At 33.4% G+C, this 123,997-nt stretch overlaps 14 protein-coding genes across 20 annotated transcripts; 8 read left to right on the forward strand and 6 right to left on the reverse strand.

The window, feature by feature from the left end:
- Positions 1–4,073: 4,073 nt before the first annotated feature.
- On the reverse strand, positions 4,074–12,399 carry LOC122579711 (2-oxoisovalerate dehydrogenase subunit alpha 1, mitochondrial-like). Its single transcript, XM_043751932.1, has 9 exons — positions 12,037–12,399; positions 6,080–6,217; positions 5,745–5,927; positions 5,458–5,615; positions 5,247–5,346; positions 5,047–5,158; positions 4,744–4,883; positions 4,441–4,626; positions 4,074–4,352 (listed from the first exon to the last, which is right to left on the reverse strand). The coding sequence occupies exons 1-9, from the start codon at positions 12,373–12,375 to the stop codon at positions 4,185–4,187; spliced, it is 1,524 nt and encodes a 507-aa protein (XP_043607867.1). The 5' UTR covers positions 12,376–12,399; the 3' UTR covers positions 4,074–4,184.
- Positions 12,400–21,994: 9,595 nt separating this feature from the next.
- Positions 21,995–26,324, forward strand: LOC122579895 (TOM1-like protein 3). The gene is made up of 10 exons (XM_043752153.1): positions 21,995–22,142; positions 22,368–22,530; positions 23,440–23,518; positions 23,701–23,799; positions 23,872–23,985; positions 24,093–24,241; positions 24,640–24,721; positions 24,856–24,941; positions 25,298–25,495; positions 25,688–26,324. The coding sequence occupies exons 2-10, from the start codon at positions 22,412–22,414 to the stop codon at positions 26,115–26,117; spliced, it is 1,356 nt and encodes a 451-aa protein (XP_043608088.1). The 5' UTR covers positions 21,995–22,142; positions 22,368–22,411; the 3' UTR covers positions 26,118–26,324.
- A 721-nt stretch (positions 26,325–27,045) lies between these two features.
- Positions 27,046–30,047, forward strand: LOC122578174 (magnesium dechelatase SGRL, chloroplastic). The gene is made up of 5 exons (XM_043750079.1): positions 27,046–27,344; positions 28,476–28,652; positions 28,739–28,897; positions 29,245–29,391; positions 29,739–30,047. Exons 1-5 carry the CDS (start codon positions 27,180–27,182, stop codon positions 29,856–29,858), a joined length of 768 nt encoding a protein of 255 aa, XP_043606014.1. The 5' UTR covers positions 27,046–27,179; the 3' UTR covers positions 29,859–30,047.
- A 1,594-nt stretch (positions 30,048–31,641) lies between these two features.
- On the forward strand, positions 31,642–33,683 carry LOC122580351 (dnaJ homolog subfamily B member 4-like). The gene is made up of 3 exons (XM_043752622.1): positions 31,642–31,977; positions 32,291–32,685; positions 33,163–33,683. The coding sequence occupies exons 1-3, from the start codon at positions 31,864–31,866 to the stop codon at positions 33,602–33,604; spliced, it is 951 nt and encodes a 316-aa protein (XP_043608557.1). The 5' UTR covers positions 31,642–31,863; the 3' UTR covers positions 33,605–33,683.
- Positions 33,684–34,072: 389 nt separating this feature from the next.
- On the reverse strand, positions 34,073–39,850 carry LOC122611263 (aldehyde dehydrogenase family 3 member H1). Its single transcript, XM_043784261.1, has 11 exons — positions 39,743–39,850; positions 39,357–39,608; positions 37,525–37,593; positions 37,327–37,423; positions 36,960–37,166; positions 36,416–36,531; positions 35,898–36,002; positions 35,649–35,821; positions 35,197–35,287; positions 34,973–35,122; positions 34,073–34,483 (listed from the first exon to the last, which is right to left on the reverse strand). The coding sequence occupies exons 2-11, from the start codon at positions 39,588–39,590 to the stop codon at positions 34,250–34,252; spliced, it is 1,476 nt and encodes a 491-aa protein (XP_043640196.1). The 5' UTR covers positions 39,591–39,608; positions 39,743–39,850; the 3' UTR covers positions 34,073–34,249.
- A 7,647-nt stretch (positions 39,851–47,497) lies between these two features.
- Positions 47,498–52,874, forward strand: LOC122610025 (probable L-ascorbate peroxidase 6, chloroplastic/mitochondrial). 2 transcript variants are annotated; one of them, XM_043782997.1, is made up of 11 exons: positions 47,498–47,909; positions 48,404–48,524; positions 48,597–48,697; positions 48,778–48,865; positions 49,199–49,266; positions 49,350–49,436; positions 50,506–50,580; positions 51,049–51,126; positions 51,214–51,318; positions 52,089–52,166; positions 52,322–52,628. In XM_043782997.1, the coding sequence occupies exons 1-11, from the start codon at positions 47,607–47,609 to the stop codon at positions 52,325–52,327; spliced, it is 1,110 nt and encodes a 369-aa protein (XP_043638932.1). In that variant the 5' UTR covers positions 47,498–47,606; the 3' UTR covers positions 52,328–52,628. The 2 variants fall into 2 exon arrangements, with proteins under 2 accessions (XP_043638932.1, XP_043638931.1); XM_043782996.1 differs by having other exon boundaries at positions 47,502–47,909; positions 52,462–52,874.
- Positions 52,875–54,257: 1,383 nt separating this feature from the next.
- LOC122580279 (protein disulfide-isomerase) lies at positions 54,258–58,733 on the forward strand. Its single transcript, XM_043752556.1, has 11 exons — positions 54,258–54,436; positions 55,373–55,403; positions 55,522–55,809; positions 56,251–56,439; positions 56,532–56,657; positions 56,744–56,881; positions 56,976–57,092; positions 57,185–57,302; positions 57,600–57,712; positions 57,968–58,161; positions 58,702–58,733. The coding sequence occupies exons 1-10, from the start codon at positions 54,258–54,260 to the stop codon at positions 58,154–58,156; spliced, it is 1,488 nt and encodes a 495-aa protein (XP_043608491.1). The 3' UTR covers positions 58,157–58,161; positions 58,702–58,733.
- A 670-nt stretch (positions 58,734–59,403) lies between these two features.
- Positions 59,404–64,944, reverse strand: LOC122579152 (GTP-binding protein ERG). The gene is made up of 8 exons (XM_043751264.1): positions 64,245–64,944; positions 63,486–63,575; positions 62,769–62,914; positions 62,007–62,165; positions 61,851–61,917; positions 60,973–61,080; positions 60,427–60,566; positions 59,404–59,857 (listed from the first exon to the last, which is right to left on the reverse strand). Exons 1-8 carry the CDS (start codon positions 64,788–64,790, stop codon positions 59,773–59,775), a joined length of 1,341 nt encoding a protein of 446 aa, XP_043607199.1. The 5' UTR covers positions 64,791–64,944; the 3' UTR covers positions 59,404–59,772.
- A 1,834-nt stretch (positions 64,945–66,778) lies between these two features.
- Positions 66,779–76,799, forward strand: LOC122609877 (V-type proton ATPase subunit B1). 3 transcript variants are annotated; one of them, XM_043782819.1, is made up of 15 exons: positions 66,779–66,886; positions 67,183–67,252; positions 67,640–67,695; positions 67,820–67,918; positions 68,160–68,219; positions 72,088–72,199; positions 73,861–74,069; positions 74,665–74,796; positions 74,879–75,016; positions 75,112–75,262; positions 75,374–75,456; positions 75,554–75,601; positions 75,686–75,739; positions 75,863–75,946; positions 76,275–76,799. In XM_043782819.1, the coding sequence occupies exons 2-15, from the start codon at positions 67,195–67,197 to the stop codon at positions 76,458–76,460; spliced, it is 1,470 nt and encodes a 489-aa protein (XP_043638754.1). In that variant the 5' UTR covers positions 66,779–66,886; positions 67,183–67,194; the 3' UTR covers positions 76,461–76,799. The 3 variants fall into 3 exon arrangements, with proteins under 3 accessions (XP_043638754.1, XP_043638755.1, XP_043638756.1); XM_043782820.1 differs by lacking the exon at positions 66,779–66,886 and adding an exon at positions 66,903–66,921; XM_043782821.1 differs by lacking the exon at positions 66,779–66,886 and adding an exon at positions 66,996–67,077.
- A 965-nt stretch (positions 76,800–77,764) lies between these two features.
- LOC122578802 (N-glycosylase/DNA lyase OGG1) lies at positions 77,765–83,185 on the reverse strand. Of its 2 annotated transcripts, none has more exons than XM_043750844.1 (5): positions 82,456–83,185; positions 80,049–80,259; positions 79,215–79,431; positions 78,416–78,505; positions 77,765–78,170 (listed from the first exon to the last, which is right to left on the reverse strand). In XM_043750844.1, the coding sequence occupies exons 1-4, from the start codon at positions 83,133–83,135 to the stop codon at positions 78,486–78,488; spliced, it is 1,128 nt and encodes a 375-aa protein (XP_043606779.1). In that variant the 5' UTR covers positions 83,136–83,185; the 3' UTR covers positions 77,765–78,170; positions 78,416–78,485. The 2 variants fall into 2 exon arrangements, with proteins under 2 accessions (XP_043606779.1, XP_043606778.1); XM_043750843.1 differs by having other exon boundaries at positions 77,765–78,109; positions 82,456–83,184.
- A 3,102-nt stretch (positions 83,186–86,287) lies between these two features.
- LOC122578422 (SWI/SNF complex subunit SWI3C) lies at positions 86,288–93,176 on the forward strand. Of its 2 annotated transcripts, none has more exons than XM_043750382.1 (9): positions 86,288–86,481; positions 86,620–87,207; positions 87,373–87,911; positions 88,630–88,978; positions 89,080–89,138; positions 89,272–89,402; positions 90,000–90,055; positions 90,142–90,299; positions 92,294–93,176. In XM_043750382.1, exons 1-9 carry the CDS (start codon positions 86,463–86,465, stop codon positions 92,687–92,689), a joined length of 2,295 nt encoding a protein of 764 aa, XP_043606317.1. In that variant the 5' UTR covers positions 86,288–86,462; the 3' UTR covers positions 92,690–93,176. The 2 variants fall into 2 exon arrangements, with proteins under 2 accessions (XP_043606317.1, XP_043606316.1); XM_043750381.1 differs by having other exon boundaries at positions 86,290–86,481; positions 89,065–89,138.
- Positions 93,177–94,556: 1,380 nt separating this feature from the next.
- LOC122578605 (probable inactive leucine-rich repeat receptor-like protein kinase At3g03770) lies at positions 94,557–99,446 on the forward strand. The gene is made up of 7 exons (XM_043750596.1): positions 94,557–96,038; positions 97,137–97,270; positions 97,917–98,160; positions 98,413–98,603; positions 98,684–98,733; positions 98,817–98,934; positions 99,022–99,446. The coding sequence occupies exons 1-7, from the start codon at positions 94,628–94,630 to the stop codon at positions 99,280–99,282; spliced, it is 2,409 nt and encodes an 802-aa protein (XP_043606531.1). The 5' UTR covers positions 94,557–94,627; the 3' UTR covers positions 99,283–99,446.
- Positions 99,447–99,803: 357 nt separating this feature from the next.
- On the reverse strand, positions 99,804–102,650 carry LOC122610568 (metal transporter Nramp5-like). The gene is made up of 13 exons (XM_043783546.1): positions 102,519–102,650; positions 102,280–102,358; positions 102,166–102,206; positions 102,003–102,081; positions 101,805–101,909; positions 101,568–101,677; positions 101,294–101,475; positions 101,125–101,194; positions 100,828–101,001; positions 100,638–100,742; positions 100,414–100,545; positions 100,233–100,328; positions 99,804–100,151 (listed from the first exon to the last, which is right to left on the reverse strand). The coding sequence occupies exons 1-13, from the start codon at positions 102,648–102,650 to the stop codon at positions 99,804–99,806; spliced, it is 1,653 nt and encodes a 550-aa protein (XP_043639481.1).
- Positions 102,651–106,141: 3,491 nt separating this feature from the next.
- LOC122578759 (metal transporter Nramp5-like) lies at positions 106,142–110,522 on the reverse strand. Of its 2 annotated transcripts, XM_043750791.1 has the most exons (13): positions 110,326–110,520; positions 110,071–110,149; positions 109,922–109,962; positions 109,745–109,823; positions 109,352–109,456; positions 108,831–108,940; positions 107,985–108,166; positions 107,816–107,885; positions 107,502–107,675; positions 107,320–107,424; positions 107,098–107,229; positions 106,921–107,016; positions 106,142–106,826 (listed from the first exon to the last, which is right to left on the reverse strand). In XM_043750791.1, the coding sequence occupies exons 1-13, from the start codon at positions 110,461–110,463 to the stop codon at positions 106,488–106,490; spliced, it is 1,650 nt and encodes a 549-aa protein (XP_043606726.1). In that variant the 5' UTR covers positions 110,464–110,520; the 3' UTR covers positions 106,142–106,487. The 2 variants fall into 2 exon arrangements, with proteins under 2 accessions (XP_043606726.1, XP_043606725.1); XM_043750790.1 differs by having other exon boundaries at positions 106,921–107,229; positions 110,326–110,522.
- Positions 110,523–123,997: the final 13,475 nt, after the last annotated feature.

Below are 123,997 nucleotides of genomic sequence, written 5' to 3' on the forward strand. Positions count from 1 at the left end.
TGTAGTCAAAACAATTGCAGTTCCATGGACATAAGAAAACAACGTGAGCATACGTTATACGCATGTAATCGGCATGTAATAAATATATGAAAAATAATTAATCAATCTAATTTATATGACTACAAATATCACGTGGATTCTACTGATTTTTTTCCCTAAACTTGTCTTTTAATTTTTTCACATGTTATAATCTTATGATTAGGTTCATGTTTAAGCACATGAGTTAAGTTGATTTATCATTATCTTAAATATATTATTGTGTTTTTAATAGATTGGAAGAGTCTGAAAAAAGAATTAGAAAAATTTATACAATCACACCATTTGCAAATGGGGAGTGATATTCGTACCACAGAATTTGATAAATTTACCACTTTTGTGCATTGCATTGTTGTACAGTGTGTTATGAAACATGTACAGTGTGGTAAGTATATCAAATATTGTGGTACGATTATCACTTCCCTTTGCAAATACTTTAAGATGACATCATTAGATAAAAAGACCTGACAAAATACTTGAGTTAAAAAGTATAAGACAAACACAAGTTTGATAGTTTTTAATCACATAAACCGACCATCACACAAATCCTGAAATCCACTAGTGGTCGACGATACTGGCCGTACTAATCCTGCCATCCAACTATCTTTATTGAAATATTATAAGATGACACGATTTTTAAAAACTTTTTAAAACGATGTTTTAGTTGGTTAGTGCTTTGAACCCTAACAGTGGCATCTAAGCGAGTAGTATGCTAAAGGTTGGAATCCGAAGACACCCCTGGAGACCAATGGATCGATAACACGACCCTCACGCATCCGAAGAGGTAAATGTCTGAAACCATAAAAAATTAAGATTCAATCCCTGGTCTCCAAGCCAACATTCTCTCCCCCAGATAGGACTGTAAACGAACCAAACGAACACGAACGAGACCTTGTTCATGTTCGTTCGTTCGCTTAACTTAACGAACGGTTCACAAACAGATTAACGAACGAAAAGACTTGTTCATGTTCGTTCGTTTGTGTTTATGAACGGCTGTTCACGAACACAAACGAAAGAACACTAATACGAACACAAACGAACGAAATATTTATAATTTAGGTATTTTTATTTAAACTTTTTGTTAAATAGTTAGGTATTAATAATATATATCACATGAAGCAAATATTTATATTTGTAAATGAACATAACGAACAAATGTTCACGAACATAAACAAACTATTGTTCACGAACGATGGTTCATGAACATAAACGAACGAACGTTCACGAACACATTATCGACTGTTCACGAACGAGAGCTTTGTTCATGTTCGTTCATTTAAGTAAACGACCGAACATGAACGAACTTACCGCTAAACGGTTCATGAACTATTTAGTTCGTTTACAACCCTACCCCAGATGCCCCAAAGAGGGCCACCTGTATCGTACAAATACGATTTTATTTTATCATGTATGAATTGCTTGATTGTATGATTAACTATTTAAATTGGAACCTTGTAAACTCACTTCCTTGAACAAATTTATGTTAACTTCAATTTAATATTCTATAGTTTAGATCAAAATATGGATTGATTAAGTTCCACATTTTTGTAGGTGTAGATGACTTGGATGAAGGTGCATCCTTAATGTGGGATTTTTTTTGACAAAATATAAGTATGTGATATTCTTTGAGTCGACAATTCTGTATGACCTTTACCGTATATTTAGCTCCAAGTGATTTTTAACGCGTTTTATTAGCCAAATGATAATCTTTTTGGGGGAAAAAACGGCATTAGAAATATTTTTCTTTGTATTAGATCGAATACAACAAACGCAACATTTAATCTATTGGGGCCCTTTTCTTAAATATAAGTATGTATAAACTTAAATGTTTATGATAACCTTGTCGGGCTATTACTACCTTGCAGAATTTAACAAACACTAACTTGCGGGAAATAATCTAGTAACTCAACATTACTAAAATTTTGAGATAAATAAAAAATTAAATATGGTACTAAAACCAAATATGGTAATAAAATTGAAATATCCCTTTCTTTAGTTATACAGAGATAAATAAAAAATCAAATATGGTAATAAAACCAAATGGGAACTAAATTATATGATATCAATTCATACAATATATTATATCTTCTTGCTAAAATTATGATTACCGACTATCAATCACACAAAACTAGTGATAAATGAAGCCAAATACGTACCGTCATCCCATCAATCGACTGTTTTTAGTGAATAATAAATGAGCTACAACCACTAAACACACATCGTGCAACTCCTATTTTTAGTTATATGTAAATGTAGAATTGTAGATGTAGATAAAACCCCACGATTCACCGTCACTTTTACACCATTTATAATTTGAAAATGATCCACTGGAATTGTCACTAGTTACGGACATCGTTTGTTGCGTAGTCAAATGAATCATCTCTTAGATTATTGTCTAGATACATTAAAGACCTCATTGAAATAAATTTGTGATATACTATACTACTCTCTAACATAAAGGTACGAGTGACAGATCGAGTGAGTGGTTGATCGAGTAAGTCTCCTTTTCTTTTCTATTGAAATAATAAAATATACAAGTGCAATCAATCATATGAGTGGTAATCATATGAGTGGTTCTTTGCAAGCATAGAATTTTGAAGGAGTCAAACCCTCCAAAAGTATTTATTTTTAATACTAATTTACTTATATATTTTTTAAAAATAATTTTCATGATACATATTAGCCGCTTTAACAAAACTAAATTTTATGTGTCATTTAGTTTCGCCTCTCCATAATAAGTGTTCAAGTTCTGTCATTGGTTCTTTGTAAGAAAATTCGTAAATTCAAATCAATCGTGTATGATAGTTTCTCATTTGTATCATTAGCCTACTAGCACAATGTCTACGTAAAATACTGAAGTTAAGTCATAAAATATCACTTATATGGTTGAGGAAAACATAAAACTTATATTGGTTGAACATAAATATATGATAGGAAGATGGTTAATATCTTTGAATCTTAAGATAGATATCTGTTCATAACTTAAGATTTTTGCCTTACAATTTAGATTAAAAATATAATATATTTTTTTAATTAAATATAAATATAAAATTATGAAAGATAAATTTTAAATTATTTTTTGATTTTATATTAGTAATTTATAATAATTTTTTTATCTTTCATAGTTTGATTTTGATACTCTCATAATCAAAACAATAATTTTCTTACACTAAGAAACCTGGGCTAAATTATAATTGGGCTAGCAACTAGAAGCACGGACTTTTAACCAAGAAGTTTATTGGGCCTGTTTAACAAAAGTAGATATAGTCATATAGAAACACGGACTTTACTCTGTTTTTTTTTTGGGTTTCTTAAGGTATTTGGGTTTGTAAGTTTGTAACAGTAACTTTTTAAAAATATAAGAGAACATTAAAAGTTCGAACCACAACTTTTTATTATTAACTAATTCGTTTAACACCAAGTATAGATAAGTTATAGGACTGAGTTCTTTTGTTAAACATTACATTTAATTTAAGGGAAGTGATATCCGTACCATCTCTTTTGATTAATTTATCATACTGTATAGTTTTTAAAACATACTGTACAAGCTTTTAATACATGATATTGGTAAATTAATTAAAAGAAATGGTACCATTATCATTTCCCTTAATTTAATACATAACTTAGATATTTCATATTTAAAAATATACATTTTGATACGAATAGTCCGTAACCGGCTGTCCCTTGTTTAAGGATGAAGGTCAACATTTGATATCCATTGATTTCTTAGACATGTTTATCATTTCTCACTTTTTTTTTTTGGCTCTACAGTCTACAATCAATATTACTTACATTTTCCATAAAATTAAAAAATGTTCATGTGATATTTTGAGCTAATATGAAACTTGGTTAGGATCCTAACTGTATGTCTGTATCTGTATGGTCCATCGCTTTTTAAAAGGGCTCACTACGCCCCTCCCATCATTGGTCTACCACTGTGAGCGCGCTCTAAGAAGTACGTATTCTGGGTGATCGAGTGCCTTTTATATGAGTGAATTAAACTTTATATATAGTCATATAATTAAATCATGAGAAAATAAGTAATAAAGGAAAATTTAAATCCATATATAAATAAAGCTAATAAAATTATTATTTGTATCTGGTATTCCATTCCATCATAGGTAGTAAATTTACAATATCAAAAGATCTTATAGAGGTATGTTCTTAGGGAAGTCTTGTGGGTGCTTTTGGATTGTTTCTCTAAGCAATGTTTCTTGCTCCAACAAATTTGAAGGCAAATCCTTATATACATCTGTAAACATGTCTCTAAGGGGTGGTTTTTCGCCCTTTTCAGCTTCATCGATCACTTGTTTAACCTTAACATATGTATGGTTATTGTGTTAGAAATTACTAAGCACGATAATTACTACTGTAATGTTATTTTCTGCTGTACTAATGATTTACCTGTTTTGTCACGTTAGTGTGAAGCTCGGATTCTTCTTTGTCGCTCCACCAACCTTTTCTCTCGACCCATTTCTTAAATCTTGTTATAGGAGAATGGAGTGTTCTCCAGTGTTCGATTTCATTAACAGACCGATATTTTGTGGAATCATCAGATGTAGAATGGTGGCTTACTCTATATGTCATAGCCTTGTGTTTCACCATATCATATAAAAGCAAACATTTGACTTTAGAAAAGCAAACATTACAAATCAAAAGTAAAAATCATCAACAAGTATTTATATCGATATATATGACTATATCTACCTCGATAAGTATTGGTCGTTGTTCACTGATAGCCATCTCACGAGCACTACGTACTGCATTATATATTGCAAGAGCATCGTTTCCATCTACCCTTGTACTAGAAATTCCATAGCCTTGGCCCCTAACAACAATTCCATCGCCTGCCCATGTGCAAGCCATTTTAAATCACAAAGTCTACATTTTGGACTTCAAATAAAATTTGTCTTAAAATAGTTTGTTTTCTAAATACAAATTGGATTAAAGTTGGGTACCTTACAATACAACCAGGCTAATGAACTTCAAAAGATTGGAATGGAAAATTACCTCGGAATTGATCAGTGACAGGAGTACTAATAGCCCATCCATTGTTGCGGCATATGAACACAACTGGAGCATCCATAACCGCAGCAAAATTCAAAGCAGCATGAAAATCCCCCTTGACAAGAATTACAAGGTCAATATACATATATCCAAGGAACATTTTAAGTAATGGGCCAGATTAAAGGATTACACTATATATGTACCTCACTTGCACTCCCATCTCCGAAATAGGCCACTACACAAGCATCCTTTTTATCCATTTTCAGTGAATAAGCGACACCAACTGCTTGCGGAAGTTGTGTGCTAGAAGAAAGAAGAATAAAGATTATTTTCATATAGTACAAATTAACCAAATGCCAATGAACTAATGACTTAAAACGACTGAATAAAACCATAACTATATAAGTAACATACGTTAATGGTGATGATATGGTCATGAAATTGAGGTCCTTTGACCCGTAATGAATTGGCATTTGCCTGCCTTTTCCATGGCCAACATTGTTCCCAAAACATTGATCTGCAAATTGTTGCAACGTAAAACCACGCCATAACAGGACTCCTGGCTCTCTATACTGCAATGTTTGATGACCAAGTGGGCAAATATGATTAACCCATAAAATATAAAATAGTAACACTAATAATTGACACATTTTGCAACTCCTAACCAGTTAATTGTATATTGTTGGTTTAGATAATCAAACCTGAGCCAATACTACATCATCGAAGCTAAGTGCTGCAGCCGATGCTAAGTTGATAGCTTCCTCACCAAATGAGGTCAAATAAAATGACAATCTACCCTGCCTTTGCGCCTCATAAAAGTACTTATCCATAGTACTAAGGGTAACCATGCCACTATACATTTTCAATGCAACTTCTTTACTCACCTAAAAGTGCATATATACCATTAACCAAGGATTAATATACATTTTACATGTACATTAATAGACTACTATAAAAGAATATGAATGTATGATCAAATAATTAATATATCAAAATCGGGCCTAATATAATAGAAAATTTGAGAGAAGAGGATTACATGTTCCATCTTGTTAGATAAGATTGTATGACCATCTTCATCAAGAACTCGATAACATTGCACCCTTTTTTCAGATGTTCCAGGAAGAAAGTTCATTTTGGATGTATATGTAATCTCGCCACCCGGAAAATCCATGCCCTGCCTCCAAAATGGAACATATTAATGATACGGTATTTTTCTAGTACTCCATATTGAATGTTAAGCAATAATAGTCGATGTACAAATTGTTCTCACAAAGATGGAGTGTCCAAACAATACAAAAGATTTATATGATGTTATTTTTGATGAAGAACTCACACATAATGACGTAAATTTTCATTATTTATCGAAAAATGAAGATATATAAATTTTATGCAGATACACCAAGATAGATTGATATATAAAACACTATGTGTAATTTTTTAGTTTTGATGGAATATTGTGTTCTTTTAACACTTAATCAATGATAATTCCTTATAAACTATGTTACTTTTATATTATCTAAACTATACCCTTGTCCTAACAAAATCACACACAATACACCAAAACACATCCTTGCTTCACTCTCTTCTCCATCTCCATCTCCATCATACACACACAAAACAACATCGGAATCGGAATCTCTATAAAATACCTTCACATTTAACTGGCTTTTTTTAATTTAATTTCCAGTAACAACGTACAGGTAAAATGCTAGCTTATAATTTATTAAAATGAAGCTCTCGAGCATTTTCATCTGTTTTTACTTTGAAATTAGAATCAAATTATTAAGTCTTATAATAATTTGATGCTACTTTCAAAGTAAAAGTAATTTATAAATTTAATTTAATAATTGTCATTTTTATATAAACTTTAAATGCATATTTTTATATTTAGGAATGTTTTAGTTCAAAAAATTCATCATAGCTTATGCCATAAGAACACAAGTTAGCAAAATCCTTTTGAAAAAACTATCAGAAATTTTAACTTATATATCACATGTGTTTTTAGTTTATTCACGTGAAAGAAGAAATTAAAAAGTTCATACGATAAGTTGACAAAATTTTGTTAAAAACATGCAAGATTACATATGAATTTATATGTTCACATGTATAATTCACATATGAGCATATCAAATTATATGTAATAGAAGATTTTTTAAATAATTTTTGATGTTTTGCATATACATTTTACATGTGAATAAACTTATAAAAAAAATGTGATGTCATACATAATTTAAAATTTTCCATGGTTCTTACAAAGTAAAGAGTTGCTTCACATTTTTAAATGCAAATTTGCTAAATATGTTATACATAAGTGCTAATAATTTAACAAATTATTATATACTTAAAAAGTTAAAAATATATAAAGTAAATTGCATACAAATGATTAATTTGTTGTATATATGATATCCTCGTGTTATTTATCTTTATCTTAATTAAAAAATCCTACATTTTAGTCCTAAAATACAGTAAAACTGAATATTTCTGTCGCTACATCTCCAACTTTTTATCGATTTTGACTGATATCCACATAATCACAACATATATGGCACATCTCATGTGTTTTGGTATATAAATGATTATATATTATTCTGTTGCGTGTTACAATTGAATTGAGTTTTCTTAGTCCTGTTACATCAGTAATGTCAATCAATAGTCATATGAAGAATTCACATTTTTTTTATGGCAAAAGAAAATATGAGGAATTTAATTATCCAGTTATTTCAGATGCGAATTGAATATAGGAATTTAATTATCCAATTTAAACTATGCACGAATGTTTATGTTATGTAATGAACTATTTAGATGTTTATTGTATGTAATGAACTTTCAAATTTCGGTTATTGAATGTACCCGAGTATATGTGGCAACTATCTAAGGTGCCACTTGTACGCTTTTGATTGGTCGAATACATCCAATAACCTAGATTTGAAAGTTCATTACATACAATAAACATCTATGTAGTTCATTACACAACATAAACATTTGTGCATAGTTCATTACATTCCTAGGTACTTATCCTTGAATATAATGTTTATGAGACAGACTAAACTACAAGATAAACAACCTATTAGACGTCGAGGAAAATAAAAGACATATTGTTCTGTCACGGGCTCACAGCAAATTATTTGGTTCTTGCCTTTCAAAAATTTTATGCGATACACAAAACGACCATTTATTAAAATTTTTAAGAGCAAATTTTCTAGTATTTTTTCCAAAGGATCTGTTAGTCATTTGATTTGGTAATATTAATAAATAAGAAAATAACAAATAGAAAAAATAAAATAATGGCTAGGGCAAAGAAAACTAGCTCAACTGACGGATGCATCCTTGATTTTTCCACAGGTCTTGGGTTTGACTCTTAAGAGTGACAAGTCTGTGGGTTTTTTCCCTGAATCACTTGTAACGGCTTATGGTTTACATCTCTAGTATAGAGTACGCGTAGGGCTTCACCATTATATGGCGAGGTGTTCCCTAATGTCGAATACCGACTAAACTGTTAAAAAAATAATAATAACAATAATGGATAGGATAATTATTTTGTTTAAAGAGGATATATATCCAAAATATGCACACACCAAAAATAATATTTCAGTTGTTCACACTTTTAGTTACCGTTAATAAATTATAAAACTTTGTCACATTTTTATGTGTGTAAAAACTATATTGAACTAAAAATATGTAAAATTTATCCACATTAAAAATTGTTAAGTTTTAAAAAATCACAATTTTAGGGGTAGATTTTCATATTTAATTTGTCACACCACTTTTGTTCAGACTAACCATAATAATTAGTGTGAACAAAAATAGTATGACAAATTAAATATGGAAGTTAATAATGCAGTAACATTGGTCTCGGCCTAGGACCCAATCCGTAATGTATTTTTATTACACTATCTTTTATATATAAGTAATCTTTTATTTTATAAGTTATATTTTTAATTGTTAGGATAATTACAAATTAATTTGTTTCCTATTTTAATAGTGCTAGAATAAGTATAAATATTAGGGTGAAAATGTTAATGATTAGTTGATTATTGAGTTATATGAAATTTGACTTTTTGTCAAGAAACCATGATGGTTTTCAGTTATTTGATCATCTAATGTTCTTGAGTCATTTGATTGCGTGCGAAACTGCATCAATTGGTAATCAGAGCTCAGGTTAATTCAAATGACTATGCATGATAAGAACCACTTTTTTACTCGTCGAATCGACAAAAGAGGCAGCGATGAAATTGTGTTCAATTCACAAGATCGCAATATCCGGGAAACTGACCCAAAAGATTTCATCCGGGATGAGGTCATTGGGAAAGAGGAGCATCCTGAAGATGGCGATGTTACAAGTTTCAAGAAACCGACTCAAAGGCTTTCATCCGAGATGAGAACTTCGGGAAGGAGGAGTATCTTGAGAATTGTAACACCCTCTATCAATCACCTCCGGTGTTTGATGAGTTTGAAGATGAAGAATGGTATTTTTGGACAACCGGTAGTCCATTCGTTAAAAAAGAAAAAATTCTCGACAACAAGCTAGAGATGGAAAACAATCCCAATGGGGATAAAACTTTATCTTTGAAGAATGATCGAGTTCGTAAGGTGGTGTTGTTAATCAGGGGAAGTATTATCTCATACCTTGAATTGTGGGATTTGACTTTGAGTTTTGAAAGAACATTTCGTGGCTCTCATTTACAATATTCAGATGCAATCTTGAATTTAAATATCATATTAAATAGAGATGTTATATTCTTGGAAGACAAGTATGCATAATTATGAAGATGGTTCTTTCATGAAAAACTTATTGTGTCGTTAAAATAATTTGGCTAGTCACATGGTCACTGCAAGTAGGAGTCAAGACCCAGATTTTATTTTCAACAAAGAAGAAGTGACGATTCAATTTTCCATTTGATCCAAGTGGTTTTGTTACAACGGCAAAACTTGAGGACGAGTTTTTTCCGAAGACGAAGAGAATAATGCAGTAGCATTGGTCTCGGCCTGGGACCCAACCCGCAATGTATTTTTATTACACTATCTTTTATATTTATAAGTAATCTTTTATTTTATAAGTTATATTTTTAATTGTTAGGATAATTACAAATTATATTGTTTCCTATTTCAATGGTGCTAGAATAAGTATAAATATTAGGGTGAAAATGTTTATGATCAGTTGATTATTGAGTTATATGAAAGTTGACTTTTTGTCAAGAAACCGCATGGTTTTCAGTTATTTGATCATCTAATGTTCTTGAGTCAATTGATTGCGTGCGAAACTACATCAGTTAATCACACCTAAAGTTGTGGATTTTAAAATTTCATTTTTTTTAGTGTAGATAAATTTTTACATATTTTTAGTTCAATATAGTCTTATACACATAAAAATGTAATAACCTTTATAAGTTGTTCCAGGTATCTAAAAATGTGGATAAGTTATTTGTAAAAATTTTTTTAAAACCAAAATCATGTTATATGCAAACAAAAGGTAAGAAAATGCATTTTAAAAGTGTTTTTTCATAAAGGGTTTTTATTTCATGAGTATAGAAAAGTGTTTTATTAAAATTGGTCTCTATTTAATAAGTTTAAAGAAGTGTTATTAATAAAAACCGGTCTTTATGAAAAGAAAGATCGGTGTCCATTTGTACTTAAAAGACCTGTTTTTTACTTTAAGCTCCTCTTTATACATAGAAATCACTTTTTTTTTAAACGGTCTCCTTAGTTTTTAAGAAACCAGTTTTATTTAAAAAAAATTAAAACAAGCTTCTATAAGGGCTTCTATTTGGATTGGGTGGAGTATAATATTATCCTCAACAGTGTGTCTCTGAAATGTGAAAAGAAACAAGTGTTGGAGATATATACGATGAGTAATAGCTTGATGAGTTTAAGATCATTGTTGACACGTCGCAAAATTCATATATCAAAAATTTCAAAAAAAGACAATATGTATCAAATCTACTTCCTATCACACTTTTTGTATCACTTTTTTCTGAATGTTTATCTATTTTTCCACGTATCAATACAAACTTTAGAGTTTAGACTTATCTTTAAAAATGTGATGTACTTAATTAGCTATATGTAATTATGTATTATTTTTCTCCATGTAGATTAAAAAGAAAAGGAAACAACAGATCGAACTTATTAACGAAATTTGAGAATATAAAAAAGTATACTGTTGATTATTACCATACAATATAAAAGAAAAATTATTAATGAAAGATATATATAGTATGAGTTTTTTTTAAGATGTATGAAATGGTTGTATATTTATTATAAAATTTAAATGATAAAATTCTAATATAAAAAGTATAACTTTTGTATACACATTAAGCTAATATTTGGCTTTTTCCAGAGAGTAAAGTAAATGATTTTTTTTTTTTTTAACATTAGTAAAGTAAATGAATAGGAACTCTGAATACGCATTGATTGTTAGCCATTTAAGGGTGTATATACTCCAGGTGAGAGGTAGGTCGATCTTTCACACCTACCTTCTATTAAACTCCGGTATAGGTGTCAAAAATAATGGCGATACTCAAAACTATTAATGCAAAAATGCCAAAACTGTTAGAACTAAAGTTTTTTTTTTTTTTAGTTGCCTAAACTTGTAAGTTCACTGGCCGGGGTAACCCATTAATTAACCAAACCAAAAAAAAAAAAGTTTTTTTGAACTTGTGACTATACGAGACACTTAATTAGTGGTAAGGAGTCATGTATTCAAAAGAGCCCGGGTTCGAATTACTCCATTCCATCATCTCAAAATGTATAGTGAAAATCAAGGAAATCGCGACAATATATAATTATGGTTAAGTACATGGGCCTCTTTCCGTTAATTTCCTATAACAATACATATATTATAAAGTAAAAAAATTATAAGTAAGTACATTTTGCCACTTTTGGTGAGTGGTGGATCCAAAACTATAAGTTCTTGCATGTTTGTAACGAGAAACGATCAAGTATATGTACACGAAATAAAGAGAAAGAAATTATATAAAGGTTTAATTAATTAGTTACCTGATTAATTTCGTTAGAAGTAGAATTATTATCATCATCGTCGGATGATAAGATCTTTTCCGTAGCTTCCATAGAGTGGTAATTATGAGCTCCCAAGAAGACGGGGTTATTGATTGAAAATAATGAATATCGGGATGTCCAAATAATATTTTTAGTATTAATAAAACCACTAGAACCTATAATAACGCTCTTTATAATATTAGAGGGAAATGAAGACATATAATAAGCATTTGGTTGATAAGAGCATAAAGTTAATTGGTTTTTGTTGTTTGTAATAATTGTCTTGAGAAAGCTGACACTTATACCTCGGCTGCTTGTTCTTCTCAACCATAGCGACATGTTTGAGGGAAGGGAGAGATTGGGGGGAAGAGAGGCAAAGAGAAATATGGCAATTTACTCTGGATTTACTAGTTATAGGCTTCTCAAAAGAAGAAAAACAAAAGAATGCTTTTGTATGTTCTTTGTAGTTAGGGGCGAAGGGAGTGATTACCATTTTTTCCTATCACTAACCAATAAAATTTTGCCACCTCATTTTACTCCATTATTTCCCCATTTTCTTCAAATCATTGGCGACACTTTCTCCTATCTTTCCTCCGTTTTCACCTCATCATTTTTGTTTCATTTATTTTTAATACTATTTCATTTCTTTTTAATTTATTATTAATACTATATAATTTTACAAACTATATAAAACAACAGCAATAATATTAAAAACATCACATTTTATTAAAAATATTAAAAACACATTACAACATACTAAAAAAAACGACTTGCATAAAAATAAACATTACGACATACTTAAAAATTACCCGTGGATTCGTCGGAAAAAGTAGGATAATTTAAATCCTCCGACGAAGAAGAATCGGATAACATGTTTTTTTTTTATAAAAGGGATGGAGTTTTGGTATATAATTTGAAAGAAAGAGGAGAGAAAATGGAGAAGAATGGTGTTTTGTTGTATAAAAATGGTGAAGTGGTGTTGGTTTTATAGATAAAAAAGTTAAATAAAATAATAATTTTTTTTTTTTAAAATTAATGGTCAAAAGACCCGTTGGTGGGGGTCCCACACGGTTTGAGCCAATCACACGTCTCTCTCTCTCCTTCTCCTTTTCTCTTTATTCTTTCCCTCCGTCGGGGTTCTTCCTCCATATTCTTCCTTTCTCTCTCCTGCGGTGAAACACCGGCGACGGTGTGCCCGCCTAACCCCGCAACCCCGCGACCTCTTCCCCGCTTCCACTCCCTTCCCTCTTAAAAGAATATAAAAGAATGCCACTGGATTAATACTCAATGGTAAAAAAGAAGTCCTTTTAACAAAAGTTTGATTTAAAGAGTTTTAGGTTCGATTCTTGAGACGATAATATGAACCTTATTAATTGTCTTATCTTCAGGTAAATTAATAAGGTTTTTTCTCTTACTAAGTATTGTGATATCCAATCTGTAAATGTTAAAAAAAAAATGATTTTAATTTAATTAGTACGTTTTTTTTTTGAACGTTTGTCTTTATGATTAGAGCATGTTCATCCCATGTATAGTCTCTATACCCACTGGACAGGATGTTATCGCGGTAGTTCACAACGAAAATCCCTGGATAGATCGCTAAACAGCACGACATCTACGACATGGTTAGTCATTCGGGGTAAAACCTATGTCTTCTTAGATTTAAACCCTAGTTGCTCAATAAGCAAACTTTTATTATAAGTCTGAGATGTCATTGACCATTTAATTATATATATTAATGGCTAGCATAGCCAAGAGAAAAAAAACATTTTAAGTTTTCATCCAGACCATTGAAAATATAACAAAAATCAATCTAAACCATTAAAATACAAAGTCAAAGTCAAAGTAGTACTGACCATGAGGGATGTTCGCATTACGTTTTCAATTAATTATGTTTATTGAAAAAGCATGCCTTCAAAATGAATTATGCTATTCGAGTAACATATTACAATTTTTTTCTTTGCAAATGTGGTAAATTCATACATAATAAATTTCAACAAAAATTGTACTTGTGTTCGGACTAAGTGTGACAGCAACAATAGTACTTTTCGAAACAGTTGTATCGTTCCTTCCTTTTTTTTTCTTTCTTTTTCTTATGATTATTTAACAGTTATAATAATAAGTTATCTTTTTTCATATCTTTCTATCCGGATTATTTTATGTAACAATCACTTCTTTCCTTTTTTTTTTTTTATTAATCTCAATTCTTTGAAAAAAAAAATTATAAGGGGTTAAATATTTGGTTTTTTTTAAAAAAAAAATTTATTTAAACCTTCTAATTATTAGTTTAAAAATTCTTCTAAAGTTAAGTGGATGAGAATATAAAAGATCCCATTCAATCATTCTAAATATGAAAAGAAAATTTATTAAACAAAAATGACTTGATAATCATTTCACTTTCTTTTTATTCTTAAAAACATTCAAAAACACAACTTGTTTTAAAATCACTTGATTTTTTTTCCTTTTTCACTTCAAAAAAACTCAAAAACACAATGTTAAAGGGGTAGAGATCCCCTCAAGTTGAAAATACCTTGAGGGTCAGGTTAGAGTAATCTTAACCTTTGATTTTAAATCAAAGGTCAAGATTATCCCAACTTGACTAGGTAACTTGAGGGAATCTCATCCCGTGTTAAAGTGTGTTTGGTCCACATACTGTGTTTAAATGAATGGAATCTGTAAAAGGAATTAGAACCTGACGATATGTTATATTATTTTTTATGAACTAGGAAAAAAAGGGAATTTATGCCCCTATTTTCATGAAATGGAGATTCCATCGAATAAAAGAGTATTTACATTCCCACATGTTGAAATTACTCTATGTTTTATCAACATCAATTTAACTTTTTTAAATATCATTATTTTATTAGGGGTTTGCTAAATATAGCCTTGGGACTGTGTTTAAGGTGCATAAATTGTTTGTACATTTACCATGAAAATCAGGTGACGGACTTTTAATATGGAAAATACAAGTTTTTTTATACACATTAAATACAGCTCTTAAAGCTGTATTTAGCATTTCCTATTTTATTATTAGAAGGATTTCTAAGATTTTTTTTTATTTTTTCAAACTATACTAGCTAATTAAGAGAGTAAGTGTGTTACGACAAATGTGAGATATTTATTTTATTCTGGAAACACCTATTGATACTTGGTAGTAGCAGTAGATAGTAGCAATAAAGATTGTGGACCCTTTTCCAAATCAAAAATGAAAGGAGCTTGCACAATATGACCTCAATCAGTTAAGGCTAATTCAAAAGGAAGCTCATTTCTTATAGGAAAAATTTACTATGCTAAAGGAATAAATTATTAAATGGCTTATATGCCTTTAATCTAACTTTTACTAGAACCTCTTTCATTTATAAACTTCGAATTTGGATTCGTATAGATATATTGCTTTTTCCAAAAACTGAATATTTCAACCCATTAATAACCCCTTTAATATTTACATTGTCGGCGGTATTATCACCGATTAAATAATTTTATTCTATATCATCACTGATTAAACAAATGTTCTTTTCTTTTATTCTAACCCTTTGAAGTAACGAGTCATGAAGATTTCATATCATGGTTTATTAATTCACGTTATTTTACATTTGTCTTAATGTAAAATGTTTACTTTTATTTTCTAATTTCTACAAATTTTGTTTATTAAGTGCTACTGTTTTATGAATGACTTTATATACACCTTGTTATATGTTATATATATACATATAGAGTTGAGTTAATACGAGAACTAAAAATTTGTCAAGAATTACGAAAACTAATCTTATCCATTTGATTAATAAGATAAAGGATTAAAATGCATTAATGTCATTTGTGTAATTATTGTAAATGAGAATTAATTTACAAATAAATGAAAATAAAAAAAGGGTATAATTAGGAATATAAATAAAAAAGAAACAGAAACGCACGAGTATAATGGATCTCATTTAAATTTGTTTAACTTTCTATATATATTTTAATTTAAACTGATACAATTTATCTTTTGCAAATATTTTGTTTGACCATTACAAAAAAAATGTACGAGACATATATCCAAAATTAAAAAACTCGTAATGGCATGTACATACAAAAGTTTAATCTAAATGTAATATCAATCTAAAGTTATCATACTTTACACCAACAAAAGTTCGACATTTCGAAGTTGTAACCCAAATAAATATGATCCTATAGTAGTTAATAAATATAGAATAAATTTAATAAATGAAAAAAATCTTGATAATTATCAAAGTAAATGTGAACCGCATGAGAGAATTACGGGTTTCTCTATTTAAATTGAGAATTAATTAAATTGTATTTATAAAATTACAATATTATCCCTATACATGTTAATGAAATATTAGTTCTCTTGGTTTTCGACATTTTTTTGTCCTCGTTTTATTTTTTTAATATATATATATATATATAATTGTTGATGTTATTTTATATACATTTTATTTGTTAGAATGAATAAAACACAAAATTTATATGTTTTTTATTTTATTGATAATACATGGCTATATGCATTTGATTCGAAAAATGTTAAGATATTATTGTAAATTATTTTCTAAGATGTCAAGATGTTATTGTAAATTCTTTAAGATGATTTTGTTTGTTATTCGAAAGAGATGAGTTTATGAGAGTCACCAAATTTACATTGTTATTGTGTTATTCATTTTCAATTATTTGATTCTTACGCATGAAAATATGAAACTCTTGCAATTAGGGATGTGCATGGTCCAGTTTGGACGGTTTTATCTAAAAATCTCAACCAAACCAATACATACGGTTTAATGATTTTTCAAACAATCCGTCCAAATTGTTATGTCGAACCAAACCAACCAAAACCAATTAATCCGGTTTGGTTTGGACGGTTAAGTGGTCTTTTATTTTTTGAAATTAAATGTACAAAAGCATAAAATAATACGTAGCATCTAAGATTCGATATCATGACATAACAAAATATTCATAAGTCTTATAAGACAAACAAACATAACAATTTAGGATTCGATATATATCATGTCTACAACTTTGACAAATAATAAGTATATACAATTTACATTATTAACTATTAATATAGATATAAACTTACATTTATTAAAAGTAAATGGTCTGGTTTGGTTTTACCGGATTGTATAATATCTAAAACCAAAACCAAACCATACAAATGGTTTACGGAAAAAACAAACCGACAGTTTAAAATTTTGATTTAAAACCAACCAATCCGTCCAGATACCCCAGTTTAAATAGTTTAGCCGGTTTGGACCAAACCATGCACATCCTTACTTGCAATCATCTAAAAGGTGAACTATTGTACGTGTTATGCATATAAAAAAAAAATAAATGGATACTAATATATGTAGTCCTTTTCAAAAGCATTGAAGCTTTTTCGAGAGTAAAGTCAAAGGGTAAAATATTTTAGGGATATTGTAGCCATTTGATAATTTATGTCTTAAGCAAAAAAAATTTTTTTGAGCAAATCAGCTCCCAATTCATAATATATGTTCATGATAACAATGTCAATTTGTTGTTGAATATTTTCGACATAAAGGAATGTTTAATGTACGTTTAAATCTTAGCCCCTACCCGTTTTGTGGTTAACGTAAATTACGTCTCTAATATTGCATTGTCGATTAAGGTTGGCATAACATGTCATATGAAACCTGTTAAGACACGGACCTGTTATGGTCAAACACGAACATGACCTGTTAACTAATCGTGTCATTTTTTTCAAACACGAACACGACACGAAAATTAAAAGGTGCACATGTTAAGACGTGTTAAGAAATCTGTTAACAAGTATATTATAGAATTCTTGACTAATATTGGGAAAAAAAAACCTTAAGGATACAAAAACTCTTACAAATCTCAACTACTTTATAGCGACAATAATCCTTATATTACAAAAGTTCATAAACATCTTACCTTATAAAAATCATATATCAAATCATAATATCAATTCTTGGTATTTTATATATATGTATAATCTTAACATGTCTTAACAGGTCCGGATCTGTTAAGACACGAATCTTAACAAGTCTTAACAGGTCCGGACTTGTTAAGACACGAAACCTGTTAAGGTCAAACATGACACCTGTTAAGAACAGGTCATGTCGTGTCGTGTTAACAAGTTCTGTGTCAAAATTGCCAGCCTTAGTTAAGATATCTGTTAATACACTATACAAACTTAAGCTATTATTAAACGACACATGACACATTATTTAAATGACATATTTTTTTAATACATAATTTCTTAAATTCCATATATAATCAATTATTATTTAACTATCTTATATATTTACAATAAATATCTACATCAATTTTATTTAATATTGCTTTTATATTTCCAGATAGTATTACTTTTTTATATCTCACATAGTATTAGAAATCAATATGTAAAAAACATATTATGTATAAATGTTAAATTTAATGTACTACTTAAAAGAAATATACATGTTATTTCCACCTATATATTATTGCGGGTTTTTGTTATCTCTTTTAAAAGGAAAAATTTAACCAAATTATCTTGGATATGGCTGTATTAAAATTTTGTCAAAAATGACAATTAAAAGACAAAAAAAAAATAAAAAATAACTAAAACCTCTCATGAAAATAAAAAGACTAAACCAATATTAAACTCTAAACCATTTATGAAAACCCTAATCCTTTTTTTTCCGTTCTCTTTCTATCTCTTTGCAGCCACGCACCATCGGAGCACCATCACCTCACGACGGTCTAGAAAGAAAGAGAGACGTCCATGCTTCAACACAGGTCATTACAAATCTGACCATGTTCGATTATTATGTCAAAAACCTTAAGAAACGTTTTCTTACGTGTTTTTCTTTCTTCCAGTCGCAAACCACCACGAGCAACCGTTTTAGGTCCAAGAAACCTCCAAATAGGTTTTTTAAACTGCCCTAAAGGCTTACTTAATGAATAATATATAAAGGTTGTGTTTTTGTAACTATAATAGGGTGGTGGTTCTTAGTTTCTGGTCGGTCGGTCGGTTAGTGGTGGTGGTCGGAGTTGTAGGGGGAGAAGGAATCCAATGATTTTTTTAATCCAATGTTTCTATTACAAATAGTCCATGTGGTTACGAAATTGACGATTATACCCTCACGTAGTATGCACGTGAATGGTTTAACGGGGCAAAACTAACGACCGTTAGTGCTAGGGATGATTGACAATGAAAATGCATACCTTAGGGATATCTAATGAAAAAAAAACACAAGGATGAAAATGCAAATATAGGAAACTACATGGACAATTTGTAACCATTTTTCTGTAATTTGGGTTCGACAGCATGAAGCCACTAGTTTCACATATATATCTATGATATAAAACTATGAAAATCAATATATATTTTTTCTTTTTCACTTTTTCTATACTCCTTATATAAACAAACTACCCTTCCAAATTAAACACTCTACCTTTAAATTCCCTATTTTACCCTTTTAATTTACACTACCACCAAACACTTGAATCTTGAAATATCGAAAATACCCTTAGGAAAACCTTAATTTGTCTCTCTTTCCTTCCCCGGAAGCTGCTCACATATTATACCAAAAAACATACTCATACATCCCCCGGAACAAAAACACATACATACATCCCTTGAGAACCGCCTCCCTCTAGAACACACATAGCCATTGCCCCCAAAAACCGCCGTTCGCCATCTAAAACACACATAGCCATAGGTATGGTGATCCGGATATCGCGCGGGTACCGCTACTTAACCAACATTTTTTTCCTATGCCCCGCTGCATTGCGCGGATACAAGGCTAGTCTTGTTAAACACATTGTATATTTGTCTTTTTCATTTTCTAATTCTTTCCAACTACATCACGTCATCATGTGAGCATATTTCTAGTTTATTTAAAGAAATTGCCGCAATTACTCAATTAGATATATATTCGCTCGAAAATGTGCCATATTATTATTCTTATATTATATAAAACAATAATAAAATTGAACATTAATGTGTACAAAATAAAATAAATAATAAAATGTAATATTATTATGTACTTTGTAATAAAATTATAAAAATTTGTTTGTTTGGAAATTTATCAATATTGTTAGTTTGTAAATTGAAATCTACAATGTTGGATCAAGTTGTCAATACATTTGTTTTTACAGACAGAGGTTAAGGGTTTGATACACACTACTTGCAAAATTGCAGATATTTTTGTATATTAATTGAAACCTGGAAACGATATCTTTACCTTAAATAGGGTGAGATTATTTACATTTCAACCTCTCACACTGTTGTAGACGATATTAAGATTCAAAATCGACATTTAATTTGGTCTTCCTAAATTGATAACCATAAAATTTTTGGCCATAGCCCATTTCAAGAATACACAATTCTCGCCCAATGAACTTCATGATTTTCTGGATGGGATTTCTTCCTAGGCAGCTATCAAGGCCCAAAAATGATAATCTACCTACCTTGCACAGTTGAACGTAATGGGTTTCTAAGCCTTTGGCCACCTCCAAGAAAATTTTATGTTTTGATTTTGGAGAGTCGTATAAAACAAAAAAACATGTTTTTATTGATTTTGATAAATCAATATATTGTTAGACATTTAAATTATGATAATTAGCTATACACTTAAAATAAAAACACGATGATTAAAAACTACATTTTAATGCATTAAAAGTCATAAAACTAGCATAGTATATAACTAATTATCATTATTTAAGTGTTTAATAACACATTGGTCTGTCAAAAACGAGAAAATCATATTTTTTGTTTTGTGCATCTATCTTGGATGCATATTCATCAAAAATGATGCATCCAACAAAAAACATGATTTTTTTTTTATTTTGACGGGTCTATGTGTGGTTAAACACTTAAATAATGATAATTATTTATGCACTATGTTAGTTTTATGGACTTTTAATGCATCAAAATGATGTTTTTAAGTGTTCTCTCCGTTCTTATTTTAAAGGTGTTCTTACTGGAATGTATATATACGGAAAGGTTATATTAGGAACTCCAAAAATTGCATGAAACTTTAGCAACCTTCTTAAAATTAAAATTAATTATTATATGATTAGTTACACGTGTTCGTATGACTATATAATTGTTTACAAATGTTCATATAACTATCTATATATATTTGATCATCACCAATCTCATCAAAACATTAATTTACAAAATACTTGTATACATATGATCAAACTACATACATTTGATCAAAGCATTGTTCGTGCACATGTGATCATAAAGTTCATGTCTCCAAAAATTGTATAGTGGATGAAAATCTATGTTTCCACATAATTGTAAAACCAAAATTGCACCTAAATAACTCAAAAATAATTAAAAAACAATCACCATATAAAAAATAATTAAAGATTAAGTTTGATTTAAAAAATTTCTATAAATTTCTGCAATTTTTGGGTTTCTAAAATAAACTTTTCGCTCTTAAAATATACATAGATTCCTTATTTTAAAGGGAAAATAAAAGCAATAACTTTAAGAACCATTTTTCATATAATTTATCCTTGAAATCGTAACAAAAACATTGTTCGTTCCTTCTGTTTGATATTGGTAAAGAAAAATAGTATTTCTTTGAAAGTAAATTAAAAAGATAAACAATTATATCTTATCAAACAGTTAGTAAAATTTGAGAAGGAAAAGCTAACCGAAAAAATAAAAGAAACGACTAGAAAGCCTAATGAAGTCGACGACAAAGTCAAAAAATTCATATGCTTAAGAAACCCGACCAATGACTCATAAAAGTCAAACCTTAAAAAAAATATGCGAGCCACCCACTATGTGTCACCACCAATCATATCCATTACAATCAGCAATATAATTCGTCTGTCTTTTACACCAACGTAACAGCCAGTAACTTTAACAGTCAATGTATGAAATCACCAAGTTTTCTATATAGAATTCAAACAAAGCATACAGATATAGATAAATAAAGTAAAGAGAAGCTTCTAAAATACCTTAAATTATTCTTTTCATTCACACCAAAAACATTAATCATTTGTCCTATGTAAAATGTGTCTTTAGACTTATTTTATCCTTTGACATATTATATTAGTTGGACTATATATAAGAAGAAAATTAACAAGAACTGTTGTTGTGATAATTCTTTTCATTTCGTTATTGTTAATAGGTAAGCAATATAATGATCCTAGTTATCATAGTTTTGTTTTTTAGATAAATTTTGCACATAAGTCAAATATTAGCGTACTTTCGACACATGAGAGACTAAACGTACAACATCTGTGTGTCGGGTCAAGTAGTTGATATTGCTAGACCAAAGACATACGAGTATTAAATTTGGTTTTGGAATATTTGTGCTGTTTTTAATCCTGTTGTGTTTTTGTTTTTTTTGTAGTTTAAGGGAAAAGAAAGAAAGAAAGGAAGGAAGGAAGAAAAGAAATGGCAAATGAGAGTAATAGTGTAGCAGCATGTACAGAAAGGGCAACAAGTGATACGCTCATAGGTCCGGATTGGGCTATCAACATGGAACTATGTGATCTTATCAACATGGATCCCAGGTACGATATATGTAACCATAGTCGTGTTTATTTTTTGAAGAATTATTGTTTTGATTCATTTACTTATGAAGTTATGATCAGTATAGCTGGGATGTTCATTATTTTAAGCTGGTCAAGTTTATCAGATATATTTCTTATACCAAAAATGGAAATGGGTCAAATTGGACAAACGGGCTTGAAGTCACCCAAAGTATATGTTAGTGCATACAATATTATTGATTGTTGTGATCAAAGTGCTTAGATTTAGATATACCACCTTATCGTTAACGCATTCATCTGGAATTTCAATAGTGCAGATAAAAAGTCCTAGCTGGCCAACCCAAGTAGGTCGAAAGAAGTGCTTAAAACCCGATTACATTAGCCCCATTTTGACATGTTGCCCAAACCGTTTGAATTTCCCATCTTGTCACCTATGTAACACAGAATGGTATGGTTGGGGAGGAAATTTCTCTTATATACGCAGATATGTTCTAGCGGACGACAAGATAAATGCATAGTCCAATATGAAATATTTGGATTGAGATCCTCTAAAGTTATTACTAACTTTATTGGTAAAGTTGATGATTTTGACCTTTGGATTAAAATCAAGGGTCAAGATTCAAATATCAACTTTGAATCTTAACCTTTGATTATAATCCAAAGGTCTAGATTCTCTCAACTTCACCTATGAAGTTATAATTAACTTTAGAGGATCTCAATCAGAAATATTTAGGCATATCTTGAGTCCATACTGTTTTTTCTTATGCAGTCACCCAGACCCTATGATTAATTAACGTACACTATATTATGCAACTTAGAAAAATAAGGTATCACATATGACCATTGAAACTTAACTTGAGGAAAATCCGAAAATGTTAAAACTGGAGTCTGAAATGATGAATGTTATTCTGTGTGTTTCTTGATTTGCAGACAAACAAAAGATGCATTGAAGATACTGAAGAAGCGTCTTGGAAGCAAAAATCCAAAAACACAACTACTGGCTCTTCTTGTATGTCTTTCCGTTTATTTGAATTTCAATATGGTTATGCCAGATATTTATGTTTTCAGTACATTGTTATGATTTTCTGGTTCCCATATCCCGCCTTTGACAGTGTTGGGTATGTTGTTGTTCTTATATGATTTCCTGGTCGATATAGAATGTTGTTCTTATTGCTGTAAGTTTTTATTTAGGTACTGGAAACTCTAAGCAAAAATTGTGGGGAGAATGTGTTTCAACAGATCATTGAGCGTGACATCCTGAACGATATGGTTAAAATCATGAAGAAAAAGGTGCAATATAAGCTGTCTATGTTTATACAATTTGAGATTTATGTTATTGACATTAAAACGGTTCTTTTGCAGCCGGATCTAAATGTAAGAGAAAAGATTCTGATATTGTTAGATACATGGCAAGAAGCTTTCGGAGGAAAGGGGGGAGTGTATCCTGAGTACTATGCAGCATACAATAAACTGAAAGTAATGCATCATATCTTTGCAAAATCGAAGCTTTTTTCCATGCTTTTTTACTAATTGTTGCTGTACATTGGCTAATCCTTTTTCCCATGTTTGATGAATGATAATAGTCTAGCGGAGTAGAATTTCCACCGAGAGTGGAAGATAGTGTGCCGTTGTTTACACCTGCACAAACTCACCCAGTTGCTCACCCTCCTTCAGCAATTGAAGAAGAAATTGCTATTCAGGCCTCCCTTCAAACTGAAGCTTCTGGACTTGAGTATGACTTTAATTATTTACTACTACTAGTGTTACCCAAGATGGACAGGTTGGGTAATGGGTTTGGGTTGAATGGAGATTATCCGTACAGCTAAAAATGGATCAGGCCTGTGCAAATACTTTTTGTCCTTTTCTTTAAACAACCCATGAGTTATGAGTTATGACTATATTATCACAGTTATAGTGGTTGCACTTACTAAAAGAAGACTTTATTCAACTTCTAAGTTTCAAGGTTCAACCCATTCAACCTATATATATACTTTTAGTTATCCACTTTTAGTTCAATAGTTGACAACAACTCTGTAATAGATGGTAAAGTAGGTGGTTCGGGTAATTTTGAAATGGTTAGAGTTTAAGCCAGGCCAACATTAGCTAATATTGGATACTTTCATGCTGCAGGTTGTCAGAAATTATGACTGCACAAGGAATAGCAGATGTGTTGACGGACATGCTTGGCGCTTTGGATCCAAAGAACAGAATGGTAATAACTTGTTAGTTCATCATACTTTAGTTATCTTATTACGAATATCTTATTACGAATTAACTTTTATGAAAAGTTCTAATCTATATTCGCTGTTAATGTTTCTAACTTTAGCTCTAATTATCTTGTCCCAGGGGCTGAAGGAGGATCTGATCGTTGACCTTGTCGGTCAGTGTCGCTCTTACCAAAATCGTGTTATGACCCTCATTAATACGACCACGTAAGCACCACTGACTTTGATTTATTGATTTTTCACAACTTCATTATCTGGGAAGTGCAATGCCAACCCAATATATACAAATGAGTCTCTGACTATGTTTTATGAGTATCTTGAACGGTTCAAATTGGTAAAGTAAAAATGAATAAATTATATCAAGATCAAAAGGAAACAAGTCAAATTTGTCAATATAATAAATTATATGAAGATGAAATGTTCAACTAACTTGTTCAGGGAGTCTTTCTAACTCAAACCCAATCTGACATTTTATCCAACCCATCCAATCTGCCCAGTCCGCCACTTCTTGTAGTCTTCCACTTGTAAATGTGTATTGAATGTAATTCCCACTTGTTTTCCAGAGATGAGGAGCTTTTAGGTAAGGGCTTGGCCCTAAATGATACTTTGATGCGTGTTCTTCGTCACCACGATGACATGGCAACAGGAGCTCCAAACCACACATTAGGGGGTGGGGATCAGGAAAATTCAGTTGCACGTCCTGTAAATGCAGCTCGCGAGGATGATGAAGCCGAAGATGATTTCGTCCAGCTAGCACCAAGGTAGATCTAATCTTACATTATAACGTGAATTTATGTTCAAAGGTTGTTTTAAAGGTCACATTGCAATAAGTAGCTAAGAAATGGAAAAAAAAAATAGTTTGAATGTTTAACCCGTTATCAATATAATATAACGATATGTTGACATATATGTATTAAAATAAGTCCTTGAGCCTCTTGCTTGTGCTGTTTCAGGTCATCAAGAGGTGAACCGGTGTATGTTAGCCCAGTTGCCCCTCCTCCACCCTCATCAACCAATTCTACTCGTTCTGACTCGGGACCAATGGTTGACTATCTGAGTGGTGAAGCATACGATTCCAAAACACGTTCTGCTGGACCATCCATGTCTTATGATGAACCAATTAGGTTCACCAAATCAGCAGACTATGTATCTCAGTCTGAATGGGATGTTCTGCATCCTGCCACCTCTATGCCACCACCTCATTTGAGTCCTAGTAGTGGGTCTACTTCCTCTTATGACGGGTTGGCAGGGCAGACTCGTGAACTCACACTAAATTCTCAGTCTCCGGCCAACAAAGAGAAATCCAGCGACGTTTTGTTTCAAGATCTTGTTGATTTTGCAAAAGCCAAATCGTCTACTTCTAAGCCTAATAGGTCGTTTTGATTGAGCAAGTTTGCGCAGTTGTTTGGATTATATATTTGTTAGCTTGATCTTTCATCATTGTATATGTTGATATTGTTTGTTAAAACAATCATTGTAGCTTTGTAGGATTGGTGTTATTCTTTTTTCGGATCGCTTGGGTTTGTAGTTATGATTGTATATATATACTGTTCGATATGTATTTCATCTTGGGACTATACACAGTTGATCTTGAGGCTTCCATAATGTTACTTACATGGGTTACATATTTACATGTTCAATTGTTGGCTATGGAATGTTATGGTACTTCATATAAATGGCTAATCTTTTGTGAAATGCTACAAACAACAACTTTGACACTTTGTTCTTTTCGATCATATAGAAGAGACTAAAATGTCACAAGAATGGATTTTCATACATGGGTAAAAAACATGAGTTTTAGTAACAACTTTTAGCCCAGTACGGTAGAGTACAATGTACACGAGGTTTTTCTTATTCAGGTTATTCCGGAAAATCAAGTCTTTTGATTCAGACGTACGTGCCGTAACTTGGATATCCCCTGACCGCATCTAAACCCTTGAAATGTTTTGAGTTTGTTGATTAAACAGTTTTTTTAAGCTTGAAAATGGAATTTTCGTGGGTCTCAAATCTTTGTTAGACGTAAAAATATATATATATATATATATATATGAAAAAATCATTTTATTTCTTTGTTTTATTTCCAATGGTTATAACATCATGTACCACATGTATTTATCAAACTAAATGCAAACGAAAAAGAAAAGAAAAAAAAACCAATAAAAGCCACGTCATCACATTATCCACCAACTAGCAGGCGCCACTCAAATGAGTGGTCTGTCATACATGTTCATGGATTCTCACTAGCCCCACATATAAACAAAAACACACATTTCACAAATATTAGAAACAACAAAACATAAATAAAACTGTTGGTTTTGTAAAAAAGATTTTGAATTCAAGATTTCACACAAACACACACAACCCACGTTTGTGTGTGAGAGATTGGTGATGAGTTGTGTAAGGAAAAGATCAAAAGTTTAATGAAAAAAGAGAGATGAATTTGCAATGTTGTTGTCTATGGCTATTAATAGAAATATTTTTACATTAAAAACATCACAGAATAGAAATCTTTATAATTGTTTTAGTTGCAGTTTAAATCCATCAACAAGAAGACCTCATTCTGTTTTGCTTTCTCAATCTGGACCTTCTTATAATACACTTGTTTACCAGGTAACCTGATGCTTTTTATGTTTTATACATATTTATATATATTTGAACATATGCATAATGTGGCAGGTTTGTGGTGAATTTAGGGAATTATGGTGTATAGTTAATATGTGTTATAGCCAAAAAATAGATTTGTAACTAGCATTAGGATGTAGGTGAAATTGGTACTAGAAGGTAGAATATAAAAGTTGTTATGGTATAATGGAGAATGTGTCAAAGGTGTAGAAAGCTGCTTCAAACCTATATAATAATATAAATACGTACCCGTATAATATAAAATCGTAAATGGCTACATTAAGGCGTTCATAAGAATTAGAATAAGATACTACTGGTTCCTGCCCGTGGATGTAACTAGTCGTGCCTTATCGTACTTAACCACATTATAACTTTATGCAGTTATGCTTTTCTATTTGCCTTTCTGTGTTTGCTTATTTGCTTTGTCGCGTAACCGTTGCACTATATTATATCTACAAGTAGTTTCATATATGGAGTTATTTTTTCATGTGAATTTCCATAGCTTAAAAAAGAAAGAAGAGTGCTTACTTCATTAGAATTTGGAAGGATACATAAGATATTCAAATAACCAATTTCCAACTTTGAATACAAAATTGTACATTTCTTAGATAAAAAGCAACAGCAATAACCATTCCAGTTGGTCTGCAGAGTATTAGGAGGTAAGATGTAGACAATCATACCCCTAAGGCCGTAACCAAGGGTAGTTACTTCCAGAAAGACCTTTGACATCTCTTCTGTATGGAAACGATATTATGAATAGACAGCTATCTCGAATATATGACTATAGAGCTAGGATATATATAGTGATTGTATTACCTCCATACTTCGATAGCCCTACAGATACAGATTACAATATAGTTTAATATACCACAGTACTATTTTTGAACTTGGAAGTAGGATTTTTCTCAAAGCAGGCCAATACTTTATTTTCTTCATTTTCTTGAACTATTACTGATACTTCTGGTCCTATCCTGTCATCTTTGTAAAAAATGGCATATGGGTCCTAAGTGGGGTTTTTGCTTCCTGTAAATCCGTAACTCAGTGTACATGCTAATGGTTTAGATCCATCAATTTTCTTCATATCACTAAATAATTTTCATGGAAACTTTTAATACATAGGCAGCAAAACTTTTAGGCCCTCCAGCAACTTTTGATGCCTCAAAACTAGAAGTTGTGTTCAAGGGAGAAGAAACAGACAAGTACACAAGAATCCTCCCAAGGACGTATAACCTTTCCCATTGTGACTTCACTGCTAACCTTACGTTAACCATCTCAAACGTTATCAACCATGATCAGGTGCCTAATTTCTTTTCCTTTTTATACTCTAAAAGTTATCGGCTTTTTTTTCCCATTTGATAATCAAGAGAATGTGTTGATGGCAGCTGAAAGGGTGGTATAATAAGGACGATGTAGTAGCTCAGTGGGCTGAAGTGAAGGGCCATATGTGCCTTGATGTTCATTGTTATGTTAGCGGGCCAAATTCTTTGAATGACCTCTTAGCAGAATTCAGATATTACATATTCTCAAAGGAGTTGCCGTTGGTAAGTTAATTTGAAGTGGCAAATTTGGCAGGTGGTACAGGATGAGTCGGGTTTGGTTGGCCCAAAACGCTTTTTGTCCAAGTTATAGTGTTCTTTTACAAAAAAGTTGTGTTAAATATGATCACAAATACTATAAAATCTAAGTGTTTTGATAAAGCATTTTCGAAGGTCTATTCATTAAAATATAGGCTTTAGGCTACTTCAGACCTATTTCCTATTTAAGTGCACTTTTTATTGACCCGTTTGACCCAATAAAGCATAACCCAAAATCAACCCATTGTTAAGCAAATGGCTGACTGTCATCTCTGGAGTAAAGAATAAGAATACAAACTTGGCCAATAATGCAGGTGCTTGAAGCAATGTTGTATGGCGATCGTATTCTATTCAGTGAGCATGCAGAGCTAATGGATGCATTTGTTCGCGTTTTTTTCCATTCTAGCTCAAGAAAGTACAACCGTGTAGAGTGTTGGGGTCCTCTTAAGGATGCTGCTAAGGTATGATACACTTTACTGAACTTATATATCATCCAGTCTTGAGCAAATGAACAAATTTTGTTGATTATTTCAGCATAAACACGATAAACATGATCGATATGCCATTTACAACTATTATGATTATGTAAGTTTTATGCAATAATATTGTAATACTCGTAAGGAAGTTTGTTTTAAAGAACTTAGTAGTCTATGATGGTTGAGTCAAATGGTTTATGTAGTTAGTTAAGAGAAGTCATAGTAATATTGACATAGTTACATAATTTACAATGAACACAGTAAATAATAAGGTCGCAGTACTAGTATATTTCTAACATACCGTTCTAATACTTGTGAACTTAAATGTTTAGGGACGAGTAGGGAATCAAATACAAGGCCTATTGGCTGAAAACACACAACGATCTGCGCCTCCAAAGAGCTTGGGAGTACCAAAATCTGTATTTCAACTTCTTTTTACATTCCTTTTGTAATTAACTACACCACGGGGCAATGACATAATGTAAAAAAGAAAGTCAACCTGTGGAGAGTTCAAAGTCAACCATTGAGTTGCTGCATAGAGGTTGAGATTGACTTCATTTTGCTATCTCATTGAATTCTTTTTTGTACCCTTCAATACAATTCATGAATCAGAAACCATGAACTCAAAATCCTTGACTAAAGATTTTCCATTGTTAATAATCCTTTCTTGAATTCGTTCTTTGAACTACATGTTTATCTATGTTTTGCTGGTGAAAAGCAGATAAATTTTTAACTCATCTACTTAAAAATGTGTTAACTATGTTTGTACATTTTGTTTGTAACATATCAAACATTCAAAGTTATAAAGGGATTGATCATACAGGTTGAACTACTTAAAAGTTGCTATTATTAGAATATGATCATGTAAAATGAACGTATGTCCGAAATGTATTTAAGCGTACGGGGTCACACGTTCAACACGAATGTAACCATAATTAATTAATATATTAAATGTAATTTATTAATTAATTAGATCACGAAAAACTAACGATCGTCCGTCAAAAGGGTTAATAGTTAACGGTACTTAACTGACGGATTTAACGAATGAGAGAATTGTAATTAGAAAACAATTAGGAAACCCTCTAGAATGTTTGGGGGGGGGGGGGGGGGCGAAAATAGGAGAAGGAAAGGTTTTGAAAACCCTAAACTTTGTAAACAAGTTACCTAATCCTATAAATAGAGGCCTAATCTAATTGTTTTAACATACAATTAAAATCAAAGTGTTTTCTCTCTTCTCTCTCCCTCTCTCTTGGCTTCGGCCGAACCTCCAAAGAAAAAGGGTTTTGGGTTTTCGTTTGGTTCGAATTAAAGGGTAGTAACAAAGGGTTGTTCGGTTCGTGATCAAGTGCTAGCACGCATACATTCTAACGTTGTGTGTGCGATCGTAGAGAGGTTTTATTTTAAACCTTATTATAAAGTTTCTTACTTTATTCTCTTCAATTTAAGGTACACGTTTTCTTTCTTGGTTAATTAATTAACTACATAGATTTATCTTACGCTGCATGCTTTGTGATTTGATTCGATAATTTGTTATATAACCCAACAGCTATTTAGTTTATAACTATAAATTATTGATTCTGGTTCATATTCACTGATAAATTTGATGGTACTCATTTTTGTATAGAAAAGTATGTTACACAACCAGTCAAGTTAGTGCCTCGACACTGATGTCATTTAGTCATTCTATAGGCGTTTTATAACTGAATAAAATTTTGAGCAATAGTATACAAACACGAATGATGTAGGCAAGGAACAACAAACAAAAGAAGAAAAAAAAATACTCACACACAAGGATCTAACGAGGCTAAGAATTGATCAGCCTGATCAAGTTGTCCCGATTGCCAGGAACCATATATCTGCTTTATCCCTTTCTAAACAAGTGTTGCATCATGGGACTAGATAATATTTGAAGCTTCATCTTTCTATTTGTCCCTTTAAATTTTCATTTTCGGTTGTCCTTGGGATTTAGCCCAACTGGACATTTAATGACCCTTTATGTCTTTCAGCCAAATGTTGGTCACGGGTTCAAAACCTTCTAAAGGCATATTGGGAAGTCTTTGCCAATGAGGTTGAGTATTGGGTTTTCTCTAGTGGGACTTCCACTGTGCTGTTAAAAAAAAAAAAACAAAAAATCATTTTCGGTTATGAATCAAATTGGGCAATCATACAATACCAACTGATTTGGATGGATGGAATTGTTTTCCAAAATGAGAAAGGTATCATGGTCTTAATTTAGAAATGTGTTACGTGTGTGTGTTTATAAAAAGATTTTACGGTGATGAGATTGCGTTTTTCTGGGTGTTGAGAAAAAACAAGAGATTTAGGCAATGGATATCAATTGCAACGAAAATCAGTTGAATGAGAAACGCCAACTAGTAATAAGATTCATATCATTTGGGATCCCTTAAAATTTATTTTATATTTGTTTTTTATATTCCTTTTATGTTCAGGTGATGAATGGTGCATTGTATGGGCTTGAATTGTATGATAATGATGGGTGTTAAAAAGGCATGCAAATCGTTTTTCTCCAAACATCATTTTGGCAAGAAATCACACCACAAACAACTGCAGGTTCCATTTCCTTCTACAATCTTCCTATTCAATTAATCATAACAACATCAAACGCAACAACTAAGGTATTATTGTAAAAAAGGGTCGGATTGGGATAGGCTGACCCGGTACATGGGAATAACCTAACCATTTGTCCACTCTCATAATTGAAGGTTTCTCCAGAACCTATTTTGACCCATTACCCAAGTTGACCCAACCTGTCCATTTGACCTCTATTATTAATTATCTTGGCATTCATAGAACTGGTTTGATTTATGTTTTTAACAGCACATTCCAGTAATGACGTGATTTATTTATTTGTATTATGTTTTAGGTTGACGGAAATTCCAAAGGAGACGGTGGTGATGAAACGGAAGATACTATTTCCCCTAAAGTCAGCATTCCAAAACTTGCAAGAAATGCAAGTACCGGTTTCCTGCCATCCTCGCTCCCAAAAACAAAAAGCCAGAGAAGGAGCAAAACTCCTTGTCGGGTAAGGCCTGTGAATAGCTTGCTTAGAAGCTTTAGCCGGAAGAGTATGGATTCAGACTCATTCCATACCGCTCCTCATCTTTCTAGAAGAAACAGTTCAACCATCATATATTCCAATGCTAATGGACTTCGAAAACCACCTGATGTGGTGAAACGACTTGAGTGCACACTTGAAGAGTTGTGCTTTGGTTGCATCAAAAATTGCAATATCAAACGTGATGTACTTACAAACGACGGGTACATAATTGGACGAACATTGCTTATACGGTTGTTTGGATTTGTGTCTTGAAAATGAACATGTCATTTTAGATGATCAGTAATGATAATTTGGGATGTAGGAGACAGGGTTTATATGTGATTTTGTTTATATTGAACTCTCAATCGACACCCACACCCGCGAAACACATAGGCCCGCTGGAGTTTTCTTTGCCAAGTTGAGGTAAGGGGTTCGACCCCAGGCTCCAACACGCCTATGTGCTAGCTAATTCCTTGTGGGCTGAAAGGGCTGGTGCCAAAAAGGTCCCCAGGATTAGGGTGTTCCCACCAATCTACAACTTTTTTGCCAACTTATAATACAACCCATTTTGCTACAACTGATCATCTAATTTTGATAGTTGATTATCTTATAATCACTTTCAAAACACATATTCAGATTCCTTCTGCATCATAATAAAGAATACAGTTTCTTTTTTCATGCTAAATTATACTCTACAGACAGATTATACAAGAGGATCAAGTGCTAACGATAAAAGTGAAGCCAGGATGGAAGAAAGGAACAAAAGTCACCTTTGAGGGTATGGGAAACGAGACACCAGGAAAATTTGCTGCAGATATTACCTTTGTGGTTGACGAGAAACGACATTCTATTTTTAAAAGAAATGGGGATGATTTAGAAGTTACAATTGAAGTTCCTTTAGTAGACGCATTGACTGGTTGCACAATTACCATACCTCTTTTAGGTGGGCAGGAATCATGTTTAACTATTGAAGAGATAATCACCCCTGGCTACAGAAAAACCATTGAAAAACAAGGCATGGCTTTGCCAAAAGAAGGAGCAAGAGGAAACTTAAACATCAAATTCTTGGTTCAGTTTCCACAGCACCTTACAGAAGAACAAAGATTAGAATGTTTTAATATCTTACAAGATTCATGCTAACTGATTACTGATGGGTTTTGGTAGAGCTGGCAGTTTTACCAGTCCATGCACATGGGCTTTGTTAATCTTAAACTAGTCAAATGGGTCATAACAAGTACTCCAATATAGAAGGGGTCAAAGGGGCTTAAAATCAGATAGCTCCCTAAACCCGTTGATTCTGAAAGTATTGGTGAGATAAACTTTCTTTAATAATCATGGAACAAATACAGGTAATTTATTTATGAATAACTTAACAAATGGACCAAATAATCTAACCATAAATGCACAAAAAGTGTGTGCTTAACAATCCAAGCCAATCTGGACCGTTTCATCGCATACTAGTGACCCCTTTTAATTATAACCCTTTTTGACCCATTGCCAAATCCATTCCACCACTCCATCTTGCCACCAATAGGTTTTATAAGCTTTTATATGTAAAGAAGAATAATAATGTAACACCAGGAACTGTATGTAACACAGATGGCATAATTGAGGGCAAAGAAATCCTGAACTTCAAATGGTTTGAGAAGAAATTACAAAAGAAAATTCTCAAGAGAACTTGTAATATACCAATGCATTCAGCCATTCACATAGTTTTTGTTAGTAACCTTGATGTACAATATGGTAACGGGAACTTTTTAGGGCAAGCAAGTTGCAGATTTACACTTACGACCGGCCAAAAATAGCACGGAAAATGCCAAGTATACTGCCATCTAAAAGAGCTTTGAGAAGCCTAAGCTTGCCTGGTGTGTATGGTGGGTACCTTGCAGGTGCATCTCCAAAGAAACCTCTGTAGAGGACTGCTTTCTTGTGACTAAAAGCATCAAATGAAAATTTCCCATGGTATGCTCCTATTCCGCTTTCACCAACTCCGCCAAATGGTAATGTGTTGACCATAAGCTGCATATTTGAGATCGTCATTAGATGAGTGTTTGAGTATCTATGCAAAAAGGATTGTTTATAACCAGAGATGGCATTTTGATCCATTTACTTTTGTCATTTGAGTTATGTTTCATGTTTAACAGGTCAAACTGGCAAAAAAAAATAAAAAATACTAACTTTAATGAAACGAGTCAAATAGGTCGAATGGGTCTAACAGATCAGAAGTTCATTTCATAACAATGGTCCTCCAAAACTATTTTGTTCAATAAAAGTAGATTATTATTTGTCAAAGAACAAATTAAATTATTATCAAAATAAAATTCCATAAATATATGACACTAAAATGCATGTTTTGGACAAGTGTTTCAGATCAACCCCACAGAACCCGACATGATTACAAAATTACCCATTTTGACCTGGACACGTTTTTGACATGTTACCCTCCCCAGTCATTCCTTGGCCTCTGCAAATAATGAAAATTGTTTTGTATAAGTAGAGGGATAGTACATGTAACGTGACATCATTAATGACTACAGCACCAGCAGATATGTTGCTCACAAACTTCTCCTTGAGCTGCTTCTTGTTGGTAAATAGGTATGCTGCAAGCGGCTTTGCTTTTGAGTTGATGAACTCAATGCCATCTTCAATTTTCTCGATCTACATAAACCAAAAGAAGGGTGTCAATCGCCCTAATTTTATTGGAAAATTTTGAACCAAATGTCAATATTTACCGTTACTATAGGAAGTAAAGGACCAAATATCTCCTCATTCATTATCAGGGAGTCTTCTGGGGGATCCAGCACTATGGTTGGTGCGATTTTTCTGAAACAGTAGTAGGATTGGTTAAATGTACTAAACTAAATTCACTACCAGAACAGATAAAATTCATTCTTTTGTACATATTAAAATGGGTCAAGTTGAGTTGTCCCAAACAACTTCTGTTCTAAATTTTTAACTTTGTATAGATAATTATTGGGTTATATACAAGTACAAAAGATAATATTTATTTCTACAATAAGACTTACTGAACAAAGATATTTTGAAGGTTTAATGTCTTAAAAATGATCTTTGATTGACTTTTGACTCAATCGACATGTTTCCGTTTAAGCTAATTTGACATGTTTGAGATGCAACAGGCCTGAATTAACACATATATTAGTAAATCAGTTGAAACAAAACTCACAAGCTGCTCTTGTCTGTTAGACCTCCTAGAATTATCTTTTCAGAAACCCTGTCATCATCCAATAGCTTTGTCAGTCGAGCAAAGTGATTGGAACTCACAACTCGAGAAATATCTTTAGACTTCAGAGGATCCTCTCCATAAAACTTGAACAGCTGATCTTTTAAAGAATCTATCTGCAGAAATGATATCAGCTGACACGTTAACATATCCTTTACCATGATTAAAGACATATAAAGAACACTTACGTACCAACGCTGGAGCATAATCTTTTGTTGTTATTATGTAATCAGGAGATACACATGCTTGTCCATTGTTACATCCCCATTTACCTGATACTATACGCCTCGCAGTCACCTGTTAAATACAAGATATCTCATCATATTTGGAAGTATATCCCACCTAGTGAGAGAAGTGTGTACAAGCCAGATGTGGGAAATGGGTGGATTCCGGGCCGGTAAAGATCGGAGCATGTAATATTTACTTAGGTTGACCCAACATACTTTTTGTCCGAGATGTTAATAGTTTCTATAAATAAAAGTGTATCAGATATAAATACAAAATCTATATAAGTTCAATAAGAGTAAGCAAATCAGTCAAAGAATTTAGGATATTTTAGCGTCTTATGCACTCGATTACCCTTTTATTAGCTAGTTATTTTTTTTGTTATACCCGTTTGACCCTTTAAAGATAAAACGTAGCCTGAATTGGACCATTCATAGGTACATGTTACAAAATTGTCCCCAGTAGATCAGAGCAAATCTTCTTACTGTTAAGTCGATGTCCGAATCAACCAAAACAGGGGATTTGCCTCCAAGTTCCAAAGAAACAGGTGTCAGATGTTTTGCAGCAGCAGCCATGACGACTCTCGCCACTCTCCCGTTCCCTACAAGGTTAATGATTTAGTTTATTTAATAATGATAATTGTTATGGTGTAAGCGGCATATTTTCCACAGTCAAAATGTTTGAGATGTTCTTCCAGTGAGTGGGTAAGTGGCAAAATTAAGAGAAAAATGTCAAAAAGTACCACTTCTAAAGTTCTAATGCATTGATACTTCAACATATTTAGACATAACATTCTATTGTCCCAGATTAAAGATTATATCAAGAACCATTCCTAGAAGACCCTACTATAAATTCTAGTGAAAGCTTCTGGATTTGAACCTTTGTGTGACTTTCAATAGCATACCAGGTAATATTAAAATACAGTTAAAAAATAACTATATCAATTTCCATCATATCAAACTTGCAACGTTGACTGACAGTCGAATATTTGATATAATCTCCGACAATACCAACATATGAATATCATACCTGTATAGAATATTTTATCCCACTTTTGCTCTAGGAGGACAGTTGTTTCCCGAACAGCTCCTTCAACAACTTTAATGGCCGAGTTATCCATAAATTCTCCAAAAAGTTTTGCCAGCAGTAAAGATGTGGCCGGAGAAATTTCTGAGGGCTTTAAAACAACAGCATTCCCAGCAGCGATTGCTCCTATGACTGGATCAACAGACAACACTGGGGGGGGGGGGGGGGGGGGGGGGGGATATAAATTAAATTTATATTTAAGTACAAACCAATTTATTGCACTTGTACTGAACATGCTGTTTTTGATGTGGGTTGAAGATAAAAATCATAATCAAACAGATATGGAAGAAAAAAAAAATATTTAACATACATATTGGGTAATTCCATGCTGATATGACCAATACAACGCCCAACGGTTCCGACACTATTTCTGCTGACGAAGGAAAAGTGCCTAAATTCGTGCTCGCCTGCAAAAATTATCAATTATCAACTAATATGTATAAAATCTTCCAATCTAAAACTCATGCAAGTTCTATGTACCTACTAGTCAAATCAAAACACAGCTTACCTTTTCTGGTTTCATCCAATCTTTTAACTTCTTCAGAGCCAACTTGCATGAAGTTTTTATCATAGCAATCTGAATTATAAAGCAATAGATCAAGTTCAGTAATAAAATCACCTACATCATAGTATTGTATATGGTAGATACTATGTATACTCTACCATGATAATTAAAAAACAATACATTCAACAACAAAAGTTAGCAGTAAAATTTAATATCAGAGTGTGATAAGCGAAGTAACAAGTTGACATATATATGGACCAAACAAGCATCATATAAGTAGTTAGCAAGACACGGAAATAAGTAAACGCATTATAACGTTGAAAGAAAAAAAGTTTCTGTATGAAACATTTCGATCATATATATAATAAGAATATTGAAAATTTAGAGTTTCATCCACAGGTAAAGTGAAAGAAAATGAACTATACTTTAACATCGGAGAGTGTGATAAGCAAAGTAACAAGTTGGCATATATATGGACCAAACAAGCATCATATAAGTAGTTAGCATGACATGGAAATAAGTAAACGCATTATAATGTTGAGAGAAAAAAAACGTTTCTGTTTGAAACATTTCCCAGATCATATATATAATACGATAATTAAAAATTTAGAGTTTCATCCACAGGTGAAAGAAAATGAACTATACCTATTTTTATCCATCTTCCTTAGATAGAAACAAAACTCCTCCAGAAAAAAAAATACAACACATATTGTTAAAAAGTTAAGTATAGAAATTCCACTTCTATAAACACAGTATGGTTGTAGAAGAATAGGCTCAATAAATTAATGGGCCATACATAACCAAAATATATAGCATCAATAGAAGGAACTTTCTGAAACTGGGCATTTATTGCATTCACCAAACTTAAAAAAATTGAGCAATAAATTGATAAAGCAAAACGAACACATAACATCAGCATAGACTAAGTAGAGTACATTCATCACAGTATCACATCATATTCTTCAAAACTTAAACTCAAAAACTTTGCAGTAGGTCAACTCTACAGTAAATAAATTTTATTTCATCGCAGCATGTACGGTAAGTAATCTTCAACTTAAAAACTAGCTTTGGTTTCTTATACGGATCCTATATGGTATTCCCGTGGTCGTTTTCTCTGGCCATCCGGATGGATGGGTCTCTTCCAGTCTTAACTCAAAATTAGCTCTTAAACAACAAAAAGAAGTAACAACTAAACTTCTAAACTTCTAAACTGACCGTTAAGTGTTTTTAATGTTAGCATATCCAGCTTTAAAACATATTATTCTATATATCATTTTTACTATAGTATGTATTCAATAACTTATTTATCGGCTAACAATTATAGTTTTTCTCACATGGTAACGATATCATAATGCGTCAAATCATCGTACCACATCACCGGATTACAAGTGAAACACATACGGTATCATTATTTGTAAGTTCGATACACACAACTGATTTTTGAGAAAAGTTGGATACATTTAACAACACCAATCCCAAATAAATTATCAAATAAAATAAAATTCATAAAACTCACAAAATTTTTGGTCAATCTTATTTTATTTTTGCAGCACAGAGTCAGTGTACGGATACACACACATTTCATGAACAAATTTATTACACAACCAGATCTATATATTCTATTCTATTCTATAAAATACTCACAGTCATCAATAAATTCCGTACGTATATATAACTCAATCATTACACACACCTCATCATAAGCATATCAGCATATACGTGCACGTATATACATATATAAAAAAAATATAGCAATATATGTGTGTGTATATATATCTATATATATATGTACTAAATTGAATTAATAGCAATAAAATCGGAACAAAAAGTCAAACCTCATGAACGAAAGATTCCAATTCCGGTTTCGATAAATCGGAAAACAAAGCTTCGCAAATCTGTTTCTCGCTACTTTCAATCATCTTCAACAGATTCTTCAACTGCGATTGCCTCCATTCGTAACTCTTAGTTTTTCCGGTGTTAACCGTCGCTCGGAGCTCCTTCAGTAATCCCTCCGCCGCCTCCGTATCGAACACCGCCGGAGAATGTTTCACTTGCTCTTCCGTCGCCATTTTTTACTTCAAATAAATCTGATTATAATCACAAAATATATATATGAAATATATTTTTATATATCTATATCTATATGTATGTGTGTGACATTATTATGTGTATATATAATATAATATATATATGACGTAAGGATGACTGAATAGTGGTTCACCTGCAAAATGAGTCGTAAAATACAAGAAATCGGATAGATGTTGACGCCGAAATAATTGACAGATAACGTATAATTTGGCAGTTATGATAAAATATACTAGTGGTATATATATACTCTGTTTGCGTAAGGTTTGTAACGGATTCTGCCTATAAAAAGGGAGTTTATTTTTGGTATATTGGTTAAATAAAAGGACTGCTAAAATGGTTGTGAACGACTGTAGATATAAATTAAATAAATAATAATAAATCAATAATACAATAACAATGTTGGTATATCAATTTGTGAATGTGACCTATGAATCATTTAAATTCTATGACAGCTTTTTATTTTGATTTGATTTATGACATGTTACATGGGTTTTTAATAGCGATATATTTAGGTTTATTTCATCTTTGAATTTTTAAACACGTGAGCCTTTTTCTATCTTGGTCAATGCCTCCCTTCAAAAATAATTGAAAGTCAAAGCTTGGTAAAGTTTATAATTTACTTTTTTTATTGTGTCTCGTGTCGATTGTAGTAGTGAAGAATCTTGAAAGGATTCGAAGACGTCAAAGTAGGCTTGGACAAGATGGAAGAACATGCAAAAAGGTTTTAAATGTTGGCACCCTTAAAAATTGCTAATTGGGGTTTATTAAATAAGTGATGCCGTGATGGTGGAGATTTCATGATAAGTATGAAAACCTTTGGTGTAAAGTGATTACAAGTATTCTTGGAATAGGATGATGAACTTAAGACCATGTGACTTTTAATAAAAGAAAAAGGGTTTGAGATTATATTACTCGAGTTGATAATGAAATCGACAAATTAAACATATCTTTCACTAAGTCATTCTAAAAAGTTTTGGATGATGGTTTAAACACTTAGGGCGCGTTTGGTTCACGGAATGTTTTTGGAAGAAATGGAATCTTTAGAAGGAATGGAATTTGACGAAATGTTTTTGATTTTTTGAGAATTCAAGTAACGGAAGGCCTTCCTCCATCCCCATGGAATGGAGATTCCATCAAATGATGGAATGTTTACATTCTTACGGAATGAGATTCCTCATTCTTTGAACAACCAAACGCACTAAGGAATGGAATTCAATTCCAATTCCATCAGATTCCATTAAATTCTGTGAAACAAACGCGACCTTAGTTTTGGTTTGGAACCCATGGGTGAAAAATTACATCCTTAAACCTTATTTTTATTTTGAGATTAATAAGGAATTTAGAGTTGACGAAATAAAGTTTGAAATTAAGAAATTTGGGAATGGAATTCGGATATCCATCCCATGGCATCCTCAAAATGGGTGCTGCAACTTGATTGTCGTTTGGGTGATTCATAGGCACCTTCCCCACGTACATGGTTTTGGTAAAATGATATTCCTACAACACATTTTAACATCTACAATAATACCTGCATTTTGTGCATAAAAATTTGTATATTTGTTGTAGATGACTAAATTCTGTTATAGAAATATCACTTCTCTTTTTAAAAGAAAGACGAATATATTAATGAAAGAAAAGTGTAAAATAATAACTATATTGGTTTGTACCAAAGAAAAAAAGATATAAAAAAAAGTATGGTGGGGAAAAGATCGAAGAAAACATAATAATTGATGGAAATTTGTCAGAATCCGATCAAAATTCCAGGTGTACAATGTTTAACATGACACAAGTCACACAATTATGTAAAGTATGCATATTAAGCAATGCAACCCAAACTTAAAAAAGATAGAAGATGATAATGTTGTATAACTAGGATAAACTGGACTGATAGATTACCATATATTAAACCTTTTTATGGGCTAAACCAGTAACAGTACTCACATTTTGTAGAACTTTTGACCCATATACAAGAAATGTATAAGCCCGTTATAAAACAAACTCATTCAACAAAATATAATCACAGCAACAAATACTAGAAGAGATATTTAACTTTTATATATTTAACTTTTATATATATCAGGTACTTTAACTATTTGGTCCATAAATCAATTTTGAAGCTACGCATGGAAAACTTAACAAAAACTATAAGGGACGTTTTGTTGTGGAAAACACCTATTGTTTTCCAATAAAACATGAAAAACAGAAAACGCGTTCTAATCATAGTTTTCTAAGAAAATTTTTCAAAAAAACAAAAAAAACAATGTTTTCCCTTTTTCCATAAAAAACTTGAAAACATCTTTTTCTTGTTTTTCATTTTTCATTTTATTCATCCCCCTCCCTCACATTGCTAACATGTTTTCTAGTTTCTAATTAAAACGTGTTTTCAAAAATTTTATTTGTTTTCTAGAAAATAAAAACTTATTTCATTTTCTAGAAAATTAGAATTGAAAAACTAGAAAACATTTTCTACAACCAAATGTGTTATTCCACAAAGCTATTTCTTTGTGTGAAAATTGATCCACAAGCTGTTATTGATTGATACATCGTGTAACTGCCATTGCTGAGATTAGATAGAGTTTTAACCTTATCATCTGCCGATCGATACATAGAGATATGAAAAAGAGAAATATATCAATAGCTTGCGAGGGGATGTTTTCCGTCTATTTGTTATTTAATTTATCCATTTTTGTCGATGGATGGGCAACATTTCCTCACAGGCTATCTATATCATAGTCAGATGGAACACGGTACGAAAACGGATACGCGGTTTGTAGGTCTCCAAAATCCGGTACGAGGGGGTAGGTTCATTCAGAACGCCAATTCGGTACGCGAAATGACGTACCATTTTTTGGTACGTAATTTTGGTACAAAACATATAAGCAACTAACATATATAATAAATACTTGTTATTCATACTAAAATTCAAAAGTTGTTCATGATCAAAATCATTAAAAAATAAATCAAAAATTAAAAAAACCCGTTAAATATAAAAGAGTACAACCTATATGAAAATTATATTTTATGGCCCAATGTAAGCCTACCTTATCAAACACTAGAAGAGTGCCCGCATGTTGCGGCGGCATAACAAATTACAACACGTTTAATATGAATTCGCGGTGGCAAGCGGTAATTTACTTGAAATTCTATTCATCAAAATCTAGTATAAGCAAATAGAGAGATCAATCAACCAAATTGCACATCAAACATCTCTCGTTTGGTAAAACTGACCTGTTTTACACGTTTTAGAAAGAAAGAATTGCCAAGTTTGATAAATTGACTCGATCATTAAAACATTGACATTAAGAGTTTATATACAATTAAAAAGAGCACTATACATCACTTGACAAATCCGTTTGTAAAATTGTGATTGTAACTTGTTTGTATCTTTAGCATTTTTTTATTTAAAAAGCATAATTAGTATCTCAAAACATATGCAAGTTTCTTGTTCTCCCTATGATTACAGAAGTAAATAACCTCGTCAAATAAAACTCCTTTCATCAAAAACACTACTCTTTGGCCACCAGATCCTTTTCAAATGCTGATAAAATTGGCCGCTTCAAAATCTGTACGAACATAAGAGTGTGGAGATTAAAAGGAGAACACTTACATATTAGCAAACAAATGTGCAAGCCAGCCACAAAGAAAGTGAGAGATGGAACTATAATAACTATCTTTCTCTCTGACCATCTGAAAAAAAAACTGAACATATAAAGGTATAAACTCACTTGTTCGCTAAACTTCATAAACGCATGTGTCTCAAGACATTATAGATAAATCTTATTACAAACAGAACCGTGAGTGCGAAATATAGATGCATAAAAAACCTTAACGGCTTTTTTGAGACACACCATTTCACCAATGATCCGCTTATTTGTAGGCACATATAACTTTATGGTTTAAAGACTTGCACATATAACTTTATGGTTTAAAGACTTATGTTTTCATCTGATAAGTATTGTTCAAAGACGACGCCATATGATCGCAAGGTTACTACAAAAGATTTCCACTTACATTCTATGCTACTAATATCATGTCGATAAAGTTCTGTTCTGGTAATCATTAAGCATGTCAACCGATGTTTTTACGGAAGTATACTTGGCCGGAACACTTCCTCCTTCAATGAGAACGGCTCCTTGAAAAACACATTCAAGTTCAACAAAGAACCAAAAAAATAAAATAATAAAGAACACCAAATTGAATAAATTTTTTCTTTTCAAAAGGCCGAAAGGCTAATTTTGCCAATAAAGCCTAATTTGTTAGATTACAGGTCACTTTTTATAAAAGAAGACCGGAGGGAGTTCCTGGACTTCAAATGCCGCGAGTCTGAGTTCCGGCCACTAAGATACATCTTGTTTTTGCAGAAAGATTACATTTAAAGATAAAGGAGTAATCCGTTTTGTAGGTCAAAAGACTCTAATTACTAGGTTATGACTGTAATTATAATTTGTCTTATGATTGGTCTTTGTTATTACTGGCTTGTTTGTATTTTACAAATTAAGATATTCATGAAATTGTCTCTAAAAGGTGTAGCATTTCTACCATTTACAGATTTTACAGTATTGCAAGTTGCTTGTAAAATCAAGAAAACAATGCCCATAATCACTTCTGTTAAATCCAGTGAAAACATAATCATTAACAAGTATTTTCTGACTTTGTGTTTTCTTACTCAAGCCTTCGGACATTTATACGGATGTGATGGACCTAAACAAGATGTGATGTGGCCAAAAGTTCTTGAAACACTTGACGTTCATGACTTTCCAAGAACTGTTAAATTGGGGAAGTACAGAATGCGTTGACTCCGTTTAATCTTAATAAATTTGTTCAAAAACCAGTTGTATCCTTAAACGAATTTACTCCCTGTCATAGAGAAAAATAAAAAAAATTTATGTTGTTTCGCCTTCTACAGAATGAAAGAATTTGGACAGATACGGAGTTTGGCAGCAAGTGTCTTAAAAGTATCGGCTTTGAAGCACATTGAGACTTCTGTGTTTTCGTGACCCATAAATGTGTACTGCTGCTGTGGCGTTAGTGTAAGTGAACGACAATTGAGTTCCTAACACATGTTTTGGGAATTTAATCAACATAAAACACGGATATTCATTCCAAAGCTTAGATGACACGACATCTTGGCTTCATTAGATACTCTTAACCCAATAATCATAACAATTCCAGACAATAACTACTCAGATTAAGTTGCAAACCTCCAAACAGTACATAAACCGAAAAGTTTAAAAGGATAAATTTGATACAAAGAAACTAGACAATAACAAGATGGATGCTCTGGAACTCTGTTAGTGCTTGACATAAGTTGACTGTAAAAGTCAACAATATAACCAATAGAAGTGATTAAGAGTTTAAGACAAAATTCTGGCAGCTCAGCAACGATATACCAGTTCTCTTTATACCTTCCCTCCGAAAACAATGATATTCCAGTTTCTTATACCCTTCGTCGGAAACAATTATATACCAATTCTCTTATTTAACAAGAAGATACTTCATCAGAGATTCCCCAAAAATAGAGTTTGGTGAATAAAATGAATATTGACTTCCACCCTTCCCAATACACGCCTTCAAAGAGTAATCGGGTACCCAACTAGTTTCCTCGATATTACTCATCACAACTACAAACCTTCCCATGACATGATTGTATTAAAACTAAAATCATTGAAACCATCATTGTACACCAGAGGAAGTATCCATATAAAAAATAAAACAATTCTTCAATTTGATGTTGTTAAGATATGTGCTTTTAGATTGGCGGATCCAGGAAATTAAGATGGTGGGCGCAAAAAAATTTTCTTAGAAAAAATATCGAATAGCCTCATTATGAAATCAAATTAAATAGTTCGCACAAGTCTTTCGCAAAATAGCTTTAACTGCATTAAAAGCAACACTAATAACAACTATCTAATCGAACAATTGTTTTTGTTGTTCTTTTTGTGTCTTAAAAACTTTCTACCAAGAGCTAATACAATAATCAGAAGGTATACATTTAAAAAAAACATAATACACCATGTTTTCTTTAATTAGTTAACTGGGATTATATTTTCCCCAAGAGAGTATTGAATTTTTCAAGATGGGTTGGGTTCATATTGTATTTTGGCCTGGGTTCATCCTAAATAAGTTATCAACACTAGTGGTGTTGGGCTTGAGGTGATTGGGTTCATCATCCCCGTCCTCTACAATGTTGGATCCGCCCATGTTTTAGATATGTAAATTCTTATTCTGGTAAATTTTAGCAAGGCTTAATATAAACAGGTTGCAATATGACTAATCTACTTTTTAAGGAAAAAAATGGGTAAATTTGGAAATTCATATTTGGTATTTTCATTGTTAAATCAAAACCGAACCAAACTCAAATTCCGTTTTGATTTTGTTTATGCAAACTTAATTCGGTTTCAAATTCGAATTTTGGAGGTAAGGCACATTATATATAACATTTGAAGTCGGGCTTAACTACAGTGAAGAATAGAAAAACTAGAAATCAAACCAAATACATTAATACATCGAACGACTTCAAAAGCAAATTGATGAACATCTCTCCGTAAAAATGTGATTTTAAAAACATAAAATGGTTTTTATTTCAAGTTTGGCAACCGACATAGTTGTAGTCAAACCAAAAATGCTATTTTGCTTCTATGTTTTAAGAAAAAATAACCTACCCCAAAAGTTGTCACATTCTTTGCTGTTATTTTTAAAGTTAATGTTGGATTTTTAACTTTTGTTCGGAGTAGCAAATTTCGATTTAAAATTAAATTAAGCGTAATGATTTGTTCAAGATTATAATGTTCCCAGGCTCCGAATTATTGCTATCCACCAAGCTACCATATAACTAGTAACAAACTCAATATATATATTTGAGCAGAGCTAAAGTTTTATTACAATCAAATCAATCATAGCCATACATCGGATAAAAACGATCGTTACCATATCTAGTATTGTCTTATTTACATGCTTATAAATTGTATAATTTTACAGGACAACACGTTTATAAAACTCAAGATACTTGTAATGTTATCTTACCTTTTTGATAACTCAAAAGATACTTTTATATTTATATTTAGTAATTTTAGGCATCATCAATCTAAAAAGTAAAAACATACTACCTTTTTACTTTTTAGACAAAAATCTTTATTATAAAAATTCACATTTTCTTCCACTGATATACACCCGTCAACATCGTCACTCACCAACATCATATCGTCGTTCATCAACATATATCGTTGTTATAACACACAAATAGCTTAATAGAATACAAGTGCGTATCAAACTTTCAATAATTCTCATCTATATCTATATCTATATTGTATTATAAAAGAATAACATTTTTTTTAGAAATGTTAAAAAATATGTAATATTTTCATTTATCATCCCTTACAAATATTTTCACTACACTACATTTTTAACATTAATGGTTAAATTACACCATCAATACTTCATCTTTTTAGCCGTTCTAATAAAAAAAATACTTTATATTTTAAAATATCTTCATTAACTTTTTACATCAATTATGTATACAACTTGACGCGTCATCTTCCACCAACAGTCACCCTCACTATTACATCGTCGCGACCACAACCAGCGTCACGTTGCGCGTGTAACGTGCTATTTTTTTAAAAAAATTATTGGGATGATTTTTGTTTGTAAAATACATATATCATTTTCTTGGTACAATACAACCTTTATAAGTTAATATTCGAAAAATTAATACTTCGATAAAACTAATAATTTGTCATGTCCCAATTTAAGAGAAGTATTTTAAATTAACACTCGATAAATTAATAACTTGTTAAATTAATAAAATATCTATATCTCTTAAAACTATTAATTTATAAAATTTTTAGTGTATATATATTTGGAGTGTGGCCTTTGAATATATTGATTGGTCACCATTTGGCTAAACCCCAACCCCACAAAACTCACTCATACTCACCACCACCACGCACCTACCTACTCCCTCCCTCCTTCAACTTCTGGTCGCACCATCCAAACAAACAATGGCTCTTTCTTCCACCACCACCGCCACCACCACCACCTCCGCCACCCACCGTCTTCCATCACTCTCTCCGACCACCACCACCACCGTCCGACCTTCTTCCCTCTCATTCCACCACAACCACCACCTGTCATCTTCTTCTCTGAAACTATCTCACCAGGTTAAGAAGAAAAAGTTTAACGTACACGTGTCAGGCGGTGATTCGAGCACAACGAAATGCTTTGCATCTAATCCTGATCAGCTTAAAAGTGCTAAACAAGATATCAAAGAGCTTCTTAGTACTACCTTTTGTCATCCTATTTTGGTATTTATTTATTTATTACTCGTAGTACTTAAATTTTACTTATTATTTAAATATTTTTTTGTGATTGTTATTATTATTATTATTTAATTTAGCATAATAGTAGTTGATGGTTAATTGATAGTATTATGTATATTTTGTTTTAAGTTGAATATATCTGCCCACACGCACGCACACACAGTCACACATATATAATGGAAGGTTAAAACCATAACCGAAAAAAGTTGCAAAAACTAATTTATGATTTAATTCACATGTGAAAAGTGATAATGTTACGTGACTCATTTCTGGTATGTTAGTATTAGATTAGGGATTAATCATACTGCAGAATATGTGCTTACTAGCTTAATTATGCTGACTTTAGGAATATATTTTTATAGTAATTTTTTTTTTTACATTTTACTCTTGCCGCTCATTTATAATAGCTTTGAATAACAATCATGCGAGTATTCTTTAGTTGATGTACATATCTTTCAAGTTTCTTCACGTTGCTATAGGTTCGCCTAGGATGGCATGATTCTGGCACGTACAATAAAAATATTGAAGAGTGGCCTCAAAGAGGTGGAGCTAATGGAAGTTTAAGGTTTGAAGTTGAACAGAAACATGCAGCCAATGCTGGCAAGTCATTTAGTGCTTCTTACTTCTATTTCTTGTTTGCTTTGGATATATTCTTATTAGCTGATATTACAGGGCTTGTAAATGCACTCAAACTTCTGCAGCCTATTAAAGACAAGTATGCAGCTGTGACTTATGCGGACTTGTTCCAGTTGGCTAGTGCTACTGCCGTGGAGGTACCTTTTTAGAGCTCTTTTATCAGAGGTTTAAAAACTCTTAAATATTATTATTTACTGATTCAATATAACAATCGCAGGAGGCTGGAGGTCCTAAGATCCCTATGAAGTATGGACGAGTTGATGTCTCCGGACCTGAGCAATGCCCAGAAGAAGGGAGACTCCCAGGTACCATAACCGATAGGATAACTTTAATTAGAAAAGATTCACAACTTTTGTTAAAATGACATCTTCCTTTCACCACGATGGAATGGAACTTACCGAATTTTGGCATGCAAGACAGCCACATATCTGAAAGTGACATCAAATAAGTGCACGGTGTGTGACTATGTGCCATATTTTTGGCTGCCTAATATGCTTGAGTGGCGAAGTTCACATGCTTCTATAATACAGACACATACACACAGCATAAACTCATAAAGTGTATAAACTTCATATGTACACACATGCATACACATATATTTGGATTTTGCTGCTCTAACTTTTCAGTTGTGTGATTAGATGCTGGCCCTCCTTCACCGGCCTCTCACTTGCGTGATGTCTTCTACAGGATGGGATTGAGTGATAAGGTTAGCATCTGTAGTTTTAAAATATAAAAATAACCATTGTAATTACCTAGTTGGAGTGTGATACCTATATTTGGGATCCGCAGGACATAGTTGCATTATCTGGTGCCCACACTTTGGGGAGGTCCAGACCAGAACGCAGCGGTTGGGGCAAGCCAGAGACCAAATATACGGTAAGAAGCATTAAATATTGTGTCATATAACAAAATTTTTTGTCACTTTCAATATCTTTCTCAAACAAGAGTTCAATGCAGGACAACTAGTCATCATTGTTATTATGAAAATATGAAATCCCCTGTAAGAAGGGGAAAACAGTAATGAAGTACTTTACTATCTTGAGTATGCAATAGGAATAGTGGTTACATATTTTTGCATGTATTTCCCTCTATTCACTAACTACATAGTTGGTAAACTTGTACTGGATGAGTCCACTCGTCGACCGAACTATCCGCAAGAGTCTAAAATCCAGTGATCAGTGGTCTTTCCCTCCCTTCCAACCTTTTTTATAATTGAGTTTTAACTTTAAAGTCTTCACAATGGTTTCAACGATCATTTGTGTCTTTTTGTGATATCACTCTATAGAACACAGATTTTTGATCAACTTTAAAATCATAATTACATCACTTCATCTCTTTTTCTTCATGACCTGTGACCTTCATAAATAATCTTGTCTTTTTACGCCACCCATGCGCTCATGCCTTGGCCCATCTAGCGCCCCTGCTCCTGGTCCTTAATCCAGACTCGGGTTGCCCATACTCTCATATTATCCATCTGTTTCTCACCTTGTTTCTTAGAGTTCTGAAGAAGGATAGAGGGTATTAGGGAGAAAGTGTGAAACAAAGAATGAGACTATGAGAGTAGCGCAGCCGTGCAGGGCGTTGGAGTCTGGATCACGGTCTGAAAGCAAGGGTGGAGTGACAGCCTCATAAAGGCTACTAGGCGTGAAGAAAGGGAGTTAAACTGATGAACACGTAAAGAAGTGGAGATCCAGGATCTGTATTATATAGAGTTATACAGAGAGAGAAGAAAAACAAAAGGATGTATTCTGTAGAGTACTAGACTGCATATTTAGTAAATTATTATAGGCAAGATATAGAGATCCAGTTCAATGCAAGTTGGTCATTAACTCGTGAGACCGTTTTATTTACAAGTCACAGTGTCGAGTTGCTTTGTGACCTTGGCCTACTCTCCATCTTTCAGCTTTCATGATCTTATTTAAATTAAACGATTAATATGTGACAGAAAGAAGGGCCTGGAGCTCCAGGGGGACAATCCTGGACAGTGAAGTGGCTACGCTTTGATAATTCCTACTTCAAGGTGATTTAATTACTGCTCTTCCTGTTACCTTTTCACTGTCAGCATTAACATTCTATTGTTGACCCATTTACTTGTGGCGGGTCGTGTTTTATCTCCAACGTGCCGAGTTAAAACAATATTAGCTAAAAGGTCAATGGGAGTTTATTTTTGATGCATACAACCTCCTAAATTGCTTCATTTAATGAATATGTTTATTTATTAATAATATGTATTGTAATCATAACTTTTGTGTCACTTATATTTGTATAACAAAAAAAATAAAAACTTGGACAAAAGGTGTTTTGCTAGTCAACCCAACCTGACTCTACCTGTTTCGACGCGTATGAGACAGTAGCCTGGTCCAATCCAAACCTGTTTTAACCCCTTACCCAACCAGTTTGACCAAATCATCTTGCACCTAGTTCATCTTTATAGAGCAGCTACTAGCTGCAGTACTTCAACTAAGTAGATTACAATGAATTTGTACAGGACATCAAAGAAAAAAGAGATGAGGATCTACTGGTTTTGCCAACAGATGCTGCTCTTTTTGAGGATCCATCATTTAAGGTGAAATAAATTAATAAATTGAGGATTGGCATGCGTTTTCTTGGGTTGAGTTTTGACATTATTTATGTGAAATGAATTGCTTTTCAGGTATTTGCTGAGAAGTATGCTGAAGATGAAAAAGCATTTTTTGATGACTATGCAGAAGCACATGCCAAACTCAGCAACCTTGGGGCCAAGTTTGATCCCCCTGAGGTATGTGGGATCTCTATATTCTTAATTCTTGTTTATATGCTATTTAGGTGCTTATCATGTAGATGTAAAATATAAATGTAAATGAAACACCCAATGTTGATGTAAAACATGTAACTGCTAAATGGGTTATTTCCACACAAAGGAAAAGAATAGTTAAGTTCATTGTGGATGCTTTAGGTAGCAAAATTAGTAGCTGGGTAACAGGTCATAACAGATTTTCTGGTCGCAGTGGATAATTATTTCATATTGGTCAAAATGGTACTTAGGCCCTGTTGATATATTAGATCATGTTGAAGCATTGTAACATATCAATGAGATTTCTCACGTGGATGCATTAGTTATCGTCAAAGGCGCTCCATTTTAATGCTTTTGAAACATATAGTCTTTAATGTTCTCGACTATTTTGGTATGCATGTTTAGGATATGATATTTCTTACCTTTCTGAAGGACTTGTATATTAGAAATGTGATGATCAGGGTCATATCTTTTTACCTGACAATTAGTCAAACTTAAATACTTGTTCCAGAATGGAGAAACAAGTGAAAATTGTTAAGCAGATTTGAACATCTGACAAGTTTAAAAAAAAGACTCAAAATGTTCGATATGTCGCTCGACCCTATTGAAAGTTATCTGTTCTAACTTGAATCCGTTTCAACAAATTACCCTAATCATCCATACCTCTGGTATATGATGCTCGGAATGATTTTGAAACCCCGGGTTTGATTGTTATAGTGTACCTGACATGTTTTCTTTTTGTATATTTTTGTCAGGGCTTCTCGATTAATGATGAACCTGCAGCTGGAGCAGTCCCTGAGAAGTTTGTGGCAGCCAAGTACTCATCGGGAAAGGTTTTACCATAAATCCTTTTTAAACACTCCATATTAAAAGTCGTTTCAGTAGATAGTCATAGAAGATTTGCATGAATTTCATGAAAAGTTTAACCTAGAAAAATAATTGCTTTTTACAGACTATTTAGCTTCCTTGTTTTTAATGGTTGGTGCAGGATTAAAATCAAGAACTTTATTGTTTTCTTAAGCCTTATCTTTAAAATAATGCAAGAATGAAGCTATCATCAAATAAAAATTTGGAGTGTTAATAATGGAGATGGTAAGTTCAGTGAGCATTGCTTATTTGAATTTGCAGAGAGAGCTTTCAGATTCCATGAAGCAGAAAATCCGTTCAGAGTATGAAGCTGTTGGTGGAAGCCCGGATAAGCCTCTCCAATCAAACTATTTTCTTAACATTATTATTGTGATTGGTGTTTTGGCACTTTTGACATCTCTAGTTGGCAACTAAATCAGTTTTTGGCATATCATCAATAGAGTTTGCAATCTTTCTGGTGTTGTAACCCGTTTAAAAGTTGGTGTTTAGACGAGGGATTTCAACTGCCAGAGCCTGTATTGCATTAAGAGCTTCTTTTGTACAAATATGTTGCATATCAAAAATCGGCTTTATACACTACTGTTGCTACAAGAATGTTTGTGTTGTACCACAAGTAGCATACATAATGTAAATTACGGGTTGGATTTTTACTTTATAGATCTGATTCATAGTCAGTGATTTCTTTTGTCCCTACTTGTTTCTACATAACACAGCTAATCAATCAATTAACAAATAAAGATGTTCATAATTTTTATTTAGTCATATCTTGATTATGAACTATCATCTCGCTTTTTCCAACAATACCTTTGAAAGATGTTAGTTGTTAATCCATACTATTTGCCTTAGAAAGTTATTAAAAAAAATTACTCGATGTAGCCATTTAGGTAGGATGTCAATGAGTAATTATATATCCTCTTAAATTATCTTTTTATAAAAACCCTTCTGACGAAAATATTGGCAAAGATGAAAAGGTGGGACAAAAAGACGTCAAGTTTATTAACATGTTGATAATCTGGTACGATATACGAGTATCATTTTTTCTATATATAACATTGTACCCGCGCGATGTGGCGACAGTTTGGTGGTGACGACGATTGGCGGTGGTGACGATGGCCGTGGTGGTGTTGTTTATGGTGGGTGTAACTATGTAAGTAATTTGTGTAAATGTAATTTATGTAAAGTGATAGTAGGTATAATTTAGAAGATAAAGAATTAATGATTTAATTTAATTTATAAAGGATAAAATGGTAATTTTTCATCTAACACTTTTACGAGAGAGAAAGTGATAATTATTATAAGATAGTATAGATATGTAGAGAGAGGTTATAAGTATTTTTTTAACTACACTTTGTTTTTATATTGTACTAGCTAATCAATCCGGTTTCAACCAGGACATTTTAACTAAAATTTTAAAAGAAAAAAAAAACTAAAAAAGTTTATATAATTTTTGTTATTGATATATTCTAACTCAGCTTGGAGATATTAAATTTATTAATACAATAATATATATATATATATATATATATATTAGGATCTATGGCATTAACAAAAAGTAAAAAGACATATCATGATATTATATTATAAAAATTTACTTTGTTTCTAATAAAATAATAAATTTGTAGACATCATAAATAAAATAAAACATTTTGAAAATATTTAATGGGCTATTTATCTTTAAAAATATTATTAGTTAAATATGACATTATAAATAGATAAAAACATTTTGAAGAAATTTATAGACATGACACATCATAATTGTTTGTTTAAAAAAAATCCTCTTTATTATATAAAGATGTTATCAAAGCATATAAATCTTAAAAGCAAACTAACATAACCATTTGCGCTAAATAAGGCCATAAAAAGCATGAAGTAATCAATCTCTGTAGTTGTGACATGGTTTTTACAAGCAAAATCCACCCTCATGATATGCCATGTGGAATATAAATATAGTCAAAATTACCAAGGAGAGTACGGTAAATAGTCCTGATCCTACTCACATTCAGCTCAACTGATCAGAGTATACGTTGAACAAGTAAAACATTCATTTTCCGCCCATAATGGCTCCCTCTGTCATCTTCCTCCTCTTCTTCGTGTTATTTTCGCTAGCAATTACATCGTCATGGCATTGCGCTGCTGGTGATAGTAGTAAACAGCTTGTTCTTACTCTTGATCAATCCAACTTCACTCAAACCATTAGCAAATATGATTTTCTCCTTGTTGAATTTTATGCACCTTGGTACGTAATTCATGTTAATATTATTACATATATGTTAAATCTCTTTCGAATTATATTAATATGTATGCCGAATTATGGTGAGATTTGTCAATACGTTTGTGGATTGTGGTTACTTTCGCATATATTTCATTTCAATAGTTTCTAATGCATGTGCATGATCATGGACTAATGGTGTAATTAATTGGTATCATTTGACAAGGTCATCTTGAGGTGTGCAAGAAACCAAGGAGGAGTATATATGTGTGTGTATATATATATATATATATTGAGAAAACAAAAAGTTGTATATTTTACCATGTAGGATTTGTGATATAATTAAAGAATCTAATATCTTTATTATCAAGGAATCATTGAAATCAAGGGCCGGCCGCAAAATAGGTGATCAGAATGGAATCCCTGAAGGGGCTGTAAGGTCTAAGAGTGGCTCCGTTTTAGTATTTGTATTAGTGCGTTTGAGGGAGAAGGGGTGATAACTGGCTTCTAAAATGTAGTGTGATGATCATATGACAATACCATGTTTTTAAGTCATTTGATCAGGCAAGAGGAGTGTGATGTTGACGTGATGCTGCAAGAGGCTTACTATACCCAACACTCTAAGCACAGAACACACATTGATCTCAACTGACTGATATATAGACACTTATCTTAATATATTGTATGTTTGCTCGACTTGTTATTATTGGCATGAGGAATTTAGAGGATGTTTGAATGCATGGTCCATAGTGATCGCAGCATTTACAAAGAAAACATAAAACTAACTATTGAAATTTGGAAGTCACTTCTGCAGGACATCTTAACAACCGTTTAGGCCTTAATATGCAATTTTCTGGTGGCATTTCAAAATAAAAAAATTCACATATAGTTATAATCATAAACTTCACATATGGTATATTACATTTTTGTTTCCTCGATTAACATGTCATCGTGTCTCATCAGGTGTGGCCACTGCAAGAAACTTATTCCAGAGGTACTCGTCATCATCATTGGCTAACTTATAGAACATTTGATTTTTATTTTTTCTTGGTACAACATTCCTCGATGCATATATGCCTTACTAGCTTATAACTTTTCCAATGTTTTCCCAGTTTGAGAAGGCTGCTTCTATATTGAGTAATAATGACCCTCCAGTTTATTTGGCAACAGTTGATGCCAATGATGAAAAGAACAAAGATCTTGCCGATGAGTATAACGTAAAGAGTTTCCCAACACTTAAAATCATTAAGGATGGAGGGAAAACTATTCAAAATTATAAAGGACCCAGAGAGGCAGACGGAATAGTGGCTTACATGAAGAAACAAATTGGACCTGCTTCTGTTGAAATAAAATCTGCAGAAGATGCTAGTGCTATTATTGATGAAGAGAAGATTGTTATTGTAAGTCTGTGATGCCTTTTGTTGGAAGTGGAAAATTGGTGTGGCAGGCAGGATGGGTAATGGGTCAAAATCGATTCGAGCCAAATTGGGTGATTTTAGACGTGATGGGGGCTGGATTGGGTTTACTTGAAACACATTTTTCCTATAACTTTATCTCTTTATAAACAGTTAGTATGTCATATATAATGCTAGGTTTATGCTACAATTATGATATAACGTTTTCAGTAATATGTAGAAGGCTTTATGCATTATTTTTGAAACTTTTGGACTGTTTGACCCATTTGAAATGTTACCTTTTCTTTTCCCGTTAAAGGCAATAAATAACCCAGATCGACCCGTTCATAAGTAAATGGTTCAAAATTACTAGACCTTTGTACATAAGATCTGTTTGTCCTATATGAAATGGGAAACCATGTATGATGTGATTGTTTATTCACGTAGGTTGGAATATTCCCCGAATTGTCTGGAGAGAAGTTCAACACATTTTTAGCTTTAGCTGAAAAATTGCTATCTGACTATGATTTTGCTCATACATTAGATGCAAAACTTTTACCACGTGGTGATTCTTCGGTATCTGGAGCTACTGTCCGTTTATTTAAGCCTTTTGATGAACTTGTAGTGGATTTTAATGTAAGTTTTACATTTGGCTCTTGATCATGATGCAGCATAAATTTGAAAGATTTCCTTTACATTGTTCAAGAGAAAAAACATTTTTTCTGCAGGATTTTGATTTGGATGCCATGGAAAAGTTTATTGAGAAGGCAAGCATTCCAATTGTAACGGTCTTAAATAACGATCCAAAGAATCATCCCTTTGTCCTCAAATTCTTTAACCAGCCCAATGCAAAGGTGAACAAGAGCTAATAGATGCATGTATGTTCTTCTATTTTTTTAGTTACCATCATTTTGTAACAAAGATGTTATGGAACTGTCAGGCTATGCTGTTTGTGAACTTCACTAGCAAGCCGTTTAGTGATTTTGAAACCAAATATTATGACATTGCTAATGAGCACAAGGAAAAGGGGATACGTTTTTTTATGGGAGATGTTGAGGTTAGTCAAGGTGCTTTCGAGGTTAGTGTCTCTTTGCTGTTTGTTAATATATATGGAGATAATCTTCAATAAACGCATGTTTTCACATGGATTAAAAGAAGGTTTGTATCAACAGTATTATGGAATTAGAAATGAGCATGTTCCTGTTATCGCTATAGACAACGATAAAGAGAAGTATTGGAAACCAAACATAGAGCCAGACCACATTGAGTCATGGTTGAAGGATTATAAGGTAACTATTCTCCATACTAAATAAAATTTAGTATCATTTAAGCTGTAATGATGGTTATAAATTGTTAATAAGAATGTTAAATAAACTTTCAGGATGGAAAAGCTGCACCGTTCAGGAAATCTGAGCCTGTACCTGAGGTTAATGATCAGCCGCTTAAGGTGGTTGTTGCTGATAATTTTGATGAGATCGTTTTCAAGTCAGGGAAAAACGGTACATAAAGAATTAGTTCATTAGTCCGACGTCAATTTCTGCGACCTTAGCTTAAATTGAGTCCATGTTAATAACTCGCTAGTGTGATTTGTTTTATAACATTTGAGGCGGCATGTGAGAGTGTGATAAAAGGAAAATGAAAATTGAACGAATCAATCCTATTCATTGTTCATTTTATATTAGTTGGATCATGGCTAAGATTAGATCATTAGCCAATGCTGAGAAATATGATTCGTTAACAGACCTAGTTTCACTTCTTGCATCTCATCGGCTAACTAGGCATTCATAATTTCACAGTTATGTTGGAGTTCTATGCTCCATGGTGCGAATATTGCAAAAAGTTGACTCCACTCCTGGAAAAAGTTGCCACTTCACTGAAGAAACATAGTGATGTTGTCATTGCTAAATGTGTAAGAGCATATACTCAAACTTTCATTATGTAATTAATATAACCAGTGATGCTACTGCATTTACAAAAATTACATATGTTATTGTATATACTAATGAAAAATGATAAACGTGTCTAACATGTAAGCCTAGACGCATGCCAAAAAAGGATATCGTTACAAATGTATACCTACAAATGCCTTCAAAGTTGTACAACTTTGAATAGAGTTGCATTTTTCGTATGAAGCTGATTCAGGTATTTCTCTACTCTTGTACAGGATGCTACTGCAAATGATATTGCATATGAAGGTTTTGAAATTAAGGGCTATCCGACATTGTACTTTAGGTCGGCAAGTGGAAAGCTGTTGCAGTACAACGGAAGGAGAACCAAAGACAAGATTGTTAGTTTTATTAAGAAGAACAAGGATAAACCAACACAGCAAGATTCTGTAAAGGATGAACTGTAGTACAGGTAATTACCAACGCTACGTGTTAAAGACAACACTAGAAATATAAAGAGGGTGATAAGCTCTTTGCAGAGGTGGAGATCTCGACCAATTTACTCATGAGTGGGTCAATTTGACTATGTTTTAACAAGTCAAAATGGTAAAATTTAAAAGCTTAAAAAAGAAAGCAGGCTAAATGGATTGAGTAATGGTAAACCAGTCATAAATCGCACTTAGTGTACTTTTGATACATAGAATCTCCGAATAAAGTTTTTGCTTCATTAATAGGATTATAATTGGGATAATATAACTTTAGAATCATTTTTCTAACTCTAACTTCTGTATAACTATTTTTGAAAAAAACTCCAGGTCAATCCAGCTTGTACAAATATACCTATTTTGACCCAAACTTGTTTTGACATGTTATCCAACCCGCCCATTTTGACACCTCTAGTTTTTTAGTTATGGCTGATTTCATTCAAGTGTTGAGACAGGTTGAAAAGATTATATGTTTGTGTCATTTTAGATATTTGAATCGAAAGATTTTGATTACTTTCATGGAACAGATGCAAGGGGCTCCTTATCATCCCTTCTGAGGATATTGTTTGAAAACAAGCAAGCAAGAGATGTCGACTAATTGGAAAGAGGCTTTTCTTCAGTTGTAGCTCCCAAAATCCTTATATGTTATCCACACAAGTTTAATAAGCTGAGAGACCTGTACTTTTGAGAATAGATTAATAGTAGCTATTCATATTTATGCCTTTTGCTAAGATCCCATATAAAAATCAGTTCAGTTTTCTGTTTTTAAGCTTGTAACTCATCAGACTATCATGCCTCGTTGGACAACAATGATCATGAGCTCTAGATACATTGTGAAACCCCCTTGTAGCAACCAAAGTATATTCATCCATGATAGCTCTATAGCTGACCATGAGCAGGCACTTCAGTCCGGTTGATTATATGTCAAAGTAAGTGACTTTTAGGTATCAGCTAGAAGAATGGCTCAATCAAAATACGTGATAATTTGATATGATTTGTGTACAGGTACTTAATGTGCTAAATAAGATTACAAAAGAGTCCTAGTATATTATAATCACATAATTTTCTAAATAAAAAACATTTAGAATATTGAATCCATTGATTATAATGATTTGTGTAATAATAAATGACAAGACTGGAAGCATCTCATCTTATGCCCAGTGTCAATGAATATGACATGAATGAACTTATTTATAACAACAAACGTGACGTGACAGATGAAGGAATCATGCCATCGAAAGATCATTATATATATTAGCTATTGTAAAAAATCAGAATTAATATAGAAATAAAATTACATTCAGCAAACTATACCTTTCTGGTACGTCGAGTAACCACTAAAGGGAGAAAAAAAAAAGAAATAATGGTAGGGGTGGTAGTGTGGCACACTACCACAGTATTCTTCCTTAGTGAAGGTAGATAAATCCAATTCCTAATCTTGGATGTCAAATCAGTCCTGCAGAAGTGCTAAATGCCAAAAACAAGCTCCAGTATAGTAGCAAGAACTCGGTCTTCTGTTCTTAAATCTTTAATTGGGACTTAGGAGCATTTTGTATAAACAACAAAGCAAGCTAGATGATTGATTTTTATGGATTCTGTCATTTGAGTCTGACCAAAAGGATCAGATGGACATCTCGTTTGAATATGGATCTCAACTCTTCATTTGCTTCAACACCTATTCTCCTGGAAAAAAAATTAATCTTATGAGATATCATAACCTCATAAGCAAAAAGGAATATAAACATTTGGTGTCAATATTTTTTTTAGAGGTTTCCTTATTAGTCCATTTTTCAGCTACACCTCATATTCATACGTTTTATACTTCAAGTTACTCCTCAATAACTTATTATATAAGTACTTAATTGCTGAGGGTGGTTTTTTTTTAATAGTAGTGGTGATTGGACTCTTCATCGTCCGGTAGAGATCGACTACGTCATCATCACAGTCAATCCGAGGGCATGACTGGCGGTGGAAGTCCCACTACCGTTCTGGAGGAAACCAGCTAGATGCTAGAGAAAATCCCCATGCCCCACCTCATCGGCAAGGACTTCCCAATATGTCTTTCAAAGGTTTCGAACCCGTGACCAACATTTGGCTGAAAGACATAAGGGGCATTAAATGTCCAGTTGGGCTAAATCCCAAGGACATACTGAGGGTGGTTTAGTTCAAGAAATTTATATCAGCGAGTACTAAACTATAAATCCCGTATTGCAATCCATCAAGAAGTAAGTGTTGATATGAAAGAAAATTACCCTATTTTAGAACCATTCTTGCCAACAATTATTTTTCGTTGGCTGAGTTTGTTGGTGATGAAATGCTGCTCAATCCTTATAGAGCCATCACGTAATTCCTTCCAATCTATTAATCGATGTTCAACATCATATGGAATCTCCTGTTACAAGTCAACTTGATTAATATACCACTGGCAGGTTAGGTAAAAGATCATAGTGGGTTCAGCATCAGATATAACTACCAAAGTAATACTATAGTAACAATCTAATATTTTAAATACCAGAATTTTGGAGGTTTACTGCATAAAAATTACATCCTAGTCCTTTAAAACCGTTTGACCCATTTCATTGTTTGCTAAACTATTTTATTTTACCTCTTTGACACATTAAAGATAAAACACTACCCATCCTTAGATGGGTTTGACATTGCACCTCTTGAAGTAGATAATCTTGCAATCCATGTAAAGGTGCATAAGAACTCGTTAGAAAATAAAAAAACTTAATTCGAGCAGATGAAGATACAATATAAATCTGTAAAGAGGGAGATGAAAAAGAGCCGATCAATACCTGATGAATATGGTCTAGTAATCTTTCCCTGACAACTTCTAAAGATATGCTTTTCATGACATCTTCGGTTATCACAAGGGGATCTTCATCCCATGGTCTTTGAACTGCCTATAAACAGAGTAGAATAAACAACACATAACACAGGCACATATTCCTCAGCTAAATAGACAAAAAAAAAAACAATTTATCTCACAATACGGAGTTTTTATCCTTCTGCTTGCAAAAAGATAGCCGTATACAACACTATCAGCAAACTAAGATGGTGAAAAGTATAACTATCAAGATAACTTACTATTAGCACTTTGTAACTGAAAGCCACACTGAAACCTTTATTTCATGAGATGCATACCTCTAATAAATTTACAAGCTAGTTTTGTCTGCATGCATATTTTTTAGTTTACCGTATATTTTTTTTTTTGGCTTTTGTCACTGTTACACATTCCCATATTGGCAAATTTTCCTACTTCCTGCTAGACTACATACACATTTCGTTCTTCATGTCTCTAGTGTTATAGTGTACATCAAAGCATTAGATGGCTCTTATGAGACTGAAAAAAAGAAGTATCAATTCAGATAACTCTTATCAAATCAAGGTCTAACAACTATCATACTGTACATCTTTATATGTGATTAATTTTCATCGTAAATCAAAATAAAAGAATTCCACATGCAATTAATGACATCTCAATGCTTGAGTTCAAGTTTTATCTGGTAACTGTATATGTTCAGGTAATCAACTTAAAAAAGACAGTAAACTTAGAGACCCATAGATGCATCTTTAGCTTCACTGAACATAGCATCAATAAAGATGGTACTGAGTGCAACAAAAAGATGAAATCAAATAAATTCAGAAGTAGTGAACTAATCAGCAAATATACCTGTTCCATTAGATATTCAGTTAGATCGTTGACTCCCGAACCCTTGAGTCCAGATATCATGAAATACCTAACGGAAGAAAATGAACTAATGACTTTTACTTTTTAAATGAAGAAAAAATAAGATGAGAATAATCCATGAATGACGATATAAAATACCTTTCATATCCTTGGAGATCTTTGAACTGGTCGGCAACCTTCAACAAATCTTTCTTTTTCTCTACCAAATCTACCTTATTCATGCATAATACACGTTTTTGTTTCGGATTGACTTGTGAACCCATTTGTTTAATAAGTCCAATCACTCTCTTATCAGGCCTACAGACATAATACATTCGTAAATACGTGATTGGTCTTAATTCAACAAGAGTAGATAACTTAAGCAAGCAATCAAACAGGGGAATGTGTACTTGTGTAGTGATGGTTCTGTCACCGTTAAGAGTTTACATTGCAACTTCATGAATCATTAAAAAAGATATATCTGATTGATTAAAGCTAGGTATAGCCATATAAAGAAATTTACAATAATCTCAATAATTAATTTTCTTCTGTTGCTTAATTAAGTCTCCGAATCTAATTATCATGAGTTTTTGACTCTATCTAATCAGCAAAACGACAAACATAACCTTTTTTGGTCAAACAGCTGAAAATGATAATTGCAACTTCAAAGCATGATAATAAGATTAAACGTACGTCAAATGCCTTCATTCCCTTCAAAACATATAGCACTTACTAGCCAAAGAAGTCCAAAATGCTACTTAATAAGAATATATTATCGCTCGATACATTTTCCAGTTTAAATCATTTTTTGGTCATCGAAAGACATCTATAGTCGATACCAAAACTAAGAAGCCTTAGGCTTATATATAGAGTAAGAAAATAATTAAGGTAAAGGAAAAGAGTAGCTAGTAAAAGATTAACCTGGTAAGATGTCTATGAACATCAAATATAACAATGAGCATGTCATAAAGATTCATCGAACTCCAAGCACTTTCAACTCGAACTTTAATGTCAGATTTTGGGACTCCGCCACTTCTCATAATAAGCCCCGGGGTGTCAAAGAAACACTGCTCATCAAAGATAATTATTAAGTGTGGATAACTGAAATATGTGATACTCATATAAGAAGAGGCATCCAGAATTTAAGTATCATGACATTGTAGAATGCCAAAAGTTATAACATGGGTCATAAGCAGACATCAAAGGACAAATAAATGAAACAAAGATGTTGACGTTTTTAGATATCACTGTGGAAAAATTAAGTAATTAATATAATCACCATTTCCAATTGCAATTCCACAAAACTTTTGAAAGGAAAAAGAAAAACACACAGTCAATTTTTCTCGTTTATAAAGCAACAATCAAAAATGACAGAGACTAGAAAATCTTGATCAACAATTAAAATAATGCTAGAGGCTAAACAGGTAAAATAGATATAATCCAACAACCACTTAGATTAAAGACAGTATTCCAGACCAATAATAATAATTCGAGTATTTTTCAATTTTTATTTAGTGACATTATAAAGGTATGCAAGTACCTAAGAGTTAACTTTTAGAATAAACGTATGCAGGTACACCCATGTCTAACCCACATTGCCAAACGATGAGAAAACCCATTTTAATTAAAGGGACATACAATTTGAGTTTTCCCTTTCGTCATCACTCCAAGTACTTCATGCGTAGTTGTGTTTGTCTTCCGTGAAACTGCAGCGACTTTCGTCCCAACCTACATAATAGTAAAAAAGAATTTATAAATAACTAGTGCCCAAACCTCAAAATGAATCTACTTGTTTGAATAAAATGATTAATGTAGTGTCACACACTTTAAATACATTCTGGCCTTCTGGGTGACCTTCAATCCACTTTTAACTTTGCATATTTGACCCATTTCCCTTTAAGCTAATTATTTTGATTTAGCTTGTTTGACCTGTTAAAAGTTAAGCATAGCCAAAATCGACCCATTTACAAGTAAATAACCCGATAGTGCCCCTCCCTACCCTACACAAATATCAACGTATTAATCATGCTCCACTGATCCAAACCACCTACTCTAAGAATCTCTGGCTACCATATGACCCGTGGTAATATACGCCCCACCCTACCATGAACATAACAACCAACAACTGATACAAAAATTTAAGGTTTGTTAATAATACTTTTCAAACCTCTAGAGTGCTTGCATATGCTTTTTAAACTGTTCACCATTACTTCAATAGCCAATATCATAGCCAAATAGTCTAAAACTTAAAGCAACGGATAGCATAACTTTAATATTTGGGGTTTCCAACATTATCCTAATTTCACTATCTTAAACCTCAAAATTCTAAAAACTAGAACCGTAAATAACTTTTGCGACACATTAACATTCAATAGAGCGAAACGAAAACAAACAAACCATGAAATTAGTAAGTGCAGATTTCCCAGCATTAGGAGCACCAATAATCCCAACCGACAACGACAACTGATCTTCAACTTTCACAACCTCATCCTCCTCCTCTTCCTCATCCGTTTCCGCCACCGCAGCTTCAAGCAACGTCTGCGAAAGAATCCGTCGCCGTTTCTCCTCTTGTTCAATCATTCTCTCATTCCTAGTCTTACCCTTTTTCTTATACTTCCTTTCTTTCAAACCTTTCTCACTTTCTTCACCAAAAATAGTCTTGTTCACTTTCTTTCTATACTTTTCATCCCAAGTTGATTCCTTGACACGTGTCCCACCCTCATTGGACCCTGGCCTTAATCCTAACCCTAAATTCCTGTTGGGCAGTTCATATTCACTACTATCAAACCCATAGCTGCTGACATTGTTGTTTTCTTGAGAATCTTGAACTGGGTTTTCTTCTAACGTTTGTGAAGCAAAAAATCTAGTCAAAAAAACAGGATTTTTGAGATGGGTATTTTGTGGGGTCCTTCTAAGTGTTTGAAAGATTCTTAAAGCTTTCATCTTTATGGTTTTTTTGTAATGAACATGTAATTGAAAGATGGTTTATTGGATTTGAGAAATGGAGTTTGATTAAATGATTGATTGGTCAAGGTGAAGAAAATGAGGCGAGTATAGATGGAGAAGAAAGGGTTCTATCGAGGGTTTAAGATTGTCGAAAAAGATAAACTCATTTTTGTAAGAAGTGTCCTTGTGTTCTAAAAGATTGCAAATAGCACTCAAAAGTTAAGCGATCTGTTTAATAAAATCCGTCATTTTTTACATCCATTTCTCATAACGATAATAGCATTCACACAATACGGCGGTGATATAGTGTTGGCGGCCATATAGTGGTAGCGGCAGTGGCTGTTAGCGGTGGTGGTATGATGGGTGGTTTTTTGAGTTGACTAGTCTATGTTGTAAATTATTTCATTAAGAGTTATTATAGGTATTTGAAGATGTTTAAATTAGTGAATAAAAGAGAGGTAATTAACTAATTCATTAAGGGTAGAATGGTCATTTTGTATTGGAACATTTTTATGAGACAGAGTATTGAAAAGTGTTAGGAGAGAGAGTGATAATGTTTATGTAGTAAAGAAGGAATGAGTAATTCTAAGTTTATAAACTTTTTACAAACATAATTTTCACCAATTATATTTTATAAGTTTATAAACTATAGCAAGTCTTCTCTCTTTTTTTTCCCCTCTTGCTTGATTGGACCACCTCACATATCAAGTGTGTTTGTAAAAACTAGTTTGCAATGTGTTTGTCAATCTAGCATTGCTCTAACGATATTAGATATTGTTGTTTTATTTAAACAACATACGTTCAATGTCATTATATGGCAAAAGTATATAACGGAATATTTAACTTCGTGTCAATACTCATTGAATTATAGTTTTTCGGTGGTTTTCATGTAAAAAAAATATAGTATTTTCTAATGATTTACCTAATAGGAGCCTTTGATGTCTATGACGAAGCGAATTTTAACAAAATTAATCAAATCTAATATCTATTATTCAATTGAATTGAAGTATATATATTGGTACGATTATTTTGTAAACAACCCGTGTATTGATATGGGTATAAATCTAACTATCAAGAAATATATTTTCAATATCAAAATGACATATTTCAACAAATGAGACTAATTGATGTTATTTAATATATATATATATATATATAACAACAATAGGTTTTAGGTAAAATAAAACAAATATTAAAGTAAAACAAATAAAACAATAGGTTTTTCTTCAGTGATAATCACCGTGCATCGTAAAAATCATCGTACATCAATTGCTTCGTGAATCTTCGTGCATTAGTTTAACCATATGTCTAAGGGTCAAGATCTTATCTTATTTGTTGTATTTTAATACTTGTTTTACAATACCCAACCCTATAATATATATATATATATATATATAGTTCAAAAAGGTATGAAAAGAAGAGTAAAAGGATAAATTCCAAGCTAACACTGGATGGAAATTCTATAGATTGGTTTATTAGGATGTGTTTGATTTATGCATTTAGAAATGAAAATAATACAACAATATCCGATATCATTAGAGCAATGCTAAATTGACAAACACATTACAAACTAATTTTTACAAAGACATTTGATATGTAGAGTGGTCCAATCAAACAAAAAAAATCTAGCATCGTCAGTTTTTACAAACACACTTTTATACATGAGGTGGTCCATCCAAGCTAACAATGGATGAAAATTTATAAATCGATTTGTCATCGACACCATCAATACCACCGTTGTTACCATCCCCGTCTTCATCACCATCATCAATTTTACACCACCACCCGTTGCCACAATCACCACACTGTCATTGTCACCGTCATTTCCGCCGTATCGTGCGGACATGATTAAATGGAATACTTGAGTTAAACACTATGTTACCAGGGAGAAAATCAGAAAATCTGATTTTATTAGAGGGAGGGGTGTTTTTGTAATAGAGCACCACGAGTCTCCAAATTAAAATAAGTATTAAAACAAGTATATGTGGGATCAATCAAAATTTGTCCCCATCTCCACAGCACCACACACACACACACACAGAAAATCAATCAATCAATCAATCGGTCGATCGATCCAAATTGATCACAAACAAGTAAACAACTCCTACTCTTCCATTTCAATTCATATGTATATGTTATATTCACTTTTGCCATATATATATGTTGTGATTTATATCTGTAATAATTACATCCAGATCCACGTAATTTGTATCTTCCTGTCGCTATTAAACAATCCCTTGTGTATATAATTTAGCTTTTTCTTTATTGGATCGAGAATACTTAGGTCATTTATGTGATGAAGTTTGACTAAAATTTATATATAATTTATGGGACTGATATATGAATATATGAGGTGTTAAAGCTTTCTTAAATTGGTTTGTTTGTGTAGTTTTAGGTGAAGATGGGTGTTGCGAAGAACGATGTTAGCGTGGACGAAGGAACGCTTGAAATCGGGATGGGTACGTTTTACGTGATCATCGTATATGCTTTTCGTTCTTCAGTTTAGTTGTTTGGTTTACTAGTATACTGAAATGAAACGCCTTTAGTTCGGTAGCAACGTTCATTGGGTTTGTTTAAACTGAAACTCGTTGGAACATAGAGTACATACAGGCATACAGCAATGTAATCGAGTATTTTTCTTTTGTTTTTCTAGTATTAATACCATATTGGCCTTTTGTTTATATAACTGATATGTATATTATACTGTTTCGACATCATGAAAAGATGAAATTTTTATTGATTGATTTGACGCTCACATGTGTCAGTACGGTGCTTTGGCTGGCCAGTATGTAAATGTCATTGATTTGATGATTTATGAACTTAGTGACTTTTTAATGTTTGAGCAGAATATAGAACCGTCTCTGGAGTTGCTGGACCGCTGGTCATCCTTGATAAAGTCAAGGTTGGTTTTTATGCCTTCTTCGACATCTTCCACGTTTTCTGTATGAATTTTATCTATGTATGCATTTTTGTAATACACACCACTGTTTAAATTAATATTTACTTTCCTCTTAATATAATCTCAGGGACCAAAGTATCAAGAGATTGTCAATATCCGTTTAGGAGATGGTTCCATCAGACGTGGTCAGGTTTTGGAAGTTGACGGAGAGAAGGCTGTTGTCCAGGTCATTACTACATGGCATTCCTTGTGTGCTCAAATATTGTTTTGTGTTCTGTTTATTGTCATCTCGATTATTAATCGATGGGACAATTTGTTTTGTCTCGATTCAGTAGTGTACTACTGCGAGCTACAATGTACCTATATCATTAAACAATGGAACCTTTTTTTTGTTTTGTTTTTATCACATTTTATGATCTTGCTTTTTTTTTTCCTTCTGAAACTAATATACTTTTTACGTTGACCAGGTCTTCGAAGGGACATCTGGAATTGACAACAAGTTCACAACCGTGCAGTTCACTGGGGAGGTACATAAGTTTCAATTTTAATTTTTTTTGTTTTTTTCTCCTCTGTCAAGCGAATTTCCTTTAAAAACCCGTTAATATTTCCTCTGTCTCATCCTTATATGATCTTTGTATGAGTTTAATTTAATAGTCTAAAAAAGAATAATGTGGTACTGATAGACCAGTATTAAAAAACAGTTCTTTTTGCCATGATTAAGCAGATAAACTATGCATATGCAAAATTTGTTTGATGGAGGAAAAGTTGTTCACTTACACAAAAATTTTGTAACTCCACAATGGCACAATGCTGGCATAAGGGGAACACAAATCTTTTTTTTCCAATTGTTATGGATTGCCTTTGATCGTTGTCATCTAATGCGAAAGATTACTTGATCTTACCTGTTAGGAACTTCCCTTAGCCTTAGCACAGCGGAAGCAATTAAACAAGAAGATAATACAAGAAAATAGATAAACGACACGAGATTTAACGTGGTTCGGCCCCAGTTTGGGGCCTAGTCCACCGGCTGCAACTAGGTTATTTTATTAAGCTCTGAACCATAAGATTACTATTACAATGGGAGGTATATATAGGAGAACAACTAGGGTTAGAAACTTGGTCCCCAAGGAAACCTAAACAGGCCTCCTTAATAGATCAAGCTTTCAAACCTAACAATCTCCCAATCTCCCACTTGAAGGCCTTGCGAAAAAACTTCAGCCCGCCATTCAAAGAAACAACATTCCCGTCATCCAGTAACTCCAGTATTAATCCTCCAAGCCTTCGGTTCCAAGAACAAACTTAAACTTCAAAACAGAAGTTTCCCAAGTCTTCAATTCTCCATGAACAAGCTATGATTTCAATAAAAACAGATAGGAACAGAAGTCTTCATAGGTCCAGCTCTCAAGAACAAACCAAACTTCAATCCATGCATCCAATGTATACCTAGTTGCAGCGGCCCTTTTCATCCGTCACCTGAAAAGCCCATTGAATCTGTATACCGCTCCAATATAGTCAGACACACACAGCTGACTCTGTCATGGCAAAGTCCACCAATGACTCATCCTCAATCTCAACCAGTTCCTACTGATTTGAAATACCGGCTCCAGAGACTCCAGAGGAACAACACTCTCCACTAGCGGTAGCATCACATGAGAGATTTCATTCGGAACCCTGGTCTTCAGAACTCAACGTCGATTTCAACATGTCAACACACTCCTCGTGCTCCCACTATTTCAAAATCCCGTCCCAGTTTAAACCTCAGAATACGCTCCAACAGATTACCTGAAAGTCCCAGAGTCCTTTACCGCGCACCAGACTCGTATAACTCTTGAATCCGCGAGCCAAGACTTTTCTTCGAAAGTTGGTTCAATTCTTCCGGTAGTGCAGTAATCTGCGAAGTCCCAAAGTCCTTTACCGCGCACCAGACTCGTATAACTCTCGAATCCGCGAGCCAAGACTTTTCTCCGAAAGTTGGTTCAATTCTTCCGGTAGTGCAGTAATCTGCACATTCCAAAAGTCTAAACAACAGATGATTGCTTCACTACAGTAGGTAACATTAAATGAAGCAAACCAAAATCTGTAACAAGAGTCTTCACTGCCTTCCAATGAGTCCCAATGTATCAACCCAGACACATTCTCATAAGCAAAATTTTTATCAACCTCGGACGACTCTAAAATCCCGAGCACCTCATGCAACCCCATAAGTCAACCACGCACAACTCCCACTGTCCCTATTATTCCAACCCATGCTAAACTAGACTTCATGAGACATACCTCCACTCGTATTCAACCAGCGAAAACCTTCACCCAATACCAGTACAAAGATCCACTCAAAAGTCAAACACTGATTAACACTGAACAAGGAATAACATCCACAGTTCCAGACCAGTTAACAGCAAATGATCAATAACAGCAGTAGAGAAAACAAGCGTAAGTTCCATGACTTGGCTAACTTTTTTCACTCGTGTCGACACTAGCAACCCTGGAACAAGAATACTTATAACTCAAAGCACTCCAGACCAGCTAGTTCTATTTTCTTCATAAACTATTTTCTTCATAAACGGTGCCACATCCAACAGAAATCCAATCCAATCCAAAACACATGTATATACCCGGTCGAACAAAGGCTTAACCCTAATCAACCTAATACCTTGTTTCAATGTAGTAATGGACTAACTTCAAACAATGGTACTTATCTTCTTTTCTTGTCTAATCAATCAAGGTAATATCACAGTAACAAACTTAGTAACAACCACCCGCAAAAAACACACCCTAATCTTGAACCAAAATAACCCGAGATACAACTCAAACAATAAACTGAACAGAGACGACAATACCTGAACCTCTAATCAATGACGAACAAGAATGTCACGGTGGTAACCAAGAACAGTAGCTAATACCTCTCGAACAAGAAAACCAAAAACAGTGCTCTTATTTTCCAATCGATCAATTAACACCAAAACCCCCAAAATCAGAAGCCCTAATAAAGTTCTTAACCGGCGAGGATAGGCGACTGTTTGATGATGAAACAGTGGCGGAACAGCAGCAACAACAGCTGCAAACCAGACCCAAAACAGATCACAGAAAGAAGACGGCCAACAGCAGCAACAACAACTAATAACAGCAGCAAAATTAGCAGATTTCAGCAGAAACCAGCAAACAGCGGCTGAACAGCAGCTAATGGCAGCAAACAGCGGTGAACAGCTGCAAATGTGGCGGCTGTATGAAACACCAGCGAACAAGAGAAGCAAAAAACTGAGCTCCCTAATCTCAAAAAACAGCAGCCAAACAGATCTGTCTCAATCTGTTTCAACAGCGAACAAGAGAAGGCTGAACCAAACCCTAATCGGCAAAGATAGCATCCCCTTAATGGAACCTTTAGCTCTGATGCCACTTGTTAGGAACTGCCCTTAGCCTTAGCACAACGGAAGCAATTAAACAAGAAGATAATACAAGAAAATAGATAAACGACACACGAGATTTAACGTTGTTCGGCCCCAGTGGAGGGCCTAGTCCACCGGCTGCAACTAGGTTATTTTATTAAGCTCTGAACCATAAGATTACAATTACAATGGGAGGTATATATAGGAGAACCACTAGGGTTAGAAACTTGGTCCCCAAGGAAACCTAAACAGGCCTCCTTAATAGATTGGGCCTTCTGGCCAGCAAGCCTTCAAACCCAACATTACCCGGGCATTATCTTGATTAGATAAATATTAAACTTCATACAAGCTTTTATCTGGGTGAGCTCGAACCTTTGAAAAAATTTAAAATATATATACGTCGAGTAATAGTTTGATTTATTAGTTATGATCTTAAGATTATGTATAGTGGTGGACTAAACTAGGCTGCCCATGTACACATTTATTGGAGTAAATGTATCAAGTGGAATAATGATGCTTTTTATTTAGGAAAGTAATCATATCAGAACAATATAGTACAAGAATTTAATTTTTAATGTTTACAAATAAATAATTATATTTTATATATCACCGTGAACTGCTTGTGTGTGTATTTTTTGATTTGGCAATTATAACTAGAAAGTTTCTCAAGCGCTTAGCCAAACTTAATACTTTTTAGATAGGAAACTGCATTTGGTAGATTTAAATTTTGTCTTGTAGCCAATACATTTGATTTTAAATGCAAGTTTTGATAGTGTTTGAAAATGTTGCACGTATGATTTGAGCACTTGATTGCATCTGGTTGGATAAACTACGTCAAGTCGTCAACTCCATATTATGTAACTTGTGTATCCTTATAAGTTGATGAACTTTTCGTTTTACTTAATTCAACATTTGGTGCTTAGATTTTGTTGTCCTCAATTTCTAGTTATCTCACTCTGTCTTCTTTAGGCGTAAGTTATATTGTTTAAAGAAATGATTGATGCACTTGCAGGTCTTAAAAACTCCTGTTTCCATGGACATGCTCGGGCGCATATTCAATGGCTCGGGGAAGCCTATTGATAATGGTCCACCTATTTTACCCGAGGCTTACCTGGATATTTCTGGTAATCTTTTATCTAGATCTTGTGTTAATTATTATGTTTATTTGATAGATTTGTGATACGAACCCATCCCATAATAGGCTTGCATTATGCCATAAGCTAAGTGTAGAACTCACTCCTAAAAGCTAGCTCAAAGGAAGAGGGGACACCTAGGCTTATAAACCACCAACCAATCCCATACTTGGCCGATGTGGGATCATATCAATACCCTACCCTTTGAAGAGCCAACGTTCTCGTTGGTCACGGCTATGTTGGTCACGGTTGGCACCCTTCTCCTTGGGTCCAAGCCACCACTCCATAGGCCACCACTCCGAGCGTTAGAACCTCGAAAGGTAGGGCTAGCTCTGATACCAATTGATACGAACCCATCCCATAATAGGCTCGCATCATGCCATAAGCTAAGTGTAGAACTCACGCCCAAAAGCTAGCTCAAAGGAAAAGGGGACACCTAGGCTTATAAACCACCAACCAATCCCATACTTGGCCGATGTGGGATCATATCAATTTGTTATGTTGTATGCTTTATGTTTCTCAGTATTCCGTAAAATACTAAGAGAAAACATCTATACAACATATGGAACTCGAATCCTCTTTTACCAAATCTTTTGCTGCTCTACTTCCTGACAAATGACATTAGTAAACACAGAAACCATTTTGAAAGCCATATATGAATAGGTTGATTTGGTTTTTATCTTTCGTTTCTGATGGACCAAGTTGGTAAAATAAATAAAGAAATGTGTTAGGAAATGGGTCGAATGGGTTGAATTTGCCTACAATGCATTTTAATGCTCAAGACCTCTTAAATCGCTTTATGCGATACACTATATCATGTTTGTAACCATATAGTCTTTGTAATCATGTTTAACTATCCATGTATACATTTTATATAAGTTGAACAAGAAAGTTACCTGCCCGACCTTTTTTTGACCCATACTAAATAAGTGGCCACGGTTCAGACTTACCTTGGAGAGGGGGCGAATCAAGAGTTTTTGCCAATTCGGGGGTAATCAAATTGGGATTTTAATATACAAAAATAATTATGTAATAGAAAATTAGAAATACATTAATAACTTGAAATTTAAATATGATTGTTTAAAAACATCAACATAATACTTTCAAGTTCAAACTTCCTTGTTTAGAAACATAAACATAATACTTCAAAGTTCGAAAATAGAAATATTATTATTGATAGATCAACAGATTAACAGAGAAGTTAATGACAAACACAAACAATAACTTGGTAATAAAATAAGAATTAAAAGATAAAGTGATAATCTTACTAAAGTTTATTTAAAAAAATATCTGTAAAAAAAAAAACTGACCGTCTTTGATCTGATTTTACTCGAATTGGCCAAATTTCACCTGTGTTGACCCGTGTTTTACCCCATTGATCGAGTTTGTAGTTCGATTTGGGCTAACTTGACCTGTCTGGCATCCGAGTCCCAAGTCGAGTCCGTTTACTTGGCTGAGTCAGCCGAGTTCTACAACCATTGTTTCTTTTGACCCTTTATCTAACCTGACTGCTTAACCCAGTTTTTCACCTCTGTCGACTGCTTTTATAAGCATACAAACTTGTTCTCTTTACCAACAAAAACTAAGAAGCACATATTCATCACAATTAGCATTTCTTAATATATTATTATTGTATGTTTATTATTTTTTAGGTAGTTCCATCAATCCAAGTGAGAGAACATATCCTGAAGAAATGATACAGACTGGCATCTCTACAATTGATGTCATGAACTCAATTGCTAGAGGGCAAAAGATTCCTTTATTTTCTGCTGCTGGTCTTCCTCACAATGAGATTGCTGCTCAGATCTGTCGTCAAGCTGGTTTGGTCAAGCGTTTGGAGAAAACTGAAAACTTGCTTGAGGTATTTATTGTTCTTTTGGAGATTGCTTTACATTTGCTATCATACTGAAGCTGAATTTTATGTGCATCTTTGGATGATGTGCTTCATGAACTTCAGTGATCCCTGATGTTTATTAGAGGTGGCTGTGTTGCCCTATTTATTGAGAAATTCTTCGCTTTGTGTTATCTGGCCCTAACGAATCAGAAGTGCCTCAGAAAATGAAAATAGCTAAAAAGGAAACACGAGACTATGAGAGATGAGTAGAATGGATTGAAAGTTGTTCAACTAGTATTGGAATCCTTACAGCCTTAAATAGTGTTCTTATAAGCAGTTAAATACTTGGATTGTTATCGTGATAACGGTTATTTTTGAAACCATATGTAGTGTGTTCTATATATATAAAAGTGGGCAGATATGCTTGGCAGTTAACCAAACGCGTCCATTCTTGACCTGCAACTAAAATTTGTTCTTACCCCAACCCCTTTTAACCTGGTACCAGCCCCATTCATTTTTGCACCTCCAGTGTTTACTGTCTGTCTCGCAAGTATTTGGTTTCGCACTTTCGCCAGCTAAAGTTTTTATTTCCCATTAATTATGTTTACCCTTGCTTCTACAGGCGGGTGGAGAAGAGGACAACTTTGCCATTGTTTTTGCAGCTATGGGTGTAAACATGGAGACTGCACAATTCTTTAAACGTGATTTCGAGGAAAACGGATCAATGGAAAGAGTGACTCTTTTTCTAAATCTTGTAAGTTCCTTGTATCTATATGTTTGTTGTCTTATACTTTCAAAGCTTTTCACTTGCTTATCTTTGTAACACTTTCTTATAGGCCAATGACCCTACAATAGAGCGTATCATCACTCCTCGTATTGCTTTAACAACAGCAGAGTATCTAGCATATGAATGTGGCAAGCACGTTCTTGTCATCTTAACAGATATGAGCTCTTATGCTGATGCTCTGCGTGAGGTAATATAACTCTAACCAACACTTTCTCATCTTCTTTTGTTTGTTTTCTCAAAAAGCAACTATCTATTAAAACCCTTTTTTTATGAGTATTGCAGGTCTCTGCTGCTAGAGAGGAAGTACCTGGAAGACGTGGTTATCCTGGGTATATGTATACTGATCTGGCAACAATCTATGAGCGGGCTGGACGTATTGAAGGACGAACGGGCTCTATCACACAAATTCCCATTTTGACTATGCCTAATGATGGTATCATTTACAAGTTATTTGTGTTTTTACCAAAACAAAAATAAAAAATACAAGTTAATTGTTATTCGTTGTTTTACTCTTAATTCTGGTACTAATTACTCTTTTCTGCAGATATCACACATCCAACTCCTGATCTTACGGGGTATATTACCGAGGGACAGATATACATCGATAGACAGCTTCACAACAGACAGGTTAGATGACTAAGTGTTAATGGAAGTTAGTGATGTTTGCTTTGTTATTTATCTGAATACCTTAAGTGAACTTTTGTTAATATATTGAAATTGGCAGATTTACCCTCCGATCAATGTGCTTCCATCTCTATCTCGATTGATGAAGGTAAGCTTAGCATACAGAATTAAGCTGTGAACTAATCCTGAAGTTGGAAGGGGTTTGGTTTAATTAAAGATTGTATGATTGCAGAGTGCTATTGGTGAGGGTATGACTCGCAAAGACCATTCTGATGTCTCGAATCAGGTGAGGATTGTTCGCCTGTTATACATTTATGATTTATGTATCCTTTCCTCCTCTTTAACAAGTCTGATTGTGTACAAAAGTTTTAACGCATGAAACTAACAAAGTTTAATGTTAATTGTTCAGTTATATGCAAATTATGCCATTGGTAAAGATGTCCAGGCTATGAAGGCCGTGGTTGGAGAAGAAGCTCTCTCTTCTGAGGATTTGGTCAGACTCTCTCTCTCTCTCTCTCTCTCTCTCACACACACACACACAACATCTGGGTGGACCTATAAGCTCGAGAAAGTTTTAAGCTATTATTTAAATGTGGGTGGCAATTACATCATATTTACTTCTCAACTTGTCAGCTGGAAGTTTGTTTGGGTGAGTTAAATAATTATATCTAAACTAGTCAAACGGGTTAAATGTTGCTCAAACTCTTTATAATGCTAACAGCATCTTTAATTATTTTCCTTGGGATCTTTCTATCATTCTGTAACCATAGTTAATGCATTAGTTTTATAAGTTCTCATTTGTATGATGGTAACTCGAACAGCTATACTTGGAATTTTTGGACAAGTTTGAGAGGAAGTTTGTGGCCCAGGGAGCATATGACACCCGAAACATCTTCCAGTCACTAGATCTAGCATGGACGCTTTTGAGGATCTTTCCCCGTGAGCTTCTTCATCGTATTCCAGCCAAGACCCTTGATGCCTTCTATAGCCGTGAGGCAACCAACTGAAAGGACCTGGGTTTCTTATGGAAGTTATGGTAGTTATTTATTGAATGTTTTTCGTATTTTGGCATAAATAAAAAGGGTTGTAATTTTGTGTTTGATTTTGTTGAAAGCCTATGCGCCTTGGCTGTTGATTCTCTTTCATAAGAGGCGGTTAGGTGATGTAATTTATGGTCTGTTTGTTAGCAGCGCTGAGTATAACACATTTAGTGTTTTTGCAGTCGAGAGGGGTGTTCGAATTTGGTTAAAAGCCATTATCATTCTTTCATTGTTGTTTCCTGCTAAAACGGGACTCTTTGTTGCTCGTGAATGTTATTTGGAATGAATTTAAATTATATTCTATTATGAATTGTTTTTTTCTTATGGTGATTTACCCTGTCTCATAGATGTCATTTAAGTTACTATTGACCAAAATCTAGGTGGCCTATCGTTGTGTATATATCTTTGGTATTGAGCTTCTAACAAAACTGTGTGCGTATAAGAAAAAAAAAATTCAAGAAATATGCATGTGGCGACCATGGGGTCCATGAGTATGTGTCTATGTGCTACTTTCATATAGAAGTGTTTGAAGAAACATATTAGTGGTATATTTGATCAAATTGTCTTTTATCTATTGCTAATGATACATCTTTTTTCTTTTAAAATACTATGCACGACTTGTAATTTGTTCTCTGAAGTTGACAATTCACAGTTTATACTTTGATAATTAGTTGATTATGAGGCTCTGTTGGCTGTGGCTGTTTTATGAGCTTAGGTTTACTGTTTGTGACTCTGCTGATATATGGACCGACTATGAGGGACTAAGGGTGTGTGAAGAAGACTGATGATAAGCGTAACAGGATGTGGGTGACGGCAAGGGAGGATATCCAGTTGCCAAGACAATGCACAACTGTTGTTAAGTTTTGGTGTTTTCTTTTGGAGCTTGTATTTTGGCTTTCATGTACAACCTCTGGTGTCCAATCTAGTTAAATAAAATTTTAGTTGGCCGTAAAATAAAAAAAAACTGGTGCCAAGTTTCTTTCTGTTTTCTTTTCTGGCACCACTTTCTCTTTGCTGTATTTAGCGAAAAGACAATTGATTGTTATTATCTTTACTTCTTCCTTGTAAAATCTTATTGAGATTATTAAAAATATTGAAGTCCTCATATAGTAACCACAAGAAGATTTAATCAACTTTGACATTTGCACTATAGTTGAAACTCCCTTTAGACTATAGCCTATTGTTATAGGTCACGTCAATTATATAGGGAAGAGTCACTGTACATGTTAGTATGTTACATGGACATTACACCGGTGTTGGATCTGGTGGGATTACTCAAAGATACTTGAAGTCTAGATTACGATCACCAAACAGAAACCTACAAGCTACAGACCTGCTTCTTTTGACCCGTGACAGATAAAAGATGACCAAAATCTACCAATCCACAAATAAGTAAAAAATTCATTTCAATCTTCGACTTGTTACAGATTAATACATTACAAAATTAGATAAACAAAAGCCATGTAATACAATGAAGTCTCAATTCCACTTCAATTGCATAGTTTCAGCTCTTCATTAAATTTCAATGCACTATGCCCAAGTCAACATTATATATTACCTTGATCATTCCCTCTTTTGGTGTAATCACAAATCTTGATACCATCTAACCCACAGATCTGCATTTCAATATGGAAAAACATGACAAACTCTCGGTGTTCAAAGTTATCTTCAAAGTTCCTAAAACGTTGATATAAATAAATAGGACTTAGAAACTTAATGAAATTTGAATGAAAGCACAAGTGAATGAACACAAATGAAAGTTGCCATAAATATCAAAACTATGAAATCTTATGATTTAGGAATCCTTGAAATATGTTGCTACATTATGACACATTGAATGGAAACTAGACATGTATTCACAAACTAATTACCTATTACCAAAAACCTGATTAACGTTAACTACTAAAAGGCGGGGATTTTACCTTCAATCATGAATCCAAAGTATGCAGAAGATGGCGCTTCCAGACGTTTACCGGAGGAATATACAGCCACCTAGAAGTTAAGAACTTTTTCTGCGACCATTAAACAGTTTTTAAAACAAATAAGAGGATGTTAGGATTTCTGTTATATTAGTGTCTACATGATATTGAATGACAAATCAAGATATTAAAGGTGATAAAATAAAAGGCAATATATAAAGTTCGGATATGCTTCAGTTACATGAAACCTTATTGAACGTGCTTCTATCACTTTGGTCAAGTAACACATAAAAAAGGGTATACAAGTAATTTACTACACAATTTGATAATAACTTTGTTGGTTGTATGGAATTATTTAAAACCATATATACAACCCCTAATTAATCAAATAGTCATAAGCACAAGTACTCTAAATGGTCCAAATGAGTCAGATGGGGCAAAAGTGAGCTAATTTGTAATTAAAAGATTACAACCTCTTATGTGGCCTTATTCCAAACAAACAAAAAAAAAATAGCTTAGTATTTAATGATACAGTTTTTACAATCACGTTTTTTTTTCTATCTACAATAACAAGGACAAGGGACGTATATATGTTTGCAGGTCAATCCAACTTATATTAAAAAACCACGGTCGACCCAACACACCAACCACTTACCCAACCACTCATATTGCTAAAGTTAATGTTATGAAATGTTATCTTGTTAAATAATAACCAGTTTCAAATCACATCCAAATACCAACATGAGAATACTAAAGTTAATATTATGAAATGTTATCTTGTTAAAAATGTTACTTTCATTACCGGTTTTTGGATTTAAGTCTCCTGCTACCTCCTTCGTTTCATTACTTAAAGACTGAAGAAGCGCCTTTTGTGAAGGTAATTCCGCAATGAAAAGAAGAGTTTGAGCCCAACCAGCATATTTCCCATATTTTTCCACAAATGCATCAGCCACACGGCTGCAAAGCTTGGGTGTCAGACGTGCGCCAGCCAGCTCAGGAAGTAGGTATTTGGTAGCAATCTTGTTCATCCCATGCATCAAAAGAACATTCATATTTAACAAATTGTGTAAAAAAAATGGTGTGCATATTGAGCCTTTAGCCCGCCTTTCTAGATGTTGCAAAACGGGCAGTCAAGAGGGGTTTTCAAAATGGCATTTATGGTTCCAAAAACCTTTTTGGAGATTTTATGCATTAGAATACATTTCAGATGACTTAGACCCTACATGTTCAACCCGTTTGATCCATTTCTGCTTAAGTTAAAAATTTTAATAACAGTCATTTGATCCGTTTTAGATAAAATATAGTCCAAACCAACCCATTAAACGGGTCAGAACTGCCACCTGTACTTTCCTATACGAAACTTAATATATGAAAACTAAGGCTAAATGAACTCATTTTTAGCTAATTATGAACTGACCTTTTAATATCCCAGACAACTTTAGTGGATTGTATCCAAATTTATAGCAAACATAGCAAAAAAAAATCATCATAACTAATTTGCAACAAAACCTAGATGGATCATCATATAACTTGACAGCTTACACTGAAAGTGAAATCAACTATTTTTCACATGCACCTTTATTTCTAAACTATTGCATGGACATATAAAGATGTATGTAAGATCTAAGAAGCTCACCTTCCAGACATGTGTATCAACAGGAACAGCATGATGTTGATCTAGAGAGAACAAAGCTATGCATGCTGCAACTTTCGGACCGACACCAGGTAGTGTAATTAGAGCCTCAATCACACTTTGAAGATCCAACTTTCGAAGAGATGCAAGCCACTCTACACCTCCACCTGGTTTTGATTGCAGCACTTTTACAGTGCCGGTAATGTACTTGGCTCTGCTCATCGTAGACATGAATATGAAATAAGTAAAGCTGGAAAAATGGGCACTGCGGCAGGTTGGGTGATTAGTCAAAATAGGCAGGGTTGGTATGAGTTTATCTACAACACTTCTCTCTCCAAATTTTATTTTTTTTCAAAAACAAAACTAGCATGTCAGATACGATTACAAGATAACATCTATATCTATATCTATATCTATACTACTCTATAATGCAAACTACCCCCTCTCCCTTTAAGTAATTAAGATTTTGAAATGACCATATTACCACTCTTCTTTATTCACTAATTTAAACATCTTCACCTATTTACCTATAATACCCTTAATAAAATAAATTCAACATAGATCCTCTAACCCTTATAACCCCATTTACATCAATTAATTTACATTCACCACCATGCCACCACCACCGTCACCGCCACCACTGCCACCGTCGCCACACCTTTTTCGCTGCCACCATCACCGCCGCATTGCGCGGGCATCCGTCTAGTTTATTATCAATGCTAGTCAATTATTTTGAATAATTCATAAATACACCATGGATCCCTTTTGATGACATGTTTCCTCTTAAGCTAATTTCTTTGTTTTGCCTGTTTAAGTTACAAGTACTCCCAACTAAACCGTCCGAAGGCACGATATTTAATTGGGATAAAACCTTGCCCCCTCTGCAGGACTCAAACCTGACTGGAGGACTTTATTGTGAAATTCCTTTAAATGTCTTTCCCACGTCTCGAACTCGAGGCCTTAATAAGCAACTACCCAGTTGTTATTAGATTCCGTCAACCGATATCTGGTTAACCGGCAAAGAGATAGAGCTCAAATAGTAGAGCTACAACTTTATCTAGCTCAATAGATGAAGAATCGCAGTTATTAACAGCATTCACATGTCCAGATGGTCATTATCAATGGAAGGTAGTTCCCTTTGGATTAAAACAAGCACCTGGCATATTAAAACAACCCAGTTGTTATTAGATTCCGTCAACCGATATCCGGTTAACCGGAAAAGAGATAGAGCTCAAATAGTAGAGCTACAACTTTATCTAGCTGCGTCGCCACACCTTTGTCGCTGTCACCATCACCACCGCATTGCGCGGACATCCGTCTAGTTTATTATCAATGCTAGTCAATTATTTTGAATAATTCATAAATACACCATGGATCCCTTTTGACCAGTTGGACATGTTTCCTCTTAAGCTAATTTCTTTGTTTTGCTTGTTTGAGTTACAAGTACATAATCTCAGATCGACCCACTCATAAGTAAATGGGTGAATTGCCACAATCAGAGATGTATGACCAAACCAACATAGCTATCTTTCAGATTTAGATATAAACTGATATGAAAGCCTAGAATGATTTTTAAAGGATCATTGTATAACATATTAGCATGAGAAGGAACACCAGAAATATTGCTACAATGTTGAATCCGAATAATACTCCAAGGACATCGAAACCAAATAACAAATAGAAAATCAAAGATCCGAAACAATCCTAAATCATTGACAAAGTCCATGACACTTTGTTTAGTTATCAACATATGTGTCCCACAATCATCATTCTCTTGCTCCCAATTTATCAGTTTATCACTAATATTACATAATGTATTGAGAAGCGTATGATAGACTGTTAGTACTTTATAGTAAATTTTGTTGTTATTCGAGCTATTCAACTTCATGATCACAAAACGCATTGCTAGTATTCACAAAAATACTTAGCTTTCTATGCACAAGTTTTACAGAGCAATAGTACTACGTTGCCAATTATCACAATTCGCCTGCGATTCTGTAACCACTTATAGAGTTATAGTCAAACATATCTACATTTCCACCAAACCTAACAAACTTAATCTACGTGCATATATATATATGGGGGATGGGAATATAAGGCTGTCGGGTATCTAAGCTTAGGTGTGGAACACTCACATATTGTTTTTTTAATCCATAAAAATCATGGGGGCCCATGCATTTATTCATTAAACAAGAAATAATAAAATATTAGTATGTGAGGGGTTCCACACCTAAGCTTAGGTGTCGGACAGCCTTATATTCCCTTTTCCATATATATATATATATATATATATTATATATATATATATATTATATATATATATATATATTCACATAAACAATCAAAATACAAAACAAACTATGCATTCAAAAAGTTCACAACTTTATTAACAACAAAAAAAAAATCTAACCTGTACCCAAACCCAGCTTTTCGAAACTCATCTTCCGAGACTTCCGACAACCGATCCAAACTCGGAAACTCATAAAACTCAACCCCTTCAACACACCCCAAAAACTTGCCTAAAGAAGAAACAAAATCAACCATTTGAGTAATCCTCTTAATATTATTATTACTACTACAAATAAACTGAATCAAACACTCAAGTGGGTCCTGTCTCAACACTCTAGCACCACTCAAACTCACTGCCAGGTCAGCAAACCTCGGGTCACAACCCGAAAACCCGACCCATAAGTCCTGTAAACAGATACCCATGTTCAAAAAATCAAGCAAAGCTGATTTAGCAGCAGATTTGTTATTAGAATTGTGAAAGCAGTACAAAACGACGTCGTTTTGACATGAAAAATCTTGAACTTGTTTGAGAGAAATGAGGTGGGACCCAATTACGCCTGTGAATTGAGATGGGGTTGTTTGTTTCCATCTGAATGTTTGGCCAGTTGGGAATGTTAAGGGTAAATTAAGTTCTGATTTGTTAAGATTTAAAGGGACCCAATTATTATTAGTGTTTTGTGAAGAGGTTTTAAGGGTTGAAAGATTGGGTTTTTTGGAAGTGTAAAATGTGGTTATGGTGGTGGTGGGTTTTGGGGTTCCGGCGGAGGTGCTTCGTGATGGCAGGGGACGGTGTCTTTTCATGGTTGGAAATTTGGAATTATGGTTGAATGATTGTCGCGAAAATGGCTTGGCCTTTTGGGAAGTTTTTTTTTAATAAGACAAAATTAATGAGTACCCTCGTATTGTAATCCATCCGTTAATTATATCTTAATTTCATCTTTTGATTGTATCATATATCCGACAAATGTAAATAAGCCCAGTCGAGCATGAGCTTGACAGTGCATAAACTCGAATCTCATTGCTTAAACTCGAGCTCGGCTGGTTAAATATCAAAAAGCTCGAGATCGGTTTGATTGTTTAAAAACATAAACGAGCTTGATCTTGGCTCGAGCTCAAGCTCGGTAAATTATCAAAACTAAGTTCCTCATATCGATTATTAGAAGCTCGAGCTTGAAAGCTCGTTAGTCAAATATTTGGTCAGAAAACAAAACAATAGTTGTTGGATGCTGTTACAAAACGTTTGAGCTTATAGGCAAACATTCCATAAATGTAAACAAGCAAAATGCGTCAATGGTAAGGCTACTGTACTAGTACCACAAAAACAATTGACAACGAAGCCTTAAAATCCTCCGGCCAGTAAGAATAATGTTTCAACAAAAATCGTCTCAATTGTAACTTGGCGACAATGTCAAACAAATCTTTAATACAAAGTCTGATGTATCACTACCACATACAAAGGTTATTAAGTATCACAAAAGTATCACAAAACATGGCAGTAAGTGAAGACATTAGATCATTCGGTTTCCATGTAAACAATTATCTCACAGTTGCAAGCTAGAGTTCGAGTACTACAAAAGTCTCATTAAAAACCTACATATGATGATACATTACTACATTAGAACCACATATCCACATCTGTTGGTATAAGAATCTCATTAAATTATGATTACAACTAATAATGAAAGACATACATTTACTTTGCTTGTTTGATATTAGGCAGTAGGACCTCAGTGGGTATGTCCTATTTTTAAAGAAAAAAAAAGTTTGAAAAAAACTCAAAAATTTATTTACGAAGATTTCAAGTTCTGAAAAGTGTACCTTCATTTACTTTTCAATTCATAACGTCGCCTAATCCAATCCCCTCCGCAAATAAGCATTTCTAATGTGTCGTGAGCCAACTTAGATCGAGGGGTCAATAACTCTGCCTCCGACGCTAAATGTTGCCTTAGATGCAACTAGGGGTGTAAACGAGTCAAACATACTTGTGAGCATATGAATTAGATTTAAAAAAGCTTGTTACGAGTCGAGCCTAGACGATGAGCCAAGTTCAAGCTTAACTATTGACTTGTTTATTTATTTAGCCCGAGCTCGAGCTTCGAATATATAACTCGAATAAGTTTGCGAGCCTAAACGAGTTTTTTTTAATATAATATAATAATACATTAAAACATATTCTAAATACCTTTTTGACCCCATATTTACATTCCCATTTCGATTGACGAAATGACAGTTTACTTAAATTCAATTTTCCCTTATTCAGGTCTAATTTTCAAAAATTATTAGATTAAATATTCTTTCTCTCCCACGGTGTCGTCATCTCGTCTCTTCCCTTCCCACGTTTAACGGAGAAAACTAACAAAATTTAACGACCAGGATTGTTGGCAACGAGAATGAAAAACCATGAGACTGTTTGCAATGGAAAAATACACATGAGGCGAAATGCGAATACCAACCATCACATAGACCATTTGTGAAATTTCCTCTATTTTTTATGTGATTTTTCATTTATAATATAAATCGTACTGTAATATTTAGCGGTATCTAAATTCTTGACCATTTCACTTTTATTTCATTGACACTCCATTCTTGGGTTTTTTTTTGTAAGGGATAAAAAAATAAAGGATAAGAAAACTAGTGTTCTTGTATTCTTGAATTTTTTCCTAAAAGAAAAGGAAGTGAAGAGAAGGATTACTTAGGGCTTTTTCTTCCAAAATCCTTTTGGCTAGATTTGGATGGAAAAATTATATCCTCTCCTTAGTTGACCTTACTTCACCATCATCGTCATTCATCCACCTCTTTATAATCCAATTCATTTATTAGGAGTGATCGTGATTTATAAAGAGGTCAACTTATGACTACACATTATTTTTACATTCTTTTTGTTTTTGAAAGGTGGATTGCTCCCGTGATAGTTAAATACTTAAATATCATGTATGGAGTTAAAATATCTTGTATAGTTAAATAAAGACATGAGGATGTTATAAAACTATGTTACAATTACATAGATTAATTTTATGAATATTAAAAAATAATATAAAATAAATAAAAGGTCTGTACAAAATAACGAAACATTGGCATATACAACATATATATTGGAGTTTGTATTTGATGAAAAACGAAAAGATAATAAATTTTGTAAATTAATATTAAAAGTAAAATTGAAATACAAATTTTGAGTCATAATGAAAATAACAAGTGATAATTAGGCTAAAAATCTAGTCTAATAACTAACTTCTCTATCACAAATTCACAATCCATATAAATTAACATTACGCTATGTTCTTGAGTTTTTTTAAAGAAGGAAAGGAAAGAATATGAAGGATTGTAAAAGGAGTTGTGTTCTTGAGTTGATTTTAGTGATGGAAAAGAAATGAAATGAGAGGATTTGAAATGATAGTTTAGTTGATTTTGTTTAAAATATTTTCTTCCCACATTTGGGGTGATTTGAAAGGAAGAAACTTTCATCTCCAATCTTTTATCTTCTTTTATAAACTAAACTTGAGAACATAGTGTAGATGATTTAAAGGGATTCATATCCCAACTAGGCTTTTTTGGTATCTAGACCACATATACTATTTGCAGCGATTGCAAATAGTGCGAGCCTCTCTGTCTGTAATGACAAATCTAACAAAAAAATAGCGGGCCCCCTGTTAGTAATCGCTGCAAATAGTTGGATATGGACAAAAACACCACTATTTGCAGCGATAGTCTGGTTTAATTAAAAAAAAATGGTCTATTAAATTAATAAAGGAAATATCTAAATATTGATGAAGGTTTTACGTTATAACCAAATTTTATTGTTCGTAATAGGAAATATCAACTAGTTAAGTACTAGTTAACTACATATTTATCTATTGCTTACTAGTCCTCATCTTTTATTTAATACTAAACAGTCCTCTAAGTTTTGTATGTATACACATATAGACCTTCAATAAAATATAAACACATGTTTTCTGTAAAAAAATCCCTATTTCTTTTTCTCTCTTTTTGCTTTGGGGAAGAAAACATTATACTAAATCATATCATATATCAAACCCTCATTTCCGCCATTTTCGGACCCCACAATTCCTCTAAACCCCTTCTTCTCCCCTTTCTCTCACTCTCTGTGACAATATATAAATTATAATAATGCCAGCCTCTTCTTCAGGTATATATATATACATACATATCTCTACTTTTATATCTATATATATTTATACACACAATTTTCAGATTAACCTTATATTTAAGTTCAATTTCGGTTCTAATTGCAATTAATTTATGTAATTTCGATTCAATTTTATAGAAACACGAAACAGGTGGCGAAAACGTAAGCGCGGCGGCGGAAGCGGAGGCGAACAATCACGAAAACCTAGACCGAAACCGACGCGTCGTGTCGAAGACGACGATGAGGATTACGAACAAGAAGAAGACGAAGATGTTGAATTGGATCAACAACAGAATGAATTCGATAACGATTCGCCGGATCCGGTCGCCGGAGCATTCACCGGAGCTGGTGGTGGTGGTGTTGTGGTTGCCGGAGCTGGTGGTGGAGAGAAGGAGGTTGAGGCGGATGCGGCGGTGCGGGTTTCGATGTTTCCAAATGTGGTGAAGCAGAAGGTGAACCAGGTTCACGAGTCGGTGGTTCGGGTTGTGGAGAGGGAGAGAGCGTGTAGGAGCGGCGATAGTAGTAGTGTCGGTGTTGGAGGGATGTTGTTGGAGAATGTTTCGTATGGGCAGATGCAGGCGGTTTCTGCTTTGCCTAAGGATGCGCCGGTTTTGACTGGTGGAGAGGAAGGGTCTTATGTGATTACACCGCCTCCGATTATGGAAGGACGTGGCGTCGTTAAGAGATATTGGTCGAATCGTGTTCATGTTGTACCAATGCACGCAGGTATACTGTTTTATCTTTGTGTAATTACTCTGCAATGCATTTGTCAGTTATATTATATTTAGTTATAGAATTATATACACATTGTATTGTATTCGTTTGTATATGTGTAGTGGATTGTATAATGTATTTTGATATTGTGGTGTGGGTTTTGGTGGATGCAAGTAGATTGGTTTTCACCAACGACGGTAAACAGGTTAGAGAGACAAGCTGTGCCACATTTTTTCTCGGGGAAGTCAATGGAGCATACTCCAGAAAAGTATATGGATTGTCGTAACCGAATTGTTGCTAAATACATGGAAAATCCAGCAAAGAGGTTGTCTGTTTCTGACTGTCATGAATTTTTAGTTGGGGTTGATGCTGATGATGTAACTCGGGTTGTACGTTTTCTTGAAAATTGGGGTGTCATTAATTATTGTGCTGCTCCACCGACTGTTCATGAACCTAGAAATGAGGGCTCATGTCTGACGGAGGATGCAAAAGGAGAGTTACGTGTGCCAGCAACTGCTTTGCGATCTATTGATAGCTTAATCCAATTTGATAGGCCTAGTTGTAGGCTAAAAGCATCAGATATATATCCAGAATTGGCCGTTGATAGTGAAGAAAAGTCTGATTTGGACAGCAGAATACGAGAGGTATTATCCGAAAACCGGTGTAATCACTGCTCTAAATCTCTTGGCATTGCGTACTATCAGTCTCTCAAAGAGGTATTTACCAATCACTTGTATATTTTCTCTTTCTTAGCATTTCTATTTTTTTTTCCTTGAAAATTATCAACCCTTATATTTCTGTGGTTGACAATGTATAGTTAAGTGAATTAATAACTACTGGGTAACTATTTGATCTTAAGAGAATTGTGAAGTTGAATTATTGATGACATAAGACTGGTTGAAAAACTTACAAACTGCAAAGCATTTTTGATTGCTGAGCGTTGACAATGTCTTTGACCAATAGAATGCCTTTGATGTTCATTGACCAAAAAGATCCCCATTATTATATACATTTTTTTTGTCCTTTTGTTTGCAAGTCACTTCATGATGTCATACGATACCAATTGATATAATCATAAAACAAAGCAATATCATTCAATAATTAATATTAGTATGTAGTAGGGAACATTAACTGAGTATATATGATCTAGGAAAGCGTTATGTTAATTTATGTGGTATCTGCCTAGAGTACTTATCTTGGAAATGTGGCTTTATCTCTCGATATAAGCGTATCTTTTTTCCATTAAATTTGATCATTGCTATTCTTTTCTGATTACGAGTTTACGACATTATTTCTTTGTATCATGTGGGCTCTATCAGAACATTTTTGTTGCTTATAAGTCTGAAATGCATCTGTTTGTTTATGCTCCAAGTTTTGTCTGATTCTGCTTTTTACTTTCATGACGCTTCATTCTGATACAACTGTCTTTGGTAGATGGAGACAGTTTTATGCTTGAATTGCTTCGGCGAGGGGGCATTTGTTGCTGGTCATTCAAGTTTGGATTTTATAAAAGTGGATTCTAGCAAGTATTATGGAGATCTTGAAGCAGACAGCTGGACCAACCAAGAGACGTTATTGTTGCTGGAAGCTTTGGAACTTTTTAATGAGAATTGGACTGAGATTGCTGAGCACGTTGGCACAAAGTCAAAAGCTCAATGTATTCTCCATTTTGTACGCCTCTCAATAGACGAGATTCCTCTGGAAAAAATTGAAGTTCCGGCTGCTTCAAACATGCCCAATGGTAATGGATGTGGAAAGCCACAATCATATGCAAATGGGAAAGGTATGTCTACAGCTCTCAATCTCTTTATTTTTTCCAAGTGGCAGGCTGGTTAAAGAATTTCGCTTATACCCGCAACATTAATATAGCCTCTATTATTGAAGACCTTGAAATCGAAGATAAATTGCCGTTTGAAAAATCTGGAAATCCAGTAATGTCTCAAGTGAGTTGCCTTTTGTTAAAGCTCTATAATATATTTTGAAATACATTGAATTATATTTACATTCCATGATGATAATAAATAATTAAAATAAATACCTATTCTCTCATGTGTTTACTTTTATTTGGTTTTTTAGGTTGCCTTTTTGGCATCTGCAGTAGGCCCCAGAGTGGCTGCTGCCTGTGCACATGCATCTTTAGCTGCATTATCTGAGAATGATCATCAAGGTGCTTCTGAAAATGCAGATGGGTCTGTTTCTGAGAATAGGTAATTTTTAGTTATTTGCGATCGGTGGCTTTCTATTTTCTTGGGTAAACTATGTTACTCTTTTGATGCTGTACTTATAAAATTAAAAGGTCCATGTGAAAGCTTTGCACAGTTTTTTAGTTGTTAAATTTTGTCAAGGGCTTGCTCTCTACTTGTAGATATTTCCCTTTAGTTTATGTTTTAATGAAAGCATGGGGGATGCTTATGGTTAATAGTATTTGTTGTTAATATGAAGTAATTCATGTAACAAATCATCCATGACAAGTAATCAAATTCTATCTTTATAAAGGTTTGTTCTTACATTTGTATACAAGTAAACTCAAATATAATGCGGTCTATGAGTTGTTACTTAAATCTTTATTACTAACAAATAATGTTATCAACTCTTTGGAAATTACTATTGTTAATGTCATCTGTCCAAAAAAATTGTTGATGTTATTGCTTTGTAACTATTATGACATATCAACTATTCTTTTCTTTGTTTCATTTAACTGTTGTTTTCAGATATGTAATAGTAGTTTATTGTCTTTTAGTCATTAATCTCTTCTATTTGAAAAACTGCTCCTATTGGTCTAATGTGAGAGTTCTGTTTTGAAGGATGAATTCAGAAAACATGAATGGTAGAGATGTTAGAAACCCAATTCAACCAAAAGGTGGATGTTAACTCTATCGACATTTGCTTACTTACTCATCTGACATCTCTCCTCTTTTTCTGACTATATTGTAAACTTTTTGTCAGACGAGAACTCTGGAGGGAATGCTACTCCTATATCTTTTGAAAAGATGAGAAATGCAGTAAGAGTGGGTCTCTCTGCAGCCGCAACGAAAGCAAAGCTTTTTGCAGATCATGAAGAGAGAGAAATTCAAAGGCTTTCTGCTAATATAATCAATCATCAGGTATATGTCTGTACCGAAAGTTCTAAGAAGTTCTAATATGATGAACAACGTACCTTTTTATCGTCAACCACTGCATTCCAGTTAGAGATGGCAAATTCTACCCAAATACTTATAAATTAGTTGATTCTGGTTACACTATATCTAACTGGCAAACTGGTGAAATTAAAAAATGTTAGTGAGAAAGTAAACGAGCCCAATATGTCACTGGAAGTGTGTTTAATTTCTAAAACATCCTAAATAATCTCTCAAAATAATAGATGATCCCTGTTTTTTAAAATCATACGAGTATGACACCTTAGTTGTCTAGAAAAGTATTGAGAAAGGTGTTTGGGGTCAACCCAACCTGATCCGATCCGATATGTTATTAATGTAAAAATAGTTACCTGTTACCCAACCCCTATTTTGCCCATTTTTCCCATCTTTAAGGTCCGTCTTAAAGTATATGAACACTAATCTGCGTTCTCATTACTAGTTTACTACATTAGTACATTATCTATTAATAACAATGATACCCAATCACGCCAGGGACAAGGTACGGGGAGTCCGGAGGGTGGGATGTACACAATTATACTTATACGTAATGTACATGGTTCATAAGTTCTAGGATTCAGATTCATGGCTTTTGATATCATGACGTCATATCTGTTTAGTTAAATACTTCACTACTTCTACATAGCTCCAATACTTGTATCCGGGTTCCAAGTCTTCCTGGTTTGAGCAGTTGCACAGGTTGCAGTAGTTTCTTTTTGGGAAGAAATATTAGTCAAAACTACTTTTCTTTTATCATTAGATTTTGTCACTATTAGAGGGGACAGAGGAATGACAATGCAAGGCAATTGGGTGGTTTTCAAATTTTCATTTTATTTGAATGTGGGCTATTAGTGTTAACTGGAAATAGCCATAGCTGTATTCCGAATAAGTAAAGAAAGAGCATCTCCCTACCAAATCTTACACGTGCTACATATGCAGACAGTTTTCTCAGTTTGAACAAATTTTTGACAACTTATATCCATTAAGCTACTTCCTCAAAACTTAAAAGGTTTCTTTGTGTTGGCTTACACCAAGAAGTGTCCCCTAGATGGTACCGTTATCTAACTAGCCAGTCAATGTGCATGAAGCATCAAGCCATCAATGCAAGATTTATGCTGGAACTGGAAGAAATATTGTGCACTTGAGTAAGCCAACATGGACCCTGGGGGTGGGGCAGGGAACTGTACCACTGCTTAATTGGGATAGAAACTGCAACTGAGGCATCTAGCACAGAACTGACCACTTGAAATTTCTAGAGGGTGAAGCCGTGAAGAATCAGTGTCATGCGTTGTCAATATGAGTGGGTTTGGAAAGTTGAACTGTAGAAGCCCTAAATCTTAAACCAGTATTGTCTTAAGTTGCAAAATACAAAAATAAGTAACAAGATGGCTTATCATGGTTGTTTTGGCATGGCCTATCATAAACAAGCTTACCTGAAATTGGACCATTAAACCATACTTGGTTTTACCCTGAAAACTTCAAAACTATATAGCATGAACCCAATAACCTGAATCATAAGTGGAACTGGTGGGTTCTTGGATGGACCTGAATGCCAACCCCTGCATCCTAAATTTATCTTCCTCATTTTTGCACTTTGTATTACCTTTTTACTCCTCTTCCTTGGTATATCAAGTACTGGCATTTAATAAGCTGAGTAGAGCTGTGTCTTATAGGACTTGCAAGCAATTTGAATGATCATGCTGAGTTATGTTTACCATTTTCTTGGGTTATCCCTCCACGTATAGGAGTTATCGGCCTTTGGAGTTATCTTAAGCTTTAACCTATATTTATCATAGGTTTCTTTAGCTGACACTGGCAGTTTCTGTAAATATGGATAGGAAACATCAAGAGTAGCTGCCAAATCATCAATTTATATTAGTTTTTGCAATGCTATCTTTAGTTGCTTATCGACCATTCAGTTTAAATAGTAATTTTACGTGTTGCTCTTCATCTGTCTTTTACAGTTGAAGAGGTTAGAGCTGAAGCTGAAACAATTTGCGGAAGTAGAAAGCTTATTAATAAAGGAGTGTGAACAACTAGAAAGGGGAAGACAAAGGGTATCAACCGAGCGGGGCCTCATGCTTTCCTCCCAATTTGGTGCAACTAGGCCCACAGGCTTGCCAGGTGTTGGTTCTTCAATGGTCAACAACAGCCCTGGACCCAGCAGGCCGCCGGGATCAAATCAACAGCCGTTCATTTCGGGATTTCCCAGTAACCAACCCATGCACCCACAGATGACCCAGCAATCCATGTTTGGGCTTGGTCCTAGGCTTCCTCTTTCGGCTATCAACCCTTCATCTTCATCAGCCTCACACCCCATGTTGAGACCCGTGTCAGGAAGTAGATCAGGTTTTGAATAAATTATAAATATTTTTTTAACATTTTTCTTGAAAACAGATAAAGATTTTCAGATGGGCGGGCAAAAAGGTGAATCTGGAGGTGATTTCTGCAATGTGGGTGTCAAGGTATTAGTTAAATGTTAATCTGACTTGAATCGTTGTCTTTGTTGGGTCCTTGGCATATGATGTTGTACAGTTATGATATTGATTATGTAGCAATTTAGCATGTGTCTTGCATTGTGGACATAAGCTATCGTATCCTTGTATGCTTATGATTGCTTGTGGAACATGTCCCTTTAAAGTTGTTGGAGCAACATTTGGAATACGGGTAGCGTAGCGGCTAACAGTGTGAGGCTATTGTTGGCTTTTAGCAGTTAGAAGTAGTTAAATACCAGTAATTTATATTTTCATAGGAAATGTATGTGACTTGTCTTGTAGATTATTATGAATATGAATTATGATGTTGGATTAAATGTCAATTAAGGCATGTGATTGTTGGTGGTCTGAATTTGGGTTTGGATGTTGTGGGCTATGGTAGCTTCTTTTGTATTTGTTTAATTTAAAAAAGCTTTTTTGGTGAGAATTGAGAAATGAACTGATTGAAAGTCATAAATCCAAAATCATTTATTAATTAATTATCAGCCATATATACTCGAGAACCATCAATAAATATACAATATAATTCAGGAGTTATCAATCATATACACTAGCAATTGAAAAGACATACTCCATTTTGTTTTTGAGGAAAATAAAAAGAAGGATGACGCTTTAGTGAATTATGCATTTTGGTTTTGTTTCGATCCATAGCGAACAAAACACGTGAACAAGTTTTGGATGCTAATGGCTGGATCCCCGTGAATAAACATGAAACCGACATTACACTGTGTCGATTCTCTTTTTCTTAATAATATTATTACAAGCTCCCTGGGCCACATATAGATCAATACTAAAAAGCTATCATACCTATCTCTTTTACTCCCAAAAGAAGAAAAATACCAAAAAAACAGCACTGGATTTTGTAAAGAACAAGAGAAACTTTTTTTGAAATGGAACATACAAAACTTTCATTTTTTTAATCTACTTTTTCGGGTGAAATGCCATCTGTTTTTACATTTCTGTTCGTGTTTACAAAATTTGAATACTTAACAACTTGGCGTGAGGCTCACTAGATAAAATTGCGGACTATTATTTTGGAGAGTTCTTTAATTATTATTATTATTTTTTTTTTGTGATTTCATACATAGAGCTTTATAGTTTTGATATTATTAACATAAGAAATAACTATACAACCTTTCTTCTTTCTAGCTTCAGTTTGGGCATAAAAATGTAATATGTATTATCTTTTTTTTCATATCTAACAACATATGCAATCTTTTTCTTCTATAAAATATGAATATAGACTATATTTATTACATATTTATATCGCTTAAACCACAAAAAAATGTTTTACATATATATATGTTAGATTAAATCGAAATAACCAACTTTAAAAATAAGAATAATGTAATGTATGTATTTTTTAAACGATCATGAAATAAGACAACTCACAAAATGAAACAACTAATCAACTATTATTATTATTATTATTATTATTATTATTATTATGAGATTTGTTAACCAATGCCCGTGTATTTAATAAAGTCTGAATTTCTCAAAATATTAATACATTATTATTATTTGTTACGTATGTATCAAATCATTTCAACATTGCAATGCTCATGCCCTAAAGGACCTCAACTTAAAAAACAAACTATTTTGAGGGACATGTACGTAGTACGTGTCACTTGAAAGCTAATATTCTCAATATTCTATTACAACAAGTATAAATGTATAATCATATTGAGTTAGGTAAAGTACTATATTGATTTCATACAAAAACAACCAAGTTTCACAAGGTAAATTTAATCCTACAAAAATTCTGTGCAAAGAATCTAATGTGCAACTTTCAACACACATCCAATGGCAAACTCCTTCATCATGTTACAAATTTTCTTCTTCTTCTTCATCTTCTTCATACCATTTCTACATTTCCACCATTGCCATTCTCAACCCTTACTAACCCTTCAATCTTTACTCATAACTTTCCATGCAAGAGGCACAACAAATTATTGTCCTAGTAGCATTACATCTAGTGTTGCCATAAATCTTCCTACACCACCAAACTCATCCTTAACACTTGTTTGCTACAACAACATTATCACACAACTTCACATTAGTGGCAATATCAACAACAAAGCCCATGAAACTATTTCAACAAAAGAATTTTTTGACACTATTTCCAATATATTTCCTAGCTTAAAAGTACTCTCATTAGTTTCTTTATCCCTTAATGGCCATTTACCAGCTTCTATACTAGCTAACACTTATAAAGATTTGGAAATTTTAAACATTAGTTCAAATTATTTTCATGGTCATATACCATTTGAGCTTTCTTACTTAAAAAACCTACAAACTCTAGTTCTTGATCATAACAACTTCTCGGGAAAAATCCCAGATTGGATTGGCTATTCACTTTCATCCTTAACTGTTTTAAGCTTAAAAAACAACTCCCTTGATGGATTTTTACCATTTTCGATATCTCGATTAGTCTCTCTTCGAGTTCTCGATATATCGATAAATCGTTTATATGGTGATGTCCCAGTTGACTACAAGAACTTGACTAACCTTCAAGTTTTTAACATTGAAAAAAACCAATTTGGTCCTAGTTTCCCTGTTTTGCATAACAGATTGTTAGTTTTAGTACTTAAGGATAACCATTTCACTAATGGGATTCAAGGGTATGATTTACAATCATTTTACCAGCTTCAAAAACTCGATATTTCTATGAATGAATTCAATGGCCCATTTCCAGAGTTCTTGTTTTCACTACCTGCATTATCTTATTTAAACATATCTAGAAACAAGTTTACTGGAAAGCTAAGTGAAAACATAACTTGTGGCAATGAACTTGTATATATCGATTTTTCGTTTAATAGGTTTACTGGAGAGTTACCTAGTTGCATGGAAAGAGATAGTAGTATTATTAGTACTAGTAGTAATAGTAATGTTTTATATAATGGGAACTGTTTGACCAATGTGGACCGTAAACAACAGCATAACGCTTCGTTTTGTCATAACGAAGCGTTAGCTGTTATGATAAATCCGCCTGTAAGTCATGGGAACGATTCGTCGAAAACGTCTAAGGCTAAAGTGGTGGTTGCTTCAAGTGTTGTTGGAGGTGTTGTGGTTGGAGGGTTTGCTGTGTTTGGTGTGGTGTTGGTTGTTATTAGAAGTGAGTTTTTTGGAGGTGGATGTGCAGCTACACCTCAGATTAGAGTTTTACTTGAAAAGGTTTCACCTGCTTATACTATCAAAATGCTCACAGATGCAAGTAAGACTTACTTTCTTGAAATCAAAATTTATTTGTATCTGCTTTAAGTTTTTTGGTTAGGTTACCCGTATGGCAAGTATGTTAATTCAAATTATATCGGGTTGGGTTGGGTTAGCCTGGCACGCTTTTGATCTTTATATGTTGGATATGAGTTATAGTTTTTTGATGATTTTTAAAGTTACAGAACATTAATCATGTCTAAACCCAACCCATTGACCTGTTTGAACCAAAAACGAACTTTTTAGACAGAAACTAACCAACCAATCTGTTTGACCCGTCTGTTGAAAGGTTAGTACAAGCCATTTTTGAGTTAGCAGGTCACACGCTAGGTGTTGAATATGCAATCTTGTTGTCGGGTCATGTTGGGGTTGGGTAGTTTCAACCCACTAACCTGCCATCTCGAACCCCCAAGGCCCCAACCTGACTTAACATGAATTGCCACCCATAGAACCTATAACTCATATCCAACATATAAAGATCAAAAGCGTGCCAGGCTAACCCAACCCAACCCAACCCGATACAATTTGACTAACTTGTACTTAAAAGTTATTCGTTAATTACGGTTACCCTCTCAGCTATGTATTATGCCATTTATGAACTAACCATAAAACAAAGTGGGCATTTTATTGCAGTGAAAAAAACGACCTTCATTTTATTTAGTACAGCCTTTTTGCACAAATTTATGAGAAGTAAAGAGTTTTCAAAACCAGTTACGACTGGTTTATGAAACCTGTATTCAAAATTTAAATTTTGCTTAAATTGTTTTCAAAACCTGAGATGCAGAAAAAGCCGGGCTTCTGTTTTTTCTTTTATACACTGGTTTGTGCAACTCTTTTTTACCCCAACATGTCAGATTTAGCAAACCCGTACTCACCTTTGCTTGTTCGGGTTTAACAGATCCGTGTTTAAGCAATGTACAAACTTTTAATATGGGTTTCACAGACCCGTGCTAATTTGTACCTGTAAATCTGTAATAGGTTACGTTTAATATATCTAATAAATGAATGTGGCCATTATATTTAGTCATTAACCATACAATAGGTCACTAATATATATAATAAATGAAACTCAGCTAAGAAATGAAATGATAAATTGCAGGATACATATCAGAAACAATGAAGCTGGGAGCTCTTGGATCTCCAGCATATCGAACTTATGTTTTAGGGGAACTGGTCGAGGCCACAAATAACTTCCACACGTCGACTCATTTGGGCAATAGTTCTCACGGCCAGGTCAGTTGGAAATTTAAGATAACTAATTGATTCCGTTGATTCAAAGAATACCCGGAAAACAATTCTTCAAATTATCGTTGATTCAGATTGAATACCGATAATTTAGATTCTCACACTAAACACACATTGTGAATAGGGAAAAAATGAATTTTTAATTTATCATAAACTGATCATTTCCCCATGTCCAGATACATATAAATAAAGCTGCAAAATTCGAATGGGCCCTAAAATACAAGTGGCCGAAAGTTATAACCAAAAGAAAGTCCAAAAAAACCGAAAAAACATACAAAATGGTCCAAAACTCATAGAAAAAGGCCATTTCGGGGCTCGAAGGTTGACCAAACTGCCTTTGGCGTTTGCAGCTTGATGCATCTCGTTTCTGCGGTCGTTTTGACTGGTCACACGCCCAAAACGGAGCCTTCTAGCAAAAGTTATGCCCATTTTTGTGATTCCCTCTTTTTGTTTTGATTTTCTAAAAACAAAAAGGCCTGGTCCTCAATGGTTGGGCTTGGGCCTTCATCAACATTTCACCGGTTATCTTTTCACGAAGTACTTTTTCACCTAAACATACTTTAAAACATATGGTATTGTTTGTGTTAGAAAAAACACTATATATGACATATGGTATTGTCATATGTGCAATCAGCTTTACAAAGGACAGCTTGGTGATGGCACCATGATCGCTATCAGAAAAATCAAAACGAAAAAGAAGTGTACTGTTCAGAGCTGTACTCGCTACATTGAGCTCATTTCTAAACTCAAGCACCCCAACCTGGTCAACCCCATTGGTCACTGCTTTGACCGCCAGCCAAACGAGTCATCAATCATCCGTGGTGTATTTCTCGTGTTTGAATTTGTCCCAAATGGAACACTCAGAGCCTCCTTAAATGGTCAGTATTCATTTATCTACGAAACAAAAAGATTCACGCTTTTACTTTCAAGATGAAATATAGATGTTTAGATTCGTAATAGATATGAGTATTTGCTTAATCAAATAGGTGTATTCATATATCTACTATAGTTTTGTATAGTTTCCGACAATTTGTTTCTATATATAGCAGATCCTTGAAATATTTAAAAGCTAAAAATTGGTTTGCTTGACACCAAAAGTGATTTAACTTAACTGGATATAAAAATGGCAGCCGGACAGAAACTCTCTTGGGCACAAAGGCTTGCAGCTGCTATCGCCATTTCAAAAGGAATACAATTTCTTAACACGCGGGTCACACAAAAGCTATTCCCGAATAACCTTAAAATAACAGATGTTTTGTTGGATCAAAGTTTTCATGTGAAGATCAGTGGCTACAATCTTCCTTTGTTAGCAGAAACTAAGGTATAAAATTTATCGTGCTTAAAGTCTTATGTATGCAAATCCAAGATGTTAGTTCAACATAGGAGGTTTTTTGACTGCAGGTGGCTTCTACACATTCTGTCTCCAGATCAAGTGAAACACTTGGTGAAAGGTAAACAGAATTAACATTGGACTTGTTATGGGTGATCAAACATTCATCACATCTATCACTAATGTTTATTTACGTTCTTTCAGATTTGACATTGAGGAGAATGATCACGATCATATATACGATTTGGGAGTTATCTTAATGGAACTCATACTTGGAAGAGCGATCATTTGTATCAATGATATAACTATAGCAAAAGATATGGTAAGTCCAGCCAGTTTATATTAGTAGATAAATGAAATAGAAAAGTAAAATGTACATTTATACTTTCTGTTTTTGATTTTCTTTTAGTTACAAGTAAGTTTGGTGGCCGATGAGGTAGCTCGACGGAGCATATTGGATCCTTCGGTTCGTAAGGAATGCTGTGATGAATCCTTAAAGAATCTAATGGAGCTTTGTGTGAGATGCCTTTCTAAGGACCGGCCTTCCATTGATGACGTGTTATGGAATCTTGAGTTTATATCTCAAGCTCATACGTCATCAATGCAAGATTTTAGTAGTCAAAATTCAACACCAAGTGATACAGTTGTGTCTGTAGACGAAGCTGAATAATAGGTTAAAAACTGTGTATTTATTCTGAAATAACACCATCCCTGACATTCTATGTGTACAAGTATAAGGTAAGAGTTTTGTTCACGGGGTTTGAAATGGAAAGTGTGCTTGAACGATTTCCCTATTGAGCAAACCCCACGAACACTTTTTATTCCAAGTTAAAATGGAGGTATGAATTTTGTTGGTTGGGTAGGACTTAGGATAGTCATCCTGAACATCTACTTAGTTGATGCAGCATTATTTAACTTTTACTTGGAGTAACAGTAAAAGACCAAACCGCAAAAGATCATTTTGCTAGTTTTATGTGTTGATTCTGTTTAAGACCTTGATTCCATGATTGCAGGTCATCCTTCTTCAGCAAAGTTGCTTACTTTTAAGATTCATTCCATAATGTATAGAAGTACAATATATTGGGTAAGCAAACAATTACAATGATACTCAGAGCTATCGTTTATTTGGTATACAGAAGTACATCAAAATGTGGAGAGATAAGTCATATCTTAGAATTCGTTTGAGAAATTTCAGTTACGGTATTGTGGCAATGGGATGTCAGCAAGATCCTCTCTATAAGGAGCATTCATCAAACCCGGATTTCTATCAGCACTATATTGTCCATTTTCCATGCTAATTTGAGCACTAGGGTCACCTTTTGCCGGCTCAATGAATGTTATAACTCTGTCTTTACGAAACACAAGGTAGATCACAGATATAATGTAGATAGCCATGACAGGAAACACTATAATTCCAATGAAGACATTAGCAACTTTTGGCCAACTGCTATGGATTAGCCAGCCGACAAATGCTGTACTCAAGTAGTATATGTTGATACCGATTATCATAAGTCCTAGTACCCATGAAAAGACAATGATCTGTTTAATGATGAAACATAACTTGATGTTAACTTCCAATACTTGTAATAGATGCAAAATATATGACAATCAATGACTCACAATAATCGAGTTTTTGTGAGGACCCATTTTGGTAGCTGAACTACTGAACTTGAGAAGTGGAATTAGTGCAAATGGAAGCTCAAAGGACAGTATCATCTGCGATATTTCCCCACAATAATCAGTTACCAAGATACATGGATGTTTATATATACTAATATAGTGACAGATAGATGATACAAACCGATGCTATGATAATAAGTCTTCCGGCTCCAGAAGGACCGCCAATTATTGATACTATTAGACTTGGGGTAATGGCAATGCACCTTGTTATCAGGTTCCTGAGCCACTTCCTCATCTTTAAATCTATGAAACCCTATAAATAGCAACAAGTATGCAACTTTAAATCTTTGACATAGGTGGTTGATAAATTAATATTTCAACAAAGAAAACTCTCTGCTAACCGACCTGCATGATAAATTGACCAGCATAAGTCCCCGTGATTGTTGAGCTCTGGCCAGAAGCTAGCAGTGCAATTGCATAAAGAGTAGAGCTCGACTTCCCCAAAACATTCTGCAAAGTAAAATGCAGATCCATAAGTCCATTGTCAAAACTGATGTCATAAAAGATGTAGGATTAACATCTATAAGACTCATACTCTAAGAAGAAATGAAGCTGAGTTTAGGGTAATATCACTGCAACGATCAGCATCGCCACTCTGCAGGTTTTCGGCTGCACAAACTGTGCCAGAAACAGCAATCATGGAGACGTTGATCAAGAATGCTACAAAGAGAGCAATTCCGCTCTCTATCAGAAAGTACCTGCAGGCATCCTGTAATCCATAATTTGATCCAAGAAGTTATTAGAGCTCAAATTTTATGAATTAAAATTTTGATCTAGAGGAGTTTGTTGAATAGTTATACTCTTACAAATGATCTTTGGTGGAAGGACTTACATTGATGCCACGAACTGAATTTGGTATCTTCCGAGAAAGAACAAGAGCCGAATGGAGAAAAAGATTGTGCCTGTTGAAAAGGGTGAAATTGATGCTAAGATAAACTATGGCAGATTTTAAAAATACCAAAAAAATATAAGAGAAGTTATGTTTGGTAATGGAATCGTACGGCATGACAAGGGCACCAAGCAGAGCAATGGCATCACCAGTGGCGCCTTGGCCACTAAGTTTAGGAACAAACATTCCTTTAAACATTTCACCAGCCGGTGGCTTGACATAACTCATCTCTCCAAAGAAACAACCAGCCATCACAAAAACTAGAATGGCTATCAATATTTCAAGCTTTCTCACCTAAAATATGGTCAAAAGTTAAGCCTCACTTGAACATAATATGCATAGTCCTAGTACTATTCTATCAGATTCATAGACTCTATAAGACTTACTCCATATTTTTGGAGGCCAAGAAGCAGAAGAGTGCTAAAACCAGTGAGAAGAACTCCTACCCAAACCGGAATCTTGAATAAGATGTTTAGTGCAAAAGCCGTTCCAATCACTGACAATGTCAAATGAAAGCAGGCCAATGTCAAACGAAAGCCATAAATTTACACCATCAAAAGAGTAAAGATTTTCAATTAATTCACCACATTTGTTATATATATGGATAAGTTTAGAAATTATGCCTTCAGGAATATCTGCAGCAATGACTGCAATCTCAGCTAGCAGCCATAGACAATACTTAACAAAAACCGGGTATTCAGCCTTGCACAACTCTGATAAATGCTTCCCTGATTTTTTAATAAAATAAGCACACTAGCTTTTAGATACCAATTTTATTTCTCAATACATTAATAAACTCATGGGACTAATGACAGTCTTACCAGTGCTGACTCCAAGATTTGCAGCAAGAGATTGAATCACAAGTGCAAAAATTAACCCGATTAATATGATCCAAAGTAGCTGCAAAATATACAGATGGACAATGATCAAAACGGCATCGTTTTTTGAGCTATAGTTATCACTGTCATAGGCCTGAAGTTTTACCTCATATTTGTGGTTTGCTCCAGCTTGTAAATCAGTTTCCACTGTGTACAAACCATACACGTGTTAGCTTACAAGGGTTAAGCTAACTTACAAATAGATTTTACTAATACTTACTGTTTCCAGGATCGAGATACGCTAATGAAACTAGGAAACCAGGGCCAACAAATGATAGAAAACTTTTCCATCCTGGTTTCTGAAGATTACCATTTTCAAAACTGTCAGTTGCATGTTGTGGACAAAATAGTCCACATTTGATATTCATGGTCACAAATATTATAACATGTTTTTATGGAACATCTAGTTAATACAAATGTTTAAACACAAAAGCAAACAAACTAAAGCCGATAAGTGACCTGATCATCATGGTTAATGTCTTTCTGATCATAGTCTGCATTATTAGGACTAGGAGTAGTTCCACTTATATTAAGTGCTGCAACACGGTTGCTTCCCCCGGTGACTCGTGGTTCATGCTGCACCCCTGCCATGTCTGTCTCTCACTCTCTTTGGTATATATATATATGTATATATGTTACCAAAGCTGAGTAAGTATGGAGTTGATAGTAAAGCCATCACTCAAATGTAGCAATTTATACAAGGTTGCTGCAGATAATGACTACCTTAGTTTTGATCAATATAAATTGGTTTTATAATTTTATGGTATGGATATGCTGCATGGTTTTTGAGACCTGCCAATGCCGTTTGAACATATTGATAAAGACATATACATATACAGATGACACATCTATATATACAATCATCATCATACATAAAAGACTCAACCCATATAAATTTTATAAGTAGTTAAGTCCAGAGGACTTAATTGGACCCATTCTTAATTCATGTCATTACTTCCTGTCTCAGCCTATGTATTTTTGTTGACACATATGTCAAATTATTTATGACCTTCACGTATGTTTGTATATCTATACATTCCGTATGTGAAAGGTTCATTCGGGAAACTTAAAGTTTTCATAGAATCCATAGATTACTTGTTATATAAAATATGACTAATTAAGCCTATCTCTTCTCTTATATAAATAAAGTAAGATTGTGATTACATAATATGTTTTTAAAAAAATCTTATTTGGCATCATTAGACTTTTTCTTGTTAATTATTTATTTTTTATATAATTAATTTATGACATCATTTTTTGAATTTAAAATTTTAGTCCCTTCATTTGAAAGTTTTTAAATCTTTTAAGCCTAATGTAAAATAAACCTAATATATAATAACATTGCTTACTTGCCTTTAAAAATATAGATATTTTTACTTACGGTTTTTTTTATGTTTCATTATGATAATAAACATGTATTTACAAAACTTGTTTAGAAATACCCGGGTTTAACCCGGGATAATTAACTAGTTAAATCTAAAAACAGAAAAGAAGGGTCAAAATAGGAATTAAAGATTGTATAAAACATGTAAGAACACATTTATTTGAGATGAGAAGTGATAGTGGTATCATAAATTTTAATTATTGTACCACACTGTACAAGTTTTGAAATATACTATACAAGCCAATATTACACGTTTGTGGTATATATATCAATACTTGTGGTACCATTAACACTTCCTAAAGGTGATGGAAGCATGACATAAGAAAAACTAGCATAGCCAACAAAGCTTTTCTTATGTCATCCTTATATCATCCACTAACTATTTTAATTATATAAAATAAATGGGTATAGGTTCTTTGAAAAGTTATTATAATTGTTTTTACAATAAACAAAACATGTATTTTAATCAATGATTCATTGTTTTATACTTTCAAAAATATTTTTAAAAAAAAGTTATTATACAATTCGTGTTTTTACACGGGATATAGTTCTAGTGTATATGTATATGTATATCTATCAAATTTAGTTATAGCGATGTCTTAGCTATTATTATGAACTATTATAGAGACTTATGATATTTAAAGTTATGAATCTTAAAATAATATAGGTTTTAACTAATTGTTTGTAATAATGTGAGATAAGCGGTATGATTCATGCCACTATTTGGCAAAATTCTATCTCAACTTTGTATATTCGTATGTTGATGTTGATGTCGGGTCATGCTCCTAATGCATCTTATTATACTTCTATTTTTTTCTATTATATATTTTCCTCTTAGGGCCTTCTATAAAGAAATAATTAAAGATGAATAGATGGACTCGTGGACATATGGAACAGCATGACAAAGTTCGTCACTTAATTTAACTAAAGAAATGAACAAATAGTAAAATGCAAACAGACAGATAATTAAAAAGAATGTAGGTTTGTTGTGTATATATTAATAAAAAAAAGTTATATATTCCATAGTACTCGTATTTGTTTATGTTCATGTTTACTGTTTAACTCTAGGGATTATGGCATACGAATATAACCACCTATGACAAAATGGTTATGTAATGTAGTAACTTACTCAGGTGGCTATGTAATGTATGCACCTATGTTTTTTTGGCTATATAATGTAAGGACCTTTTTATTTGGGTCAATCAATGTAAGGACCTATGTATTTTTTTGGCTATACTATGTAAGGTCCGTACATATTTTACATAGTATAGCCCAAAAAATATAGGTGCATACATTACATAGCCACCCGACTAGAACACTATATTACATAACCATTTTGTCATAGATGGTTACATTCGTATGCCATTATCCCTTAACTATAAATTAAATGGACACTACATGAATACAAATGCGTGAATGAATGAACTTAATTAATATTATAATAATTTATAGTTATTGTTAATCTCACACTTATAACTATGTTTAGTCACAATTATTTAATGAGCCAAACCGCCATAAGCAAGTTATCAATACGTATGGACTGCATGTAAAACAAACACAGAGGTCAGAGGGTCAACAAAGTTAAAACTTAAATATATTTATGACTCTTCTATTACGCTTAAATTTATATACAAGTATAAATATGAAAGATTATGCAATCATAATCCAGGGTTCAAAACTTCAAATAAATCGAACAAGTACAAAGTAAATTAGACCGTTACTAGAGTACAATTTTTTTTGTCCACTTCACTTCCAACAAGACTGTTTTAGCTTTATATATATTTAAAATGACAAAAGTTTTATGTATGTATCGATGTAAAAACTTAGTCATTTGGGGTCGAATTGAGGATCTTCTAATTCACTTATAAATTATGGATTTCCATGAGGGGTAATTTGGATGGGCTTTAGCCCGCTGACGAAATTGGAAAATTTCACTAAGGACCCATTCATTGCATCATATGGGTTCATAAGTAGTATTGGGCTTGAGGGTGATTATATGGGCTCATTAATCAGTACATTATTTAAACTTTTAAGGTAAAACTTTAGAAAAATGTGTAGTTTCTAATTGCATTGTTTTACCTTTTCTTTTGTATAACTTAACTGTTCATTCTTATTGTTAGGCGATTTTGTTCGTGTTTATGTAATATAAGAGACAAGCTTTTTCTGATTAAATTATTTAAAGATGATAAATTTTTTGACTTAAATGTATGTAGTCTAATTAGATTATCTGGTGACAATTATTTCATGTAATGTCTATTTATTTATTTCCACAGTTGTGTAAGATTGAAATAGCAGAATCCTATGCAATGGGAAATACTTCTTTCATTCTAAATCGTCCACGAACATAAAAAAATTTGCTATTGGAGACAGATGTGATGATTAATGAAATCTTTTGATGATAAATTATCCATTTTGCCTATATACTCAATGCACAAATAGTTAGAGAAGTTATAATATTGTTAATAGTTAATTAAAAGTATAATAAGTAAATAACTAAGTATAATAAATATCAATTTTCATATTGGTCGAAAATTGAAATTGTAACTTCTTAGTACAAGTAATAAATATAATTTGATGGTGTGTGTAATGTAATTTGTACTTAAGTAATGCAATTTGTACTAAAGTATGTACAAGTACTTTACAATACCTGCTTACTATATTAAATTGAAGCTGTAGTTTGCTAATTGAACAAAAAAGCTTTACTAGATATACAAGCATAATATAAATACTTCAAATATTTTTCAAATTAGTATAGATACATATATTTTAAATAACTAAATACTCTACCCTTAATAACACATATAACTTCGGATGTATATGACAAAGTTTGAAACTCGAAGATCTATAGGCAAGAAGATGCTTCCTAGCTTAAGGCTTGATCACAAAGATTGATCGATCAAGCTTAAGGGTTGTTTGGTTCACAGAATATGTAGGAATTTGGTGAAATGAAATTTAGAATTTCTTATGTTAATCTAACATGACGAGGAAAAAATTCAAATTTCATTTCATCAAATTCCCTCCGGGAGTAGAATGTTTTAGTTGCACTATTGCGGAAGTGGGATATCAGCAAGGTCTTCTCTAAATGGAACATTCCTCAACTCCTGTCCTCTATCATTATCGTTTTCTCCACTTTCCATGCTAACTTGTGCACTAGCATCAAGTTTTGTTGGTTCGATGAAGGTGACAACAGCATCTTTACGGAACATAAGGTAAATCACAGATAGAACATAAATGGCCATGATTGGAAAGACTAATATCCCAATGAACACATTAGCAACTTTAGGCAAAGTGCTATGAATTAGCCAATCGACGAATGAGGTGCTCAAGTAGTATATGTTGATGCCAATTATCATAAGACCTAGCACCCACGAGAAGACGATGATCTGCAAAAGGAAAAAGACTAATTATTCTTAATGAATTTCAATTTTCAAGTACCTTTGATATATATACCGCAAATGTAAAGATAGATAAACTCACTATTAAGGAATTTTTGTGAGGACCCATTTTTATAGTTGTGCTACTGAATTTGAGCAGTGGAATGAGGGCAAAAGGAAGTTCAAATGACAATATCATCTGCCAAATATTGTAAAACAAGTTTAGTCTCAAAGAAAATTGAAAAGCATATGCAAAAACTGTAAAATTACAGATACAAACCGATGCTATGATAATTAGTCTTCCAGCTCCAGAAGATCCGCCAATGATTGACACTATTAGACTTGGGGTAATGGCAATGCACCTTGTTATGAGGTTTCTGAGCCATTTCCTCATCCTTAATTCCAGGAAGCCCTGTAATAGCATGAAGGTCGTGATTAGTACCGCCACTTCTGTGATAGGGTGACACTGAAAATGAGATATAATGAAAAGAACTTTTCTGACCTGCATAATGAATTGTCCTGCATAAGTGCCAGTGATGGTTGAACTCTGGCCAGAAGCTAGTAGCGCAATAGCATACAGGGTCGAGCTGGATTTCCCCAATACATTCTGTGTAATAATATATCATCTATAAATATTTTTCGTTTAGGTAAAGTTATAAGATTTGTATCTGATAGAGCTTGTACTTTAAGTAGAAATGAAGCCGAGTCAAGGGAAAGATCACTGCAACGATCCAACTCGTCACCACTTAGATTTTTGGCTGAGCAAACGGTACCAGAAACGGCAATGACTGAAACATTGATCAAGAATGCTACAAATAGAGCAATTCCACTTTCTATCAGAAAGAATTTGCATGCATCCTGTAATACAAAGTATCGACCATTAAGGCAAATTAAGTCAGCTTTGACTTCTAAGGTCTACTTTTGCAGACAAACCTATGATATATCCTTAATTAAAGGTTTTAATCTTGATGAGTGTGCTTGTTCATGAAAGGACTTACATTGACCCCACGGACAGAATTTGGTATCTTTCGGGACAGAACAAGAGCAGAATGGAGAAAGAGATTATGCCTGTTAAAAAGAGTGAAATATGTGTTAAGACACTCTAAAGATCAATTCTTCTAGGCAGAATCAACAATGATCATTAGGATTTTGAAAAGAGGATCATACGGCATAACAAGTGCACCAAGTAGCGCAATGGCATCACCCGTGGCACCATGGCCACTAAGTTTTGGAATGAACATTCCTTTTAGTACATCACCAGCTGGTGGCTTCACATAGCTCATTTCTCCAAAGAAACAACCCGCCATGACAAAAACCAAAATGGCAATCAGCACTTCTAGCTTTCGGACCTGTATAAGAGTGAGTGATTAGTACATTTATGTGTATAGATGAAGTCAAACATCAATGATGAAAACAAATAGACAATCCAGGCACTTGTAAGCATGTTGTCATATCATATGTATCTGCAACAACAAAGTTTTTACACATTTTAAAGATATGGTAACACTTAAAGTGAATCATGTCGTGATAGAACTTGCTTGGACAAATCAATTCTAGATCTTTTAAAATTAAAAGGTAGAGGCTTGTTCAGGCGTCGGACCTAAATTTTTCATTATCATCCAGGGCTCCAAGTTCGTTCTTTTTTCCAATTAACCATATTAGTTTTTTGGTCTCACATTTCAAACAGATATTTATAAAGATTAAGTCCAATTATACAGCAATCTCTCTGGCTAGTGGCAATGTTTGTAAATTAGAATTCTTATTTCCAAACTTCAGAACATGCATTTTTTTATGCTGTCAAACTATAGAGACAGTATACAATATATGAAGTTTAAGTTTGTGTATGGAATGTGACAAACAGTCAAAAAAGATAAGAACAAACAAATGAGACAATAGATTAATTAGGCCGAAAAGGCATCTAAATATTTTGTTGCAATAATATAAAGTACATCAATATATAAAAGAAATTTCCGCATTGCAGGCCGGCTTTCTAATAAAAAAAAGTAAACTTACACCATATTTTTGGAGACCAAGAAGCAGAAGGGTGCTAAAACCAGTGAGCAGAACACCAACCCAAACTGGAATCTTGAATAAGATATGCAGTGCAAAGGCTGTCCCAATCACTGCCATGCAAATATATCGATGAAAAATAAGTACTCATTCCGTCCCAATTTAAATATCCTAGTTTGACTTTCTTAGTCTTGTTTCTTAAAACTTTGACCGCAAATACTTTTGTCTATTTTACATAATACTTGATGAAAGTTATATCAATGGAAATACATTTAAAACTCAATTGATTCATATAATTTACATCAAGTATTATATTACATAAACAAAAATATTTACGGTCAAAGTTAAAGAAAAAAGACTAAGAAAGTCAAAATATGACATTTAAATTGGGACGAGAGTAGTATGTATTTTGTTGTAAAAAGAGAAAATACAAATACAAACATCAGGCAAGAACTTATAGAGATTTATCTTATAAGTAAATTAATCTTCATAGATAAGGTAATTATGGAAAAATATATACATACCTTCGGGAATATCAGCCGCAATGACTGCAATTTCAGCTAGCAGCCATAAGCAATACTTCACAACAATTGGGTATTCAGCCTTGCATAACTCTGCTAGATGTTTCCCTGTATTAAGAATGTAAATAGTTACTGTAGCCCAAAATCTACAGTAGTATCTATTCAACTTCAAATGAGTATAATATGTGTATCTAATTGTTATTGTATGTATTTGACCACTTAAAAACATACAACTATGCATACATACAAATATACAATACCATTATCTAAAAGCTGAATGTACACAATAGTAGACTTATTTTTTAAGATATACTTATGTTATTAAATTCTGGGCTAGAGTTTAAAATATTTTCATGCACGGATAAGTTCATAGGAAGATCAAGTTGGTAAACTTACCGGTGCTTACACCTAAGTTTGCCGCAAGAGATTGAATAACAAGTGCAAAAATTAACCCGATTAAGATCACCCAAAGTAGCTGAAAATATATACATAATAATCAAATTATATGGTAGTTTTTCAAACTACATTTATGAATGTTATTTTTTGATGAACATTAACTTAATTAATTATTACCTCATATCTGTGGTTTGCACCTGCTTGTAAATCAGTTTCCACTGCGTATATACAAAACATCGGTCCATAAATTAATTTGCTAAAATAAGTTAACTCATATATATATGAGATACATATAATTAAAGAGATATGACCAAGATGAAACTTACAGTTTCCGGGATCAAGATAAGCCAATGAAACTAGAAAACCAGGACCAACAAATGAGAAAAAATTTCTCCATCCAGGTTTCTGCGAATTACAGTTAGTTTACGCACAATTAGAGAAATAGTTTATTAAGTACGTGTACCTTATCTTTCGGGTTCACCATTATACAGTATACTATTAAGTGCAAGCAAATGAATAAAAAAGATAGATACAAAATTTGGAAAATATATATATGTGCAAGATGCATGAAATTAATTAACCTGATCAGGGCCGTTAATAATGTCTTGATGATCAAAGTCTTTGCTGTTAATAACAGGAGTTGTGTTTCCACTCACGTCAATGGCTGAAATGCGGTTGCTTCCTCCTATAACTCGTGGTTCGTTCTGCATCCCGGCCATCGTCTCTATTTGCTCTGGCTTATGAAGATATATTGTCTATGTATCTTGGAGACTAATGCATTTAGATAGAAGTGATATATATAAGAGATATGCCTGATTTTCAACGGTAATTAATACTCTAATTTTGGAGGGATACCATATCATATTTATAATAGTAGTATTATGAATATTGTAAATGTTAGGGATATATGCATGGTTAAAAGAAAAGTCAAATTGCCGTTTAAAAACGGGCGTGACTTCATAATTGTTTTGTTATTGCTTTGAGTTATTTATAAATAATAATGCAATGTAAGTATATGATTGTGACGCGTAAAATAAACAAAATTAAGGACTGATATTCTGATTAAAATTTGTAGTTTTATTGTTTTGAGTTTACAAAGCTTATCAGTTGTTACGTATCTCCTGATTATGACTACGTATTTGAAAACAGTTGTATGTTTATCTTCTAAGTTGGATGTGTTGACTTGATTAATTAACCCCAAACTTGCATATAAATAGTTGCATAATCCAGAATTAAGTACAGGGGACCAATCAGGAATTTATGTTTTGGAAGCTAGATTTATGCTCGCGTAATGCGGTGGTGGGGGATGTGATGACTGAGGTTGGGGCGGCAACGGGGATGTCAGTTGGACAACGATGGGGGGCGATGATGGTGATAAATGTAAAAGTGATTGATGTTAAAGATGATATTGTAGTTATTTTAAGTGTTGGGAAATTTATATTGTAAATTAGTATTTCGTTAAGGGTATTATAGATATATTAGATAAGGATGTTTAAATTAGTGAATAAAAGAGAGATATATGTTTGGTTTTCAAAAGCTGAAAGTTTAAGGGAAAAAATAAATGATTTGTTTTATTAAATAATATAAAAGTATACTAAGTCAATTAATTTGGACTAAATAAAATTTATGGTGAGCATACTTCAATTTGCTTCCACGTGGCTCCGCGGGTACTTAGGCCTCAGCCAACGGGTCGTTCGTGGCTCGTCTTTGGCCTCCGTCGACGACGAAGCCGTTGGCAGCGGCATGTTTGTGGAGTCCGTCGACTGGCCTCTGTCGTTGGAAGGAAATGGGACGACGGAAGGTGGAGCGTGCTCGTGGGGTCCAACCGAGAATCAAACAAAAAAATAGCTTTTTTTTTAAATTTTGAATATCAAACGGTAGTTTTTTTTTGTTTTTTTGTTTTATTCCTTTTTTATTTAAACAACCATTTCACCTCCATTTCTCATTTCACTTTCAATTTTCAAATAACACACACATACATTCATTTCTATCTTTCAAACTAAAAAAGTTCTTTAGCTTCCCCCAACCAAAATCATGAACAACAACAATGATAACTTCAACCAACAACAAAACGTTGGTGCCGATATGTGGCAACAAGTTCTCGACTTCGCGTCACTGGCGAGTTCATCAACAAACCAAGGGCAAACAAGCCAACCGACTGGTTCTTCAAACCCACTGCCCAATATGGGTCCTTCTGCAAGTTGTTTCGTGAACCCATATTTACAACCATTTTATAACAATATGGGTTACAATCCAAATATGGGTCATAATTGGAGCAAACAACAACGAATAGCGTTAGCCCATGCTCAAATGGCTTTCCAATACCAACACCACCCACAACATCAACCAAAACAACAACCACAACAATCAAACCCGGTTATATCACCTGAAGTGGGTAGTGTCACCTCTGCTGATGACGAAGATGAAGATGAAGTTGAAACTCGTGCTCGTGCCGGGGGAAGAATGAGGCCCAAGAAACCGCTTGAGAAAAGAAACTGGGAGAATGATGACCACGAATTGTTGGCACGTTGTTGGGTGCATTATTCGCAGGACTCTCTCGTGGGTAAGAATCAATCAGATGCCATTTTTTGGAAAAAATTTGTGGATATGTTCAACAGGGAAACAAGGTTTGGCTCCCATACGAAAAGCCATGTACATGGCAAATGGAACAAGATAAAAAAAGGTGTTAAGGAGTTTGGCGCGACGTTGAAGAGAGTTAGTGAGCAGGGCCGATAAAGCGGAGCGGATGACAGACATGTGTCCGACGCGGCCGTAGAGTTGTACAAGAGAACGACAGGGGAGAAACATTGGCATTACCAGAACTGCTATGACCTTCTTCATGATATGGTCATCTTTTGGAACGACAATGCCTCAATGAGTAGGCAACCGGCTCCGGCGGTAGATTTGACTGCCGATGACACTCCTCGTGGTTCGACCCCGGTTGCAAATCAAACGGGTCAATCATTTGAGGGGTTATTTGGTGACGACCCCATTAAGAGACCACTGGGTCGTAACGTAAGCTGGAGGTTGTCTAGTTCGTCCGATGCTACATCTAACCGGTCATCGGGTTCGGAAGCGGCCCAAACTCTTACTGCGTATCTTCGAGCCCAACAAGAGGCTTTGGAAGATGCCCAGATTAGGGATGCCATGAACTTTTTGGCAAAACCGATTCCTACGGGTCTGTCGAGGAAAGACTTGAAGGCTCACCTTGCATATCGAAAACACCTGCAAGAAAAGTGGGTGAGCAAGTTTTATTTAGTTTGAGGGCGACGAGGACGAGGGCGACGAGGACGAGGGCGACGAGTAGTTTTATTTAGTTTGAATAATGTAGTTTAATTTAAATATATTGTGTTTTTTTAATTATGTACTTTGTTTGTTATGTTTTTTTTTAATTAATGTATTGTGTTTTTATTTAAATGTAATGTAATGTTTTTTAATAAATAAAATTAAGTTTGTGTTTTATATTTTGATATATTAAAATAAAATAAAAGTTGAGGAAGAGTTAAGGAAGAAAGTGAGGAAGAGGTGTGGTTGGTAGTGAGTGAGGAAGATGTGTTTTAGGAGAGAGAAAAACTGATGTGGCAGTGAGGAAGAGCACGAACTAGTTCGACGGTTGGCTGAGGCCTTATAAACCGTGTAGTTTTCTTATCAATTTTTTTACAATAAATTTAAGTAGAGATAGTATGCGGTACATAATCATGATATATACCGAAACTGAAATCACTCAAAATCGAATACCGAACCGATATTTTTAGTATAGAGAAGCATTTGGGACTTGCAGCTGCGACAAAGAAGATTTTTAGAGGCATTGTACGTGTTTGTGACTTGTTGGTGTTTATGGCGGGCAAGAAACAATAGAAGATTCAACAACGAAAAAACGAATGGCGATAAGGTCTTTCAAGAGATAAAGACAATTAGCTTCTTTTGGTTTAGGAACCGGTCAAGGTGTACAGTTAGTCTTGATAGTTAGAACCTGTTCGATGTTGTAAATAGCACAGACATGTAAATATTGGGGTTGACCCACGATTTGTGGGTTGTGTTTTATGAATAAAAGTTAATTTTCAAAAAAAAAAATATTAATAAAAAAAAATACCGAACCGAAGTTATGGTATCGGCGCTATTTGGTACCTTTTTTTTTTTTTAACAAGAACTGCTAGTACAAAAACCCAAAACCCATTTTAACGTCCAAACAACTATTTATATTATGTTATAAAGTAAAACAAAGTAAAACTCATTTTTGTTAGATTTTAAGTTTCTAACAATTTATCAAAATCACATTACATCAATAACGTACACTACTCGCCGCCGACGCCGCCGACGCCACCACCACCAATCGCCGTCGCCACCAACGCCACGGCCGACACGCGCCACACCACAACATCTCACCGCCACCACCGCTGCTACCGCCGCTACTTACCACCATCCATCATGACCACCATCACCATCGGTCCATCGTCACATCATGTGGATATACCCTTCTGGTTTGTATAAACATGAAAATATCTTACCCTTGTCGGTTGTCACTCACAGTACTTATTGAGTTCAAGAGCTTCAACCATTAGCATGACAACAAATGAGTACCAACATGACTCAACAACTTCTAAACATTGGTATACACACCTTATAACGTTATTACCAAAAAATCATGCCAGTAAGTACTGTTATTAACCACTACTAGATATGTGTAAACAAACACTTGCCAGCTTGCTAGACTTCAAAAGTTCAAATACAAACATCAATGAGTTAAACTTGATCTTCCCAACGCTCATACCACATCAATGAGTAACGCTGGGCTTAATTTGCCAATATGCATAAACTGGAGTTTCTGCTTTTAGGGCCGGATATACCACCACTGGCTTTGTCAGCTTTTAATTTAATTAACAAAAGGTTAGCTTTTGTTTTCTTTGGCTTCCAATTTGCTCTATACAATTAGGTAGAAAACCAATAATATATCCCCCCAAGAAAACTGAACGTAATAAAATTTTAACGAGGATACGGGCTAAGACATGACAACAGTTTGATAGTACCACGCAAGGTGGACCAATTCATTAAACATGACCTTTCATATATAGAGTAATACACATGACTAATGACTTCTCATCATTTTTGTTTTTGTCCTTGCCATATCTAATTATACTCCTAGATTATCCCAAATACTTCTATATATACAAATTAAGACTTGAACTTTAGCCTTTATCAAATGGCTTAGTCACACATTGGCAACTTCTTCTCATCTTTTAAGTGGCCACTCACTAAAGTTTTACAGAGGGGATGAGGGTTGGATCCTGCTAAGTACTATAATGGTGCATACCTCAAGATTTTCCCCTTGAAACGCCTACTAATATAGTGAGACCGGTTAAAAAAAACCCGAGTGTTCTGCTAATGTATAATTCCTTACCCATAAATGATGGGAATCAAGTCTTGTCTTCTTAATTAAAAAACCATGAAACTACGATCATTAGTCATTACAAAGTTTAACTAAAAGAAACTTTTTGGAGCTTACTTACGAACAGTACTAAAGGTGTCATAAAATAAAGCCCAAGTTTTGTCACTTTTTATGAAGTTTCCCGTTTATATATGATGTTATATCAAGAGATTTATATCTGCCTCTTATCTTTACTATTTTACAAAAAATTTCCATTCCACCTCCAACCCCACCCAAGTACCCCATCCCAATTTTAAAAATACTAAAAGGAAATATTAGTTTATAAATGATTCAACTTCCTTTCATAAATTCTTTTATAAGTCATCAAAAAAGTTACTTAATTGTCCTAATATCTTACCAATTCACACTTTAAACTCATAAAATATTTTCACTACCATCCAACTTTAATTAAAATAGAATTAACTCAACTTACACCACTCAACGTTGTCATCACCACCAACACCGTTATCACCAGACCGTGCTTGCCGCCACGTCCGTTGTATTGTGCGGGTACACCGTGTTAGTAGTTTACAACAATAAGACAATTAGTCTATAAACGACGTTGTTTATGTATCTAATTAGTGATAGGGTGCTAGTTGAAGTTTGTTTAGGTTGATATATCAAGTACTCGATCCGTGGATAGTATACTAAGTGGTTACTCGTTAAGTTGGAATGTTTCGGTCATTGACTTATTGGTTTTGATTAAGTACGTTTATGTACAAAAAGGTTTGACTTGATTGTACCCTCCAAGTTTTATGCATTATTTTTTTATTTTTGATCGGTAATGTATACTCTTGATTTGTACCGCATACCGAATTTAAAAATTTACAAGTAGTATACATATTTCGGACATCAAGATATACTCGTATCATTCTTTTTAAAAATCAGATCTCTCTTTTCTTTTTATTCAATCAGCTTGTCACACGTACACAACTAAAAAATAAAATTCAACTAATTTTCTCAATATACAAACAAATTAATGAGGTTATCACCTCATCTGGGTTCATCAACAAATTTTATGAAATGGGTTTAAAACTCTTAAAATCAAAATCCTAGTTTCACATATGTAATTAAGTAAGAGTACATAAATACGTTCAACTAAATAAATTGAAGTTCAAAACTTTCTGAGTGAACTTATCATATGCAGTTTGATAGCACTATTCCCCCGCTCAATAATTTATTGTTTTATGAGTTGGTATCTATCTATCTATCTATCTATCTATCTATCGGGTAAAGGTTAAATAAAGCATGCAGTACATATCTTAGGTAAAACAGGGGATATTATGTAAAAATTCAGAGAGGAGGTTATATAAAATTCAAGAGGTTATGTGTGTTTATCTAATTCAAAGGTTTAATTTGTAACTGTTTTTAAAATGACAGTACCTAAGCTTAGATAAAGTCTGCAGTACGGATCATTTTTTCCTATCTATTATTAGGTCATGTCGTCAAATCATCAAGACATATCTAAAAAGATTTTGGTATAAGGCAATGCAATTACTCGTTTGTTTCTTACTAGAATGAAGTAAGTCATTACATGTTCTAACTCATCAGCCTCTGTATCTATATATCATGCTGCTTTTTTTTTGTTTTTTTGCTATATTATTGTGTAACAGTGTCTAACTATTTAAGGCATTGGCTCATCTTGATTTTTCGATCACTTAATCCTTTCAAAATCAAATAATCAATTGCTAACTAGACTTCGATCTGGTTTCAAACCATTTCAATTCCATGTATGCAACAATGTATTTCTCCGCCAAATAGTTAATAATAATATCCCTATGTATAAAATAAAAAAATCTTATTTTTTCGATTATTTGATAGATAATTAATGTTTATTAAATACTTAAATAATGATAATTAGTTATACATTAGATATGTTACTTTTATAGACTAATAAGGCATCAAAATGATGCAATATAAAGATTTCATTATTTATTTTTTAATTTTTCATCTAAAAATGAGACAACTAAGAGGGTGTAGTTTGTGATTGCTCTTTGAGATAGTTATTTGCTTATTTCGTTTGTATAACGCGAATAATGAAAAAATATTAGCATTGTACCCGTGTGATGCGGCGGCGGTTTGGTGGTGACGACGATTGACGGTGCTGACAGTGGGCGTGGTGGTGTTGTTCATGGTGGGTGCAACTGTGTAAGTAATTTTTGTAAATGTAATTTAAAAGATAAATGATTAACGATGTAAATTAATTTATAAAGGGTAAAATGGTAATTTTTCATTTAACACTTTTATGAGAGAGAATGTAATAATTATTATAAGATAGTATAGATATTTGGGGAAAAAAAAAGTTAAGATATTATATTTTCCATAAAGAGAAAACACAATTTTGGAAATATAAGTTAGAGACGTGATTTTCAGAACATATATAATTTTTAAACACAACAATTATTTTTTAAACACAACAATTATTTACAAATGCAATCGAAATACCCCTAATATGACATAATAATTTGATTGTATGGATAGTATACGGCCCCATTAGTCTTGAGTAAAACATAACACCTATCAGAATTTAGGTATTCGACGTGTATGCGGTACAACCTCCTTTTTGTACATGAAGAAAATTTATAAATTTAATTTCAATACAAAGCAAGGGGAATCTGACTTTTATTCCTTATTATTATGCACTAACAAACTAAACGAGACACTCACTCTTCATGTTCGAAATGAACCGCCAGGCACCTTGTCGTGATCTATGTGTTTCCTACTGTAATACCTTTCATGAGTTTTATTGGCCACTAGATAAATTTGTTTTTTATGTGTTTATTTAATTATTCATATAATTCTATATAACTTTAATTAGTTACTATACTAGCTGATTGATAATTCAAGTATTTTTTAACAGATGATATGTAATTAAAGTTTAATATATATACTCCGTGTATAAATAAATTATAAAAACTTGTCATGAAACTAAATAAAAACAATCTTATTTTGTTTATCACCCTTTAGAAAACAATATCGAAGAAGCGTATATTCAAATTTGTGGGATCATAAAACCAAAAAGAAGTTTATTTTAGTGATAAACTTGATAATATATTTTAATGTGTATGTTTTCACTTTTACGTCAACACAAAATTTAAATACTGAACTTGGACACGTACAGACAAAAGAAAAAAAAAATGTAACAACTACATAATGTTAGTTTGTATTATTGTGGTCATATATAGGTTGTCTTCTTCAACTTGTGAGTAACTATTATAATACAAGTTTTTAACATATTTTTTAAGGATTAGGTAGTAATGGAATCGTTTCACTAAAATGTAAAATTGAAAATTCCATAAAACCTTATCAAAGAAAAGGTAAGGGAAGATATATAAAAAAAAAAAGAAAAAGAAAAAAAGTAGCAAACTTAAATACTTCTAACTAGGTGGTCTCGGTTTCTGAAACGCCTATATTTGTTGTGGTTATCGGGGTTTTTTTTAAACGTAATACCACAACCGTACCATTATTTATGTTACCGGCCCAAAAAATGATGTAGGAATTAAAATAAAAACATCTTAAAGTTCGAAAAAATGCAATCAACAAAATTTACAAGTTGTTAAAAAAAAATGTTGAAAATAAATTTGATCAAAAGTTAAGAAAAATTCAAAATAAAAAAAAATGCCAAAAAATCAATAATTACAAAAGAAAATATATAATAAAACAAAAAGTTAAAAATTAAAAATTAAAATCAAAACCAAAACCACAAAACCTTATAACAAAAAGTTTGAAAGAGGTGATACAATTTTGTGCATGGGAGCGGGAGAACGTACATTTTGCGCTCGCAATTTTTATTATATCAAACATAGGGTTGTGATTATTTGAAAAGTAAAATTTTGGTTAAATTTAGAAAACTGTTCAAAATACATTATGATCTGAAATTTAACACAATGTGTTTTTAATTTTTTTTATTTTTAGAAAACACGTTGTGTTAGGTTCATATTACAATGTGTTTGAATAATTTTCTGATTTTCACGCGCTATCAAAAACAAATTGTGATATAAAACTGAACACAATGTGTTTTTTGATTATACAATAAAAACAGATTTTTACAGAATACCAAAGAAAATCGTAATAAATTTCAAAAATCGCAATAAGATTCATAAAATCTCAATAAGATTCCAAAAATCGCAACGAGATTATATAAAATCGCAATGAGATTTCTAAAATCGCATAAATATTTAACAAAATCGCATAAAGATTTTACATAATCGTATAAAGATTTTGTACATATAAAGTTGTTTATGCGAATCTGAAATCTTTATGCAATTTTTCAATGTTCTTTATAAGATTTTTAAAGTTCTTTATGCGAGTTTCAATGTTATTTATGTGATTTTCATCATCTTTATGCGATTTTCATAATCTTATTGCGATTTTAACAATCTCATTGCGATTTTCCAAAATTATTTCTATTTTTGTGGGTATTTTGTTAAAATCTAAAAAAATTGATAATTTTTTTTTAAAAAATACCTCAAATTATTATTGTGATTTAGTTGGAACATCTCTAATCGTGAATGTTTTTACGAAATGCTTTTTTGAAAAGTTTTCATAAATCTATTTGGTTCAATGAAAAAAACCATTAAAAACATTTAAAAAAAGAAAAGAAAGAAACTAATCACTGCCGTTTTATGTGAGTTTTGAGCCTCAATACGTCGACGGTGTATGGGGGTTAAGATGTAGACAAACCTTACTACTACCAATATAGAGAGACTGCTTCCAGTTTCTATTTAAGTAGTAGAAAAGGACCTCTGGCCTTTGCATGAGATAAAAATTGAATTCATGACCCCTGTCTCCAGAGATCAAAGTATTTACCACTGATTCAAACCACGTTGCTGAATACACTTAAAGTGTTGTAAATTATTAGCACATATAAAAGAGAGACTATCTTCTGATGGAGTTTCTCAACCTATTATTAAAAGTATTTGCACTATAATGGAAGAAAAAAAGCTATTACAAATGTTTAATATAATAGCAAAAAGCTTTAAAAAAAGCCGCCTTTGGGGATCCTTGTTAAGTTCGATCTATTACACGAAATCAACACACATATAGTCGATATATATTCGATAGTAACATAAACAAGAAAACCTAACACGATAACGACTTATTTGGTTCGACGTGTTGAGCCTAATCCACTATCACAAATATCATTACAAGTTAGACATTACAATAACTGACGTTTCTCTCAATACTCTCTATATTCTTACGACTCTCAACAAGTTAGGTTACAAAATGGAGACGCCTTCAACATTATTGTATATCCGAAAACACACCTGACGGGAAGAAACTGATTCTCATAAACTTTTCCCCCACGGCTCCTCAAAGAGACCTCTCCAATGGATCCATATGGAAACTCCAACTTCTTCCCAAAGTAAACATCTTCATTTTTAGGATACAATATTAATTTCGTAATTTACTCATGTAAAATAGGAGCAACAATCTCATCCCAATTTTTAGATAGTTTGTGTCGAAAAAGGGATAAAGCAGGAGTGCAAGTAAAACACAAATTTGCTTATTTCATCACTTTTATCTACTTGTTTATAGCCTTATTTAATTAGTCCAAAGTCATACTAGCTAATATATGGGTGGTATGCTATCTAGCTTTTCTAAATAATGATCCATAAAAGTCAATTGGCTCTATCAACGAGTTTGGCTAAAACAAAATGTTTCTTGTTTTGATTTGACAGAAGAGCTTGATTTTCAGAGTTAATCATTTATGTTGTTGTGGTTTAGTTGAAAGAAAACATACACCATCAAGAGAGTTTGTTATTCTGTAAGTGGTTATCATTACTCGGTCCATTACTGCTATATATATACGTTTTGAGGGTCTTTAACGATATAGTTTGACATTTGAATGTCCATTCGTGAACTGTATATGTGTCACTTAGTAAAAGTCTTACAATCTTTATTGAGTTTTTGGCTTTTTCAAAAAACCATAAATGTGTCATTTGGTAAAGTCTTACAATCTTAATTTAGTTTTTTTTGCTTTTTCAAGAAAATCACAAAAAGTAATTGATTCATTATGATCCCTTCTCTCTTCATGGTGCAAACTCCCACTTCAAAAACCGAACAGCATCAAAGAACTATTCAATTTGCACAAGGACCCAGCCTTTTCGCCCAACAAAGCCACATACATTAGCCTGGCGATTATCTCTTTCTGCTGGATCATATGGAAAACACGTAACGATTGTGTCTTCTCCAATAAATCTCCCTCAATCCGTTATGCCATGAAAGAAATAAAAACGACCAGCTACCTCTGGATTTCAAACAGAGCCCAGAAGCATGATTTAAATTGGCAGAAATGGAATTCCGTTACTTTTTAGCACTTCTCATCTTTGTATTTTGATCTCCTTGATTTCTCAGCATTGTACCTTGTATTGTACTAGCAACTTGCTAGTGTTTTTGAAGTTAATGAAATTGCAATGTTTGAAAAAAAATAAAATAATAAATACATAAACACTACCTTTTAGTTATAGAGTGAGCAATGATATAATGACAAAGTAATTATAAACAAATTCATTATACAAACTCATGTATGACCAATGAAATGAAAGGAAAGATGAAGAAACTAAAAAAAATTTTACATGTGATTTATCCACTTAACTTGCCATATCAATTTTTAAATATTTGTTTGTAATTAGTTTGTAAACTTAGTATTTCTCTTGGTTATATATAATAGATCATCATGTTATACTGAATTTGGAGGTCCGACCAATGTGGAGGCTTGTACAACTACATCAATTGCACACATCAATGACAATTTTATCAGTGGTTAAGCTTGAGAATTTTAGTAAGGACCAAAATATTTAAAGATGCATAATCAGGGTAGCCGTCTTAACATGTATACGTTTTTAAACGAAAAAGTGTAATATTGAGTGAAAATGGAAGGGAGACAGTCCCCAACTAAGCTTCGCTACTGAATCTTGCATATACTTCACCGGCTCGAGTTTTTTGTTAAAAGAGAAAAGAAAAGAACTAGTAAGATATCAAAATAAATTATGTTTATGAGTTTTTTAAAGAAAAGAAAGAAGTGAAATGATATGAAAAGATTGTCTAGTTATAACTTGTTATACTCATTTTTTGCCTTTCAAAAATGGGATGATTGAAAATGAAATGAAATGATTATTATCTTCATATCGTTTTTTCTTTTCTTTTATGTTCTCTTTCTTATCTTTTTTTTTTTTTTTTTAAATAAATGTTATATGCGTACGGTACAGGCGCTACAGTACAGTGTACTGAATTATAGGGGATTGGGGACCTTCCTAGTTGGGAACTAGAATCAGCCCAAATACTCTCACTTAACCAGATTCAAAGCCCAGTTCCTTCAATTAAGCTAGGCCCAAATTAGGTAAAACCCAATAGAATGACAGCTCAAATCCAGTCCGACTTGACTTAATTAGTACTCGTAAGTCGTACCACAGTAATGAGTTTTCATTATGGTATGGCTCCGAAATTCCGAATTAGACTATAATCACAGTCTTTCTTATGTTTGTATCTCTTCCGAAATTTACTAGTATGTGAAACTTAGAATTAAACAGAAAAATAGAATACAAAGCTACGCCCAGACGGCAACCTATCGAACGAAAGTGAGCAATTTGACGAAATCCTTTAATGTGGCCGATTTGGCGACTATGGTCTGTATAATTGATAAAAGAAATGTTATAGCCAGCATTAAACTCACATATCAACTGAAAACACATTAAGCTCGAATGCAACATAGACTAAACAACTAATAACATCCATACGAACAAAAGGATTTATACACTCACATTGATGCATGTGTGTTCTGTCAATATATAGAAAGCCGAACTTGAGAGCAAAAATCCACCTTGCTTGCTAGCAAAATTTCAACTTTTGATTTTGAATTGTGCCCGTGCAAAATCGAGAATCTTTCGGTAGGATTCGGCAGCAAAATTTCAACTTTTGATTTTGAATTGTGCCTGTACAAAATCGAGAATCTTTCGGTAGGATTCGGCATCATCTTTAAAGAAAAAAAACACATATCATCACGCATTACACAAGTACGATTGTAATATTTTAGGTATAAAGATCGAGGGACGATTAAATGAGGTGGTACTCATTTTAAGACTATTACAAGTGAAACTTTTTTTCTCTTGCCATCTTCTGTCAAGCGTCAATCCAGTCAGCATGGAGGCTTCCTTTTGTATTAATTTGTTGGAGTGAGTCTTCCATTTAAGATAGGTGTGAAAAACTTGGTTAATCTGAAGCTAAGGGAGGAAGGAGCCGAAGGGTGAGGGTTGAGGGAGATGGCGGCGAGATTCGGCTGCAACTGGAGCGAGATGGCGGCGAGCTGGGAACTCGCAGGGAGATGAAGGAGAGGGGTGAAGACAGGGACCGGAAGTGGCAAGTTTGGAAAGTTCCATTTTGACCGTCAGAGGACCGAAAGTGGAAGAAAGAAAATGCCAGGGACCAAAGTTGCCATTTTGCTGAAACTTTGTTTTGTTTTTTTCTAAAGCAAGTGTTTTTATTTGTTATTTTTTTGCTTTTATTTTTAATTTTTTTTTTGTTTTAGCTGCTTATTAATAAAAAAAAAAAAATCTTTTTTGTTTTTTTTTTTTTTCATGATATAAACTTTTTTTTTTAATTATGTAATGTTTACTTTTAAAATATAATGTGTTTTAAGTGTTATGTAATGTATTGTTATTAATAAAAGATATGAATTAAAAAAAGGTTAGTTATGTAAAGTTTATAATGTTAAGGATAAATTATTAAAATGTGAAGAAAAGGTTCAGAGTTTCAGTTGCCACTAAAAAAAGGTTGGAGAGTTGAAATAAGGTGGAGTAATTTAATTGGATAGTTGAAGAGAGATGAGA

The sequence above is a fragment of the Erigeron canadensis genome, chromosome 8, assembly GCF_010389155.1.
Source record: "Erigeron canadensis isolate Cc75 chromosome 8, C_canadensis_v1, whole genome shotgun sequence".
In the NCBI taxonomy this organism is placed as follows: Eukaryota; Viridiplantae; Streptophyta; class Magnoliopsida; order Asterales; family Asteraceae; genus Erigeron; species Erigeron canadensis.

What these genes read in the sequence shown, in the direction of transcription:
- LOC122579711 (XM_043751932.1), bottom strand. Translation starts at nt 12,375, where the DNA reads ATGTCGCTATGGTTGAGAAGAACAAGCAGCCGAGGTATAAGTGTCAGC. An exon ending in CTTCTAACGAAATTAATCAG is followed by an intron (nt 6,218 to 12,036) that starts GTAACTAATTAA and finishes TTTTGGAGGCAG; the next exon opens with GGCATGGATTTTCCGGGTGG. An exon ending in GAGATGGGAGTGCAAGTGAG is followed by an intron (nt 5,159 to 5,246) that starts GTACATATATAG and finishes ATTCTTGTCAAG; the next exon opens with GGGGATTTTCATGCTGCTTT.
- LOC122579895 (XM_043752153.1), top strand. Translation starts at nt 22,412, where the DNA reads ATGGCAAATGAGAGTAATAGTGTAGCAGCATGTACAGAAAGGGCAACA. An exon ending in CAGCATACAATAAACTGAAA is followed by an intron (nt 23,986 to 24,092) that starts GTAATGCATCAT and finishes GAATGATAATAG; the next exon opens with TCTAGCGGAGTAGAATTTCC. An exon ending in TTCGTCCAGCTAGCACCAAG is followed by an intron (nt 25,496 to 25,687) that starts GTAGATCTAATC and finishes GTGCTGTTTCAG; the next exon opens with GTCATCAAGAGGTGAACCGG.
- LOC122578174 (XM_043750079.1), top strand. Translation starts at nt 27,180, where the DNA reads ATGTTGTTGTCTATGGCTATTAATAGAAATATTTTTACATTAAAAACA. An exon ending in ATAATACACTTGTTTACCAG is followed by an intron (nt 27,345 to 28,475) that starts GTAACCTGATGC and finishes TTTAATACATAG; the next exon opens with GCAGCAAAACTTTTAGGCCC. An exon ending in CTCTTAAGGATGCTGCTAAG is followed by an intron (nt 29,392 to 29,738) that starts GTATGATACACT and finishes TTAAATGTTTAG; the next exon opens with GGACGAGTAGGGAATCAAAT.
- LOC122580351 (XM_043752622.1), top strand. Translation starts at nt 31,864, where the DNA reads ATGGTGCATTGTATGGGCTTGAATTGTATGATAATGATGGGTGTTAAA. An exon ending in CACACCACAAACAACTGCAG is followed by an intron (nt 31,978 to 32,290) that starts GTTCCATTTCCT and finishes ATTATGTTTTAG; the next exon opens with GTTGACGGAAATTCCAAAGG. An exon ending in GATGTACTTACAAACGACGG is followed by an intron (nt 32,686 to 33,162) that starts GTACATAATTGG and finishes TATACTCTACAG; the next exon opens with ACAGATTATACAAGAGGATC.
- LOC122611263 (XM_043784261.1), bottom strand. Translation starts at nt 39,590, where the DNA reads ATGGCGACGGAAGAGCAAGTGAAACATTCTCCGGCGGTGTTCGATACG. An exon ending in AGCATGGAATTACCCAATAT is followed by an intron (nt 37,167 to 37,326) that starts GTATGTTAAATA and finishes CCCCCCCCCCAG; the next exon opens with TGTTGTCTGTTGATCCAGTC. An exon ending in ATTCGGACATCGACTTAACA is followed by an intron (nt 36,003 to 36,415) that starts GTAAGAAGATTT and finishes TGTATTTAACAG; the next exon opens with GTGACTGCGAGGCGTATAGT.
- LOC122610025 (XM_043782996.1), top strand. Translation starts at nt 47,607, where the DNA reads ATGGCTCTTTCTTCCACCACCACCGCCACCACCACCACCTCCGCCACC. An exon ending in TTGAGGATCCATCATTTAAG is followed by an intron (nt 51,127 to 51,213) that starts GTGAAATAAATT and finishes ATTGCTTTTCAG; the next exon opens with GTATTTGCTGAGAAGTATGC. An exon ending in CCAAGTTTGATCCCCCTGAG is followed by an intron (nt 51,319 to 52,088) that starts GTATGTGGGATC and finishes TATTTTTGTCAG; the next exon opens with GGCTTCTCGATTAATGATGA.
- LOC122580279 (XM_043752556.1), top strand. Translation starts at nt 54,258, where the DNA reads ATGGCTCCCTCTGTCATCTTCCTCCTCTTCTTCGTGTTATTTTCGCTA. An exon ending in GTTGAATTTTATGCACCTTG is followed by an intron (nt 54,437 to 55,372) that starts GTACGTAATTCA and finishes GTGTCTCATCAG; the next exon opens with GTGTGGCCACTGCAAGAAAC. An exon ending in ATGAAGAGAAGATTGTTATT is followed by an intron (nt 55,810 to 56,250) that starts GTAAGTCTGTGA and finishes TTATTCACGTAG; the next exon opens with GTTGGAATATTCCCCGAATT.
- LOC122579152 (XM_043751264.1), bottom strand. Translation starts at nt 64,790, where the DNA reads ATGAAAGCTTTAAGAATCTTTCAAACACTTAGAAGGACCCCACAAAAT. An exon ending in CGAAAGGGAAAACTCAAATT is followed by an intron (nt 62,915 to 63,485) that starts GTATGTCCCTTT and finishes TTTGATGAGCAG; the next exon opens with TGTTTCTTTGACACCCCGGG. An exon ending in TACTAGACCATATTCATCAG is followed by an intron (nt 60,567 to 60,972) that starts GTATTGATCGGC and finishes GACTTGTAACAG; the next exon opens with GAGATTCCATATGATGTTGA.
- LOC122609877 (XM_043782819.1), top strand. Translation starts at nt 67,195, where the DNA reads ATGGGTGTTGCGAAGAACGATGTTAGCGTGGACGAAGGAACGCTTGAA. An exon ending in GGCTTACCTGGATATTTCTG is followed by an intron (nt 72,200 to 73,860) that starts GTAATCTTTTAT and finishes ATTATTTTTTAG; the next exon opens with GTAGTTCCATCAATCCAAGT. An exon ending in AAACTGAAAACTTGCTTGAG is followed by an intron (nt 74,070 to 74,664) that starts GTATTTATTGTT and finishes TTGCTTCTACAG; the next exon opens with GCGGGTGGAGAAGAGGACAA.
- LOC122578802 (XM_043750844.1), bottom strand. Translation starts at nt 83,135, where the DNA reads ATGAAAAGACACCGTCCCCTGCCATCACGAAGCACCTCCGCCGGAACC. An exon ending in TTGATACACATGTCTGGAAG is followed by an intron (nt 79,432 to 80,048) that starts GTGAGCTTCTTA and finishes GGGATGAACAAG; the next exon opens with ATTGCTACCAAATACCTACT. An exon ending in AGACTTAAATCCAAAAACCG is followed by an intron (nt 78,506 to 79,214) that starts GTAATGAAAGTA and finishes TAATGGTCGCAG; the next exon opens with AAAAAGTTCTTAACTTCTAG.
- LOC122578422 (XM_043750381.1), top strand. An exon ending in TGTTGTACCAATGCACGCAG is followed by an intron (nt 87,208 to 87,372) that starts GTATACTGTTTT and finishes GGATGCAAGTAG; the next exon opens with ATTGGTTTTCACCAACGACG. An exon ending in ACTATCAGTCTCTCAAAGAG is followed by an intron (nt 87,912 to 88,629) that starts GTATTTACCAAT and finishes TGTCTTTGGTAG; the next exon opens with ATGGAGACAGTTTTATGCTT.
- LOC122578605 (XM_043750596.1), top strand. Translation starts at nt 94,628, where the DNA reads ATGGCAAACTCCTTCATCATGTTACAAATTTTCTTCTTCTTCTTCATC. An exon ending in CAAAATGCTCACAGATGCAA is followed by an intron (nt 96,039 to 97,136) that starts GTAAGACTTACT and finishes GATAAATTGCAG; the next exon opens with GATACATATCAGAAACAATG. An exon ending in ACTCAGAGCCTCCTTAAATG is followed by an intron (nt 98,161 to 98,412) that starts GTCAGTATTCAT and finishes TAAAAATGGCAG; the next exon opens with CCGGACAGAAACTCTCTTGG.
- LOC122610568 (XM_043783546.1), bottom strand. Translation starts at nt 102,650, where the DNA reads ATGGCAGGGGTGCAGCATGAACCACGAGTCACCGGGGGAAGCAACCGT. An exon ending in AAATCTTGGAGTCAGCACTG is followed by an intron (nt 101,910 to 102,002) that starts GTAAGACTGTCA and finishes TTAAAAAATCAG; the next exon opens with GGAAGCATTTATCAGAGTTG. An exon ending in TGCTGCAGATATTCCTGAAG is followed by an intron (nt 101,678 to 101,804) that starts GCATAATTTCTA and finishes TGACATTGTCAG; the next exon opens with TGATTGGAACGGCTTTTGCA.
- LOC122578759 (XM_043750790.1), bottom strand. Translation starts at nt 110,463, where the DNA reads ATGGCCGGGATGCAGAACGAACCACGAGTTATAGGAGGAAGCAACCGC. An exon ending in ATTCTGTCCGTGGGGTCAAT is followed by an intron (nt 107,676 to 107,815) that starts GTAAGTCCTTTC and finishes TTTGTATTACAG; the next exon opens with GATGCATGCAAATTCTTTCT. An exon ending in CGGCTTCATTTCTACTTAAA is followed by an intron (nt 107,425 to 107,501) that starts GTACAAGCTCTA and finishes ATTATTACACAG; the next exon opens with AATGTATTGGGGAAATCCAG.